Source organism: Bubalus kerabau, chromosome 1, assembly GCF_029407905.1.
Source record: "Bubalus kerabau isolate K-KA32 ecotype Philippines breed swamp buffalo chromosome 1, PCC_UOA_SB_1v2, whole genome shotgun sequence".
Lineage (NCBI taxonomy): Eukaryota > Metazoa > Chordata > Mammalia > Artiodactyla > Bovidae > Bubalus > Bubalus kerabau.
This window is the reverse complement of record NC_073624.1, coordinates 194,438,328-194,582,506: the sequence shown is the minus strand read 5'-3', so window position 1 is coordinate 194,582,506 and position 144,179 is coordinate 194,438,328. Positions and strand designations below refer to the sequence as shown.

General features: G+C 37.3%; 1 protein-coding gene across 3 annotated transcripts; it reads left to right on the top strand.

The window, feature by feature from the left end:
* Nucleotides 1-53,562: 53,562 nt before the first annotated feature.
* SLC12A2 (solute carrier family 12 member 2) lies at nucleotides 53,563-142,278 on the top strand. Of its 3 annotated transcripts, XM_055548455.1 has the most exons (27): nucleotides 53,563-54,427; nucleotides 79,720-79,839; nucleotides 81,096-81,171; nucleotides 81,479-81,574; nucleotides 93,517-93,656; nucleotides 95,552-95,662; nucleotides 96,240-96,348; nucleotides 98,980-99,107; nucleotides 99,204-99,288; nucleotides 101,193-101,344; nucleotides 105,511-105,618; nucleotides 106,658-106,781; nucleotides 107,765-107,866; nucleotides 109,194-109,349; nucleotides 110,655-110,754; nucleotides 115,253-115,364; nucleotides 116,877-117,017; nucleotides 125,368-125,474; nucleotides 128,392-128,471; nucleotides 130,710-130,835; nucleotides 133,562-133,609; nucleotides 135,032-135,154; nucleotides 136,634-136,745; nucleotides 137,971-138,057; nucleotides 138,383-138,518; nucleotides 138,826-138,893; nucleotides 141,422-142,278. In XM_055548455.1, the coding sequence occupies exons 1-27, from the start codon at nucleotides 53,702-53,704 to the stop codon at nucleotides 141,555-141,557; spliced, it is 3,609 nt and encodes a 1,202-aa protein (XP_055404430.1). In that variant the 5' UTR covers nucleotides 53,563-53,701; the 3' UTR covers nucleotides 141,558-142,278. The 3 variants fall into 3 exon arrangements, with proteins under 3 accessions (XP_055404430.1, XP_055404446.1, XP_055404437.1); XM_055548471.1 differs by lacking the exon at nucleotides 130,710-130,835; XM_055548462.1 differs by lacking the exon at nucleotides 133,562-133,609.
* The last annotated feature ends 1,901 nt before the right edge of the window (nucleotides 142,279-144,179 follow it).

Here is a 144,179-nt window from a genome sequence, read left to right as displayed (position 1 = left end):
TCCATGGGATTTTCCAGGCAAGAATACTGGAGTGGGTTGCCATTTCCTTCTCCAGAGGATCTTCCCCACCCAGGGATCGAACCTAGGTCTCCCTCATTGTAGACAGACGCTTTACCATCTGAGCCACCAGGGAAGCCCATCAGATCAGTTCAGTTCAGTTCAGTCGCTCAGTCATGTCCGACTCTTTACGACCCCATGAATCACAGCACACCAGGCCTCCCTGTCCATCACCAACTCCCGGAGTTCACTCAGACTCACGTCCTTAGAGTCAGTGATGCCATCCAGCCATCTCATCCTCTGTCATCCCCTTCTCCTCCTGCCCCCAATCCCTCCCAGCATCAGAGTCTTTTCCAATGAGTCAACTCTTCACATGAGGTGGCCAAATTATTGGAGTTTCAGCTTTAGCATCATTCCTTCCAAAGAAATCCCAGGGCTGATCTCCTTCAGAATGGACTGGTTGGGTCTCCTTGCAGTCCAAGGGACTCTCAAGAGTCTTCTCCAACACCACAGTTCAAAAGCATCAATTCTTCGGGGCTCAGCCTTCTTCACAGTCCAACTCTCACATCCATACATGACCACAGGAAAACCCATAGCCTTGACTAGACGGACCTTTGTTGGCAATGTAATGTCTCTGCTTTTGAATATGCTATCTAGGTTGGTCATAACTTTCCTTCCAAGGAGTAAGCGTCTTTTAATTTCATGGCTGCAGTCACCATCTGCAGTGATTTCGGAGCCCAAAAAAATAAAGCCTGACACTGTTTCCACTGTTTCCCCATCTATTTCCCATGAAGTGATGGGACCAGATGCCATGATCTTCATTTTCTGAATGTTGAGCTTTAAGCCAACTTTTTCACTCTCCACTTTCACTTGCATCAAGAGGCTTTTGAGTTCCTCTTCACTTTCTGCCATAAGGGTGGTGTCATCTGCATATCTGAGGTTATTGATATTTCTCCTGGCAATCTTGATTCCAGCTTGTGCTTCTTCCAGCCCAGCGTTTCTCATGATGTACTCTGCATAGAAGTTAAATAAACAGGGTGACAATATACAGCCTTGACGTACTCCTTTTCCTATTTGGAACCAGTCTGTTGTTCCATGTCCAGTTCTAACTGTTGCTTCCTGACCTGCATACAAATTTCTCAAGAGGAAGATCAGGTGGTCTGGTATTCCCATCTCTTGAAGAATTTTCCACAGTTTATTGTGATCCACACAGGCAAAGGCTTTGGCATAGTCAATAAAGCAGAAATAGATGCTTTTCTGGAACTCTCTTGCTTTTTCCATGATCCAGCGGATGTTGGCAATTTGATCTCTGGGTCCTCTGCCTTTTCTAAAACCAGCTTGAACATCAGGAAGTTCACGGTTCACATATTGCTGAAGCCTGGCTTGGAGAATTTTGAGCATTACTTTACTAGTGTGTGAGATGAGTGCAATTGTGCGGTAGTTTGAGCATTCTTTGGCATTGCCTTTCTTTGAGATTGGAATGAAAACTGACCTTTTCCAGTCCTGTGGCCACTACTGAGTTTTCCAAATTTGCTGGCATATTGAGTGCAGCACTTTCACAGCATCATCTTTCAGGATTTGAAATAGCTCAACTGGAATGCCATCACCTCCACAGCTTTGTTTGTAGTGATGCTTTCTAAGGCCTGCTTGACTTCACATTCCAGGATGTCTGGCTCTAGGTGAGTGATCACACCATTGTGATTATCTGGGTCGTGAAGATCTTTTTTGTACAGTTCTTCTGTGTATTCTTGCCATCTCTTCTTAATATCTTCTGCTTCTGTTAGGTCCATACCACTTCTGTCCTTTATCGAGCCCATCTTTGCATGAAATGTTCCCTTGGTATCTCTAATTTTCTTGAAGAGATCTCTAGTCTTTCCCATTCTGTTGTTTTCCTCTATTTCTTTGCATTGATCGCTGAAGAAGGCTTTCTTATCTCTTCTTGCTATTCTTTGGAACTCTGCATTCAGATGTTTATATCTTTCCTTTTCTCCTTTGCTTTTCGCTTCTCTTCTTTTCACAGCTCTTTGTAAGGCCTCCCCAGACAGCCATTTTGCTTTTTTGCATTTCTTTTTCATGGGGATGGTCTTGATCCCTGTCTCCTGTACAATGTCATGAACTTCATTCCATAGTTCATCAGGCACTCTATCTATCAGATCTAGGCCCTTAAATCTATTTCTTACTTCCACTGTATAATCATAAGGGATTTGATTTAGATCATACCTGTATGATCTAGTGGTTTTCCCTACTTTCTTCAATTTAAGTCTGAATTTGGCAATAAGGAGTTCATGATCTGAGCCACAGTCAGCTCCTGGTCTTGTTTTTGCTGACTGTATAGAGCGTCTCCATCTTTGGCTGCAAAGAATATAATCAATCTGATTTCAGTGTTGACCATCTGGTGATGTCCATGTGTAGAGTCTTCTCTTGTGTTGTTGGAAGAGGGTGTTTGTTATGATCAGTGCATTTTCTTGGCAAAACTCTATTAGTCTTTGCCCTGCTTCATTCTGTATTCCAAGGCCAAATTTGCCTGTCACTCCAGGAGTTTCTTGACTTCCTACTTTTGCATTCCAGTCCCCTATAATGAAAAGGACATCTTTTGGGGGTGTTAGTTCTAAAAGGTCTTGTAGGTCTTCATAGAACCGTTCAACTTCAGCTTCTTCAGCATTACTGGTTGGGGCATAGACTTGGATTACTGTGATATTGAATGGTTTGCCTTGGAAATGAACAGAGATCATTCTGTCGTTTTTGAGATTGCATCCAAGTACTGCATTTCAGACTCTTTTGTTGACCATGATGGCTACTCCATTTCTTCTGAGGGATTCCTGCCAGCAGTAGTAGATATAATGCTACTCACCAAATCAACTTTAATCCTCAAACTGAGGTAGGTAGAATTCTGTATCCTCATCCTGGTTGCAATTAACTTCCTTCATGCTTTGATATGATTCCATTATTCTCTTTACTTATCCTGAGATACTGTGAAAGTGAAAGTGAAGTCGCTCAATCGTCTCCGACTTTTGTAACCCCATGGCCTGTAGCCCACCAGGCTCCTCCCTCCATGGGATTCTCCAGGCAAGAATACTGGAGTGGGTTGCCATTTCCTTCTCCAGGGGATCTTCCCAACCCAGGGATTGAACCCAGGTCTCCCGCATTGCGGGCAGATGCTTTAACCTCTGAGCCAAACCTTTCTAAATGTTTATTCCAGATTGGATCTTGCATGCCTTTCATACTTTGTTCTGGCTGTAAAGGTAACCTATAGTCTTTTTAACGATACAACTGGCTTTGCAGAGGATCCCGCCCACAGTGTCCTTATAACATTTAACAGAGATATCTTACCAAGGAACAGGTGGTGAAGAAGAAGGTCTGAAATAGATGACCAACAGGCACAAGAAAAGATGTTCAACATTGCTAATTATTAGAGAAATGCAAGTCAAAACTATAATAATGTATTACTTCACACTGGTCAGAATGGCCAGCATCAAAAGTTTACAAATTAAAAATGCTGGAGAGGGTGTAGAGAAAAGGGAACCCTCCTACACTGTTGGTAGGAATGTAAATTGGTATAGCCACTATGGAAATCAATATGGAGTTTCCTTAAAAAACTAAAAATAGAGTTACCATATGATCCAGCAATGCTATTCCTGGGCATATATCCAGAAAAAATGAAAATTCTAATTCAAAAAGGTACATGCACCAGAATGTTCATAGCAGTACAATTTACAATAGCCAAGACATGGAAGCAACCTAAGTGTCCATTGAAAGATGAGTGAATGAAGAAGATGGGTATATATCTATATCTACAATGGAATATTACTCAGCAGAGCTATAAGAATGTGGTCCTAAAGGAGAACTAGCTTTATTCAAAGACGCTGGAAAATTCATGACAGAAAATCTAGGGTAATGCTATGCCCACTTGTAGGAACTATGTGGTAAAGATGAAGACGTGCAGAGTTAGAGATCGAGAGACTTAGAATGAGCCTCAAGTTTACTAAGGAAGATGTGAGGAACATTAGGGTTGATGGCAAAGGTAAAGTGAAGCAAGAAATTTGATCCCAGAGCTCCAGCAACCTCGGAGAGAGAACCCCGAGGCAAAAAGTCCCAATTCAACTAACATTCTGTAAAATCCAAGGATTTAAGCAACCAGTCAGCTACTCCTTCAAGTGATGTCTAAAACACAGTTTTCGTTATTACTTGAGATTTTTGATGTTTCAGATATCACTTGAAATGAACCTTGTCTGTTGCCTGTAAAATTCCTCAGTTAAATTGGAGTAAACCCACTTAGCAATAGAATGAACATTTAGCACATTAATCCCAAATAATGAATTGGCTAAAGAATTTGGTGGCAAGTTATTAAATAATTTGCATTCACTAGCAGAACACAGCAGCACTGTGGCTAAAATCTATCTGACTCAAAATAGAGGCATTTACTAACAAAGATAATGTAATTTAAAAGCAAGACTAGGAATTAGCAGGTTAACACTACATCTTTTCAACATTTTAAATTCTCTTCTTTAAGGATGGATTCAATATCATTTTTAAGAAAAGCCCTCAAAATTGACTTCTCTTTGGCTTCCTCGCAAAGAACCAATGAGTAACTCTTGACAATGTTTCTAACTCTGAATGAATGTTATGCACAAAATATGGCATTTACCAATGGAAAGTATATACTTTTCAGGTACATCTGAGAATTATATAAACAGAAAAAAGCTAGTCAGTGTTGGTTCAGAAGGCATGCTTTTGAGTAATGTTTTGTCTACACTTTTGGCTTTTCTGCTTACCTAACTTTCTTTTCTTGTCTTCATTTCTCAACATCATCAAGATTTTTAGTCTATCCTAGAGTATTCATCATTGCCCAACTTATCATTTCAAGCTAAGCATGACTCAGAACACCCTTGATTTTTAACATTCCACCACCTTTGGTTACCAAAAGGTTACCATTTTTCGATGTCCTTATCAGTCAGCTAACATCAGGAAACTGATTCTACATTTTGATAATTTTCTCAGAAAAGAGAAGACAGCTGTTAGACAATCAATCTAAAACACTTCTATTTTGAATATAAACCAGGTGCGTCTTAAATTTCAGTTCTTTCTTTCCTTATCTGTATTCACTCAGTGGCTGATGACAGTGCTTTAGCTTCCAAATTATTTGGCGTTTTCTCCACAGCATTGTCAAGTCAATATAAATCAGCTGAGAATTTTTAAAAGTGGCAATGAAATGCTGAGGTAAACTCAGTGAATTATAAGCTTTCTCAGGCATAATTCTTATTTAGATTTGCTTTCAGACAACTGCTCTTATTTGAAGGTCAAGGAGGAACTGACACTTCCCTTCAGGTGAAATCTGTGCTAATTTCAAACCGCAGGTGTTAACTACATTCATTATACAACATAAACAAACATTGACACCTTCCAAAGACAAAGAATGAATACTCTGTGGCTAAAACCAACCAAGAGAGACTGCACTGATCCCATGAGCCCCAGGGATTATGCATTCCCTTGAGATGTGTCTGAGCCTGGTCCACAGATGCTGGAGGAAAAGTCAAAGTGAGCAGCACCAGTGATCGATAGTATGGAGGCAGAGTAGGTGGTTGAGGAGGGAAGGGGGAAGAAGAGATTTAATAGTGGGAACAAGAGGAGTGGATACTGAGAATGTAACTCAATAGGTTCAGGATGAGAACACTTGGGACTATAGGAATGGCTAATCTACAAACTTTGAGTTATAATGACATCTGGCTCATCCTTGGAATGGTTTTATTTCTGTAGTTTCTGATAATCTGAATAAAGATTCCTATAATTCCAAATTTCTTCTTCAAAATTTTAAGCATCAGTCAATTCAGAAAATATACGTTTAGAGCTTAAAGAAAGAAAATTTAAAAATTTGATTTTAGTAATAAATTTGCAGACTCATTATGTAATTTACTCCAAGTATAACTTGTAATTGGAGGTTGTATATTTAAATTCTCATGAAGTATAAAATAATTTTAAATGACCCACTCATTTCAGAGAGAAAACATGGATAGTATTTCTTAAAACAGCAATAAAGATCTACTTTAAATTCCTACTAAAACTGCCCACAAGTTCAATTATTGCTAAGGTTTATAGTTTTTAAAGCAAGAGCCAGGAAAGTTTACATAAGTTGTGTATACCAAGTAAATGAGTATTTTTAAACATTTGTTCAAATTATGACTTTAGCATATTATAATTTTATATTATAATTATAGCATATTATAATTCAGAGAAAAAACTTAGGGATATTTTAGTCTAATTCCTTTTAGGGTAGAGGTGAAGTAATGATGCCCACAAACACCCTGGGTACTCAAGTTCACACTTGGTGCTTCAAGATCCAAGGCAAAAAGTGAATCTAGTTCTTCTAATACCTAGTCTATCTTCCTTTCCCTTGTATCACACTTTACCAGAAGAAATAATTTTAAAAAATAAATAAATGTCATAATGCTAAGGTATTGGGAAAAGTGCTCCATTGATCATGTTATGTTTCACCTTGGTCAAAGTTCAAGATTATAGTCTGCTTATATGCAGACCATCATCAAAGTTAGAAGACAGGAAAGAGGAAGCATATACTGGTATGGTTACCATATCTTGGCAATGTATTTGTAAAACAGAGGAAAACTGTAGATTTAACTCCCCATAAATCAACTGTATTTAAAGAAATATGGCTATTCTGAGAGACTTTTTCAAGCAACAACAGAAAAATTAGGATCAGATTTGCTGTTATTGTAAGAGAAGTAGCATAAATTCATCATTTTTTTTTTTTTTTAGGTTAAAAAGATGACCAACAGCCAAGAATTTGCATCAGCATAAGGAAGCACAGATTTTCTCACATTTGTTTCTTTACTCACATCCCAGAGAATGAAGAATTTGTCTAGGCGTATTTGTCCCCCGGGGTGTATATGACAGCTAATACAGTGATATTTGCCCTGTGGCTTTCAGACTTGACTGAAATGACTGGTAGAATAAGTGTGTGTTATGGTTGACAGCCTTCTAAATTTGATAAAGAAAACTATAATTATAGCCAATCTTACTTGCTCTAAACAAAATAACAGTACGTAATGAGAACATCTTTGTCCTATTCATGACCTGTAAAATGGCTTAGAAATGATAGTGTAACTGGATGCTTTGATAATTAAATATATATTTACCTGACTACCTAAGATATCCACGACAAAAACAAAAATGTAAGCTAGTAGGTTTTTGTTTGTTTTAGTTTCTCTAAAATTATTCACATCTGTAGTCAAATATAGTTTTTTCACATGATGCCTACTAGACAGAGAAAAAGAATAAAAGATACTATACTTTTTTCTGTAAAGGGCTTCTATAACTTTATTTAGATGAAGTAGAACTTCCTTGGTGGTCCAGTGGTTAAGAATTCATGCTGCCATTACAGAGGTCACAGATTCAATCCCTGGTAGGGGAACTAAGATTCCCACATGCCACATTATGTGGCAAAAGAAAAAAAAGCAAATGCAATATTTAGGGGAACCATATAAGTCTATAGCAGAAAGAGACTAGAAAACAAAATAAAACTGTTTATCCTATTTCAAATATGAACAGAATTAAGATCTTTTACTTGGATTTTTTTTTCACTCTTTAAGTTCTTCCTTAAAATTTTTTATAGTGTAAATCTCTCTTTCTATGACTTGAGCCCAATTTTCATTTTCCACCTTCAACAGAGGTAGAACTATTTGTGAGGACTATAATACTTGATAATCTCCACTAGAAAGGTAATTACCAGCACAAACAAATGTTTTGTACTGTCAAGGATGGCTTATAAAGACATTGTTTCTATTGCAGTTGTATGCTGGTGAAGGCTCCAGACTGTTCTTCTGATTACAGACGGACGCATAGCTCCTTCTTAGGGACTTCCCATGTGGCGCTAGTGGTAAAGAACCTGCCTGTCAATGCAGGGGATATGAGCCATGGGTTTGAGCCCTGGGTCAGGAAGATCCCCTGGGGGAGGGCAACCCACTCTAGTATTCTTGCTTGAAGAATTCCATGAACAGAAGAGCCTGGCAGGCTGCAATCCATAGGGTCGCACAGAGTTGGACACAACTGAAGTGACTTAGCACAAGGTAATTTTATACCTAATGACAAAGAACTGTCTTAACTGTCACCTCCCACTATCTTTTTATCCAATGAGCGCAAGTGGTGGTGGGATATGGGTAATAGTGGTCTATTCCTCGCTCACACGAAAGTCCATTAGTAGTCACACATAACGGCCTCTTAGGTCTTGTTGTTCGGAACTAGATTCCATGGCCATATCCAGCTGCAAAGGGAGGGTAAGAAATGCAGCCTTGATTTGGGGCAGTCATGTGCCCTAATGGCACATAACCAGAGGCTTTATTAATAGGGAATAAATGAAAAATGGACTTAGGAGAATAACAAATAGTCTCTTTCACACTCCACACCACACATTTTAACTTTGAGTTGTACCTAGTTTCTGTCATAGGAATTTCTTTAATATCAATTGGACTTTCAACCAAACTAACATTATTCATAGTTTTCAAACTCTTCAAATGTAATTCTGCAGAACAAATTAAAATTAGAATCAAGGACAATAGAGAAGAAAAAAAAAATCTCTAAACATCATGTTACCTAGAATTTACAATGACATATGCTAATGTATATTTTAGGAGTGAAGAAAATACTTACTTAGTTTTCACTCTAAAGAAATTTCATATAAATCGATTTATTTTATTTAGTAAGAGCTCAGCTCTGATCTTGTGTCTTGCTGCAATTTCTCAAAATAATTTGAAGTGTTACTTTAAAGGGACAGGACTCAGTCATAAAATTTAGCTTTGGGAATTCTAAAACACAGCCAGGTCATTGTCATGCCAGAACACTTCAAGGTGCTTCACAAAAGATGTACAATTACTTACAAACTGTAATGCAATCTGTGGTCTCAAGATAAGGGTTGAAAACAGAAGGAAACAAGTGAGTCATTACAACTATTAGCTTCTATTTTTGATAAGATTATAAAAGAGTTGGTTGCTTTCAGTCTTAGCTGCTTCCTATGTGAATATGCACGAAGAATGTAGGTGTGGTAAATAAAACAGAAGCTATTTTCATACATTTTCATAACATCTTACACATACTTTTTAACTGAGTTCATTGCTTGCAATCTAATCTTCAAAAAATTATGTTACACTAAAAATTAAAAGAAAAATAAAGAAATAAAAATTAAAAGAGAAAAATAGCTCTTCCTATTTTTATTGAAATAAGGTTTGGATTTGATGTCTCCTAAATTCCTATATACTTGCGCTCTACATAGTATGATTTATATTATCTATATTAAATCTTTCAATATTTAAATGTTTTTCTTTTCCTTTTTGCCTGGGCTATTAGATAGATGAGCACTAACACTTCTAGATTTCTGGGCTCTATGTATGTATTGAGGGAAAATTAGATGAAGATTACTTTTTTTCTTCAAAACTACTACTTGCTTTTCTGACTTACTATAGCCTCAATCAGAGTCATTGGTGCCCATCCTTCTGATGGGTTCGGAGTTTCATCACTGACATTTTGACCTTTGATTCTGTTAAGTCAAAGAGTTTTGACTTAACTCTCTGTGTCTTTGATAAGCAAACACAAAAACCAGAAAGACAGCCTTGAAAAGATGACTGATCATCAGAATGGTAAACACAAATCTGGAATTTCCAGTGAGGATGCCCTGTGATGAATATAAGTTAATTTCAAACGAGGCATCTCTAACAGCACCTAACAAATGTACCTGACACAGAGGGTTAATAGCAATTGCTATACTGCTGAATTTTTATCCTCAATGTTCAATACTTTTTCTTTAGTAGTAATAACAGTGTCAATAGCTAGCATTTATTAAGCATTTACTAGTGTGGACACTGTTGTAAGTACAGTATACATTCTCTAATTAAGTTCTTATCATAATTTATAAGGCAGGAACATTTTCTTTCCAGTATAACTTTTAAGATAAGTGGATCACAAGGAGGTTAAGAATTATCACACAGCCAGGATATGGCAGATGGGAAATATCTACCCAGGCAATCTTACTCTAGAACCTATGCTCTTGATCTCCAAACAAACCTGTCTACTTGTCTTCCTCCTTTGTTTATGACATAAGTCATACCTGCAAAAAGATATTTCTCTTAAAAATAAAACTGAAGACGTATTTGGACCATTTATGTTTTGTGGCTCATTTAAATAAAATTTAGGTTGCTGCTTTCTTATATGATAACTACTATCTGCTATCCTTCCATCCATATGGCTATAGTGGAAGCACCAACTGACTCTGTCTTCTAAACTAAAATTTACTGAACAGTGAGTGAAACCTGACTCAAGATGAGCCACCGTGATCTTTTCCAGGATGTATAGTGTTGATTGAGGTTCCAGTTTTAGCCTGGTTATCTTCTTGAATAGTGAACACAAAACAAGGAAGGTGGTAACAACAGTCATCTACCATATGGACCAGGTAAGAGAAAAAACTGATATGGGAATGAAAAATAAAGTAAACCTTCACAGAAAAGCAGAGATGATTTCCTGGGGTTACTATAGTGGGTTGATTGCAAAACCAACTCCAATTCTTACCTCTCCTTCCTGTACGCCACTCCCTTCCCAGTATGACTTTACAGCTCTTCCCATCAAAAGGCAGAGCCTACTATCTCATCTCTTGAATCTGGGCTGGCCTTGTGACTTGGAGAAAGTAACAGAGTGCTAGTTTCAAGCCTAGATTACCAGAAGCCTTTCATGTTTACACTTTTTCTCTTTGATCCATCCACTCCCTGAGAACATGCTTGGCTAGCTTGCTGGAAGGATAAGGAGCACAGCCATGGTATCCCATCCAAGGTCATTCTACGAGGCCAGTCCCTATGGGATGCATGAACTGACCAAACAGACATGAAGAAACCCAGCTGGGATCATGCAAGCCCAGCCTAAATGAAGAGAACAACCCAACCAACCCACAGACTTCATGAAAAATAAGAAATGATTATTAGAAACCACTAAGTCTTTGCTTGCTGTGGAACATTAGCTGACTGATAGTTACCTACAATGCTTCCATCCATGGTTTTGAAGGCATAGACACATCACAGCACTAAGATTCCATGGCTCACATTTACAATAAATTTTCCAATTAATCTTTTTTCCTCAGTGGAGCTCCTGTCATTTACAACCCAGGGAATTTTAACTAACTGGGGTTCGATAGGATCTGAGACTAGCAGGGACAGCATCTCACTCTTGCCCAGAGTCCCACCAGAGGTAGCCATATCATGCAATAGGGTGGCTCAAGGATACTCGGTAGGGGTAAGACGGGGCTTCTCAAGAAAATAAAACCCAAGTTAGCTATTCCAGTTAGAGGAAATTTAATCCAATTGGTTATAAAAGTAATAAAAGGGAGAAAATAGGGAAGGAGGGAGCTGGAGGATGACGAGCAAGAAGGGTGGTACCCAAAGACTAGCAACTGCCAGCACTCCTGGGTTGGGGCTCAAAGCCTGTACCTGTCGCCATGCTGATAGAGACTCTGTTGCAGTCCGCTCTGGATCTGCTGCTGACGTGCCACCCCAACCAGGAATGGAAATTTGGCAACACTGTCACTGCATTAATTGCCATCATCGCTGCCTGAGACTCTGTCAGAAACTGGAAATCACAAAATGATTTCCTTTTCCTCACTTCCTGAATCCCAGTATCCTGTCAGTGCCTCCCAATGGCAACCCTGGTCAGAAGCCTACTGGCAAGGGACCCTGGGAAGTGTAACCTGCAGACTTTCAGCTCTCTAGAATATTAAATGAGCAAAGAATAGCAGCAGGAACAGAGCTGATAGCAGACAAGTGACCGGTATAGGAGAGACTGTCATAGGAGAGGTGGCAATACATTTTGAGAGAACTATCTCAGAGGGTTGCTAAAGGATCCTTGTGGTCAAACTAGGTTAAAAGAAGCTGAGGTGCCTCTTATTCTAGACCTTGTGGAATTGGACAATAAACATGATCAAGTGCTTGGTGTCAAAGACCAAGGGTTTACCACTAGATGTATGGACTGCATAGTGTCCATGGGACTCAGGCAGAATCCTCTAGAAGGGGAAAGGAAATCTAAAAAAAAGAAAAATTGACATTGAATTTTCCCCTCAACATAGTAAAAGAGAAATCAAAAAGATTAAATTTATTTGGAGAAAGAAAAAAGTGACATTTCTTATAACCAGAGCATTCAAGTGTCCTACATGCTCTAGAATGGTCGAGTTCCAGGAGATGTGAGCACTCCATATAACACAGGATGGATAGGAAACCAGGGGATTGAATGATATGCTCTAGGATCACAGAGTTGTTCACTGACTCCTGAACTAGTCTTTCTATTGGACCAAGCTGCCATTGGGCCAATAACGAATGCTGCCACCACGATTGCTTAACAGTGTGCTCAAAACAGATACACCATGAGCTCCACTGTGAATTCTTCAATGTATTTGTGGCCAGGTTTCTACTTTTGTTTTGTTGGTGGTGATATTGGCAGTATTTTTTCTAAATTATGTAACCAATATGCTAATATATTCTCATCGCAACAATTTAAAAGTATGCATATGATATGCTCAAAGCATGAAAATAACCCCACCACTGCCACCCACACACATACACCCACCCTCCTCAGAGGAACTGTCATAGGAGCTGAGATTGCTGATCAAGGAACAAGAACCTTGAACTCATGCCTTTATGAAATCTGGCCAACTGAAACCTGGGTGGAGATGAAAACCTTATAAAACTATCAATGAGGTGAGCTGGGTTTTATCACCTGTTTGTTTTACAGTACTGAATCTACTTTTAGGGCAGATTGTTTCTTTGATCTTATAATCCTAAATAGGCCATTTAGCTATGTAAGTGTTAAACTGATCCCACATCAGCATAGAAGGTGTTTGAGATGGTGAGCCCCTCAAGCTTGAATGTTTTGGTCCATAGAGGTTCACACAGGAGGCTGCCTACACAGGAAAGCTAAGTGTTAGCTTACATGCTTACAGTGCTAAGGGTATGACAGGTATTACTCTGTTTGAGAGAACTGTTTTGTTTTATATATTTGGCTTGAGATCTCATTGTCCTAAAAATGTCACTTGTTCTTACAGATGAGGATAATTGTTTGCAGTCTTGCTGACAGGAGCTTTGGAGCTGAGCTCTGAGAAGCTGAAGGGGCTGTTTCCTCTAGAGTCATGGTGCATGTCGGTGCTACTTTGAGGTCCATGAGACAGTTGGCAGCCTTCTAAGCACTGTGAGATGGAAGGTTCCTTCACAGAGGCAAGGGTACCATTAGCAATGGTGATGGTGAGGCTCCTTCAGGGCCATTATAGTCAGTGGACATGGACTCAGGGGAGCCAGAGCAGGGCAGGAAAACAGTGGTGGGTTCCTCCTGGAGATCAGAGCAGGCCAAGTGCGCAACTACTAGAAATAATCAGAGTATTAGATATTAATTCAAGCCTAGATTGTTAAAGCTGGCAGTTAAAATTCACATAAATATATGTGCCCTAAAATTTGTTGTTTTGAAAGAATATACAGCAAAGCAGCACAGGCTATCTCTGGATAATAGCATTAAGGGTGTTTACAAATTCTTTTTGTAAAAAAAAAAAAATTCTTTTTGTACTTTTGCTTTTGAGTATTTTCTCTTTTTTTCAGTAATGTACATGTACAAGTTGTAAATTTTTTTAATAATTATTATTAATTATTAATTTAATAAATTTAATATAATATAATTTAATAATAATTTAATATAAATTAATTTAATAAAAATTATTCCAGAGGAGGGAAACAAAAGATGATATGCTACATTTCAGTTCAGATCAACACCTACATTGTCTTGTGCTTATGTGACAGTTTTTGAAGAGCATGTGAAAACTTGTCTTACTTTTTGAAATATCATTAGTTAGGACATAATTTCCATTCATTAAGATCAGGTTATCTGGAGCAGCAGCATTTGGGTGTGTGCTGATAATCTGGTAAGCATAGTCTTTTATAGTCACTTGGGACTTGGTTTGTTTGCCTGTTCTTCGGCTGAAATGATAGAGCTGTGATTGGAGGACTTGTCCTGGTAAACAGGTCTTCAGGCCACTGAGGTCACTTGTTTGGTCCTGTTCGCTGCACAGTTAACACCCCTCCCCATCTCCAGAGTTCTGCAGCACGGTCACAGGAAGGATACATAAGACCTCTGTTCTAACTGTTTGCTCTAGTAGAAGATCATGTGTCCACAGAGTCTTACAGGTGGACCTTCTTGTTTAAGTATGTAGATGGTAGCCAAATATCTTAGACTGCCCAGTTTTAGATACTGTCAAGCCATTTGTTCTCAAAAATATAAGTATGTAGATGGTGGCCAAATATCTTAGACTGCCCAATTTTAGATATTGTCAAGCCACTTGTTCTAAAAAGTATGGTTTAGAAGTAGGGGACTTTGGGGGATTCCTTGGTGGTCCAGTGGTTAGGACTCTGAGCTCCCACTGCCCCAGGCTTGGGTTCAATCCCTGGTGTGGGAACTACAATCTTGCAAGCTGCTCTGCCAAAAAAAAAAAAGGAGAGGACTTTATGTTTTAATTGAGTGAATTGGATGATATGTGAAATATATCTCAATAAACTGTTTTAAAAGAGGAAGCAAGAACATAGGGTGACAGAATAATAATAAAAAAAACTCCAGTGCTCTGACTTCAATAATTATTTGTTGAATTAATAGTCTAATAAATAGCTATTAGAATAATAGCCTAAATAGAGACATTTAATCAACCTGTTTTTTAAAATAAGTATAATATGCTTAATTTAGAATTTATATCATTGGTAAAAATGTAAGAAACCAAAGCTCTAAGCTTTAGGACTATTTGAAGAAAGTCTCCATGTACAAACCATAAAATTACAACTGACCAATTTATTTGTACCACTACTGTGAGTACCAAGAAAAAAACAGAGGGGAATCAGATCTAGAAATGTAAATATAAGTCAATTTATGAGGGCAGTTTTAAAGATCTGAGAATGGTGTATGTGACAGGCAGCCTACAAGATGATCCTCAGTGATCCCCACTTCCTGGTACTCATATAATTCCACCCCTCCCTTATATTACATTAGAATTGTTTCTTATGACCAATAGCATATGGCAGAAGTAATGGTTTGTCATTTCCAAGGCTAAGTCACAAAAGACAGTGTAGCTTCTACGTCCCCCTCTCTACCAACGCTCTTGCTCTCAGGTAATTTGCTTTGAGAACATCAACTGCTGTGTCATGAGCATCCCTTACAGAGAGGACCTTGTAGCGAGGCCTCCTGCTAATGGCCACATGAGTGAGCTTAGAAGCAGATCCCCCTGTTAAGCCAAGCCTTCAGAAGACTGCAGCCTCTGCTGACAGCGCAAGTGCAGCTTCACAAGGGACCCTGAGCCAGAACCACCCAGCTAAGCTCCCCCTAGATTCCTGACTGTCAGGAACTGTATGGGATAATAAGCGCTTGCTGTTTTCAGCCACTAAACTTTGGGAGTAATTTCTTACTCAGCCATAGATAAAGTAGAGACTAAAACAACTGACAAAATGTAGAGATCCAAGACATATATATTATTATAGGCCTTTCTAGAAAACATACAACTGGTAAAATTCTGTTTGCCCAGGGCCTTCTATCCTATCATTTCCTTCTTCCCCAAAAGATTTCAATGTGCTCAACTGGAAGATTTCACTCTCCCGTGGAAACATGTTTTCTGATTGTATAATCAAAGTCCATAGAAAATTTACATTTACTTTAAGTTGGTCATGGTTTTTCTCTTCAAATTTTAATGTTCTATTCTTAAATACTAGATGTACTTTTCTTATAATATCCACAAAATTCATTATGTAAGAAGCATGATTTAACATTCAGACCTAAAAGAGTTGACAAATTTTAAGAATGTTTTTCCATTGTAGAATTTTTTGATCTTTTTTTTAAAAAATCGAAGTATAGTTGATTTATAATGTTGTGTTAGTCTCAGGTGGACAGCAAAGTGATCCAGTTATCCATATACTACTGAATATACATGTGTGTGCAGGTTATTAGAAGATACTGAATATAGTTCCCTATACTATGCAGTAGATCCATGTTGTTTATCTATTTTATATATAGCAGCATGTATCTGTTAATCCCAAACTAGAATTTTCTTATTCTTATTACGATTTTGACAGTAGGTAATTTTGCATTTGAGTCAAACTAGAATGTAGAGGACGCTATCCCTTTTGTAGATGTTTAGCTGAAAAGCATGTGGAGGTGTTGCTGTCCAGCGTCAGATTAAATGAGCTGAGACTTAGAGAAAGATATTCTTATTAAAGAAAGAAAAAGAGAATTTACTTTCTTCTCCTGGTCTAACAATGCCACTTTATTACCATGAATATCTCCAAATAAAAAAGTGAGTATGATGAGTGGTGAGAATGTGATGGTAATATAGATTGTCTCCCCAGCCCCACTTTTCCTCCCCACCATTTATATGGCTGTTCGGTGACTCCTGGCAACTATGTTCAACAAAATACATCCTTTGACCCAAGCTGATAGTACTGAGGTGAACATCTGCTTATCCTTGAAATCTGGAATGGTGAATAAGGTGGGGAGAATGAGAAAGGGATGGGATTGATTTAGTTTTTTTGAGAATGGCTGAATCTGTGACATATAACCTCGCTGCTGTCTGTGTCGTGTTTTTATCCATGTAGCATGAAGCAGAGGAAGACTGCTAGCTGAGACGGAGGTAATGAATCTGAAATACAGAGACAAGTATACATAGGAGCCCAGAGAACGTTCCCAGCTCTGTTTCCTTGTGCCTAGCTCCTCAAGATACCCCTGATGTTTTTCTAATACATTTCTCTTTTTTGTTCAAATGAGGTGGGTTTCCATTACTTGAAAATAAGAGGTCTAATATGGAAATATTGTAGTGATATATTCTAAGGATTAATTAAGGAAATCAGGAAAGATTTAACCTCACAGCTGTTTATCACAGCATTGAAAACATTAAATATTTAACAGAAACAGATTAGTACCTCTTGATGAAAGTGAAAGAGGAGAGTGAAAAAGTTGGCTTAAAGCTCAAAATTCAGAAAACTAAGATCATGGCATCTGGTCCCATCACTTCATGGGAAATAGATGGGGAAACAGTGGAAACAGTGTCAGACTTTCTTTTGGGGGGCTCCAAAATCACTGCAGATGATGATTGCAGCCATGAAATTAAAAGATGCTTACTCCTTGGAAGGAAAGTTATGACCAACCTAGATAGCATATTGAAAAGCAGAGATATTATTTTGCCAACAAAGGTCTGTCTAGTCAAGGCTGTGGTTTTTCCAGTGGTCATGTATGGATGTGAGAGTTGGACTGTGAAGAAAGCTGAGTGCTGAAGAATTGATGCTTTTGAACTGTGGTGTTGGAGAAGACTCTTGGAGAGTCCCTTGGACTGCAAGGAGATCCAACCAGTCCATTCTAAAGGAGATCATTCCTGGGTGTTCATTGGAAGGACTGATGCTAAAGCTTAAACTCCAGTACTTTGGCCACCTCATGCAAAGAGTTGACTCACTGGAAAAGACTCTGATGCTGGGAGGGATTGGGGGCTGGAGGAAAAGGGGACGCCAGAGGATGAGATGGCTGGATGGCATCACTGACTCGATGGACGTGAGTTTGAGTGAACTCCGGGAGTTGGTGATGGACAGGGAGGTCTGGTGTGCTGTGATTCATGGGGTCGCAAAGAGTCGGACACGACTGAGCGACTGAACTGAACAGAATGTACCCAATATATATAAATCATATTTTAGGGTAATATTAGGATAAAATTATGTGTTTATGATACATGCTAATGAAAAATGTAAGTTTGAGGGGGTTATGTCCGAATTAGTCACATTTTTTTAAGTATTCATATATAGGCATACAAGAAATTATGGCATTGTATAAACTGTCAGTAGTGGTTCTCTATGGTAGAATTGCAAAATTTTTATCTCCCCTCCTTTTTAAAAATCTCATTATTGGTAAGGAACTTGCATTTCTTGTGCATTAAGAACAAACAAAATTTTATACCAAAAGAAGAATTAAAATAATATGTGGGAAGTTTGTCAGTCCACAAGTAAAACTAAAAGCTATAAAAGTTTAAAAAGAGTGAGAGCTCAGGAATAGGTTAATATCAGAAATGAGAGAACACTATGATCATGAGAATGTGAAACAAGAGAAAAAAAAAAAAAACCTCCTCCAAGTACATTACAGCTTGATTGCCATAATTATAGTGTAAAGATAAGCAAGAGGTTTATAACAACTAGTTGGATAAGCAATATGTGGTTTGTAAGGCTCAGTCATTCTCTGCGGGCAACTAGCCACTGTCTCTAATCTCACTCATACAGTAATAACTTAATTCAGAGTATAAATCCAACAGATAATAAACATACCCTACAGGGATGAAGTATGCAAAAATCTAAGCATACAGTGATAAACTGTCATTTATATTTAAAGCAGATAGTAGAAAAGGACCAAAAAGAAAAAATTCAGTGGAAAAGGAGAAAATGATCAGATTGCATATTAAAAATATTTTTGCAGAAACAGATTAAACTAAACCATGATTTATTCAAATACAAAACATCACAATCAAACTCTCTCTAAATACCTGCATGGCATCTCACCCTTTCTAACCTGTTTTATACCAAAGAACTTCAATCACAAGACGTGGTTGGCAGTATTTCAGAAATGCTATTCAACAGTACAAAATCCTTTTTTTGGAAACTAGGATTAGCTTAACACAAATATGGGTATGTAAAAGTAGGCAGTGAGTTATGCAATATTTATTCAAGTGGAATTCTTCCAATATTTTCTGGAAGAGAGGTACTTTTCAATAATGCCATTCTGTAGACCAACATCTTAGAGAAAGTGCTTATGAGTATGCTTCTTTTCCTCAAATGAGTGTTTCTTAAGACTGAAAAGGCACAAAAGTGTGAGAGCAAGATAAATCTCAGATTTTAATATAATTAGTGACTAATTTCAACAAAGTTTATATAGAAATAAAATAAGCTCAGATTTTGTATAAGTTCTCTCTACTACCTTTTATCCATTTATTAAATTCTGAAAAAAATTTACTTGGATCTGCAAGATTCTAATATCGCTCCTTCAGTTTACCCATAGCAAGCTTGCTGCATATCAGGAATGAACTATCTCTACCTATATTGTCTGTGCAGTAAGCCATGTCCATCACTGTCTCCCTCTCTTAACTGTATGTTACCTATTTTCTTCTTGAGCATCTTCAGTCTGGTCCCTGATCTGATGGTAGAATTGAACTCCATGTTCTCTCCCATCATTTATAACCCTAAACATTGATTTTCCTATGTTTCTATTTTTCGTTAGTTTTTTCTTTTTCCTCTTGACCCCTGAAATCGGATCATTATCTGAAATTCAGTCTATAGCCATTGGTCATCTCTCCAGTCTTTTCTTAGAGCATTCTTTCACTCTCAATAGGAAATGGCAATCCACTCCAGTGCTATTGCCTGGAAAATCCCATGGACAGAGGAGCTTGGTAGGCTACAGTCCATGGGGTCGCAAAGAGTTGGATACGACTGAGCGACTTCATTTTCACTCTCAAGATTTCAGTTCCTCAATTTTAGTCCCTGCTGCTAGCTGGGTGTTACTATTATGTTATGGCCTCGTCTAGCATAGAACCCATCATCTTGCTGTCTAAGCTGACTATTCTCATTCTTCATTATTTCATTACCGAGATCTAACAGTTCTTTCACAGAGTCTCTGAAATCCATCTCTCCATTTCACTTTGCGGTTACCTTTCTTAGGCTGTGGCCTTATGACATTGGTTTCTCCCTACTTGGTATCTCTCAGAAGAAGAGCTAAGATAGGCTTGCATATTGGTAGCTTACGTGGGCAGTGATACCAAGAAGCATGATTTAGAGGCTGACGGAGTGGGACAGTAAAGGAGGGAAGGCCGGTCCAAAGATTCCTTACTGAATTGGCCACCACTCTGGATAACTGATGTCAGGTCTCACCAAGATCTTCTAATGAGCCTTATGAAATGCATCTCTGAAAATCCACCTGGGAGATGAAAGGAGGAAATATTTACTTATAAGATCCTGTCCCCCATTGATTAAAGCTGGCTTTACTGGCGATGCCTCCTCTGCACTTCCTGATTGCACATGCATGAGACCGCACTTCTACTGGCCTTTGAGAAGCTCTGGGCAGGAAGCAATAAATAAATGTTTTTAGCTTACATGAGTTTTGTCCAGTTGCACCTATAAGACGTGGCACAAAGGGGACTGAGTGGCTTATAAAAGACGTATGATGTATCTTATCATTTAATTTGCTGTGTGTGTCTCTTGTCTCTTCAACAGAACTCTGTCTCAATGGCATATATCCATTTACCAACAACTACTACCACTCCATCCAGGCTTTAGCCCCAGTATTGATGCCAAAGCACTTTCACACACACATAACACTGTTTTTAAAGTTAGTATTTTGGATTGTTTTTTTTAACAATGTTACTATGTTCCTATTATCTGGTTTTCTTAAGATCATTGCACATTTAGGTAGGAAGTCTGGCTAGTTTAGCAACATAGCCACTGGCTAAAGAAGGCTATCTAAAGCTGAAACACTGGACTCATTAACCCTCCCAGTCCAGCCAACTAACCTAGTAATTTAAGGTTAGTTTTTGTAACATCTTATTTTTACATTCTACAGCTTAGAGAGAGATTTTTTGCATGCTCTAATCTAGTCCATCAAGATGAGTTGGAAGACTTCAGCAGTGGTGTATAAGACCAAGTTATAATGATCTCGAACTATGCCTATTCCTACACATCAATAGTGTTGATTCATAAAATGTTCCAGTGAGAAAACAAATTCACCTTCTTTATCCTCTGAGTATAATATAACATCCACAGCATTTATCAATGTCTTTAGTTACTTGGTTTTCAAATGTTGAAGATAAAAGTTAGCAGAATACCTCTCCTAGAGGAAGTCTGGGGAGTTCTTTGGACCTGAAATAAAATCCTTAACGTTTTTAAGGGAGAAAAGTTCAAGAATTTGAAAAAAGCATACATTCACTTAACAATATTCATTGAGCACGCTATTGTAAAAAAGCACTACAGCATTCCCCCGCTTATCCACCACTTTGCTTCTCACAGTTCCAGTTACCTGCAGGCAACCATTGCCTGAAAATAATAAATGGTAAATTCCAGAAATAAATAATGTATACATTTTAAATAATGTGCCATTCAAAGCGGCATGATGAAATCTCAAGCTATCCTTCTTCACTGCATCTGGGATGTGGATCATCCCTTTGTGTAGCACATCCCACTCTAAGTGTAGTCACTTAGAGACTTTCTGGGTAGCAGTCTCACAGGGTTTGTGTTCTAGTAACTCTCATGTTGGACTTCCCTGGTGGCTCAGACGGTTAAGTGTCTGTCTACAATGTGGGAGACCCGGGTTCAATCCCTGGGTCAGGAAGTTCCCTGGAGAAGGAAATGGCAATCCACTCCAGTACTATTGCCTGGAAAATCCCATGAACAGAGGAGCCTGGTAGGCTACAGTCCATGGGGTCGCAAAGAGTCGGACATGACTGAACGATCTTCACCCTTCACCCTAACTCTCATTTTACTTAATGATGGTCCCCAAAGAGCAAGACAATGCTGACAATTCAGATATTCTCTCACTTTGCCTAATTTATAAATTAAAGTTTATCACATGTATGTATGTATAGAAAAGTAGCCTGGTATCTTCCACAGGGGGTCTTGGAACATATTGGCCATGCCTCCCATGGATAAGGGGGAATATTATATAACATCATATTCATCACTTCAAAAACTAGTGTTTACGGCTCTACTTATAAAAAATTACATATACTCTCTGCAAAATAAACAAACAAAAAACACAGAAACAGTACAGTACCTATAATCATACCACTCAAATATAAAACTGCTAACCTGTTACAGATATCTCTAGTGCTTCCGTGTTAGAGTCCTGTTTAAAATGCTCTCATGGGAACAAAGTGAAGGTTAAAAAAATGCAAATGCAGGAATCTCTGTTTGAGTAGACTCCATGTTTTCCAGTCACCAGGATTATGTCCTACTCTCCATGGTATCTACCCCAAGGGCTGACACATACTATCACTAATAAAATTGTTCAGGGGCAGTTCCTGAGTCTCATTAAAAACTAAACCAAAACAAAACATATTAATAAGCTCATTTCCCCAGAGTGTCTGCTGTTAAGTGAGACATTTAGAAGGCTGAGTCACATTAACACCTTCTGATCATAAAGGGATATTCAGGAACTTTAAACAGAGTTTCTCTATATTCACCAAAAGATGGTAAGTTTTGGATTTTAATTAGGAATGGAATTTGGTGGCACAGGCAAGAAAAATCTACACTTAGCTAGTTGTTGAAAATCGGAAGAGTAGTATCTATTGAAGAACATGTGGGGATGGTGTCATTGTCTCAACACTCCTTCATATCACCTCAACAGGAGGAATAAGACAAAGATTGATTTATCATATCAGGGACTCATTTTCACATAGGATAAAAGGTGAATATACTGGTAAAATTATCATTTTAATATTTATGCAAGAAGATTGAAAACAAAGCCTATTATTTTCCTTTTGTTTGGGAATTACATAGTACTTGACTTCAGAAAAATTTGCTTTCCAGCAGTTATTCGTAGGCTGGATATGAACAATTAGTCTTTTTTTATATGGAATATTTTCTCTTCTACTCTAGTATTAAAAGGAAGATTCTGATACATCTATGGAGAAAAGAAATCCTCTTTGTACCCTCAGGAGAGAAAATAAGTATTTCCAGTCTCTTCCAAAAGGTGGAGATGAGGGACTTGCCTGGTGGTCCAGCGATTGAGAATCTGCCTTGCAGTGCAGGGGGTGCAGGTTTGACCCCTGATTGGGGAACTAAGATCCCACAGGCTGCAGAGCAACTAAGCCTGTGCCACAACTACTGAGCCTGAGTGCTGTAACGAGGGATCCCTCATGACTTAACAAAGATCCTGTGTGCTGAGGCTAAGACCAGACACAGCCAAATAAATACATAAGTATTTAAAAAATACATATTTTTTAGATAAGTATTTTTTTTTTAAAGTGACGATGAGTCCCGTGTTTGTAAAACCAAATTCTTTTTGACCTTAAGGAAATGAAACTAGCTTCTTTTCTGATAATAGTTTTTCTATACTTTTGCTGAGGTTATTGATATTAGTTTTACTATGCAGTCAAGATTTTGTATGAAAGGATAGAGGATATCCTTTGAGTCGAGACTTCAAAAAAAAAAAAAATAGGTCTGACACAGGAGGCCAGGAGGGGATGGATAATGGTACCATTAGAATTAGTTCTGTGTGACTACCTGATGCTTCTGATAACAGAATTCAACCTTGGTCCTACGTCCCTGGCACTGGTTTGTTTAGCTGAGATTCTGCCTTGGTCCTGGTTCTCATTCTGCTCCAATACCCCCAAGAGAAATAAGAATCGTGTCCAGCCTGTGCCAGGCTCCTTTACTGAGGTTTGGTATCACTTCTTCCCGTAAAAATGGCAGGTCAAAAGGGAAGCCCATTATTTAGGGACAAACCATGCAGATGGTATTTCTGGTTTGTCTCCCAAGGTCAGCTGGCTGCTTTACCTAGAATCCATGTTGAACAGTTTTTACATCAAATCCTCTGTACCAAGATGGTGGATCATCAGTCACTGAGAAGTAAGGCCTCTTCCTAACTTCTCTGCCTTCTGAATAATCTGTTTTATCCCAGTCCCAAGAGGGCCAAATTGTTCAGTTAACAGGACAGGTTTTCAGACTACCCATTGGTTAGCTGGAGAAAATAATATGATATGGGATGAATGGTCAATAGCATAATATAAGAAACTAAGAGTAATCAATATTTTAAGATCCCATCAAGATGGAAAATTATATGCAAAATAGCTTCAATCACTAATTAGTAGTCGTTTTCAATTAGAGTAGTAGTTTTCAACACTTCTGTTTTAAGTTGACTTTTTCAAAATATCTTAAAATTAGGGAGTTAGAGTTACCAAGTTATTTGAATTGTATTGTAAATCACTGGGGAAAATTCAGTCTAATTCATGTAAAACTCCTCAATTATCTTGGTAATTTAGAAAAATTAGTGCTTCCTATCCTGATTGACCCAAATAAGTATGGTTATTGACCTGAACTATTGTCTTTTTATTGTAAGTAACATTCTGGTTTGGATTGGCAATTTTTTAAGTGACATTTTAAGGCTTACCCTCTTTATTAGGAGAAAGAAAACTTAAGAAAGAGAACTTTTTAAATCCCTTGCTTTGTAACAGTTGCTAATAAATTAAAAAAAAAAATTCCACAACCACAAAGACTGAGTCTAAAGTTGAATTTATTCTGACATTTCATAAACAAAATTCTAATTTTCTAGTATGAAAAGATCTAATCAAATGCAAACATAGTTGATTTTAAAAGAAGTTAATGATTTATTTAAGTGAAAAGGCTGAACGTATTTGTTTATAATGAAATTTCCCAGCACTGCCAAATTAGCTTTTTACTTATGAATTTTGTCAGGCTGTTTAGTCAACTAAATGGATGTAGGGCTTTCCAGGTAGCACTAGTGGTAAAGAACCTGCCCGCCAATGCAGGAAATATAGGAAACACAGGTTTGATCCCTGGGTCGGGAAGATGCCCTAGAGGAGGAAATGGCAAGGCAATCCAGTCTTCTTGCCTGGAGAATCCCACAGACAGAGGAGCCTGGCAGGTTCAGTTCACAGGGTGCAAAGAGTCAAGCACGACTGGGTGACTGAGCACACACGCATAGACTCACTGAGGGGCTCTTAACTCTAGAATTCACTCCCCCTGGTGGTCCAACAAATTGTAAACTTACTAGCCTTTAGGGAATGGCATTAAATACTTTCTCCTTGACAACCACGAACACAAAACTAAATAATACTTTCATGTCAAATGACTAACTATAGTTAATTTAAATGCATTTACATAAATAAGAGACAATATTTATTTTTAGAAACTAGTAAATAATTCTAATTAATATACTTATGAAGTGAAATGAAGTGAAATTTTCTTACTTGTGTCCGACTCTTTGCGATCCCATAGACTATACGTCCATGGAATTCTCCAGGCCAGAATACTGGAGTGGGTAGCCTATTCCTTCTCCAGAGGATCTTCCCAACCCAGGGATCAAACCCAGGTCTCCTACATTGCAGGCAGATTCTTTACCAGCTAAGCCACAAGGGAATTGTGTATATTCACAAGGGAATTGCGAGCCACAAGGGAATTGTGGTATACTTATACCAACTGTTTAATATAATGATAAATAAAACTTTTATTGACAAATAAAATAGCAATTATCAATTTATAAGTAAGTTAATAAGCCTGTTTATACTCTATTGCATTTGTATAGAGAACACCTAACATATTTCTATCGTCATAATGCTTTCCCAAGCAAAGTGAACCAAATATTTATTTGGTGAATTTAGGTAGCAGAAGAGAATATTTGCAATTTATATGTTTCAAGCCAATTTGAGGAGAAATTACATACCTCCTTCAAGCAATACAACCTAATATCCAAATCTTCTAACCTATCCTAAACTTAACGAGAATCTTTGTTCCAGAGACCTTGTGTGAAACTTCATAACATTATCAAATGGCAAAGAGATGATTCTATACTATGCATTCTAAGATGCATTTTTCCAACTAACACATGGGGTGCTATAAATGCTAAGCATTTATAAACAATCGATGACATGAGAAGATTACAAAAACAAAGATAACATTTTTCTGTTTCTCCTCTGAGGACCAAAAAGCCAAATGAAATGAGAAAGATACAGGTCAAAAACAAAACCCTCAAAAAACTCCACCTTGAGTGACATCCCAGAACATCCATGGGAAACCAGGTAGAAGGTAGGAAAGATAGGGACAGATTTTAGCAGATGTTTTTGAGTTATCCAATTATTTAGAACAATTGCAATTAATTCCAAGGCAAGTTTAACACTCAAGAAGAAATTGATTTGGAAAAGGTAGGTTGCAAGTTTAATCGAATACGAGCACAAATGAATGAATCCGTAACTAAACATCTATATAAGAAATGCTTATCCAGGAAGTAAGCAAACTATCTGAGACCTATTCAATGGTTCTGTCTTCCCATAATTTCACATCTGCTGCTGTCGTCAAGACAGAAAGACTAATTTTCAAATGTCAATAATAACAGCAAATATTTTTGGAGTGCTGTGCAAAGAGCTTCAGCAGATTAACCTCAGTTATTCTCACAGCAACCTATTGAGACCTATTCAGACCCATGGAGTTGGTAAGACGATAATTTTAAACTCAAGACATTTGAGATTTAACAGATACAGAAAGAAGCCTGTTCAGAGCTTCTCTTATTGAAATAAAGGCAGAAGTTTCTGGAAGAGAGGTAGCCATAAATCCCCTGTCCATGGGGAGCTTTACTGCCCAGAAAAAAAGATGGAGAAGACCACCTGCACCCACATCAGCAAACTTTATCACAAATTTCCTTACTTTCCATTTGTCCCCCTAAAAGCCCATTTGTTCCCATAAAGCCTCTTCTTCCCCTCCCCATCCTTATTAATTGTTGGGGAAATCTCGTTTTTCCTTATGCTCCCATGTACATAGCTGATTAAAAGCTGTCTTTTCCCTTAGTAATCTGACTTTTGTCACTCTAATTCACATGTCCCCAATTATCAAACCCAGGAGGGTAGAGGAAACATTTTCCTCTGACAAATCCTGCAATGTAAGTAATTTCATCTTCATCGTAGACATCAGAAAACTTAAGGCTCAGGGAAATTAGGAAACTTGTTGAAGTTCACTGAACTAAAGGAATCAAGATTTCAAATACAAGATTATTGCTTCAGAGAACATATGCTAGTTATCATTTCATTTAATTATTCATATTGGGTCCAAAGGCTCTACCAGCCTAAACAGTCAAAACTTAAAAACAATTCTTCCAAGACCCTACCATTGATGTCTTAATTCTGAATGTTTCAGTATTTACCAGGAGGGACATTATTTGGATGACTGCATATGTACTCAAACTGTGTGGTAAAAACAAAGTACATAAAGCAATTATCTTAATTTTACTTCCTTCACAAGTTTCTAAAATTGGTATGCTTAATTCACAGGAAGAAATTCCTTACATACAATTGGAAAACTGACTCAAGGTGAAAAAATCTAGCAAGATCAAGACTCCATTGGTCATACGTTACAAGGAGGGAGTTGAACGGACAATACACAGGACCTAGAGCAGTCAGAGACCAATGTCTGTGAGGCCCTAGACATGCCCCAACTTTGCAAAAATGAGGAATCTGCCCCAGGGTAGCCATTACTAACAGCCACAAAGAAAGGCAGCTAGCCTGATCACAGAGGATAAACAGTGGCTCAGAGAATGAAGATTAAAGGAGGATGTCCTGGGGATGTCCCAGGGTTAGGAAGATCCCCTGGAAAAGGAAATGGCAAGCCACTCCAGTATATTCTTGCCTGGAAAAACCCACAGAGAGAGAAACCTGGCAGGCTATAGTCCACAGAGTTGCAAATACTTAGTGACTAAACAATAACAAACCTGGGGATGGGAATCAAAAGGAAGTAGGAAGCCCTGCATCATACAGCAAATTCCCCTTATCTATTTATTTTACATATGGTAATGTATATGTTTCAATGCTATTATCTCAGAGGTGCAAAGGCAGAAAGAAAGTTCCTGCGATGGACACAGATAAGCAAGTAGCCTGCAAAACACTGAAGCAGGTAGCACCACAGAGCTATGTTACAACAAGCCAGAATAAATATTACTACCTTCCTCCAGTGAAAACAATTGGGATGAACATGGATAGAGTTCCAGGATATTTTTAAGAAAAAAAAAATCAAGTAACAAAACACTATGTACAATATGACACAGTTTCTGTTTTTAAAAATCCATAAAGCATCCAAAGAAGACATATAGATGGCCAATAGGCACATGAAAAGATGCTCAACAACACTAGTTAGTAGAGAAATGCAAATCAAAACTGCAACTGTACCACCTTGCTGTTGCTGCTGCTGCTGCTGCTGCTAAGTCGCCTCAGTTGTGTCCGACTCTGTGCGCTCCCATAGACAGCAGCCCACCAGGCTCCCCTGTCCCTGGGATTCTCCAGGCAAGAACACTGGAGTGGGTTGCCATTTCCTCCTCCAATGCATGAAAGTGAAAAGTGAAAGTGAAGTCGCTCAGTCGTGTCCGACTCTTAGTGACCCCATGGACTGCAGCCCACCAGGCTCCTCCGCCCACGGGATTTTCCAGGCAAGAGTACTGGAGTGGGGTGCCATTGCCTTCTCTGGTACCACCTTACACCAGTCAAAATGTCTTAAAATAGCAAATGTTAAAGATGTGGAGAAAAGGGAACCCTCCTACACTGTTGGTTGGAATGTAAGTTGGTACAGCCACTATGGAAAACAGTATGGGGTTCCTCAGAAAACTAAAAATAGAATTACCATATGATCCAGCAATCCCACTCCTGGGCATGTATCCAGACAAAACTTTAACTTGAAAAGATACATGCATTCCTATTTTCACAGCAGTGCTATTCACAATAGCCAAAACATGGCAAACTAAAAGCCCATCAACAGATGAATGGATAAAGAAAATGTGGCACATATATACAATGGAATATTATTCAGCCATGAAAAGAACAAAATAATGCATTTTCGGCAACATGGATGCAGTTAGAGATTATCATACTAAGTAAAGTAAGTCAGAAAGAGAAATACAAATGCCATTTGACATCACTTACATGTGGAATCTAAAATATGGCACAAATGAACCTGTCTACAAAACGCACTCACAGACATAGAGATCAGACTTGTGGTTGCCAAGGGGGCTGGGAGGAAAGGGAGGGATGGACTGACAGTTTGGGGTTGGTAGATGCAAACTATTACATTTAGAATGGATAAACAACAAGGTCCTACTCTTTAACACAGAGAGCTGTATCCAATCTCCTGGGATAAACCATAATGGAAAGGAATATAAAAAAGAATATATATATATATATATATACACACACACACACATGTAAATATGTGTGTGTGGGTGTGTGTATAACTGAGTCACTTTGCTGTATGACAGAGATTGACACAACATTGTAAATGAACCATAGTTCAATTTTAAAAATCTATAAAGTGGTATATATTTCCCAAGGATACATATGAATATCCATCTGTAAAGGCATAATAAAAAGACTGGAAAACTACTGTGGAAGTAAACAAATGAGAGTAATCTTACTAAGGATATTTATACAGGGCTTGCTATATTGAGGGAGTCAGGCACCATCACTAATGTTTGGCAGAGGCTGAAAGACAGGCAGGGGAGTGGTAAAAAGAAGTGCTATAGTGGGAAACAGGAAGGCTTTGGGTATTCTGTGATTGGAAATTGTTGGCATGGAAAGCTAGAGACTGGCTAGCTAGAAGCAGGGGTATCTTAAGTGATTGGTTTAGGGAGCATGTTTTACTCTCTCTGGTTGGTCCTGAGTTGGAAACTGGCAGTCATTGACCAAACTTGCTGAGCTTGTGGTTTGACTTACCAGCCTGGGTGCTAGAGAGTGTGTGTCAGTGTTCTGTTGATATACATGGTCTGGCTCTTGTTCATTCATATATTCAGTCCCTCATTATGCACTACACTGGTATTTCCAGTGACCATTAGCAAGGTGGGAAAGGGTATAGTTATCAAAGACTAAACTCCTTATCTGTAATTTTTACTTTTTTATTTAAAAAATTACTTATTTTTATCTGTATAATTTTTTTAAATCCTGAAGCAAAATGGAAGAAGGACATAGTTGTCATTTCTAATGTTTACAACAGCATCGAAGGATTGATGCTTTTGAACTGTGGTGTTGGAGAAGACTCTTGAGAGTCCCTTGGTCGGCAAGGAGATCAAACAGTCCATCCTAAAGGAAATCAGTCCTGAATATTCATTGGAAGGACTAGATTAAACTTTCTATCTAAAATGTTATGGGTTTTGCTCAACTGATTTACCTTACTAGCTGAATTGATAAATTCGAAAGTTGTTTGGTATCCCTCTAAAGCTGCAGAGATCATCCTATAGAAGTGAGAAGATGTATACTTTGTGACAGAGGATTTTATAGCAAATCTTAAGGAAAAAATAAATGCACTTCCTAAAGTTGTTGCTTTATAAACTTTGTATACCTCAATCGCCAGGTAAAAAAATATATAACAAAAGCATACATAGATCCTTTTAGTAAAAATTGTCAGGAAAAGGAGGAAATGCAACTTGGTTCACATGAAGATAATATGTTCTATAGATTTCTACTGCAGAAAAGGTCTCATAAAATATGTAAAAAAATTTGGGAGTATTCCACGTTTTGAATAGTGCTGAAGCTGAAGCTCCAATACTTTGGCCACCTGATACAAAGAACTGACTTATTGGAAAAGACTGATGCTGGGAAAGATTGAGGGCAAGAGGAGGAAGGGGCAATAGAGGATGAGATGGTTGGATGGCATCACCAACTCAGTGGACATGAGTCTGAGCAAACTCCAGGAGACAGTAAAGGACAGAGAATCCTGGCGTGATGCCATCCACAGGGTCACAAAGAGTCGGAGACCACTGAGACTGAACAACAACAGGGCGAGATGGAGCCTATTGTTACTGTACTACTGAGAATACTAAGGCACTAGGAAGTTAACTTGCCCAAGATCATACAGTTGATAAATAGCAGAATTTAATTCCACATATATCTGATCCTAAAAGCTACTTTCCAATATGCCATGCTGCTGCTTATGATTATGAAAGTATAGTTATTCTATCATTAAAAGAGAGGATGATTATTTATACCAGCTAGAAAGGGTAAGCGTAAGACATGTTGGATTAACACAATATTAGCATCTATGAGTATATTAGACTCTGTCTACCAATATGATATTAGAACTCAGAAATTATTGCTATTCTTTTTAAATTGAATTTATAAGCCTATCATATAACAGTCCTGAATGAATTAATACAAGTCTGATCCTTTGTATTTCCAGAAAGGTAGCTTTGGCTTTTGAACGAGATAGCATCGAACCAGATGGGATAGTATGGAACCTTTTATATCTTCAGAGAATTCCATTCAGAGCAAAACTTATCACCTCTATTGCTGATAAAATGGCATGAGCCAATTCCTCCTCTAGGAGATGCTAATGATTCCACTTCCTGTAGGTGTAAAGCAGAATGTGAACCAGTTGACTGCTTTTCAGTGCTAATGTAGCTAACCTAACCTCATCAAGTGGATTTAGAGCTTATACTTATAAATGTCTAATATTTACCTCTGGCTAAAGGAGTGCCAAAGGCTTCTTCGGTGGTTCAGCAGGTAAAGAATCTGCATGCAGTGCCGGAGACAAAGGAGATGCAGGTTCATTCCCTGGGTCGGGAAGATCCCCTGGAGGAGGAAACAGCAGCATGCTCCAGTGTTCTTGCCTGCAACTGGGCACACAAGGAGTGGGAACTAAACGGAAATCTTCTTTTTCTTTAAATCTTATTGGGATCACAGGTTATGATGACCTATGAGTTTTTAAAGTAATTTTTATATCAAGTAACTATAGTACTCACAGGAGACTACAGATGTGTAAGTACTTTTGCTATTTTTCTGCCTTGAATGTTACCTCAATGATTTACACAATAATCTAGTAATTTTACACTGAAAAGCACATTACAATCATCTGAAGAGCTTAAAAAACAACATCACTGCCTCGCTCCTCTCCATCACCACCTCTTACCCAAGAAATTCTGATTGAATTGGTAGCCTGGCTGGCTAAAGTCCTTGGGATCGCAAAGAGTTGGACATGACTGAGCAACCAACACTTCACTTCAGAGTATCTGCATAGCTATTTTTAAAAAACTCAACAAGCAATTCTAACCTTCAGCATGAATTGAAAAGCACTACTGTAGACTGTGAAAATTAATAAATAGAAACATAATTAAAATAGTCAGGAGGCCAGAAGAGGGAGCTCTCATGCCCTAGGAAGCCAGCAGAGACCAACTCTTCCTGCCTGGCAGGAGCCCAGCCAATGAGAGACTGTCACAACTCAGCCATTAAAAAATCACTATACTTTCAACTCTCAGTTCCTCCAGTAGACCCTTTGTTCACAATAACCCTTCCAACTTTCTTTCTCCGCTTAGAAGAATTCCCCTCTCCTTGTACTTGTGGACTTACTAAAGCATACCAAGGTCATAGACCTCAAATTGAAATTCTTTTGTTGATCCCAAATAAAGCCCTTCTTGCTGGAGAAGTAACTGGCAGTTTGTTTTAGGTCAGTAAGACCAAGACAGTTGTGATGCAAAAGATTTCATGATGCAGTTGTTCAGTGTGTTTGTCAGCATCCATCCCTTTGGGGAATGATAGTCTCCTCTGATATGAGGTCCTAGCAAGTTTGACTTTACCCCTATCCACCCACAGCAGTCCTAGTGATCTGCATACAACCCAGTTCAAAGTGATCCAGACCATGGCGGAGACCTCCATAAAAAGTTAATGTCAGTAGGTGGGAAACGTCAAAATTGGAAAGGGAGTATATGTCAAGGCTGTATATTGCCACCCTGCTTCATTCAGTTCAGTTCAGTCACTCAGTTATGTCTTACTCTTTGCAACCCCATGGACTGCAGCATGCCAGGCCTCCCTGTCCATCACCAACTCCTGGAGTTTACTCAAACTCATGTCCATTGAGTTGGTGATGCCATGCAACCACCTCATCCTCTGTCATCCCTTTCTCTTCCTGCCTTCAATCTTTCCCAGCATCAGGGTCTTTTCCAATGAGTCAGTTCGTCTCATCAGGTGGCCAAAGTTTCGGAGCTTCAACTTCAGCATCAGTCCTTCCAATGAATATTTAGGATTGATTTCCTTTAGTATTGACTAGTTTGATATCCTTGCAGTCCAAGGGACTCTCAAGAGTTTTCTCCAGCACCACAGTTCAAAAGCATCAATTCTTCAGCACTCAGCTTTCTTTATGGTCTAACTCTCACATCCATACATGACTACTGGAAAAACTATAGCTTTGACTAGACAGACCTTTGTTGGCAAAGTAATGTCTCTGCTTTTTCATATGCTGTCTAGGTTTCTCATAGCTTTTCTCTCAAGGAGCAAACATCTTTTAATTTCATAGTTGCAGTCACCATCTGCAGTGATTTTGGAGACCAAGAAAATAAAGTCTCTCACCATTTCCATTGTTTCTCCATCTATCTACCAGGATGTGATGGGACCAGATGCCACAATCTTAGCTTTTTGAATGTTGAGTTCTAAGCCAGCTTTTTCACTCTCCTCTTTCACTTTCATTAAGAGGCTCTTTAGTTCCTCTTCACTTTCTGCCATAAAAGTGATGTCACCTGCATATCTGAGGTTATTGATATTTCTCCCAGCAATCTTGATTCCAGCTTGTGCTTCATCCAGCCTGGCATTTTGTATGATGTACTATGCATATAAGTTAGTTAAACAAGGTGACAATATACAGCCTTGACATATTCCTTTCCCAATCTGGAAGAAGTCTGTTGTTCCATGTCGAGTTCTAACTGTTGCTTCCTGACCTGCATGCAGATTTCTCAGGAGGCAGGTCAGGTGGTCTGGTATTCCCATCTCTTGAAGAATTTTCCACAGTTTGTTGTTATCCATACAGTCAAAAGCTTTGGCATAGTCAATAAAGCAGAAGTAGATTTTTTTTCTGGAATTCTCTTGCTTTTTCTATGATCCAACAGATGTTGGCAATTTGATCTCTGGTTCCTCTGCCTTTTCTAAGTCACACTGCTTACTTAACTACTATGCAGATTACATCGTGCAAAATGCTGGGCTAGATGAATAACAAGCTGGAATCAAGCTTGTAAAGAGAAATATCAACAACCTCAGATATGCAGATGACACCACTCAAATGGCAGAAAGTGAAGAACTAAAGTGCCTCTTGATGAAGGCGAAAGAGGAGAGTAAAAAAGCTGACTTAAATGGCAGAAAGTGAAGAAGCAGCAAAGAGCATCTTGATGAAAATGAAAGAGAAGTGAAAAACCTGCCTTAAAACTCAACATTCAAAAAACTAAGATTATGGCTTCCAATCCCATCAATTCATGGAAAATGGATGGGGGAAAATGGAAACAATGGCAGATTTTATTTTCTTGGGCTCTAAAATCACTGCAGAGGGTGACTGCAGTCATGAAATTAAAACATTTGCTCCTTGGAAGAAAAGCTATGACAAACTGGACATAGTATTAAAAAGCAGAGACATCACTTTGCTTACAAAGATCCATATAGTCAAAGCTATGGTTTTTCCTGTAGTCATGTACAGATGTGAGAGGTGAACCACAGAAAAGGCTGAGCACTGAAGAGTTGATGCTTTTGAACTATGGTGCTGGAGAAGACTCTTGAGAGTCCTTGGACTGCAAGGAAATCAAACCAGTCAATCCTAAAGGAAATCAACCCTGAAACTGAAGCTCCAATACTTTGGCCACCTGATTCGAAGAGCCAGCTGATTGGAAAAGACCCTGATGCTGGGAAAGATCAATGGCAGGAAGAGTAAGGGGTGACAGAGGAGAAGATGGATGGTTTGATGCCATTACCAACTCAATGAACATGAGTTTGAGCAAACTCTCTGGGAGACAGTGAAGAACAGGGAAGCCTGGTGTTCTGCAGTCCATGGGGTCTCAGAGTCAAACTCAGCCTAGAGACTGAACAACAAAAACAAGGGAAAGGTGTTTTTCCTCTACTCACCTTAGGTGTAATGGCTGGAGTTTAACTGACAAAAGAGAGATTAACAAGAGAAAAACAAACAGAAGTGAACACATGCATTGCACATACTTCCAGGAGAGTTCAGTGATGAAAAAATGACCTCAGAGGGGTGTTTAAAAGTGGGGCTTATATATCTCCTTAATAGAAGAAAAAAAATTTTTTTGTAGAGAAATGACAGGACAAAGGAAAGGGTTTTCAGCTTCTAAAGGGAGCAAACTGTTGAAAGGTAAGTATTAATGTTAGGAGGAAACTAATGCTGCCAAGCAGGGCCCTGTGGGACTCCTGGGTGCAGCAGCCTTTTTGTCCCCCATTTCTAAACCTCCATGACCCTCTCTCAGTTCCAAATGGCAGTACAGTTGCTAATCAAAGGAGGAACAGCAACAAAACCAAAAGACTAAAGAACCAGAGAGGCTCATCAAAATGAGGAAACTGGACCACCTAAGACCCTGCACACACCCTAATATTGTCAGCAACACCACCCTTACGAAACTTTGCAGAGAGTCTTACTGCCATACTCCTGTCTGTTATAACCTTTCTCTACTCACCAGGGACGGGGGCAGAGTTCTTGAGGCCCTAGCCTACTGTGTTTCCCCTTTGACTGGCAAAGTAATAAGGCCACTCTTTCCTTCTCCTCCGTAATGGTCTCCATATTTCTGTTCAACACTGGTGCAGAGAGAACGAAGATTTGGGCAACACTAATGGAAGATACGGGCCAGTTGGTAAGGAATGTTATGTAGGTTCCTCTGGTGCCATCCCAAGGCTGATTGGAGTCTAGAGTTATGTCCCATGTCCAAAGACTAAGAATTGTTCTGCCCTTTGTGGTATAGACCAGGAGCCATGTGTCTGTTTTTTCTCAATTGCCTTCAGCTCAAAATAATCCACATGCCAGAGTGGCATATTTTAGGGTGGTACACTCTGAACCCTTTCAGAAATCCTCTTCTGTGACTATAGCCGTAAGGACAACATCAGGAATGACTCATACCATCTTTATTACTGCATGGAAGTAATCATTCACTAATAGAAGAGAAGTGACGCTAACATACAAAGAGAAAAAAATAGAGAGGTGGAGAAAGCACTTTGATTTTCTTTTAGTAAATATTTACTTATTATGCTGTTGGCTGGTTGTGAAAATGAGCAAGGACCCCAAGGTCCTTGCTTCCCATGTCCTCCATCTGCCTTTTGTCTGTGGACAAACTTTAACCAATGAGTAAGTTTAATCAGAGAAGTGAGAAAATGAAGAGACAGAGGGAAACAGTTCAGGAGGATTCAATTATAATAGTTTAGTTATTAAGCATGGGCTTCCCGGGTAGCTCAGCTAAAGAACCATCCTACAATGCAGGAGTTTCTGGTTCCATTCCTGAGTTGAGAAGTTCCCCTGGAAAAAGGGATAGGCCACTCACTCCAGTATTTTGGGGTTTCCCTGGTGGCTCAGATGGTAAAGAATATGCCTGCAATGCAGGAGACCTCGGTTCGATCCCTAGATTGGAAAGATCCCCTGGAGGAGGGCATGGCAACTCACTCCAGTATTCTTGCCTGGAGAATCTCCATGGACAGAGGAGCCTGGCCAGGTACAGTCCACGGGGTCACAAAGAGTTGGACACAACTGAGCAACTAAGCATAGCACAGCACAGTCATTAAGCATAGTTAATGATCTTTAGTTCCTTCTCAAGAGCTACAAATATTCTGAGCCATATCCTGTGAGCTGTTTTGTGGATACTAAAACCCTCACCAAGTGGAAGATATTAACTACATGATGACCAGACTAGCCATGATATTAGCTGCCACAATTCCAGGAACTGGCCTCAAGGACATGGGAAAAAACTGACTTTGGAACTAAAGATTAATTGTACTTAAAACAATCAACATGACAGGGGTCAGACCACTGATGACTAATTTTAAGATGAGTGTCAGGAACTTCCCTGGTGGTCCAGTAAAGATTCCACACTCCTAATGCAGAGGGCATGGGTTGGATCCCTGGTCGGGGAACTAAAATCCAATATACAGCATGGCATAGCCAAAAGAAAAGATGACCATCAGGGTTGACCATGCTGTTTCTGCAATAGACCCCTCCCTCTGTCTATAAAAGCTCTTGCCTGCTGCTTGCCAGTGGTGAGGAGTCCGCCTTTGGACAGGAGTCTACCCTCCCTGCAAGTTGCTGGATTCCAAAATAAAGAAAACTTTCCTTTCCACCAACCTTGCCTCTTTATTGCCTTTTGAAAAGCAAGCAGCCAGACTCCACTTCTGATTCAGGGGTAGGTGACTGATAATAAGCCCCTGGATGCATCATTAGAGTTTATATTAGATGTTCTATAGAATTAGCTGAAGCTATTTCATGCCAGTTTGAGTTGACAGTCTATTGCTTGAAACCAAAACTGCTCCCCCAAATATAATATGCAGTTAACATTTTTGCAACATCAGAACCATTTTTTGAAGTCATGGAATAGATGACTCCCCTCTCCTGACTTCCAATCATGGTTTTAAAGTCTTTTTGTGTGTGAAATAGAACAGCCTTATTGCTGACTGTAGAAAGTTTTAGTGCTCTGGATAGAAGATCCAATCAGTCATAATAACATTCCCTTGAGCCAAAGCCTAATCCAGAGCTAATCTAATCCTAATCTAACTCTCTTCAAATCCATAAAGGCTGAAAAAGGTGAGCAAGCTGCTGCAGAAAAAAAGTTTGAAGCTAGCAGAGGTTGGTTCACGGGATTGAAACTTAGAAGCTGTCTCCATAACATCAAAGTGCGAGGTGAAGCAACAACTGCAAGTGTATTAACAGAAGCTGCAGTAAGTTAACCAGAAGGTCTAGCTAAGATAACTACCCTTGGCTACACTACACAACAGATTTTCATTGCCGAAGATGCCATCTAGGACTCTTATAGCTAGAGAGGGGAAGTCAATACCTGACTTCAAAGTTTCAAAGGATAGGCTGACTGCTGTCAGGGGCTAATACACTTGTGACCTAAGTGGAAGCCAGGGCTCCTTGACCATCCTGAAAACCCTAGGGCCTTTAAGAATAGGAAAATATTTGTAATACATAATAGACAAAAAAGGTAATTTCTTTAACATAATTAGTTTTACAAATCACTAATGACATCAAGCATGATCATATGGGGACTGCCTAGACACAAAAGCCTTTCCTTGTTCCACTTTTTCTCATTTGTAGGAAAAAAGATCTGAACTGACTATGGCTCAGATCATGAATTCCTTACTGCAAAATTCAGACTTAAAGAAAGTAGAGAAAACCACTAGGCTGTTCAGATATGACCTAAATCAAATCCCTTATGATTATACATTGAAAGTTACAAATAGATTCAAGGGATTAGATCTGATAGAGAGATTTATAACATTGTCTAGGAGGTGGTGAGCAAAACCACCCCCAAGAAAAATGCACAAAGGCAAAATGGTTGTCTGAGGAGGCCTTACAATAGCTGAGGAGAGAAGTGAAGTGAAAGGCAAAGGAGAAAAAGAAAGACATACTCATCTGAAAGCAAAGTTCCAAAGAATAGCAAGGAGAGGCTACAAAGCCTTCCTAAGGGAACAATAACAAAGAAATAGAAGAAAACAATAAAATGAGAAGGACTAGAGATCTCTTCAAGAAAATTAGAGATACCAAGGGAACATTTACTACAAAGATGGGCTCTATAAAGGACAGAAATGGTATGGACCTAAGAAGCAGAAGATACTAAGAAGAGGTGGCAAGAATACAGAGAAGAACTATACAGAAAAGATTTTGATGACCCAGATAACCACCTAGAGCCAGACATCCTGGAATGCGAAGTCAAGTGGGTCTTAGGAAGCATCACTATGAACAAACCTAGTGGAGGTGATGGAATTCCAGCTGAGTTACTTCAAATTCTAAGATGATGCTGTGAAAGTGCTGTACTCAATATCCCAGCAAATTTGGAAAACTCAGCAGTGGCCACAGGACTGGAAAAGGTCAGTTTTCATTCCAATCCCAAAGAAAGGCAATGCCAAAGAATGCTCAAACTACCACACAATTGCACTCATTTCACATGCTAGCAAGGTCATGCTCAAAATCCTTCAAGCTAGGTTTCAATGGAAGCTTCAGTGGCAGCTGCGCTGTGCTGGAGCTGCCGTGAGGAGATACCCCACATCCAAGGTCAAAGGAGAAGCCCCAGCAAGATGATAGGAGGGGCAAATTCACGTTTAGAATCAGACTCCATTCCCACCAGAGATGCTCAGAGGGCTCAAACAAACCTTGTGCACACCAGGACCCAGAGACCCCACAGAGACTGAGACAGAACTGCGTTTGAGTGTCTCCTGTGGAGGTACGGGTCAGCAGTGGACCGCCAGCGGGCCAGGGGCTCTGGGTGCAGCAGACTTGAGTATGGCATAAGCCCTTTTTGAGGAGGTCGCCATTAACCCCACCACAGACCTGCCAGAACTTACACAGGACTGGGAAATAGACTCTTGGAGGGCACAAACAGAGCCTTGTGTGCACCAGGACCCAGGAGAAAGGCGCAGTGACCCCACAAGAGACTGACTCAGACTTGCCTGGGAGTGTCCAGGAGTCTCCAGTGGAGGTGTGGGTGGCCCACGGCAGGGCTGGGAGCACTGAATATAGCAGTACATGCATGGGACCTTTTGAAGGAGGTAGCCATTATCTTCATTACCTCCACCATAGTTTGGCCCCAAGCAAATAACAGGGAGGGAACACAGCTCCACCCATTGACAGAAAATTGGATTAAAGATTTTCTGAGCATCAGAACAAGACCCAGTTTCCCCCTCAGTCAGTCTCTCCCACCAGGAAGCTTCCATAAGCCTCTTATCCTTCTCCATCAGAGGGCAGACAGACTGAAAACCACAATCACAGAAAACTAATCAAACTTATCACATGGACCACAGGCTTGTCTGACTCAATGAAACTACGAGCCATGCCGTGTAGGGTCACCCAAGACAGACGGGTCATGGTGGAGAGTTCTGACAAAATGTGATCCATTGAAGAAGGGAATGGCAAACCACTTCAGTATTCTTGCCTTGAGAACCCTATGAACTGCATGAAAAGGCAAAAAGATATGGCACTGAAAGATGAACACCCCAGGTTTGTAGGTGCCCAATATGCTACTGGAGATCAGTGGAGAAATAACTCCAGAAAGGATGAAGAGATGGAGCCAAAGCAAAAACAACACCCAGTTGTGAATGTGACTAGTGATAGAAGCAAGGTCCAATGCTGTAAAGAGCAATATTGCATAGGAACCTGGAATGTTAGGTCCACGAATCAAGGCAAATTGGAAGTGGTCAAACAGGAGATGGCAAGAGTGAACGTCGACATTTTAGGAATCAGTGAACTAAAATGGACTGGAATGGGTGAATTTAACTCAGATGACCATTATATCTACTACTCTGGGCAAGAATCCATTAGAAGAAATGGAGTAGCCATAATAGTCAGCAAAATAGTCTAAAATCCAGTACTTGGACGCAATCTCAAAAACGACAGAATGATCTCTGTTCATTTCCAAGGCAAACCATTCAATATCATGGTGATCCAAGTCTATGCCCCAACCAGTAACACTGAAGAAGCTAAAGTTGAACAGTTCTATGAAGCTTCTTCACAGAAGAAGGTTCTATGACCTTCTGGAACTAACACCCTAAAAAGATGTCCTTTTCGTTATAGGGGACTGGAATGCAAAAGTAGGAAGTCAAGAAACACCTGGAGTAACAGGCAAATTTGGCCCTGGAGTACAGAATGAAGCAGGGCAAAGGCTAATCAAGTTTTGCCAAGAGAATGCACTGATCATAGCTCATCTCACACACTAGTAAAGTAATGCTCAAAATTCTCCAAGCCAGGCTTCAACAGTACATGACCCATGAACTTCTAGATGTTCAAGCTGGATTTAGAAAAGGTAGAAGGAAATGGCAACCCACTCCAGTATTCTTGCCTGGAGAATCCCAGGGATGGAGGATCCTGGTGGGCTGCTGTCTATGGGGTCGCACAGAGTCAGACACGACTGAAGTGACTTAGCAGCAACAGAGGAACCAGAGATCAATTGCCAACATCCATTGGATCATCGAAAAAATGAGAGAGTTCCAGAAAAACATCTACTTCTGCTTTACTGACTATGCCAAAGCCTTTGTGTGGATCACAACAAAGTGTGGCAAATTCCTCAAGAGATGGGAATACCAGACCACCTGACCTGCCTCCTGAGAAATCTGTATGCAGGTCAAGAAGCAACCGTTAGAACTCTGCATGGAACAACAGATTGGTTCCAAATCAGGAAAGGAGTACTTAATAATCCTTTCTCTACTCCAAATGACAACGTTTCTATTTTTTGGCCTCACAGGGTATTGGGCACAGGAACTTGTGCTCAGCAATACTAAGAGAAAAAAAAAAAAATGCAGCTATCTAATACAAAAACAGGCAAAGGATATTAACAGGCAGTTGAAAGAAAAACAAATAGAATCATGTGCTTAACTTCACTCATAATTAAGTAAATGCACACCAAAACAAATTATGCTTTCAAAGACCAGAAAAGCAAGCATAAATTATTCTGCTAATGCACAAGGCTGGGAAATAACAGGTGATGGACATGTAAATTGATACAACTTTTGGAAGGCAATTTTGCAACATCTATCAGAATTTATAATGCTTGTACACTGTGAAGTGTAAGTCTACAGCTAGGATTTCATCCAGTGAGCAAACTCTCAAAGATTACAAGGCATATGTTCCCATATGTTTACTGATCCATCACTGGTAATAACAAAAACCTGGGGACTTCCCTGGTGGTCCAGAGGTTAACACTCTGCGTTCAGCTCAGGGGACTCCAGTTCAATCACTGGTCAGGGAACTAAGGTTCCTCATGCCACACCGCATGGCCAAAAGGAAAAAAAAAACCCTGCACATGACCTAAATACCCATCAATTAGTCTGCCTGGTTAAACAAATTATTATATACCCAATCAGTTCAACATTATTTAGTACTGCAAATTAAGAATTATATAATACATGCTGTTAAAAGAATGGAATCATGCATGCTATTAAATAAAGTGAACAAAAACAAAGAATACCATATGCATTATCCTCTGTATGTATAAGAGGAAATATATTCAAACATTTTCCCAGGAAGCATACAAAAGAAACTGTTAATTAGGCAGTCAGTTTGGCAGAACTTTAGGGAGAGGAATTGGTAGAGACTTTTTCATTTTATGACTTTTGCTTAATTTAAACTTTTATTTTACCATGCATATGAACCTATATCATATACTTATGCTATAGTATATAGTATATTTGATATTTATTTATACATTATATTATACATTACATGAATTTATCATTGATAAATTATATATTTTGTATAGTAATACTAGATAATTTATAATATAATAAATATTTTATATAACATATTATCCATATTGAGATACCTTTCAAAATCATGGCTGAGAAAGGATGGGTTCTAGATGGTATTTTAAAATTTATTTTATAGTAAAATACAATACCATAATCAGCTTGTTTTCGTTGAGCAAAGATTTGAAGATTTGGTAAAGAATCTTAAAAATAATACCATTCTTTGTACAAGCACTTGGGAAACACTTTGCCATGTATCATTTGTCACCATCTATTGGAGATGAAGGACACACCCTTTGAATGAGCAATAGTCTCCTAAATACAGACTCTACAGAAATATATACACATATTCACCAAAACACATGGACTAAGATGTTCACTAGAAAAATGTTCCCAATAGCAAAAACAGAAACTGACCTAGAAACCACCAAAATAGTCATTACCAGTGGAATGGCTACATCAGTTGTGATACAGTCACTTAAGGCAAAGCTATAATGCTGTGAAAATAAATGCACCACAACCCATCAGCATGGATCAACTGTACAAACAAAGGATGAAAGGGAGCGAGATACAAAAGAAACACGTAGTATGAGTCCATTTATACTATGCTTAGGGTGTATACACAGATAGGAAAACCAAGGCATGACTATCACAAACTATCTGGGAGTGGGACAAAAGGGTTGTAAGCTGGAAGGGGCACACTTGGGGGCTTCTGGAGACCTGACAGTGTTATGTGACCTAGACTGTGATTTGTACAGATATTTGCTTTGTATCTATGTTGCTGCTACTGCTAAGTCACTTCAGTCGTGTCTGACTCTGTGCGACCCCATTGACGGCAGCCCACGAGGCACCCCCGTCCTGGGATTCTCCAGGCAAGAACACTGGAGTGGGCTGCCATTTCCTTCTCCAATGCATGAAAGTGAAAAGTGAAAGTGAAGTTGCTCAGTCGTGTCCGTCTTCGCGACCCCATGGACTGCCGCCTACCAGGCTCCTCCATCCATGGGATTTTCCAGGCAAGAGTACTGGAGTGGGGTGCCATTGCCCTCTCCGATATCTATGTTACATGTCATAATAAAAACTACAAAAATTAAACAAAGCACCTGGTACCATTCTGCGTCTAAATCACAGTTTACACAAACCAATATTCTATCTATGATACCAAAGGGTATTTTATGCTAGTTTCCAAGGAGTCATTTTTTGGGCTTGCAGGATGAAGTCTAAGATTTGGGCATTTATAACTCCAGAATAAAGTACAGAGAAACAGGATATCAAACTGTGTCCAAACCATCATAGTAAAAATCAGCCCCAGTACCGAGTATATTTAAAATAGATGAGAAGATGGAACTTCAGACTATTCTTCATTGTTAGATCTTTAATAGTTATTCCTATCTATACAGACCATTACTTTTCAAGAATATAGTATTTCTTGAAGAATTTACTATACAAATGTCAAGTCCTCTTAAATAATACTATTAATATATTCTTCCTATTGTCATTGTTCATATCTACCTACCCTGCAAAAAAGGAATCTGACAGCTGAACAAAAGAAGTATATGAGGCATGTCAAGAGGCTTAAAGTCATCTAACTAAAAGAAAATCTCTTTTCTACTTAAGCTCCACATCCAAACACCTGTTGGTGGTGATGGGTGATGGTGAAGTAAGAGGAAGATAAGCTTTGAATTGCTATGCTACACACACACACACATACACATACACACACACACACACACAGAGTCTCACATACACCACCATTTTGTATGGGGAACCCCCCACAAAATGTTAGTGGTGTATTTCATTTTCACTTAATATTTGTTGGTACATTTTTTAGTTCCATGTTCAACATAATTACTATTCTAATGGGATGTTTTACAAGCCTACAAAATGCAGATTTCTACCCACTGGCAGGACTCATCATCACAGGGAGTTCCAGCTCCATGGGTTTTTAGCTGACCACATCGATTGCCCAGTAAATGGTGACATTTTCTAACCTGCTGTACAGAGGCAAGTGTCTAAATTTTGGCCAATAAGATGCAAGCATATGAGTATGTGTGTGTTAGTGTGTGTGTGTGTGTGTGTGTGTAAGGAAGTTGCTTGTTTTCCACTCTCTTGTTCCCTCTTTACACTGAATAGAAAAAAGCAAGAGAACAAGTAACTGTCTTTGACCCAGAGATGACAGTTCCTGATAAGAATGGCAAACTACCTGATCATCTTGAGACACATTTCTGGAGTGTTGTCTGAGTAAAAGCTAAATGTTTATCCTATTTCTGCACTGTAATTTGAGGATACTGTTAAAGTAGATTTTAAATATAAAAGCCAAAATAAATTATTTGTGGTGGTGCAGGGTAAAGCATTTGCCTACAGTGTAGGAGACAAAGGTTCAATCCCTGGGTTGGGAAGATCCCCTGGAGAAGGGCATGGCAACCCACTCCCATATTCTTGCTGCGAGAATTCCATGGACAGAGGAGCCTGGTGGGCTACAGTCCATGGTGTTGCGAGAGTCGGACACAACTGAGCCTGCACAGACTAAATGAATATGAGTTTCACTTTAGACACACCTGGCAATGCTAACTGGTAAGAACAAAAAATAGGCAGTATAAATTAAACCACGGCCTTATATCAAACAAAAGTAAATGTGATAAGGAGAGCAAACATAAAACTTTAACCTGAAACATATATACATATTAATTTTATGTACATGGTCTGGTAATGGCAAGTTTCTCTCTAAGCATTATAAAAAAGGTAAAAATCACAGAGGAAAAAATTGAGATACTTCACTCCAGCTGATTTTAAAAATAATTGCACGTCAACACTAGGTTGAACAAAACTGCAATGCCACTGATAAACTGAAGAGAACCAATTTAGTTTAAGGAATGTGTCTGTGATATTTTAAAACGCCTAAAATCGGTAAGTAAAAGACATTGGGAAAATGGCAAGGAACGTTGTATTAATACTGATTCTTGTTTGCAAGCCATGGGAACCAACACTGGTTAACTTAAAAGAGTTAATTACTGGGAAGACATAGGAAAGCTGAAAGGAAAGAGAACTGGATGCAGAAAGGACAAGAGAAGTAGTTCCAGAGGAACTACAATACAGTCTTCTCTGAGGGACATCACTGGAATAAAAGGACAGCTCCCTGGAGATATTTTGAGGTGGAAGATGATGGTTTCCTGGTGACTGCTTTCAGGAGATAACACCTGAAAGGAAATGAGGTGAGACTGGGCAGAGGGAGAAGCCAACTCAAGCTGCGGATGCAGCTGGAGCCTCAGCCAACTCCACAGGGTGCTCCGGAAAGTAGCCCCAAGTAGAGGCAAGGGCCTTTGTTTGGTGCTTTTCTCCAGTCCAGCCTTGGGCTGTCCACAGATCAGGCACTTGTCTATAGTTAAGGAGGCAGTGAAGTATGAGCAGCTAATAGACACAGCAGCGGACTTATTTTCTGACTTTGCACCACACCACACAAAATTCAAAACTCTTAGAAAAAACTGACAGGCACACTTGGTCATGTGCTCAGAGTTTGACTGGAGTGGTCCAGGTCCTCTAATATTCTGTCCTTCTAAAACTGCACAGAGAGGCCATACACCCCCCACCAAAAAAAAAAAAAAAAAAAAACCATTTGTATGCTCTTACCAAAACAAGGCAGAGTGGAAGCCAGACTCCCAGGATACAGCCACTGTGTATTATAGGTATCAATGGGCAATTCAGGAATAATGATATGTAAATCACTGGTAGGTTCTAAAAGTTCACTCTCACTAGCAACTGATGATCTGAAAATTAAGCCTTGCAAATGAGAGTGACAGGGCTTTCCAGGTGGCTTTATTGGTAAAGAACCTGCCCGCCAATGCAGAAGACATGAGAAATGCAGGTTCGATTCCTGGCTTGGGAAGATCCACTGGAGGAGGGCATGGCAACCTACTCCAGTATTCTTGCCTGGAGAATTCCACGGACAGAGGAGCCTGGCAGGCTACAGTCTATGGGGTCACAGAGTTGGACACAACTGAAGCAACTTAGCACAATGAGAGTGACAAAGATTAAGAAGGATCTTTCTCAGAATTTCCAAGGGTGGTGGGAGACAGACAGTTAAATACAATGCTGCTGCTGCTAAGTCGCTTCAGTCGTGTCCGACTCTGTGCGACCCCATAGACGGCAGCCCACCAGGCTCCCCTGTCCCTGGGATTCTCCAAGCAAGAACACTGGAGTGGGTTGCCATTTCCTTCTCCAATGCATGAAAGTGAAAAGTGCAAGTCGTGTTCGACTCCTAGCGACCCCGTGGACTGCAGCCTACCACGGTCCTCCACCCATGGGATTTTCCAGGCAAGAGTACTGGAGTGGGTTGCCATTGCCTTCTCCGCAAATACAATGCTAACAGAAGAATAAAACTGTATAACCTTCCTGAAAATCAATTTTGCAATGTATGCCAAAAGTTTTAAAAATACACCTATTCTGCAGTTGCACTTCTAGGAATTTAGCCTAAGGAAATAGCCAATTATAAAAAAAGTTAAATGCACAAAAAGATATTTAATGCAGCATTGTTTGCTATATTTATAAAGGAAGGAAGTAAACTAAACATTTACAAGAGGTTATAGAGTCAGTAAATTACGGAAAATCCAAATGATGTAATATGATGATGCCATTAGGAATCAATTGGTTGCGAGATAATTATATACACAGAGAGATGGTCATGTTACTGTAAGTTTTAAAAATTACAAAACAAAATACATAGTAAATCTTCTTGTAATATCAAAAACCAAAAGGTAAATGCTATTTTAGTGTGATGGCATTACATGTACTATTTCCCAAATCTGTAACAGAAAAAGACAGCTTACCTGTCACTCAAAAATTATTTAAAAGCCTCTTAAAATCAAAACAAAAGCAAAATTTAAAAACTGAAGTAGGACACATCTTCCAAAAAAGATACAATTGAAAAGTTCAGCCTTGGAACCATTTTTTAAATTTCAATAAAACATTATATGTTTCAAATATTTAATGTTTATATATATTAGGACTTACCATGTATCAGGCACTGTCCTAAAAACCTTCTAGATAGTCATTCACATAATCCTCATAACTCTATGCGTTAGGTACCATTATTACCCATATTTTACAGATGAAGAAACTGAGGCACAGACATCCTACTAGCTACAGGACTAGTAACTAGTGAAGATGAGACTCAAATCCAGGTAGTCTGGCTATGGAGACCATTATTGTAATCACTTGTCTATTTTGTAAAAGTATTTATTTGAGAAATATTAATATTTGATAACAATCTTGTACTCTTTTGCAAATGTTCACTGCCTGCAGAATTCGAGGTAAATCACTGCAGACAAACAGCTTTTCAACAGAAAATCTGAGTGAAGGTGATATCCTTGACTAGTCTTATGACAAACACATGTGTAGGTGGACGTAAGGAAGGAGAAAAGACAGATTATGTTTATTTTAAATGTATTTATCAGGAATTTACTGTTTGGATAAGAAAAAACAAAAAATTTCAATTCAATAAAATCTTGGGCTCCCTTTTTGAAAGATATAATTTACAAATACTAATTTAAATGTTACTGAGATAAAAAGCACAGTCAGATTTTGATTGATGCTTAATTCTATCACTGCCTTTAAAATCTTAATACATATTTGGACTTCCCTGGTGGTCCAGTGGATTAGGAATCTGCATGCCAGTGCAGGGGAAACAGGTTAGGTCCCTGCTTTGAGAAGGCAGCACATGCCTTGAGGCAATTAAGCTCGTGTGCCATAACTACTGATACACATCCTGCAGCTACTGAAGCCCACGTGTCCAGAGCCAGTGCTCCGCAGCAAGACAGGCCACTGAAACCAGAGGCCAGTCACCACAACGAAGAGAAGTCGCCTCTCACAGCAACTAGAGAAAGCCCGCACACAGCAATGAAAACACAGCACAGCCAAAAATAAACACAATTTTAAAAAAATTCTATATTTTTTAAAAAGAATATGATTGGACTTATATAAGAAAAGAAAATTGTAACACAGCATACACAAGCTTCTCTAGGAAGTCTTTCCCCATAATAATCACTTTATTTCTCAAGAAAAATACCATTGACCTAATCTGTATGTTGATTGCTAGCTAGTAAAAAAGGGAAATCATAACCAGGCAAAATGTGAACACAGCTAACTAAAACTCACTGTAAAAAAAAAAAAAGATAAAAGATAAATAAAACGGTGACTTTAAAAGCTCTACATGGATTTATACCTTATATCTTCTGTCGCTGTAAGATATGAAGAGTTGTAGGTCTAACATAATTTTTATCTCCTTCCAGGACATTTTAGCAGTTGTGAAATAAGAGGCTTGGAACAACATCCTAAGTCCCTTCTAGTCCTAAAATTCTAAGTACATTCAATATATAGTTCTAAAGATGTTTATACATACCTTGGCCGGACTGACTTCCTGGTGAAAGGGGAAGATGAGCAAAATGCCTGAGTTACTCCTCCATCATGGCCCTTACAACAAGTCTGTTCTCAAAGTTAGTCTCTAAATTGACAACCAGTATATCTGACAAACGTTTGTGAACAGCAAAGTACAGAAGACCTCTCCCGACAATGTCTCTACGTGTTTCACATGCATACTTTGATTCTATCTCCCGGAGCCCTTGCTCCCTCTCTCATTACCCCCTCATCATGTTGGTTAACACGTCACTAAATTCAATGTATATTCACCTTTAACCGTTCTCCACCTCGTGGCCCATTTAACACAGCTGATCCTACTTTGAAAATCTGGTTTTCTTCTCATGTCTTAGGCCACTTCTCGTTTAAGTTAGTCATCAAATGTTGGAATCACACAAGTCTGGGCCTTGGGCCTTCTTTTAAACTCTATATCTATGCTGTTTTATATGGAAGGCACTAGGCCATGGGACTATTTAATAAACTAAAGTTAATAAAACAAAAAATTCAATTCTTTAGTTGCTCTAGGCATTTCAAGGGCTCAAAAACCACAAGTGGCTCATTGTATTGGGCAACACTGAAATAGAATATTTCCGACATTCTATTACACAGTGTTGCTATATACCTCTCCCTGAGTGACTGTCTTTATGCCCACATTGTCAGTTATTATCATCTATTTGCAGAAAACTCTTCACATTTATACTCTTGTAAAAACTTTTTTGAGCAAAAGACCAGTGTGGCCAAACACTTCCTTAATTTTCCACTTGGATATCTCAAAGCCCAAAATGCCCCAGACCAGATTTCTCAAGTTCATCTCCAAACCTAGCTTTAGAATGTTCTTCCTAATGTCACTGCCATCTAATTCCAGGTGAAATAGTTTGAAAACTCAAGCTACCCTCTATTTTTCCTCATTCCTTCAATCCATTTCCAAGTCCTCTGCATTATTTCTTAAGTACCATATTTCTCAAAAATTTCCCCTTCCTCGTTTTTCTGCAACCCCCATAATCCATACTCCTATAGCTTGACTAGTTGAGAAATTTCCCTGAATTTAAATCTTGACTGAGAGACCTCAGGCAAATTTCTTAGACTCCTCCTTAACCAAGTTCTTCATCTGTAAAAATAGGGATAATACTATGATATTCTTCATAGTGTTGTTTTAAGGATTGAATAAGATTATAAGTGTAGAGCTTAGCATAGTGTATAGGACATAAATTCTCTAAATATTAGCTACTATAATTACTATCATCTCGTGCCTAGATTACTGAAATTGTATCCTGTCTTTCCATACTTACTCTTACTCCTCTCGAATCTTCTGCCTGCAATGTAACTAGAGACTTTTAGTGAATATAAACCTGATCATTTGCCCCCTCAGTCTCCCTGGAAACCCAGTTTATAGGTTTTATAGGTCTTTTGGAATAGACCTCTTTTATCACACTTGTTCCTCAATCCCTGTGCTTTAACCAAAGTCGTCATATTCTTTCCAAGAAGGCTTTTGCTCATGATATTTCCGTTTTCTGAAACCCCCATGACAGTTACAATTTTATTCTAATTATCCTTCAGACCTCACTGAACAGTCACTCCTACCTAAATTTGGTCCCTCTCTTTTGCATTCTCATTATACCATATTCCTCTCTGTCCCAAAACTTCTCGGTTTGCAATCACGTTTATATGAGTGGCTACTATTTATTATTACTATACATTTCTTTGTTTCCTTCAACAGACATGTTATATTGAACTTCTGATATTCCTCCAACTCAAGTCTGCTACATTCACCATCTTCCTCATCTCAGAAAATTGCAACACCATTTTTCTAGTTGCTCAGGCCAAAAGTCTTGAACTCTCTTCAATATTCCATATCCATCAGCATATTCTATTGCCTCCACACAGTCTGACCACTTTCCTCACATTTCCACTGCTCCACACAGTGGCCAAAACCCACAATATAACTTTCTGGATTGTAGCAATATCTCCTAACATTTGCCTACTGCTCAGTCACTCTGTCGTGTCCAACTCTGCGACCCCTATGGACTGTAACCCACCAGGCTCCTCTGTCCATGGGATTCTCCAAGCAAGAATATTGGAGTGGGTTGCCATTTCCTCCTCCAGGGGATCTTCCTGACCCAGGGATCAAACTCAACTCTCTTACATCTCCTGCATTGGCAGGTGGGTTTTTTAACGACTAGTGCCACCCACATGTGACCATATTGAAGATACTGCGTTAAGGAGGTGATTAATGTTAAAATGCGTCATAAGGGTGGAGCTCTGATCAGATAGAAATGGTGCCCTATAGAAAAAGCAACACCAGAGTTCTCTTTCTCTTCCTATGTCTTCACTGAAGACATGGTGAAAAGGCAGCCCAAACTAACATACCATTCCACTCAAAGTAAAAGTCAAAGAGGTGCTATACAATTTGGTCTTCACCCCAATCCCTAAATTCTGATTTAAATCTCCTTTGATTCTCCTTAACCCTTAAACAGCTTCAGCCACATCCACCTACATGCAATTCCATCAACATTTTGGGCATGTTCTCACCTTCCGACCTTTGCTTCTCCTCTGCCTGGAACACTCTTCTCAAATGTTTGCATCATTCATTTCCACAAATGTCACCTTCTCACCGGGGCCATCCTATGAAAAATTTGGTACCTCCATCTTACACATATATCCTACCCCCTACTTCAGTTCAGCTCACTCGCTCAGACTCTTTGCGACCCCTGTGGACTGCAGCACGCCAGGCTTTCCTGTCCAACACCGACTCCCAGAGCTTGCTCAAACTCACATCCATTGAGTCAATGATGCCATCCAACCATTTCATCCTCTGTGGGTGGTCCCCTTCTCCTCCTGCCTTCAATCTTTCCCAGCATCAGGGTCTTTTCCAGTGGGTCAGTTCTTCACATCAGGTGGCCAAAGTATTGGAGTTTCAGCTTCAGCATCATAGTAGTATCATAGTAAGCACATAGTAGGTGCTTACTATTTGCTTAAATCAATGAATGCTGAATTCCCATAGCCACCAAATTAGCTCTGTAGCTAAAAGATACCACAAACACCGGCTACTAAGGCAGCAATCCTGTCGTAGAAACTGTACTGCCGCTTGATTGCTCTGGCCTCTTCTAGTTTTCTGGGCTTCCCTTGTGGCTCAGCTGGTAAAGAATCTGCCTGCAATGTGGGAGACCTGGGTTCGATCCCTGGTTTGTGAAGATCCCCTGGAGAAGGGAAAGGCTACCCACTTCAGTATTCTGGCCTGGAGAATCCCATGGACTGTACAGTCCATGGGGTCGCAAAGAGTTGGACACAACTGAGGGATTTTCAGCTTCACTTTCACATAGGTTGACACTAGTGGTGAAGAACCTGCCTGCCAATCCAAGACATGAGGCACGGGTTCGAGCCCTGGGTCAGGAAGATCCCCTGGAGAAGGACATGGCAATCCACTCCAGTATTCTTGCCTGGAGAATCCCATGGACAGAAGAGCCTGATGTGTTATAGTCCACAGAGTTACAAAGAGTTGGACCTGCAGTTTTCTGCCAATATAACTAAAGCTCACGATGGACTTAAATTGTGGCTACATGATCCAAGAGTGGTTCCTTCCTCTCTTCCATCTTTACAATAAAGATAATAAACTAAGATGAAAAGTGAACGTCAAATAAAATCATGGATCGGGCAATTTTTTGAAAATTGCCTGGTTGCAGCCTTCTTCATAGTATTTCCAAACAGTTCCACAAACTCTGCCTCTCTGATCATGCTTCCAGGATTCAGCAAAGGATGGTTTTCATCTCTATAAAATTTTAAATGACATAAACAACAATATAAAAAGACACACGAGGGAAGAAGTCATTCATGGTTATCTGTTTTTATGTAGGGCTGTGGGTAGAATTTATGTTAAAAATGGATTCTCTCTACTGCTAAGAAAGTTACAAAGTTCCCCTGCTTTTGACAGAAGTAAAAATAGGCCTGGACAGGAGAGAGGTACCTTACTATTTTACTTGAAATAGGATTCTTCATAACCTAAACCACGTGGAAACTTAGTGCTCCACTGTTAGTTTTTGCTCTCAGTATATTCATTAAAGAAAAAAAAAACTTCAAGTTAAAAATCGTCTTGAAACAATAAGTTATCACAACTAGGCTCCGTTCTCGTCTTCAAACATCACAGCTTTTAAAAAATGAAGGTGTCACTGTAAGAGTGAACACACCCTCTGCATCACTACAGGAATTAGTAACAGATTATGCAAATTAACGCTGCCTGGGGGTAAACGCCTCAAAGACCGTACAGAGGAAATCCTTCCTCTCCATAGGCTCAGGCCTGGAGTGAGTGAGGGGAGTAGCGGCGAGCCAGATCTCCGCACAGGCCTCGCCCGGGGCACATATTGCCTAAAACTCAGGAAGCACCTGCGGGATGGACGAAAAAACCGGCCGCATCACCCGCAGGCGCGCTGGGCAGTCATCGGCTCCAGCATCGCCTCGGGTACCAAGCGCCGCAGGGAAATCAGCCCAGTAGCCCTGCAGCATCTCGCGAGATCTCGCCTTCGGCGCCCCGTACTGCGAGCTCAGAACTTAAAAAAAAAAAAAAAAAAAAAAGGCGAGCGGGCGACAGCCCCCGGAGCCGCCGCCGTGGTGGCAGCTGGCGCCTGAGCAGCAGCGATCGGCGTGCGCCGAGGCAGGGCCCGCGCGCCCCTTCTCCAGGCGGCTCGGGCTGGGCGCCGTCCGCAGCTGGTCCGCCGTGACCTGGGTGCCGGCCCACTGACGCGCGGCCCCAGGGGCGGGGAGAAAGGGAGGAGGCCGGGGGCCAGCTCCTCTCCACCGCAGAGTGGGGCGGGGGAAGGAGGTGGAGGGGTGGGAGGAGGGCGACGGAAGAGGAGGTAGCCGCGCAGAGATCTTCCCGGCGACGACGGCGGGCGGCCGCTCCCCGATCGCGCTGCTCGTGCTGCTGGGGGCCCGGCTCGGACTGGCCGGACGCGATTCCTGCGTGGAGCCGCGCAGAAGCCGGGACCCGCCGGGAACCGAGGGAGCCTCCGCCGCGCGCCGCTGCCGGTCCGCGGGTGGGCGGGCTGAGGGGCGGAGGAGCCGGGGGCCCCGCCTCCCGCGTGCTGCAGCCGGAGCCGCCACCGCCGCTGCCCCGCCGAGGCTTTAAACAGCGGGGCCCGCCCCGCGCCCGCCACACTCGCGCGCAGACTCGGCCGCCGGAGGCATTCGTGCCGGCTCGGGCTAGCGGCGGCGAGCGCGCGGCTGGGAGTGCGACTCCCCCACCTGGCGTTGCGGCCGCTACCGCCGCCGGCCGGGGGCGCGGAGGGCGTGCAGCCCGCGAAGTCCGCCAGGTTCTCCGGGTCCGCCGGGGGTCGGGCGGCGATGGAACCGGGGCCCACGGCGCCCTCCTCCGGCGCCCCGAGGCTGGCCGGGGTTGGGGAGACGCCTCCAGCCGCCCCGCTGGCCGGGATAGACCTGCCCGGCACAGCCGTGCCCTCAGTGCCGGAGGATGCTGCGGCTGTGAGCCGTGGCGGCGGTGGGGTCCGCGGGGAGGGCGCCGCGGCGGCTGGCGACGGGCTGGGCAGACCCCTGGGGCCCACCCCGAGTCAGAGCCGCTTCCAGGTGGATCTGGTTTCCGAGAATGCCGGGCGGGCGGCGGCGGCGGCGGCTAGCGCTGGAGCGGGAGGCAAGGAGACCCCGGCGGATGCGAAAGCCAGCGTCGAAGGCGGGCAGGCTAAGGCCAGCGAGGAAGCCAAGGGCCGCTTCCGCGTGAACTTCGTGGACCCGGCTGCCTCTTCGTCGGCGGACGAGAGCGTGTCGGATGCGGCAGGGATCGGAGGCGACGGGCCCAACGTGAGCTTCCAGAACGGCGGGGACACGGTGCTGAGCGAGGGGAGCAGCCTGCACTCGGGCGGCGGCGGCGGCGGCAGTGGGCACCACCAGCACTACTACTATGACACCCACACCAACACCTACTACCTGCGCACCTTCGGCCACAACACTATGGACGCCGTGCCCAGGATCGACCACTATCGGCACACGGCAGCGCAGCTAGGCGAGAAGCTGCTCCGGCCCAGCCTGGCGGAGCTACACGATGAGTTGGAAAAGGTGAGCTCTCCTGGCCCTCTCCCTGCAGCCCTCCCCTCCTCCCCAGCCTCTGGTTCGCGCTGACCGCGGGACACAGCCGCCGGCTCTCCACGGGTAAGGCGGCGGGAATGGACATGCAGGACTCGCTGGCATCTCTGGATTCAGCTGTCAAGGGTGGAATTGCATAGGAATGTAACTTAATATCTTGAAAGTTTGCAACGGGTTAGGCTAGTTACGTGATACAGGAGAGGCTGCTTTTAACAATCTTCCCCATCCAGTTGTATATCTAGTTATGCTTTTTTTTTTTTCCTTACCCACGCTTAACAATTACCATCCCTCTGAATGACAGTTGTGCTTTTAGGTCCGGACAAGGGAATGTGAGGGAGGTTTAGTTGAGGACATTTCTCAGGAGAGAGTGGAGAGAACCTGCCATCCGTGTCTTTTTTTAAAGGTTATATTGTATGGCTTCTGTATACCCATTAGGGCTCCCAAGAGTGGGAACGTTAGTGTTAGAAGGGAAAGCCTTAGCAGCGTGTGTTTGTGGTCTATGAATTATTAAAGCTCTGTTCCTGCAATCTTGAATGTGCAAAGATCATAGAAATCTTAAATCTTGGGACAAGCTGTTCTTGATAATAGCATAAATCCACCTTTTATAATGTAAACCTTTTGGAAGAGGGGTCACATCAAAAGGGGGGTGGAGTGGGCAGAGTCTAAAAGAGGGAGAGGGAGAGAAAAACAGGAGACTTGTGGAGGATGTCTATCTAGAAAAGACCTTTTGGGGTCTTGCGTAAGTAGTTATACTTCGTGAACAGAAAGCCATCCCTATAAAACTATTGATTTTTGTAGTTCTGTTTTTTATGACCGCATAAGACTTTTTATTTCTTCAGGGTACAAAATCGTTCTTTTGAGATAAACTGATGCTTTTGAGATTTGATTAATAATTAACTTTTTTTAATAACTTGGATTACTTGAAGTCTGCCTTTACAAGTGTACAATGACTACATTGATGGAATTTGTGAATGCTGAGTTAGTAGTACCATGTAGATTGATGTGATCATAGTGTCGAAAAGTTGAAATAGAAATACATAAAGTATGTAATTTCTTTTGGATATGATTATTTGATGTCATACAGTTATTTTATACACACCTGTCCCAGTGTTTGAAAATGTGACATATTCATTGAGATAATTACTGAGGTCCCAACCCTTATAGTGTATCGATTGTTTAAAAGCCTGGCATCATTTAACTTTGGGTAATACTATTCCTTTCCTTCCGTTATGGTATTTTGTCATTTCAGAAGAAAACATTTTTTAAAAAACATTTTATTCGTATTTCTGTTGTTTCTCTTAAATCTATTCTTTTTTTCAAAATTCCTTATATAGTCCTTATAAAATAGATTATGTAGCTGGTTTATGTAGCTGGTAATTCCCCTTTTGTTAGAGCATTTTTATTATTGAAAATACTATATAGATATTTTCAGATTTATTTCATCAAAGCCCTTAGTTGAGTAGTAAAACAGTCTATATTTATGCATAAGTCTTAAAGGCTTTTTTTATTGAAGGATATTATTATATACCTTGATCTTGTATGCTTCCTGGGAAAGTGTTTGTTATTTTAAATTAAATTCTCTAAATAGCAAATCACTTCTAGTTCTCCCAAAATTTCAGGGTTTTGTTTGGTGTTTCTGGTCGGCTTACAATGTATGAGCAAGAACACCTGCGTTGTTTAGAGGTGCAGTAGTTAAAGAAGTCACCTAGGCTATCAACCTCAGCTTCCTCATCTTTCAGAGTTATTTCGCAGATTAGAGGAAAAAATGTACACAAAGGCCCTTGTTCAGTACCAGCAAAATAATGGCCAGTATGGTATATAGTCTTATATTGGCCCTTCATAAAGTAAATAGTTAGGAACTTCCTTGGTGGTCCAGTGATTAGGACTCTGGACTTCCAATGCAGGGGGCAGGACTTCAATCCCTGGTCAGGGACCTAAGATCTCGTATGTTGTGTGCTGCAGCCAAAAAAAATAAATAAATAAATTGAAAGTACATAGTTAAGCTTTAGGACTTCACTTTTAAGATTCTTTTAATCTCTACAATTTTCAATGAATTGTAGTAACTAAGATGTTACCTTCAGAGTTTCATTTGTGCAGCATGTGGTGTAATAAGTTCTTTGTAGTTTTTTACCTTTTACTATTCAGGTCCTTTATGGGCAGTGAAAAGGTTTATTAGGTTAAGTACAGAACCTCATCTTGAAGATAATTTTGTTTAGAAATTAGCAAACAGATTAAAGAGACGTGTCGTGTTAAGGAGTACCAATCTGGCCATAGATAAACCGCTATTGAAGGAGGGCAGGGTGAGGCTGATAGTACAGGTTGGCAAGATTCCCAAATGTTGTTCATCACTTTTTAGATTGACTTTTACTCATTAAAATCTTTTCTACTGCTTGTAGCCTTAGATGAAATCATAGTGCTCAGAATTCTATAGCATTTAATCCTAGCTCTTGATTGACTGTCATGGAGTCTAGTCAGGTCACTGAGTTCTTCATTATCTACCATGGATCTAAGTCTGTGCTGGGAACTATGGAAGAATAAAAAAAGTAAAAGAAAAGCACTCCAGGAACTTGTTGGTGGAAAGGACTACACTGTCTTCTGATACTTGAGTTCCTTTCTTTGCCTAGCACTGTGACTTTTTAAGCATTTTGCCTAAAAATCCAGCTGAAGAGGAATAGTTAAATAATCAAGGTGCATCTTGCTGTATTACACAGCCATTCCAGGGCCAGGACTCATGAGTCCCCCATTTACCAGATATTTATTAGGGAGAAGAGTTTCTGAGGTGTAGGTCACGTGACTGTGGCACTAGGGAACGATGCAGTGATTAGCAAAATAGATACTGACTAAATGGCACCCCACTCCGGTACTCTTGCCTGGAACATCCCAAGGACGGAGGAGCCCAGTAGGCTATATAGTCCATGGGGTTGCAAAGAGTCGGACACGACTGAACAACTTCACTTCACTTCACTTCTGTCATACTCTAGTAGGCATACATTAATCAAACAAATAATGTAATTAAATCCAACCCCCTTTGGTGCTGTGAAAGAGGAGTATAGAATGTTGATGAAGATATAATTTTAGTTAGGTTTGGGGAGGCCTTTTTCACAAAGTGTGACACTGAAGCTGAAACTTAAAGGCTAAGCTGATGATAGAGCAGAACAACGTGCTGGGTCAAAGGAACAAAATCTGTGAAGATAGTGAGAGTGGTGTGTTCAAAGAACTATAAGGAGGCCAATATAAGATTTATTTATAAAGGTAGTGAAAAGTGATTGATTTTGTGCGACACAGAAGCAGCTTTTGCTGTGGTCTCATTATACATGATAAGGGTTGGGGGCAGAATGAGTGGGATGTACGTGGATTGGATATGGGCATGAAAGAGAAGCTGACTCCTAGATTTTGGGCCTGAGCAGCTGAGTACGTGGTACGTTGCTTAAGATGGAAAAGACTGGAGAAGAAACATTGATTTGGGGAGGAAAGAGAGAATGCTTTTTGAGTAGCTTGTAAGACATCTTAGTCTAAGAGTCATTTTGAAGGAGAAGGAGCAGAATACATATGTATATGAAATACATGTGTGTATGTGTATATACGTATGTATGTGTATATGTATTGATGGTCTAAAGTCATGCGTGAAGTTACTTGGGAAAGTGGGTAGATAAGAGAACGAAACATGGTCTGGGCTTCAACTTGGGGAATGCCTAGAGGTCTACTGGAGAATGTGGAGACACTGGCAAAGGAAATAAAGAAGGAGCTCTTAGGCTGGTGAGAAATAGCCAGGAGGGCAGTGTCAGGGAAGCTGAGAGAAAATAATTTTAAAGAGGACAGAAAGTCTTCAAAGCTGATGCCAGTAATTGACTTTTTTTTTTAAAAGAATAAAACTGACGTAGTGATTTCTGCCCCTACAAAAAGCAATTAAAAAGCAGATGATAAATAAATAAGTATTTGATAGACAGTTTCAACGTGTATGATAGAAAATATCAGATGTGGAAAAATGTCTCATGTTTCACTAAGCATGTTGGTTTTTTCATTTAATTCCTAAGAAATAAGTCTTAGACACATTTTACTTATGATAAAATGGGCTCATAGAACCTGAAGAAATTCCTTAATACCACTGTCATAGAAAGTGGTACAGATGAAATTCACACCCAGGTTTTTTTGTTTTTTTTTTTTACTGTTGCCAGGACATAGCTCCTCTTTCTTATTGTTTCTTCGTCCTCTGTATTCCCTGGGCCTGCTCTGAGATGGCAGGGATGTTGAGGGGGACATGTTGGGGATTGCCAACATCACTCTTCTATCTTGCCCTGAGAGTGGAATGGTTACATAACTGAAAGAAGAGAGAAGGAATTATTGACTAACGTGATTGTCTCTTTCACTAGGACTTGAGCTGGTATCTCATTCATCTCTGGACAGAGAATAGGTAGTTAATAAAGATTTGTTTGTTGAGTGTATCAGAGTGATCAGTTCCTCCCACTTAACAAGGACTTTAAACAAGTGTAGCTACTGCTCTAAGTGGGTTGTGTTGTCTTGGACAAGAAATTCCACACACTGCTAATCATATCAGTACAGAGCTTGAGTTTTGGAAGATCACCCAGGAAGAAGAATGGGTCAAATCCCTGGGGATAGGGAGTAGAGTAGGTCCAGGTTGAGTAGAGGTGGGACTTTGATCAGAAATATTTGTGTGTGGCACAAACTTGGACTGTTTCACGATTTTGCCGGGGGCCCCACCCTCTAAGGGCTTCCCTTGTGGCTCAGCTGGTAAAGAATCCGCCTGCAGTGTGGGAGACCGGGGTTAGATCCCTGGGTTGGGAAGATCCCCTGAAGAAGGAAAAGGCTACCCACTCCAGTATTCTGGCCTAGAGAATTCAACTGAGCGACTCTTCAGTTCAGTTCAGTTCAGTCGCTCAGTCGTGTCCGACTCTTTGCAACCCCATGAATTGCAGCACGCCAGGCCTCCCTGTCCATCACCAACTCCCAGAGTTTACCCAAACTCATGTCCATCAAGTCGGTGATGCCATCCAGCCATCTCATCCTCTGTTGTCCCCTTCTCCTGCCCCCAATCCCTCCCAGCATCAGGGTCTTTTCCAATGAGTCAACTCTTCGCATAAGGTGGCCAAAGTATTGGAGTTTCAGCTTCTGCATCAATCATTTCAATGAACACCCAGGGCTGATCTCCTTTAGCATGGACTTTTACCACCCTCTAAACCAGAGCCATCAGAGCTGAAGTCTGGTTTGCCCATAAGACTACATATTCTCCAAGTATACACCAACTGACTACCTGGAAAGAAGGAAAGATAAATTTGAGGTTTAAAATGTGGCAAAAAATCTGTGTACTGCTTTTGTAGTCAGTGTCTTCATGTGTTTGTGTTCACACTTACATTCCCAATCTTGTTAGACCAGAGTTTAAAGGACCAAAAGATAGTTTCTTGGTTCTTAGGTATTGAGTGTGTTCAGTTTCACTAATTTTTTTTATTACATGTTTCATATGTGTTTGTAAAGTCTGTGATACTAATCAGATTGGCTCCATGCTGAAGTGAAATGAATATGAATTTTTTAGTTATTCAAAAAGTCTTGATTGAGCACCAGTAATAGCCCTGTTCTGAGTGCTGAGGATACAGCAGCGAGCACAAAAGAATTGTAGAGCTTTTATCTCAGTGGTAGGAGAAGTAAGCCAGTAAGTCTGATATAACTGCTGTGAAGAAAATGAAAGGTAGGTAGATGCTAATGGCTGGGGTGGTGCTGTTTTAGGCGAGTTAGAGAAGCCCGCTCTGACTCAAGCAGTCACTGCTGCTGCTGCTAAGTCGCTTCAGTCGTGTCCGACTCTGTGCGACGCTATAGACGGCAGCCCACCAGGCTCCCCCGTCCCTGGGATTCTCCAGGGACACTGGAGTGGGTTGCCATTTCCTTCTCCAATGCATGAAAGTGAAAAGTGAAAGTAAAGTCGTTCAGTCGTGTCCGACTCTTAGTGACCCCATGGACTGCAGCCTACCAGGCTCCTCTGTCCATGGGATTTTCCAGGCAAGAGTACTGGAGTGGGTTGCCATTGCCTTCTCCACGAGCAGTCACTAGACAGGAGCTAAAGATCAGCCCCTACAAATACCTTGGGAGAAGAATCAGCAGAGGACTGCAAACACCAGGACCTTGAGATAGGAGTGTGCCTGGGGTGTGCTTGACGTGACTGAGAAACAAGGGGACCAACAAGACTGGGGTGACTAGTAGGAGTGTGATAGGGGAGACTGGAACAGTAGTGAAGAGCAACAGTGTGAAACCTGGTAGATCATGATGAAGACTTAGGATTTTACCCTGAGTGATGTAGGGAGTCATGGGAAGCTCTGAGCGCAGACTTGACATGATCTGACTTACAGTTGTAAAACATCACTCTCATTGCTGTGTGGGGAGTATCCCATCAGCACTTAGAGTGGAAGCTGGGAAAGCAGTTAGCGGTGTTTTAGTTATGATGATGATGACTATTATGAAGGTGATAGTGTTTGATATGATGACAGGTGTTTACATGCTGATTACATTTAAAAGGTGAAATTCTTGAGATTAGCAACTGTTTGAGTGAGGAGTTTTCCCTTGTTGAGAATAGAATCAATGTTTATGAAGAGGTGAGAGACTGGGAGGAGCAAGTTTGGTAAGTGGACTCAAGAGTTGGGTTTCATCCTACAGGTTAATTCTATAATGGGGCAAACAGTTATAAAATTGCAGCTACTCGTTTGTGAAGTAATAGAACCTAAGAAAATGGGTTTTAATTTCTAGCATAAAAATGTGTTTTTATGAGAACTGGTAGTTTTTCAAAGAGGATATGGGAGTGGGGAACTAGTGAGTTGACTCCACAAAGTGAAGGAGTGAGGATGGACGAGCAAATCTACTTAACTTCCGAAGTTAAAAACATATCAATGGTTTCCCATTAAATAGTAAATTTATCATCTGCCATTGGCTTTATTATTCTTCCATCTTTCACTAGAACCTGTAATAGTGCTTTCCTAAAGCTATTAAGAAAGATCCGTATAGTCAAAGCTATGGTTTTTCCAGTAGACATGTATGGATGTGAGAGTTGGACCATAAAGAAGGGTGAACCCAAAGAATTGATTCTTTTTGACCCTTGGTGTTGGAGAAGGCTCTTGAGAGTCCCTTGAACTGCAAGGAGATCAAACCAGTCAATCCTAAAGGAAATCAGTCTTGAATATTCATTGGAAGGACTGATGCTGAAGCTCCAGTACTTTGGCCACCTGATGCAAAGAGCTGACTCATTAGAAAAGACGCTGATGCTGGGAAAGATTGAAGGCAGGAGGAGAAGGGGACGACCGACAGAGGATGAAATGGTTGGATGGCATCACTGACTCAATGGACCTGAGTTTGAGCAAGCTTCAGGAGATGGTGAAGGACAGTGAAGCCTGGGGTACTGCTGTCCATGGGGTGGCAAAGAGTCAGACACAACTGAGCGACTGAACAACAACAACAAAGCTATTATGGTAAAGAACCTGCCTGCCAGGGCAGGAGACATGAGACATGGGTTCGATCCCTGGGTCAGGGAGATCCTCTGGAGAAGGGCATGGACAGAGGAAATGACAAAATCCCATGGACAGAGGAGCCTGGTGGGCTATAGTCCATACTATAGTACAGAGTCAGACATGATTGAAGCAACTTAGCACAAAGCTGTTACGAAAAACTTAAAGCCCACAGAGAGCTTGGGGACTTCTGATGAGAAGAAGAGGGAAGTCTGAAAAGCAAACATCGCTGGTGTAATCTCATCTCTGTACAAGCTGGTTGTGGCTGGTGTAGTCATAGTACCCTTGGACTCAGAAATTTCTCTGTCTGAAATTTTCGCTATGCAGTTCCTGAACACTGACAAACTAGGTATTTATCTAGAGTAAGCATACTAGAAACCTCTGGGTGGTTCTTTGTTGGGTCGGTGTGAATTGGTTCCTTCAGTGACATAGTTTCTAACAGTTTAGTGTGTGAGTCATTTTGGAGCTGTATTGCAGGTAGGTGGCTTGGAAGACAGGCTTGACTATGCTCCATTAGAGCAAGACTTAAAGGAACTATGAGGATCCTGGCCATCTGCTGTACCGTGACTTTTACCCCATCATTTCACCTAAATAGTTCTTGGAACACAGGTATACCTGTGGCTGATTCATTTCGATATTTGGCAAAACTAATACAATATTGTAAAGTTTAAAAATAAAATTAAAAAAAAAAAAGTCACCGGTGACCTCCTTCATCCTTATCATTAATTCCAGCAAACCCTTTTTCTCAGTAATATTCAGCCTTCCAGCAGCATTTGATATTCTTTTGAAGTCTTCTTGACACTTCCTTGGGTTCTATAACAGCACTCTCTTAATTTTCCTTCTCCCTCTCCGGCTTTTTCAACCCAGAGTTTTCTGCAGTCTCCTTTGTCTCTAAACTGGCCATCCTCTAGGCTTGCCTCTGGCTTTCTTTCTTCGTTTGTCATCTTCTCTCTGTATATCACCTTTCAGTATCACCTGAAGGCTAATTACTTCCCGGATTTTGTCTCTTACTGATTAATATGCGCTTTCTGAGTCCTGGGCATCCAGTGCCTGCTAGACATTTTTGCTTCATGTCTAAAGACACCCCACACTCACAAACTTATTTCTCCCCCTCTGTCTCCCAAAACAAAACCACCCAGGCCCTCTTCCAATGTGTCCTGTGTTTCTGAATGGTACTACCATTCATCACATTGCGCAAGTGAGAAGACTGAGTCATCCCTGACACTTTCCCTTCTCTCTCTGTATATCCAGGTCATCACCAAGTTCTTTGCATCATCTCTATTTTCTAAATATGATTTTCATCCTCGCTGCTGCCGTCCTAGACAACTGCAGCATGTCCCTCTCCAGCAAGCTTTTATAGTTTCCTCTTATTCACTGTGCCGTATCATTACTGTGCCCAGACTGTTCCTTTTAAAACAAAATTGACCATGTTATTCCTTGGCTTAAAACTAGCCCTGCATTGTCTAGCTCTGGGCTACATCCTCTTAAATGTTTCTGTTCTTAACAGCACAGTATTTTCTTTGGCCATTGGGCCTTTGTAGTATGTAATACGATCCAGGAAATCTTCCTCCTTTCTCCCCCACGCCACACTGATAAAACTTTGCAGTCTTAAAGTTTCACTTCAGTCCTTATTTCCTGGGAGAGGAAGCCTTTAACCTCCAGTCTAGGACAAATCTCTTTTCTCTTGGAGCACTTACTTCAATTAGAGGGAGTGTGTGTGTAAGATGGTTATTGGAGTCAACTTGAGTTGACTTCAAGCTCCATGAGAAGCAGACTATGTCTGTGGCTGTTTATCATTATGTCCCCACTGCATAGCAGATCTCAGTCAATACATGTTGAATAATAGAACTGTTTTATTTATAAATTAATGTTGCAGAAGAATCTTAAACTTTTATGTTCCTTATATTGTCATGTAGAATTTCTAAAGGACATTTGACAGCCATGTGGCCCCAGTTGGCACATGAAAGAGCTAAGTGACCTACCTGTCCAAAATCATAAGACCCATAACTGGCAGAGACAAGGCTGGAACTTGCAACAACCATTTTAACCCCCCGTTAATTCCAGTGTCCCACAGTTTAATCCTATACAAGTTCTTGCTGTTTGGTGGATTGTTTCTTTTTAAAATACCCATGGCAGTTGTTTTTTAGTTCATTGAAAATAAAGTAGAAAAGGTTTGGACTCCTCAGTTTCACAGTGTGGATAGATCTTTTCCTGACAGAAAATTCTTTTCAAAAAATTCTAAGAAAGTTTCTTATAAAAGGACTCAGTAAGTTTTTGTTTTTGTTTTTCTTCCCCATTTCTTCTGCCTTTCTTATCTGTATCTCCCAAAAGTGGGATGTAATTTTTATGATCTGGGCTTTCACGTTTCAATACTATAACCACTAGTCACATATGGCTGTTAAACTGAGTTTAAACTAAAGTTAAAAATACATTTACTTGAGCCATATTTTGAGTGCTCGGTACCCACATGTTGGCTGGTGGCTACCATACTGGACAGTGAAGATATAGAGCGTTTCCCTCATCACAGAGAACCTATTAGCCTGTGCTTCCGTTTAAATAGTCACCACTAGTTTAAAATTGTTAAAACAGTCACTTTTCCCCCCTAATTTTGCATGAGATCCTTCCTTAAATAAAGTTGTCTAAACATATCAGGCCCTCAATGAAGTATTTGTTGAGTCAGTGGACTTTATCTCTTTCCTCATCTTTAATATTGGAAAGTCTGTGAAGAATCTGTTAATATTGTATAAAGTGTTACATTTCCAAAGCACTCTTAACTCACATGTCTGCATTTGGTCTTCCAGTCTGTCTTTGGAGGAGGTGGGTTTTCAGAAGGTCTTGGAGTAGCAGTTATATTTTGCAAGGTTGTGGTTTTCCTAAGCACTTAACTAACACTTGGTGAGGCTGCATCTCTTTGAAACTAGCTTTCCGTCTTCCTTTCCTTTTGTTTGGACCAATGATTCCCAAATTTTAAAAGACTTACCTGGAAAAAAAGTACTCCTCCCTCCCAAAGAATATGTCTTAGACAGATTTTGGTTATCATTATGACAGAAGTACATTGTTGTGGGGTTTTTTTTTTCTTTATTGATATGCTGAGTGTCAATTTTGAAACATCCTAATATAGGAATCTAACTATCAAAGGTCTGGATTTAACTCTTAGGTATATTGTTGTTTTTCAGTTGCTTAGTTGTGTCCTTCTCTTTGCGACCCCATAGATTGCAGCACTCCAGGCTTCCCTGTCCTTCCCATCTCCTGGAACTTACTCAAAGTCATGTGCATTGAGTTGGTGATGCCATCCAACCATTTCATCCTCTGTTGCCCCTTTTCCTCCTACCCTCAATCTTTTCTAGCATCAGGGTCTTTCCAGTGAGTCAGCCCTTCGCATCAGGTGGCCAAAGTACTGGAGCTTCAGCATCAGTCCTGCAATGAATATTCAGGATTGATTTCCTTTAGGATTGACTGGTTTGATATCCTTGCTGTCCAAGGGACTCTCAAGAATCTTTTCCAGCACCACAGTTCAAAAGCATCAGTTCATCAGTGCTCAGCCTTCTTTATGGTCCCAACTACTGGAAAAACTGTAGCTTTGACTGTACGGACCTTTGTAGGCAAAGTGATGTCTCTGCTTTTTAATACGCTATCTAGGTTTGTCATGGCTTTTCTTCCAAGGAGCAAGCATCTTTTAATTCCATGGCTGCAGTCACCATCTGCAGTGACTTTGGAGTCCAAGGAAGTAAAGCTTGTCACTGTTTCCATTTTTACCCCCATCTGTTTGCCATGAAATGATGGGACCGGATGCCATGATCTTAGTTTTTTGAATGTTGAGTTTTAAGCCAGCTTTTTCACTCTCCCCTTTCACCTTCATCAAGATGCTCTTTAGTTCCTCTTCTCTTTCTGTCATCTGATCCTGTTTTCAATTTCTCCTAGTTTTTTTTTTTTCCATACGTAGTTAGTTGACTGTCAATCAGGGGTTTAAATCTTGCCCTTTCCACTTAATACTTGGATGATCTTTAGAAAGAGTACTTGCCACCCCAGGTCCTCAATTTTCTTCTGTAGAAAATGGGAAAGACGTTAATTCATAGTGAGAAATAGCATATATTCATGTAAGAAATATGTGAACTACTAAGCGCATCAGTTCAGTTCAGTTCAGTCGCTCAGTTGTGTCCGACTCTTTGCGACACCATGAATCGCAGCACGCCAGGCCTCCCTGTCCATCACCAATACTGTGTCCCAAATGAAGTTTTTGTTATCACGTGTTTCTCCATATTTATTGCTTTTCTAATACTACATATTTAGGATGCCACTAAGTCGCATGTTTATATCCTTGACAACTTCTGGTTCTTCTTATTTTAAAAATAAAACAATTTGAAATGTAAATGATACAGTTATATCTTCCAGTATCACTTAATAAGTTTTCTGGTACCTTGAATTAAAATGTTCTTTTAAGCTATAGTTTGTTGACATTAGCAGGTTGTATGGAATTTGAAATGATATATAAATTAAAGTATTCTTAATGCATTTTGTTGTAACTCAGTCTTGAACAAGATGGGCTAGGTAGAGGACTGAATTCTTTGACTGTAATCAGCAGTTCTGACTTGGTTCATTGTAAAGTCACATGGTCACAGCATCCACTTTTATCTGTGGCACTTGAGTTTTGAGCTCTGCATTAATGCCGCTGGATATTAATAGACCATTGTTAGCCAGAGCAGATTGGATTCCTATAAAACAATACTTTGTTTTGAGAGCATAGTCTGTATGGGGGGCATTACACTGAATACACCAATCACCGACAGCACGGATAGGAAATGCTGGTAGCTTTGGGATGATATAATTGGCTAGGGCTTGATGAAAAAACGGTTAGAATAAGCCCAGCCACTCTGACATCTATATTTGCATATGTATGCATTCATTTGTAGATACTGATTTGGCTTTGCTTCATGATATTAATTTTAACACTTTAGCTTATTTTAGTATTAAGTAGATGCTATTGAAGTATATGAGAAATTTTTATCTAAAGTATCTTTATGAATGCCTTAGTTCAAAAGTTTGTTTTTACAATTTAAATAGCATTCTTTTTGTGAATTTTAACTTTCTTGAAGTATAATTTTTTTTAATCAATAATAAGCTGCTTTTAAAGAAAGTAGTGAAGTCTCTTACACTAACCGTACCCTGAAATGAAGATTTCCCAGTCCTCTTTCTGTCATTAACAATGATTTAATTTGCCTTAATAAAGCTGGGCCCAGAAATTTTGTTTCAGTTCTCTTATTGTGCAGTGTAATATTAACCCTTGCTATCCCTGCTCTAAAGTGCTTATCAGTTGCCACTAAAGCAAACAACACAGGGAGGAAGCGCTCATTTATTAAAGACATTTTAAACACCAGAGATAGTACACAGCATTTCTAGTAGAGGGATCACTTCAGAGCCAGGTTCTTCACGCTGAATCCTGTTGACGTGCTGATGGTAGAGGGTATAATCCTTCAGCACAATTCAGCATGGAGATGCCATATTTGTACATATAGGTCATGTTTTTGTTTATTCTTCCAAAGGTAATCTTAAACTGTCAATATTATAAGAAGCAATGTAGTGGAGTCTAGATTAATAATGTTTTGCAGTATTTAATTTTATGTATTTGTTCAACATCTAGTTATTTGAACTCACCCATGGGCAGTTGCAATAATACAGCACTTGTTTGTTGTCCATAATAATAGCCAAAATTCATCAACCACTTACTTTTAATGTCAGACAGTGTACCAAGTAATTAATACATTTTCTTTTTTAACCTTTTAAAGGTCTTTTTAAAATTGTGAAATATAGCAAAGAAAAAACACAAAGCCTGTGTGTAATTTAATCAAAGAACAGACCATTGCTAGCGCCCCAGAAACCCTCTGTGTACCCCTCTCTAATCTTCCTGTGCCAAAAGTAACCACTGTCCTAACTTAATGGTGATTATTTCTTTGGGTCTGGGTCTTGGTCTTTTTTTTTTTTTTTTAATGTCTTTGGTCACCTTTATGTATTCCTGAAGACCATTAGTCTAGCTTTGCCTGCTTTAAAACTCTACATGGAATCCTATGGTTCTTTTTTATCTGTCATCTTTTGCTCTCTGTGTGTATTTATGATTCATTCATTTGTATTCCTGATTATCCTCCATTATATGAAATGCTACTGTTCTGTAGTTGTGGATGTTTGAGATTGTTTCTGGTCCTTGGCACTTGTTACAGTGCTGACATGAACATTTTAATATGTGTCCTGCTTCATTTAAGTGTTGTTTATCTATAGGGATATTTCTAGGAGTAGATTTGCTGGATGAAAAGGTGTGCATTTTTTTCAGCTTACAAAGATAATGCCCAAACTGTTTTTCCAAAGTTGTGTGCCACTTTATATTCCCACTAGCAGTATGGGAGAAGTTTTTTGTGTTCTGTACAGTCATGTTTTCTCACTTTATCTTCTTAAACATTGTGGGATCGGTAATACAATCTCCATTTTACACATGTGGAAACTGAGAGCCAGAGGTGTTAACTTACCGGAGTTTCACATAGCTAGTGAATAGCAGAGCTGGGTTTTGAACCTGGATCTGACTCAGGACATAAAATTTTACTTGTTACTATTTCAGGACATTATTTGGAAAACAGGGATTGCTCATAAAGGCCCATAGAGGCTCAATATTCATTCTCTGTGTCTTTGATTAAAAATGTCAGGAAAGGCCATTTTAATTTATTTTGAAGGAGTAGAGGTAGATGCTTAGATAACAAGAGCTGAATAAATCAATTACCGAGTGTGATATATGTTATGAAGACAATAAAAGGGGCACCGCTGAGAAGAAACTATATGTTAGGTGATCTGGGAAGGAGGCTACATTTGAGCGAAGACCTAAAGGTTGAGAAGGAGCCAGCCATTTTCAAAGTGTGTTAAAAACAGAGGGAATAGCAAGCAAAAAATTCCCCAGGAGGAAATACTTTAAAACCAACATTTCAGCAACAAAGCAGTGTTATATTAAATTAAATATTTTAGTTAGAAGTCTTTCAGTAATTTCCTAACTTTAAAGGATAGGATTTTGAGGATATACAAAAAACTTAAAGAAAAATTATTAGGAATAGTAAAGTCTATAATTGTAAAAATACAGAAACTTTACTTCTATTTTTTTAATAAATTTATTTATTTTAATTGGAGGCTAATTACTTTAAAATATTGTATTGGTTTTGCCATACATGAACATGAATACGCCATGGGTGTACACGTGTTCCCCATCCTGAACCCCCCTCCCACCTCCCTCCCCAGAAACTTTACTTCTAAAACAGACTAATATTTACTTTTTATTCAATTATGTCAAATCTTGCTATGTGTGGACACAAACCACTAATGATAAACTTCAAGAATTCTGTGTGGGTAATTTTATTTTTCAAGCCTTCCAGAAAGGGCATGGATGTGTAGGTGGATTCCCAGGGGTCAAGAGGTTACAATGATAAATCATATATGGGAGGAAAGAACCTAGAATGCCCTTAGTTCAGTTCAGTCGCTCAGTCATGTCTGATTCTTTGCGACCCCATGGACTTCAGCACACCAGGCTTCCCTGTCCATCACCAACTCCCCGGGCCTACTCAAACTCATGTCCATCATGTCGGTGATGCCATCCAACCATCTCATCCTCTGTCGTCCCCTTCTCCTCCCGGCTTCAGTCTTTCCCAGCATCAGGGTCTTTACCAGTGAGTCAGTTCTTCGCATCTTGTGGCCAAATAATTGGAGTTTCAGCTTTAGCATCAGTCCTTCCAGTGAATATTCAGGACTGATTTCCTCTGGGACTGACAGGTTGGATCTCCTTGCAGTCCAAGGGACTCTCAAGAGTCTTCTCCAACACCACGGTTCAAAAGCATCAGTTCTTTGGCACTCAGCTTTCTTTATAGTCCAACTCTCACATCCATACATGAGTACTGGAAAAACCATAGCTTTGACTAGAGGGACCTTTGTTGGTAAAGTAATGTCTCTGCTTTTTAATATGTTGTCTAGGTTGGTCATAACTTTTCTTCCAAGGAGTAAGCGTCTTTCAATTTCATAGCTGCAGTCACCATCTGCAGTGATTTTGGAGCCCCCAAAAATGAAGTCTGTCACTGTTTCCATTGCTTCCCCATCTATTTGCCATGAAGTGATGGGACCAGATGCCATAATCTTAGTTTTCTAAATGTTGAGTTTTAAGCCAACTTTTTCACTCTCCTCTTTCACATTCATAAAGAGGCTCTTCAGTTCTTCTTTGCTTTCTGCCATGAGGGTGGTGTCATCTGCGTATCTGAAGTTATTGATATTTCTCCTGGCAATCTCGATTCCAGTTTGTGCTTCATCCAGCCTGGCATTTTGCATGATGAACTCTGCATAGAAGTTAAATAAGCAGGGTGACAGTATACGGCCTTGACGAACTCCTTTCCCGATTTGGAACCAGTGTGTTGTTCCATGTCAAGTTCTAACTGTTGCTTCCTGACCTGCATGCAGATTTCTCAGGAGGCACGTCAGGTGATCTGGTATTCCCATCTCTTGAAGAATTTTTCACAGTTTGTTGTGATCCACACAGTCAAAGGTTTTGGCATAGTCAATAAAGCAAAAGTAGATGTTTTCCTGGAACTCGCTTGCTTTTTCGGTGATCCAGTGGATGTTGGCAGTTTGATCTCTGGTTCCTCTGCCTTTTCTAAATAGCATTTAAAAAAATATTTTGTAATTTTATTTATTTATTTTTGGCTGCTTTGGGTCTTTATTGCTGTGTGCAGGGTTTTCTGTAGTTGCGGTGAGTGGGGCTACTCTCTGTACTAGTAGTGCTCGAGCTACTCACTGCAGTGGCTTCTGTAGTTGTGGAGAACGGGCTCTAGGGTAAGTGGGCTTCAGTAGTTGTGGCTCCCAAGCTCTAGAGCACAGGCTTAACAGTTGTGGTGCACAGGCTTAGCTGTTCCGAGGCAAGTAGGATCTTCCTGGATCAGGGGTTGAACCCATGTCTTCTGCATTGGCGGGTGGATTCTTTACCACTGAGCCTCCAGGGAAGCCCTGACCTAGAGCATTTGATCAAAAGAGATTGCTAACTTGAGCAGCTAACATGGTTTGTAATTGGAAAAAGAATATCCTAGGTAACATAGAAACCAAATGATTGATTGGTCTGTCTTAACTACCCTACCACCACAGCATCCAGAAAAGCTTCCAAAGTTAAATAACTAATGTAACTGTCTTGGACAATTTCATATTTAAACATTTTACATGCCTTTCAGGTGGGTTCTGTCTGTACACTAGCAATTCTTTCTCATAGGTGGTCTCATGCAGCTGTCTGTAGCAGTCTCATCTACACTGTAGACCCTGGGGGAATTTCTGCAAAGCGCAAAGAGATTTTTAAAAAATCCCTTCCGCTGTCATGGCGTGCAGAACTACTTCTGTCATTTTTTATGAGGATTATAACAGAGACCCTTAGCTTCTCTAGATTGGGAAGCAGAGGAAGGAAGGATGAAGCAAGGTAAGAGTGAAAATAGCTGAGGAATTGGGAAGTATAAGCAGGACAGTTTCTTAAGTTGGGCAATTTGTCTATTGTCCTCCTACCCAAAATAGACAGCTTAAAATAATTCACTTTGGCTCACTCACTGTAATATGTGGAATTCTCCCATTTAGAAGATTCTCTGCATTGCCACATTAACAGCTGCATGGCTTGGGTAAGTTAACCTATCAAAAGACTGTTTCCACCTTTGTTAGGTGGAGATTATATCTATTTCTCAGAGATGTTCCAGTTCAGGGAAAGAGGATGTGTACACATTTAGGGAAGTGTCTGGCACACAGTAGGCTTTCAGTAAATGCTGGCTGTTATGAAAGGAAGCCAGACAGATAATAGGAGTCCAAATATACAAAACCAAATTATTGCCTAACCTACAAATCAATTCATATCTAGAGTCAAACTCTTTAAAAGTCATGGGGGGAAAAAATCATCCTTTTCTCTGTGATATTTTCCATGTGTGTATGTAGTTATAGGAAATAATAAGAGAATTGCTCAAAAACAGATGAAAATACAGTGTATTTAACAACTCAGGCAGACTGTTGCACTGTTAAATAGGCTTTTCCTACTTGTTTTTCATTTAGTACAAATATTAATTTGGAAGAATTTGAAACTTCTGGAATGGATTAATGTTTCAGTTCTACTTATATGTGATCACCCTTCATGCTGGACTTCTGAGCTTTTTGGTGGTTGTAGTTAACAGAAATTTTTAGCATTGTTTGCCACAACCACTGGAGAAGGCAATGGCACCCCACTCCAGTACTCTTGCCTGGTAAATCCCAGGGATGGAGGAGCCTGGTAGGCTGCAGTCCATGGGGTCGCTAAGAGTTGGACACGACTGAGCGACTTCACTTTCACTTTTCACTTTCATGCACTGGAGAAGGAAATGGCAATCCACTCCAGTGTTCTTGCCTGGAGAATTCCAGGGACAGGGGAGCCTGGTGGGCTGCCGTCTATGGAGTCGCACAGAGTCGGACACGACTGAAACGACTTAGCAGCAGCAGCAGCCACAGCCACATCAATGAATAGATAACTTGATAACCTGAATAAGAACAAGCATTTTTGTATATTTAAAAATTTCTCTGTTCTTTGGTAGAGAGCAGCTACCACCCTATGCATAGCATCTTCTAAATAGTGTTAGTCGCTCAGTTGTGTCTGACTCTTTGTGACGGCCATGGACTGTGGCCCGCCAGGCTTCTCTGTCCATGGAATTCTCCAGATAAGAATACTGGAGTGGGTTACCATTTCCTTCTTCAGTCTTCTAAATAAGTAGTTGTTAAATGCATTTGAACTTTTATAGCTTTTTATCTGCCCCCAACATTGTATTCCTGTTCATGTTTTTTTTTTCCCCCTGTGGCTTAAGATGATTTGGTAAGGTTGATTTACTGTCTAAAAAGTCACATCAGTTGTGTTTAGAATCCAAATGTTACTTCATAGTTCAAAATGCTGTAATGCAGTATAGTTCCCTAGTCTTTATTTGGCAGGGTAAATGATTCATTAGCCTATATTTTGTGGCAGCCAGAAAGCAATTAGCCAGTACATATAATTTTGTCATGTTGAAAAACTAAAGCTATCTAATATTATTTCCTATTTTTCTTCTTTTTGCAATTTTCATCTTCAATAATTTTAACTTTGTGTTTCTATGTAAAAGAATACTCTATCTTATACAACCCTCACATTAACTCTGTAAGTTGGTGTATTCGTTTAATAACTACTTTCTAGTTGTTGAGGTAACACTAATAGAAAATTCTTTTCCTCTAAATAAGTGGACCTTTACACAGAAAGGTAAATGCATGCACTGAAGCGTGCATTCAGTTCAGTTCAGTCTCTCAGTCGTGTCTGACTCTTTGTGACCCCATAAACCGCAGCACGCCAGGCCTCCCTGTCCATCACCAGCTCCCAGAGTCCACCCAAACCCATGTCCATTGAGTTGGTGATGCCATCCAACCATCTTGTCCTCTGTCGTCCCTTTGCATTCATGAGACCATAAAGCATGATTGAGGTTTAATGCCACATATATATCAGAGATACAGTGTGGGGACAGAAGGAGAAGGATCCCTAGTTGTAAGAGGAGTTAAGGAATGCTCACTGGCATGCGCTTTGGTCCTCCACGTAACATGGTGGGTTTGAGCTTCCCAGTAGGTGCCATGACAGCAGCATTGTGTGGGCGCTGAGACGTGCAGCCCCAGGGAAACTGCTGCCTTTACTCTGATGGAGTTAACTGAGTGTGTAATCTTGTCCTTGTTGAGAAGTGGCCAGGCATTGAAAAGCCAGGCCACCTAGGAATAAGTTTTCTGCTAATCCTTTTGAAATGTATTAACTGTGAGTCACACTCTCACATTTCTCACATGGCACTCAGAGTTAAATTGCTGGACTACAGTCAAGTCATATCAGCTGACTTGATAGTCAAGCTCTAAGAAGGCCCAATTGCTATATGTGGCTGTAACACATTGATCTTTATTTATAGTTTTGAGACTCCAAGGAGATGGTACATGTAGGCAGGGATTATTATCCCATTTTACAGATTAGGAAACAAACTTTGATAAAGAGGCTGTGACTTGAAAAGAAGCACCCAACCGTTTCTTTGACTGCTTGAGACTTATTGGTATAGCAGAAAATGCCCTGGGTAAAAGATAGAAAACCTACCTTTCATTTTTAGTCTCTACTATAAAAATATGAATTCTAGGAGGGCTGAAAAGTCCCTAGCATGGTTCTTAATAAAATCAATTAGTAAATATTTGTTTAATGAATGAATGGAAGGATGTGGGTGTAGTTTAAGTCCAGAAACTGCTTTTTGCAACTGTAGAATCTTCAAATAAAAGAATATCAGGAGTTATTTTAAGGGATTGGAACATTTCCCTCTTCAAAGGGTGTCCATATTTCAGCAGCCTTAAGTCTGTCTGGAAACAATATTTTAGTAGCCATAGATCTCAAGAGAGAGTTCAGCAGCCTTAAGTCTGTCTGGAAACTATTTTAGTAGCCATAGATCTCAAGAGAGAGTTTGATACAGCTTTGCTCAGTTCTTTAAAACATCAGTAAAGGAATAAAAACCTGAACATTTTCCCCTCCTCCCAAATTTAAAAAAAAGTGTGTAGCTTACTGTCTTTTGCCTACTATGATCTAAAATTGCTGAGCTGAGATACTTTTTACCAAGCCTTTACCAGTTTAATTGTAAAAACAGAATGAATTTGTATAAAAATGAATAGATAGGGAATAGGCTTTGCCCAAATGTGTTATTAGTATTTTTTAACTGTATTCAGAAGTTATACTGTCTAGACAGTCTTGATTTTCCTTTACACAATAATAAGCCCCTTTATTTAACTTGGGAGAAAGCATGTGATCATAAATCATTCTGATCCCTGCACGATCATCTTTCGTGGGTATTCACATCCTTGTCTAGTGATATCACAAACACCATCTATACTACTTTGTACACTTGAGATGAAAATTTTGTGGACTTAAATAACTGGCATGTCCAAAGAAAGAGAACAACTGTGACATTTTAATGTAATAATATACTTAAAGCATCTGTCAATGCAAAGTGCATTGTCGTGCCCATGGTGAGGATGTATACAGATTACTGCACTCTAGGTTACAGAGCCAGTGAGACGTTTTTAACTGTAATTAAAAAATCCTTGGAGAAGTATTTTTTCCTAAAGCTTTGTTTTTGTCCATTATTGTAAAAAGAAATCTGGCTTCATCCTAGGTTGTCCCTAAAATACTCAGGAAAATTCTTATGTTAGGGAAGGAACAACAGGTCAATTTGGCAAGAAATTTTTTTTTTTTACTGAGGAATCATCATTAAACCAACCCCTCGTATTGAAGTAGTATTTTCTCTTAGGTCACACAGAATATGAACTATGACTTGTGATATGCAAAAGATAATTTAAACAAGTGAATTAAAAGACAAGTTAACTTTTGGATATTAGAAACTGAAAAACTGTAAATTCTTAAAGACATGCATTACAGAATAAATCTAAATTAATTTATATTATAAACAATGTTAATTATTAAGAACTTACTGTCTTTCTGATCAAATACCTTTTTTGATATTTAAGTGTTCACTGAAACCTTTAAGAATTAAAAACTAATCCAAAACAGAGAAACTACTTCCCTCTCCTTTTCATTTAGAAAAAAGTTATTGTTTGTGATACATTGACAGTTTCTTTTTTTCTTATATGGTAAGAGCTAGAGTAGTAAACTTTCCACTTTCATGCATTGGAGAAGGAAATGGCAACCCACTCCAGTATTCTTGCCTGGAGAATCCCAGGGATGGGGGAGCCTGATGGGCTGCCGTCTATGGGGTCGCACAGAGTTGGACACGACTGAAGTGACTTAGCAGCAGCAGCAGCAGGGTAGTAAACATAATGAACTGTTCAAGTGACAGCATCAGTGTTTACATAGCGGGCTGAAATTCAGAGGGGAGATCTGATCTGGAAATATATGGGAGCCATCACTTATTACTCGTCCATATAGATGGTGGTTAAAGCTACAGGTCTGGTGAGATGACCATAGGGAAGAAATAGGGTGAAAAAAAAAGATGGGTCTAAGACCAAGTGTTGAACTGACTCCTGCCATTTAAATGCTGGGGGAAAGAGGCTGAGAGAGTATGGTATTTCAAAAAATGTTTGAAGAAAGAGGGGTTTGTCAACAGTATCATGAGCTACTTCAAAAGACCTTTGAGAGAGAGACTAAAAAATGTACATTAGACATTATATTTGGCAGCAGAGAAGACTTTGAATGTCTTGAAACATTTCAGTGTTATAGCATGGTGAAGCCAGATCAGTGAGCATTGATAAATAGACTGTATAGTATTTCAGCAAGTTTGGCTGGGCATTTGGAGGTGGGATGTGCAGTGTATAGCAAAAAGATAACCATGATTAGAGGAGAAAGAATGATCAAGTTGAGGTAGAAATTTGAATATACAAGGGAGAGTATCCATAGTGTAAAAATTCTACTTTTATCTACTCCCTGCAAAGAAATGATGACCATGGAAATCAGTTCCTTTTCATTCTTATATTTTTTGTAGTCTCAGAAAAATGGTCAATTACTCAGGTTTTCTCTCCCGAAGTTTCTCTTTTCATTTTTTTCCCATACCTTCTCCCACTAGCTCTTTATCCCTGGCCCGTCTCCTAAGTTCCAGTCATGAATTTTTTAATAGCCTGATAGAACTCTTTGTTTCATGGCTCCTCAAATTCAGTATGTCCAATTGAATTAATCATTTTCTTTTCAGACTGACATAATTGATCAATATCTCTCTCTGTTCCATTGAGAAATCCTTCCAGTCACTGAGGGCCTACCTCTCTGGGTCTTCCATTGTTTCCCTTGCCTTTTCCTCTCTTCCCCACCCCGTTCTTGCTCCCAGTCTCAATCCCTGCTTTGTAGGTTCAGGTTCACAGTGCTACACTTTGAAAGATTATTTCCCCAAATATATTTGAATTAATTTGGTCCATCTCATTCAATATGGTATTATCCAAAAAATCATTTCTTTTTGACATTGTATTCATTATATGAAAAACAGTAAAAAAAAAAAAATTGTCTAAAAATGGTAGATAAAAGATTTTATTTATGTACCTTCTGTCAGTATAATATATAGTTCATAATTGTACATGTGAAATTCTTCTGGTAATAAGATTTGTATATAATAGTGTGTGTGTGTGTGTAGATAAAATGCCATACTCAACAGTTTCCATATTTCTCTGAAACTAATGTATTAATAGAAATAAAATGTGTATTCTACGTTGGTTTCCTATTATTTTGGAAATTAATATAATTATAAACCCAATTTCATTAACTTAAATTTATTGATTTAAATATAAATGACATAACTGATTTTAACTTTTGAGTTGTATTTTAAAGATTAATAACAGTTTAAAATGGAGCTATTGTAACATGATAAGGAAGTTAAAAGTTTATTTGGACTCATCTTTGTTTTAAAATACATTATTCATGCAGAAAAACCTTATTTTGTGTTTTAAATATAGTTCATAGTATAGTGGAAAGTAGTATAATTATTGCTAGATCTTCAACTTTGAGGTGGAATTCTAATAAACACCCACAGCAAAAATTTTGAGATGCCATCTTGCTTCTGAATTACTAAAGACACCCACATTAGTACTTAGCCTTAGAGAAAGTAGCCTGTTAGGTACACACATCTTTAGTTTTCTTTTAATAGAAATGGGAATAGAAAGTCTCTCTTTATTATTATAGGTATTGAATTTTCTTGTAATACTTGTAGGTTATATAATAATTTAAACTGTTATTTTATAACTATGCTATGCTATGCTAAGTCACTTCAGTCGTGTCCGACTCTCTGTGACCCCATAGACAGTAGCCCACCAGGCTCCCCTGTCCCTGGGATTCTCCAGGCGAGAACACTGGAGTGGGTTGTGATTTCCTTCTCCAATGCATGAAAGTGAAAAGTGAAAGTGAAGTCGCTCAGTCATGTTTGACTCTTAGCAACCCCATGGACTGCAGCCTACCAGGCTCCTCCGTCCATAGGATTTTCCAGGCAAGAGTACTGGAGTGGGGTGCCATTGCCTTCTCTGTATTTTATAACTGAAGAGCATTAAGTATCCTAGAGTGAAATCTAAGGAACTTCTGGCTATTTTAAAGGTAATTGAGTTAAAAGGCAGACATTTTTGTTCTTGTTTTATTTGGATAATGGAACAGTTGAGTCATCAGTTCTCTTTTGGGGGCAAGGCTTGGGGAACTCATCAGTGATGTCCTACTGTCTAGAACATAAACGGCAGTGGAGGTAAAGCCAAAGTAGGGTGCTGAGCTACCAGGCCCCTGATTACATTTTTCCTGTTTGTACATGTTTCTAACATGTTTAGCTGTTACTGGTTTATGTCAAATTCTACGTGAGAAAGAGGGCTAAAAATAGGCAGATACATTGACTGAAATGAGGAGTAACAGTCTGCAGTCTGATAGAGAAGAAGAGGTGAGAAAGATGAAAAGATGTAGTCATTGCAACAAGTACTTCATGGTCTAGCAATTCTATATGTATACCCAGGATAAATAAAAAACACATGTAGCTCGGTAGTTAAGAATCTGCCTGCCAATGTAAGAGACTCAGGTTCAATCCCTGGGTTGGGAAGATCCCCTGGAGAAGGAAATGGCAACCCACTCCAGTATCTTTGCCTGGGAAATCCCATGCACAGAGAAGCCTGGCAGGCTGTAGTCCATGGGGTCGCAAAAGAGTTGGACAGAACTTAGCGACTAAACAACAGCAGGTCTTGGTTGACAGCACTTTGAAAAACCATCAGCAACAATGCATTTGAATCTACTTGGCTAGCAGAAGTCAAAGAAAAAAAGGAAGTTTGTATTATTACATACATTTCACTCTGTTGTAACACAAAACTTGCTTCAGCTCATTTTTGTGAGAAAAATTATATTCAGAATTCAGTAGAGTGTGTAACCACTGAAAATGATTCTTTAAAAGGAACTATGGACAGGGAAAGAGAATGTAAAGAACAGAAACTAAGAATTAGAGAATCAGACGTGAAACATAAAAGCCTTAGAGGGAAACACTTGTAAAAATGCACTGTGTCAACCAGTTCATGTCTGAATCTGAGAAAAGTTAGGCAAGAGTGAAGAGCACTGAATGAAGTACTGAGTAAAGACAGCAGTTAGGAGTGAACCTTGGGGTCAACAGAGTCCCACTATCAGCAACTGTACAGAGAAAACTGTTCATTGGTTCCAAAGAGGAGTTTGACAGTGTTAACACTGAAACGTCAGATATGGGTTGGATGCATCCAGGCAATATGAAGTTGTGGCTAGAGAGACAAGGTCTGAATTGACCCACCTGGCTAGCCTATACTTAGCAAATAGTATTCTTTGTGTTCTCTAGATACCACCAAAATGTAATTAAAATTTGAAATTATTAAAATGGATTTGATGTCACAATAAGATTTACAGATTTAAAACTCAATGATTAAAGTTTTCTTCCACTTTATTGATTTACATTTTTGATCCCTGGATTGGGAAGATTCCCCTGGAGAAGGGAAAGGCTACCCACTCCAGTATTTTGGCCTGGAGAATTCATGGACTGTATGTATAGTCCATGGGGTCGCAAAGAGTCGGACACAACTGAGTGACTTTCACTTTCAGGTAAAATATTTAGAAACTCTTAGTTCTTGGAATTCTGTACTGTGCCCTCCTTAAACATGGTTTAGTGTGTTTAGTGATGATTGTTTTATCAAGTGGTTTTAAATGTTAAATAATTCTTAAGCATAATTCACATTTCCTCTTATGACCAGGAACCTTTTGAGGATGGCTTTGCAAATGGAGAAGAAAGCACGCCAACCAGAGAGGCTGTGGTCACATACACTGCGGAAAGTAAAGGAGTCGTGAAGTTTGGCTGGATTAAGGGTGTACTAGTATGTACCTATAGACTTAATTTTAGAGCCACATATTTCTGTTTATTAGAAAGTCTTCCTAGTATTATCATTAATTCTCAAATAATGTTTCTCTTCCTAAAACCATTTTATCTGGTTTTTAAGGAGAACCAAATTAATAGCTTATACCTCCTTTTCTTCTGGGTATTAAATTGGGTAAAGGAAATACACTTATTCATTTAATTGAATTATACTTGGTTACCTCTGAATTATATTTTATAACCTCTTATGAATCTCACATATTGTCACTTCTCAGAAATTAAGTATGAAGCTGTTCCATTGATGGGAGCAGCAGGATCAAGGAAGCCGAGCAGGCAGCATAGCTGAAATGTGCCTGCTTCCTTTCCTGCTACCAGATTGTCTTTTGAAGAGAAATGTGTAGAAGTTAAGCAGCAGAATATAGGAGAAATATTTATGTTGAGATCACATCAGTAGACAGGTTTAGGTAACTAAGGTTCAGATTTACTTTTTTTCCCCCCTGTGTTTGAATAGGCTCTAAGGATCTAACTAGAGTAGACAGTCTGATAGACACTTTGAAAGTGCTAAATTAGAGTTGTATTGACATTTAGGGGAGTAGAGGGAAAGTTCCAGTTGTAGTCATAGTTTTATTGTCTAATTGGTAGAATGCATTTTATGCTCTGGGTTGTATTGTTTGCCTAGGTCTTAGATTTTAGCATTTCAGAAGACTATATACTATGTATGAACATAATAAATAAAAGTAAAAATAAGTTGGGGATACTGTCTTACGAAGAGTTTTGGTTTCTGAAACGTGTGAATAGTTAGCATTTGAGTTGACATATATTACAAAATATTTAAGGCTACTTAGAAATTATGAAATGAGGATGTTATTAAGGAGTAAGTTAAAAATTAAACTTACTTGGATTGAAAAGGCGGAACATACACCGCTCTTCTTTAGGGCTGAAGTCTTAAAATATTCCTTGTATCTTTCTTGTTCATTTGCTTCTGCTGCTTCAGATAATTTGTGTGTGTGTGTGTGTGTGTGTGTAAAATATATACACACTCATATATTACATCATACTTATACTTTAGTTAGCTCACATTGAAGCTCTCACTAAAGCTCTTTTTAAAAATATCTGTTAAAGAAAATCTTCGGATAAGAGATTTGAGATGACTTCCTGTAGTTTTGAAGTATGTTATCCAGCTATTGGCTAGTTGAGCATTTACTGTGTATTGTATTTAATTACTTTTCATCTGTGACTTGGCTCTTCCTCTTCTAGGTACGTTGTATGTTAAACATTTGGGGAGTGATGCTCTTTATTAGATTGTCATGGATTGTGGGTCAAGCTGGAATAGGTGAGTGAAATTACATACTGTTGATTCATTTGAGAATGAGTAGGGGAAGTCACTGAGTTCGTAAAATTCAATAAAGTTCATAAAATTCAATCAGTTGGAATCATTCTAAGCTACATTCTCCTTTGTGTCAGACAGTTGTCTTAATGTCCCTTTTTCTAATTCTGGATTTGATCTAAAATGGGTTAAAAGTAAGATAATTTGTAAGTTATAATGTTAATTCAGTGTACTTAGACTCGTCAGTTCTAGAAGTGGCAGATTTAAATGAGACTGAAAGTATTCTCAAGTTCTCTTTTCTTTTTCCCTGAAGGCCTGTCAGTCCTTGTAATAGCAATGGCCACTGTCGTGACAACTATCACAGGATTGTCGACGTCAGCAATAGCTACTAATGGGTTTGTACGAGGAGGTAAATTCAGTCTTGTCACATCATCATCATTGGATTACTGACACTTAAATAAACAGATTTAAAAATATTTCTATTTTTTACCTTACAAACAACATTTTGGGTTCTATATAGGCAAGAAAATTGCTGTTGAGCACTTCTGAAGTAGACTTTGAATATAAAATTTTAAATTGATCCATACACAAACATGTATGCTTCAAATTGTTCAGGTGTTCAGGTGTCTGATAGCAAGAATGGAGCTTCTAACTGGGTTTCTTCTGCACCGAGGCAGCCTCTGTTACCCCCTCCCAGGATTTCGCCCTTGGATTAGTGTTGTGCAGCCTGCATTTGGTCAGGGTTATACAGGTGTCACCTCGTTCCTCCCCACTGAAGGGAATACACGCAGAGTTATTTCCTCATGGTCTTAACAGCTTGTGTAAGTTAAACCTGAATCCATACCCTCAGCTCCAGCTCACTTCTGAGGGTACCCTGAGGCCTGTTGTATTGGAGCCCACAAGATCTGCCTTGTAAGGTTTTACTCTTGCCAGGAAGAATACCCAAGACAGCAGGAGAATGGTTTTGGGACCCTTGAGAACAAGAAGAAAAGAAATCCATTTTCCAAAGCAGAACTCATCATTCAGCTGGAAGGGAAGATGCTGAGAGAAAGAAGAGAAGATGTGTACCAGCTCCTATAAATTCATCATAGCAGATCAACTGAGGAGGGCATCTGCCTGTTCCATCTGCCTCAACTATTTTGCAGATCTGTATTTAACGTTACATGCATACAACCTCTGCTTTATCTGTATTAGTACTTGGAGAAAGAACCAGATCCAACTTTTCATTTTTCCCCAGTCTCTTCATATATCTTACGTACCAGAGGATTCAGATCACTGTGGCCCTAGCGGAAGCTGGTAGCTCATATCAGTACAGTTATGACTGTGTGTTGGCTGTTTTATGTGTACATGAAGTTGGGGTCTAAGATGTGGGTATGCCCGAGAGTTAATCAGGCAATGCTGAGAGGTTCTTGGTTGCTTGTGATTAGGTGCACCATGCTTCATTTCATTCTGCTACTATTAGGGAATGGAAGTAGGAGGAGAAATGGATGCAGTATTAGTTATTTGAGAGGATCAGCAAATCGTCGTCGACTTTCTCCTTGTCTTCAGCCCTTCAAATCTAGGTTGTGAGCCTCGAGGGGATTGGGGCATGGACCCACTGTCAGCACGAACCCCAGACTGTTCTCTCTGTGAGTTCAAACTTCTGCAAAGTATAGATTCTCCTGCATTGTGACTAAAAAACCACTTCATGCAGCACTACCAGTAGTTTTCATATATTTTGACAAATACTTCAGAGACTTGTATCTAATCTTCTGTCCTGGGACATGGACAAAGTATGAGAATGTGGAATGCATGAAGCTGTGTCCCAAAAAAGTACCATGTTGCAGTTTTGTCTGACTTCCCTCAAAATGATAAGTCAGTTTACAGAGTAAACTAAAACTATAGGGAAAAACACACACACACACACATATATAAATACATATATATATAAACATAATATATATATATATAAAACATATATATATGGAATTATATAATTTGAAATTCTTATGTTACCACTTATTCTTAAATGACAAAGTAAATAAGTTTGCTGAGATAATGAAACCTATAGGAAAAGAGAAGCCATTAATTTAAAGAAATGACCAAATACTTTAAAGCTTTACTAGAAGGCATTCATTTTTCATTTAGATCAGTCAATGATGTTAGAAACCTAGCTGATCTTTTATTGAATATAAGTGAGCTGCATTATCTGCAGTTAAAGTTCCTGTAGATTCTTGCAATGAGTGTAAACTCCTGTCTCTATATATGCTTCATAGACTTTGAGATCCCTAACATAATTTATTTTGGTTTCTTGGTAAAACAGTATTACCACATGGGAAAAAGTAGATATAGGTATAAAACTGGTGAGATTACATTTTATTCTGTATTCATGATTGTAAATTAAAAATACCAGTATAAGTCATACAGTTTATCCCAAAAGAAGGTATTTCTTAGCTCTCACCACAAAAATCACCTGTCACAGATAGTCAGCCCAGTACCAGTGAGCACCCCTAGTGCCCACATTGTGTATTTTCATTCCAAGGAACCAGGGGACCTTGGAAAAATTACTTATTCCATATCCGGGTAGGAAATGTACTAGACAAGTCTAGACATCTTTTCTCATTCTTTTTTTTTTTTTTTAATTTTATTTTATTTTTAAACTTTACATAATTGTATTAGTTTTGCCAAATATCAAAATCTTATCTCATCAGTAAGTAAAGAAGATAACAAAGGCTATTGTTTCATGTTAAAAGGACTGAGGAGTCAACTTGAAAAAGCTAATACTTTGGATAGTTTGAACAGGAGTACTACTAATTATAACAGATTTAAATGAAAGCATAATATAAGATAAAATCCCTAGCTTCACAGACATCACACAAACATACAAAATCTCATTTTTACCTTTGTAGAATTCTAGAGAACTAATTTATTTTGAAAATTGATAAAGAATCTAGTGTGAATCAGGTTTTCTGAATGAAAATTTCCTTACCTCAACTCAGTATAAGAAAGAAATGAATAAGAGATTTATCCTTTAGGTAATTACTCTACAAAATAAGTGAAGAAGAAAAAGAAATTGGAGTATCCCAATTCTGTAAACGCTTTACTTAATAAGAGCACCTGTGGAGTACTGAATGTGATGTGCCTATAGCTCCAGGAAGCATAGAATAGGCAGGGAAAAGAGGACTTACAAATGAGACTATAGGATGACAGCAGCAAATGCCAGACTGGGAATCTCTCTGGAACAAGGAATCCTTGTTCAATAAAATTTTGCAGGGAGCAAAAAGATAGAGAGGGGGTTATGGTTTAAAACAAACTTTCAGACTTGGTTCATGTATAGATGGAGTTATCTTTCAGTATTGTGGGACCATTGGTGCCTACACTGAATGCCCTCTATCCCAGTCACTGAGGACTTAATTTTGACTTCTTCCTTGAAAGGGCTGCATAATGGGAGATCAGGGGAGCTGGAACTATCTAGAAGGTCAGGGTGCAAAGAGTTAGGTAGAGATGCAATGGGAATAGCAATATCTGCATTGGATGCCCTCTAGCCCAATCACTGAGGATTGAAAGTTGACTATTAAGGGAATTAACAAGAAAATATTTTACTCAAAATATTGCTGATTGAGGTTGCTCTGTTTAATAATTTCATTTTCAAGAGCCCTCTTTTAAACTTGAGCATGTAGTAATTAATATAAACTACTTTGAGGTAGTGTTTGACAGTTTAATTTGTTTTATCTTGGTTCTTAACTGAATTATAATATGTATTTTTCTATATTAATACTGAATAATATTTTATTCTCATTTTATAAGGTGTGTGCTTCCAACTCCATGGAAGTGTGTGAAATGTGTTTTGTTCTTTATGCCATAGGAGAGATTTAATGTTACTAAGTAAGATCATGGCATCTAGTCCCATCACTTTATGGCAAATAGACAGGGCAACAGTGGAAACAGTGTCAGACTTGATTTTTTGGGGGCTCCAAAATCACTGCAGATGGTGACTGCAGCCATGAAATTAAAAGATGCTTACTCCTTGGAAGGAAAGTTATGACCAACCTAGACAGCATATTGAAAAGCAGAGACATTACTTTGTTAGCAAAGGTCCGTCTAGTCAAGGCTATGGTTTTTCCAGTGGTCATGTGTGGATGTGAGAGTTGGACGTGAAGAAAGCTGAGAGTGCCGAAGAATTGATGCTTTTGAACTGTGGTGTTGGAGAAGACTCTTGAGAGTCCCTTGGACTGCAAGGAGATCCAACCAGTCCATTCTGAAGGAGATCAGCCCTGGGATTTCTTTGGAAGGAATGATGCTGAAGCTGAAACTCCAGTACTTTGGCCACCTCATGCAAAGAGTTGACTCATTGGAAAAGACTCTGATGCTGGGAGGGATTGGGGGCAGGAGGAGAAGGGGACGGCAGAGGTTGAGATGGCTGGATGGCATCACTGACTCGATGGATGGGAGACTGAGTGAACTCCGGGAGTTGGTGATGGACAGGGAGGCCTGGCGCTCTGCAGTTCACAGGGTCGCAAAGAGTCGGACACAACTGAGTGACTGAACTGAACTGAAGTAGCCTTTACATTGACTTTAACAGTACCTTTTAGAGATTTAAACAGGTAGAATCTAGAGAAGTGTAGTTTTTAAAAAAATAGAAATTAACTGTCAACTTGTAAAGAAATGTGCTGTTCTGTACTTAGTCGCTCAGTCGTGTTCAACTCTTTGTGACCCCATGGACTGCAGATAGCCAGCCTCCTCTTGTCCATGGGAATTCTCCAGGCAAGAATACTGGAGTGAGTTGCCATGCCCTCCACCAGGGGATCTTCTCAACCCAGGGATCGAACCCAGGTCTCCTGCATTGCAGGCAGATTCTTTACCGAGTGAGCCACCAGGGAAGCCCAAGGATACTGGAGTGGGTAGCCTATCCCTTCTCTAGGGGATCGTCTCGATCCAGGAATTGAACTGGGGTCTCCTGCATTGCAGGTGGATTCTTTACCAGCTGAGCTACCGGGGAAGCCCTGTAAAGAAGTATAATGGTGTCCGATTATGAAGTCTAGGATAAAAATAATACGGAAACATTCAGGGGAAGAAAAAGAGTTAAAACTTAGAAAATGCAAGGTTTTTAGTTTCAGTCTTGATTGGATTATAGTAATAATGGGAGGAGGGTACTATTTGAAGCTATTAGTGGGAAGTTAGAGAACCATCTCCTCAGTCCTCTATTTCCACGGAGTAGAACTAGTACCGCCAGCTAGCTGATGGAGTCCCCTCTTTCCTTCTCCTCTGGCATACTCCCTGCCCTAGCCATATACACGTGCAGTCCAGAACTCTTTCCCATCCTGCAAATCCTGCTAGTGTTCTTGAAAGCTCCTGTTTTACAGAATTTACAGGTTCTGCAACTCAGATGGTGCTGGCCAGCTTCTACTGTCACTCATATCTGCGTTTCCTAGATTTCACAGGCCAGAGTTTCTTCTGTCCACAGACAATCAATCTCTGAATATCAACTCATTATGAAATAGAGGACAGCCACAGGCAGCCTTTTATAATATGGAGATGTGAATTCTGGATTTTGATTTATAGTGTACTATATGAACTGAGCAATAGAATGGAATAGTTCTTCAACCACTGTATGGTTTGGAGCATTGAAAACAGAGGTCAGTACACTTTCAAATAAAAGCCCAGACTACATCAAATATCTGGGAGGTAGTTCTGAGAATCTAAAATCAGTAGAAACCTACCTTTGTGACTAAGATCAAATTTTTATATTCCTTGTATTTCAGTTCATCAACAGATAATTGTTGAGTATGGGTTTTAGATTTTTAACTATGAACAGGCTCACATTATGTGAGACAGAGATGATGTTTCTCCCCGCTGCTGTCCCTCCCCTCCACCCCCGCTTAGATAGCCACTTGTCTAGCACCATTTGTCAGCAAACTATCTACTCCATACTGAATTAGTTTTGGTGCTGTTGTTGAAAACCGAATTTTCTGTGTATTGTCTTTATTGTATCCTGTTCCATTGATTCGTTTATTCTTATACCAGTTATTCCAAGACTACCCTGTTTTGATTGCTTAGCTTTATAAGTTCTAAGTCTTAAAACTTTGTTCTTTTTCAAAATTGTTTTGACTCTTCTAGGTTCTTTGTATTGCCATATAAAATTTTTGAATTGGCAGTATCAATTTCTCTGAAGACAGAAAACCTTGCTGGGACTTTGAGATTTCACTCTTAAAATTTTTGCGGAGGAAGAATGATCATGTTAACAATATTGAATCTTCCAGTCTCTAAACATGGTGTATCTTTCTATTTTTTTAGATCTTTGTTTCTGTCAGCAGTGTTGTATATTTTTCAGTATAGAGATGTTGCATGTTTTGTTCAGTTTATCCCTCAGTCATGTTTTTCATCTGGTAAATGGTAATTGTAAATTTCATTTTCCAAATTTTTTAATGACTGTATGTAGAAACGCAGTAGACTTATGTGTCTTGGTTCTGTGACTTTGCTAAACATAAAGTCGTCATCTGTGAACAGACATGGTTTATACTCTTTCTTTTCAATCTTTAGTGTTTTCTTCTCTCCCTCTCTTTTTCCCTCTCCTTCTATTTTGTCAGTCTGTTGAAATAGATAGGACCTTCAGTACCATGGTGAAGAAGCAGTGAGGATAAACATCCTTGTGGTGTTGCCAGTTTTAGGGGGACTGAGTTGAATATATCACTATTAAGATGTTAACTGTGGAGTTCTAGAAGATGTAATTTGTCAGATTGAGACAGTTCTATTTCTAGATTGCTGGTAGTATTTATCATGAGTGAATGTTGGATTTTGTTACAATTTTTCTACATCTGTTGAAATGGTTATGTGGTTTTTTTCTCTTATTCTGTTATTATCAAAATTATATGGTATTTTGAATCTCAGTAACCTAGCATTCGTGGCATAAACTCCACAAAGATCAAAGATATATTTGGTCAAAAGAATATTATGGTTTCTACTACTTTTTACTTGCTAACATTTTGTTAACGACTTTTGAATCTATGATCATGAGAAATATTTGTCTAAAATTTTCTTTTTTTGTAATAATCTGTGTCAGGTTTTGGTATTAGGATTAAGTTCAACTCATAAGGGGTATTGGCTAGTATTGGTTCTTCCTCAATTTTCTGAAAGAGTTTTTGTAAAATTGATCTTATTTCTTGCTCACTGCTGAAGCTACCTGGGCCTGTGGTTCTGTGTATATGTGTGTGTGTGTGTGTGTGTGTGTGTGTGTGTGTATTACAAATTTAATTTCTTAGGAGTATTTTAATTTACTATTCTTGTCATAGTTCTGACAACTTTTTCAAAGAATTTGTCCATTTTCACCTTAATTGATTTTTCTTTATAGTTTTCTGCAACTGTGGTCTTAACTTTTTTTTTTCCTACATTGGGCTTTCCTTTTTTTCTATTTTCTTAAGGTAGAAGCTTAAATAATTGATTTCATATTATTTATTTACTTTTAATAGAAGTGTCTTTTTTTTTAATATTAGCACTTAAAGCTGTAATTCCTGCTTTAGGTTTATCCCACTAATTTTGATAGGTTCTCTTTTCATTATTGTTCAGTTCAAAATACTTTTTAATTTCCCTTGTGATTTGTTCTTTTACTAGTGGGTTACTTAAAAATATGTTGCATAATTTAAAACATATTCAGGGGAAGTCCATACATTTAATTCAGCACTATTATCAGTAATGCTATGTCATTTCAGTTCTTTGAAATATATAGTGACTTGTGTTATGGCCAGTAATCATATAGCTGTTGATTAACCTAGTCAGAGTTTTGGTTATTGATTTGAAATCTACTGAGAGCTGCAGGAACATGTATCCCCAAATCAATATGTAGTAATAATGGAACCCAGCGTATAGTATTGTATTACTTAGCATCTCTGGTGTCTGCTTCATTGGTGTCTTCTACACTCAGAAGACAGGGCATTTTACGGCCAAATTTTGAGAGTTCATGAGGATATCTTTTCCATATCGACTTTTTGTGTTTGCTTGAACAACAGATTTTTTTTGTAAATAAAATAGTTATTTTTTCTATTGTTGCCTTTTAATTCATCATAATTTTTTTATACTCTTCAGCTTATTCAATGATAATAAAATGTCTTATTTAATTTTACATACTGTACTGAATAAGCACTCAGAGAGACTTGAGTTTAAGCCCATTTCTTCCCTTACTGTATGTGTGACTGTGGTCAAGTTACTTAACCTCTGTAAGCCTGAATTTTCACATATGTAAAATGGGAATGATAATCGTACAGTTGTCCCTTGAATAACACATAGGTTAGAGATGCCGATGACCCCTACACAGTTGAAAATCCTTGTATAACTTTTGAGTTCCCCAAAACTTAACTATAGATTACTGTTGACCAGAAGCCTTGTAGGTAACATAAACCATTTATTAACAGATATTTTGTGTATATGTATTATATACTGTATTCTTACAGTAAAGTAAGCCAGAGAGAATAAAATGTTATTAAGAAAATTCTAGTGAGGAAAAAGTACATTTACAGTACTATACTATACTGATGCCATATGTTTTACATTATCTTTTTACAAGATGAATCATTTGTTAATACGTGCATTAATATTGTCTTATATGATACAAAACACTATTTATGTTACATGTATTACTAACACTAGAGATAAAATGAAAAGATTCACTTTGCTGTACACCTGAAAGTAAGACATCATGCAAATCAACTATATTCCAACAGAAGTTTTTTTAAAATGTGAGAAATTAAACATTTAACAAATGAAAAGATAATGTGAAAAGTGGAATTTATATTTATTTACTGGTATACCAATTCACACATTGAAAACAAAGAGGCAGCAATATGATTGCTTTATTGTAGTCTAGTATAATGATTGTATCATGGTAGCCTAGCCTCTGCACTAAAGAGTGAATCCTTGTACAATTTTTATGGCATACAGTATTATAGTCATATTCATAGTATAGTATTATAAACACTGTTACATTTTTAAAAAACCACTTACTGCGATAATGCGCAGTTTCTCTAATTACCAGAGAGGGAGGGACAGAGCACAGCTTGTTTTGTATGTCAATTCTCTGAGCAGTGAATGTATTAGAAAGAAAATTAACATATTAATTTCATATTAGGTATCATTTACCTTAAACCTATGTGAAGATAGACTAGTGTCCACATACATTTTATGTATTAATGACATACCTAACTTGTTCTTAATTTTTTCTGTATTTCTATGCCATGTGATTCATCTGTGAGTTTTTTCAAATTGTCACAGATCTCCAAAAAAATTTTCAGTGTATTTATTGAAAAAAATCCACATATAAGTGGACCTGCGCATTTCACACCTGTGTTGTTCAAGAGTCAATTATACTCACTAGAATTAGGTAAAATGTGTAATTTTACTTAATTACAAAATAAACATTTTATTTTAAGGTGTGTATCACCCTGTGTTGATTAGTAAAGAGACCAGCCTTTCAGAGCAGTAGATCTTTTACACTATTTTGTTGCTAAGGAAAAAAAGGGAGGGGGAGAAAGTTCTTAAAACGGGTCGCCTCAAGGACACAGGGATAAATGAGGATAGGGCAAGAACCGTTGCTTTTCATCAGGAATTTATAGGAAGATGAGCAGATGCTTTTAAAGTATTCTTCATGTGTAACTTTTTATTTTCATTAAAAAAAAAATATTTTAAAAAGTAATGAAACTAGGTCCTAGGTTTTAAGTTTAGGTATCCCAATTAGTAGAAGATTTTTAAATAGTTCTGAAATGTCAGAATTTGTTACTTATATTCATTATTTCCCTTCCAGTTATCTTTACCAATGTTAAATACATCTGAAGATACACATTTTTTCTTATTAGTAATAGACTTGAAATTTCAGAAAATCAAAACTTTAAACACAAAACAACTGAATTCTGTGCTTTTATAGGTTCTCTTGGTGTATTTCTCCGTCTAAAGAATATTATCAACTATTGAAATACATGAGTGGCTGACTGATTTCAGTTAACCTTTTATTGTGACTTAATTGTCCTATCAATTAAGTCAGGATAAATAATACTTGTCTTAATTCATTATTGATATTGAGATTAAATGACATGTTCATTAACTATAGGCTGTGATAATTATGATATTCTAGGGATTTTCTGTGTGATTAATTATGTGATTTAATATCTTTAACTTTAGCTCTTTGACGTAAAAATTGTCATTATATGTAAGTCCATTAGAATTTTTAGTGTTCAAAAGTATTTGGGGAAATTTTTTTTCATTTTATCTCATTTTAAAAAATGAGACTAATACTAAATGAATCTTCAGAATTTTAAAGAGGATAAAAATTATTAATTGGTAAAGTGAATTACTAAGAAAGTTTTTTTTAATTGGCCTATAGTTATTTTACAGTGTTGTTGTATCTGTGCCTGCTGTACTGTAATGAGGAAGTTTTTGTGGATAGGTTTAAAGTATAGAATATTTTGAGAAACTTGATCAAATTAACCCCAAAACCTATTACAGGTATTTTCAAAATAAAGTTTGCATATTTAGCAATTTATTAAATTGTAGAATCTGTTGTTGCATTTGTCTTCATTATATGGTTTTAAGACTTTCTTAAGGCAGAAAGTGAAGAGAAACTAAAGAGCCTCTTTATTGAAAGTGAGAGAGTGAAAAAGCTGACTTAAACTCAACATTCAGAAAACTAAGATCATGGCATCCGGTCCCATCACTTCATGGCAAATAGATGGGGAAACAATGGAAACAATGACAGACTTTATTTTCTTGGGTTCCAAAATCACTGCAGATGGTGACTGCAGCCATGAAATTAAAAGACGCTTGCTCCTTGGAAGAAAAGCTATGACAAAGCTAGACAGCATATTAAAGAGCAGAGACTTTACTTTGCCAACAAAGGTCCATCTAGTCAAAGCTGTGGTTTTTCCAGTAGTCATGTATGGATGTGAGAGTTGGACCATAAAGAAGGCTAAGCACCAAAGAATTGATGCTTTTGAACTGTGGCATTGGAGAAGACTCTTGAGAGTCCCTTGGAGAGCAAGGAGATCAAACCAGTCAATCCTAAAGGAAGTCGATCTTGAACATTCATTGGAAGGACTATGCTGAAGCTCCAGTACTTTGACCACCTGATGTGAAGAACTGACTCATTAGAAAAGACCCTGATGCTGGGAAAGGTTGAAGGCAGGAGGAGAAGGGGACAACAGAGAATGAGATGGGTGGATGGCCTCACCGACTCAGTGGACATGAGTTTGAGCAAGCTCCGGGAGATGATAAAGGACAGGGAAGCCTGATGTGCTGCAGTCCATGGGGTCGCAAAGAGTCAGACACAACTGAGCGACTGATCAATAAAAATAATAGAATGTTTCATCAGTGTCTAGAAAAATGTACATAACTTAATGTAACTTCAGTACTATCAAAACTAAGTTTTGATTATGACCTAGAAACCAAAAATAAATTAGAAATTTAGGGGAGCTTTTAGAGACTTTAGATAAGTATTACACTGACTCAGAATCAAAATACTGATTTAAGTTAGAAAAATACTTGCTTCATGATGATAGCTTGTTTAATGGCTTTGTCTACTCTGCCATTTAGGCAGGATTTATAATATAAATTAATATAAATATATAATATGAATTATATTAAATGTAATATGAATTTATTAATAAATTAATATAAATTGTTTTATTACAATAAAACTGGGCCTCCCTTGAGGCTCAGCTGGTACACAGTCCACTTGCAATGTGGGAGACCTGGGTTCAATTCCTGGGTTGGGAAGATCCCTTGAAGAAGGGAAAGGCTACCCACTCCAGTATTCTGGCCTGGAGAATCCCATGGACTGTATAGTACATGGGGTAAAGAGTCGGACACAACTGAGTGACTTTCACTCACTCACGTAATAAAACTTCATCTTCAGGATGTCAGTATGTGCTGTTCATTAAATTTCTTGTGATACCTTCATTTTTCTTTAGTATTCACATTCAGCAAATTACCACACTAAGTAACTGAAATCATGTCAATTATCATTTTAAATGTTATTTAAGATTAAAATATTACTTAGAAAATCATTGGGAAATGATGTCTCTGAATATGAGGAGGAGGCTGTTGCCATTTTAATCTAAGCTTTAGAAAAGAAAGTAGGGATTTAAATAGCAGGATGATTTTTATATTTAATGTGAGGAAAATTTTCTGGATGTTCGGAACTGTTATGAATGAAGTGGGTTGTAAAGAATTCTTTCTGGGTGTTTCTTCCTAAAAATATGCTCACCCACTTGCCTGTTACTTTAACTGCTATGTTCACTGGTGGCACGTGTTTGTGAACTCTTGTGTAATTGAAAGGATTCTTTGACATTTAAAATTCTAACATTAGTACTTGTGTTGGTTTCTTTTCTTTAGGAGGAGCGTATTATTTAATATCTAGAAGTCTAGGGCCAGAATTTGGTGGTGCAATTGGCCTGATCTTCGCTTTTGCCAATGCCGTCGCAGTTGCTATGTACGTGGTTGGATTTGCAGAAACTGTGGTGGAGTTGCTTAAGGTAATTCACCTTTTTCCAGTCATTCGTTTCCTGGATCTTTACTGAGGATTTACGTGCCATTCACCATGTAAGATGCCAGGAAAGCAGCAAGGAACATAAAACTCGTCCTTCAGGAAGTTTAATGTGGGAGATAGACCAACAAATGTCAGAAATGGGTAACTGCAGGAGGTCTTGACAAACTAGGAGGATCACTTAATTTACCATCCAGGAGTAGGGTGGCAGAGAAGTGTCAAGACAGCATTTTCAAAGGAAGGGAGTCAAGACATTAGCACCCAGATAGGAGAGGTGAGATATGGTATGAGGGAAATAGGAAAGAAAAGAAAAGAAAGACCTAGAAGGGGTAGAGTATGGTGTGTTATTAAAAAAACAACAACACAAAACCGGAAATATTTCAGTATGGCTGAAGCACAAAGTGGCACGAGGTTTAAGATAAGAGGGAAGAAAGAAAGGATCAAGTCAGGAAGGGTCTTGTTTGCTGTTAAACCTGGATTGTATCTTAACTGGAGTTGAGATCCATGATGATCAGATTAGGTGCCTCAATACATGATTACAGTGTAGAGAATTGTGAGGGGTCACAATTGGACATGGAGACAATTTAAAAGTTTGTAGCTATCCTGGGAGAAGAGATGTTGGTGAATATTAAATCAGTGACGAGTGGAGCTGGAGAGATGTATTTGAGTGGTTTTTAATCAGTTGAGTAAGTAGACTTGATTGATGGGATGTGGGAAATTAGAGAACAAGAAAGGAGGACTGATCTGATCTGATCTGATCTGAATGCCATTTACCATGAGATAGAGAACACAGAACATTTCAGTTTGGGATGTCTGATTTGGTATATGTAAGTCCAGCTGGCCAGGAAGTGGTTGATGATACTGCCCTGGAGTTGAGAAGAGAACTTAGTTGAAAAGAGTAATTAGTATGTGTGTAGTTAAAGCAGTAGATAGGATTCAGTTTTATTAACTGAGAAGAATCTTGAATGACGCCTGTAGTTGTTCATGTTAGGTTGTAGTGTATGGTATATTAGGAAGTGTAACATCTGAAAAGGACTGATACTTGCATTGGCATGGACCTTAGCTGCCTAGGCCAAAGGGACAGAGAAAAGGAAGTAAGCAAACAGTATAATCATTAAGAATTCATAGTCTTTCATTGTTTAATTTAGTATATGTTTTTAATGTCATTATTTTAGCCACAAATAATTTTGTTCTTAGAATGGAACAGTGTGACTTTGGACAGCTGCATGAAAGTGTGTTCATCTCTTTTCCTTATGCAATGGAATAGACTGTTGAAAGCTGAATTCACTAACCACAATGAATACAAAATATATTTCTGCTTTGTAACTTAAAAAAAAATCCTATTAATACTACTTAGTCATATTATTATTATAGGACTTCCCTGTAGCTCAAACGGTAAAGAATCTGCCTGCCATGCAGGAAACCAGGGTTCGATTCCTGGGTTGGGAAGTTCCTCTGGAGAAGGGAATGGCAATCCACTCCAGTATTCTTGCCTGGAGAATTCCATGGACAAAGAAGCCTGGTGGACTACAGTCCGTGGGGTCGCAAAGAGTCGGACATAACTGAGCGACTAACATACATACACATAGTCATGTTATAATTTTTTTTGCTTGTTAGCAATCCATTTTTAAAATTTGAGTCTTTATAAATATAGCAGTATTAATATTGGATCATATTTTTGATGTCTTCAGATGTTTGCGTGACATCTTAATAGTAAACAGTAATTCATTCTTTTTTGCTAGATCTCCCTATTCATTCCTTAAATAGGAATTTATTCAACTTCTATCTGTGAAGAACTGTGGTATCTCTAAAATGTTTCAAAAAGAATGGAAGAATTTAGCTGAAGTAAATAATACTTTTCATTCTATTATTTTCTTTTTGTAGGAACATTCCATACTTATGATAGATGAAATCAATGATATCCGAATTATTGGAGCCATTACAGTGGTGATCCTTTTGGGTATCTCAGTAGCTGGAATGGAGTGGGAGGCAAAAGTAAGTAATGGTATCATTGGGACCTCTGTAAATGTTGAATGTACAAACTTTTAGAGCTTATGTTTTAGGTATGTTCTAAGGTATGGTAATACCTTTAGATTTTGAAGGTTCCTAAGTGGCCATTTTCAAAGACAAATAAGGTCATTTCTATTTGGCAAGGTGGGGAGTACTTGGAAATAATAGTCATTTAAAGAGGTAGTCAAAGAGTATGTAAGAAAAAATGAATTATGGGGTATGTCAGAGGGCGTTACTAAAAGTAATATCAGTACTATAATTTTTTTCTGTATTTTAACATTTGTGGTGTTAGTGCATCTAACACGCACATCTTTAACTCACTTTGGAAATAGTTGGCATGACCCTACTTTTGCTCTCCATTTTCCCCCAGTGTATTGAGTATTCTGAGATTGTTCCTTTAACAAAAATTTATTAAGCGCCTGCTTTGTGCTTAGCACTGTGTGAGGCTCTGGGAAAACAAGACAGAAATCTTTTCCCTTAACGGGAGTTATATTCCAGTGGCACTGAATTGGTGTATCGACACAGTATGTTTGATTTTGATTTTTAACATTTAAAATTTCAGGCTCAGATTGTTCTTTTGGTGATTCTACTACTTGCTATAGCTGATTTCGTCATAGGAACATTTATCCCATTGGAGAGCAAGAAGCCCAAAGGTTTCTTTGGTTATAAGTGTAAGTAAGAAAGAATGTTTTTTTGTTGTTGTTGTTTTTTTAAGGTGCACATTATAGCATTCTAGTGTTAAATAAATTTAGTACATTTTTCATATTGTGTAATGTAATTGAGTTTGGTGTAGTGACTAACACTAATTGACAGTCCAGTTTAGTTTGGTTTCTTTATGTTTATTGTATAATTGGAGTAAAAAAAAATCACTTTTATTTGTATCTTTCATTTTTCATCATTAGCAAAATGAAAGGTGATAAAACATAGAGAAATCAGTGCTACTGAGGAAAAGTGCTTTTGTTCTCATTTGGAGAATTTGTTACTGAAATTGTAGCTTCTGTTCTAATGTTGCTTTTCCATTCTTTCAGTTGTATTTAAACACAATAGTCTAAAAGTACCTGAGACTGTGAAAGCAACTAGAAATAGTTTCTTGATGTAATTCTACAGTTTACATTATTAATTGTGTGAGAATTTTCCAGTTTTCATCTTCCATAACCCTTTTCATTCTGCCTCTTAACTTTCACTACAGGTGTAATTTACGTGTCATTTATTATTTTATAAAGTGTCTTTCTGTATCTCCGCCCCACTCCCTCCACTGAGCTGCCGTTCTGAACCTGTCTCTTCAAGGCAGAATGAAAGCCAGAAAGAAGAGTTGCAATAGCATCAGAGTTGCTTTTCCCTTAGGGTAAAGGGTCCGCTTGTGTTAAATTGACAAAAACTCCTTGTTTTTTTAGTCTCCTGACTCTCAGCAACATTCTGTTTAGCTGTCCCATTCTCCTTTGATGTCAGACACTATTTTCTAGTGAGTTCTTTCCTACCTAATTCTCTGGTCGCTATGTCTTTTACTCCTGTTACCCCTTCTCTTCTTTCTTCCTCTAAATGTCGAGTCGTACAGTGTTGTCCTGGGCCTTCTAACTGTATTCTTTCCTTTGGCAATATCTATTCTCATGGCTCAAAATGCTGTCAAGAGACTGACATGTTTCTATTCCTGGGTCTCTCCTTTAAACTCCAGATATAAGTGTATATTCAACTGCTTATTTGATGTCCCTCCTAACTAACCCTTCTTGGACTTCTCCATCCTGATAACATGAAAGAAATCAGGATCTCAGCGTTCTCTACTTGCTGTCTTTCTAATCCTTCTCTCGTCAGTCCATTATTCTCCTATCACTAGATTGAACCACTACAGTAACCTTCTAATTGGTTCCCTGCATCAGATGCTGATCCTTCAGTCCATTGTCTCTGCAGCATCCACATAAGCATTGATCATAGCATGTCATTTCCATGACTCTCTGCCCACCTTGGCTTTTCACTATATTGAGGACAAAATCTAAACTCTTATAAAATAAAATTTTGCATGATCTCACCCCTGCTGATAATCTTCCATTTCATTTCATCTCCCCCGTACTGTGAGAGCTTTGCCTTCTTTCAGTTCTTCAAAAGAGCTAAACCTTCTTCCTGCTTCAGGGCCTTTCTATATGTTGCTGGTTATTCCTGGTGTACTCTTTCCCTGGAATATCACATGGCTGATTCCTGCTCCGTAAAGTCTCAACTTGTGTTAACTCCTTAGTTGCATCACTTTAGCTTTGTGTAGTAAACACATTGAATTAGATTCTCTCTCTCTGATTATTTGTCCCAACACCCTGTTTCCATTGAGTACTTTTACTGCTGTTTGCAGTGGCCTTTTGTTTTTTTTTTTTTACTTATTTGGTAGCTCCCTATTGATACTATGAGGGCTTCCCTTGTAGCTCAGTTGGTAAAGAATCTACCTGTGATGCAGGAGACTTGGGTTCGATTCCTGGGTGAGGAAGATCCCCTGGAGAAGGAAATGGCAACCCACTCCAGTATTCTTGCTTGGAGAATCCCATGGACAGATTCACGGCAGGCTATGGGGTCACAAGAGTTGGACACAACTTAGTGACTAAACTACAACTACTACTACTATTGATACTTTTAAGTTCCATGAAGGTAGCTTGTTGCTATTGGACTCCCTCAGTACCTTGAGATACCACATGGCTCCAGTATTGGCACGTGGTGTATACTCAGATACGGGATGGATGGATGAATGGATGGATGAATGAGTTTATTGTTTGTTTCAATTTGAGGACCTATTAGAATAGATGGAAATAGTAGAAACTAATTTACGCTTTCATTATTATTGAAATGGAAAGGACCTTCACCTAGTTTGTCTTAGCTAAAAATTATCTAGATGCCTGGTGGATAGCCTCAAAATTCAAACAGTTCACCCCCAGGAAATAGAGAAGACAGTACAGATAAGTTGTATGTAAGGGAAAAAAACGGTTCCAGGTTAGTGTGATGTCCTTTTTGTTCTTCTACCTGCTTTCTTGTTTCTTTGATCTCTTGGCCTGTCTTAAGAATCAAGTTAGAGGTATTTCAAACATAATTAGTAAGGTATACAAAATAATAGTGCATGAACCAGATCAAACCACCATTTTGGCTGTAACTGTTTTCCTCATACAAGAACAGAGGAACACCAATACTTGAATTTGAAAATATTCAAGAATTTACCAGTTCCTGGAACTGAAGAAAAGTCAGGGATCATAGATCACCACTTACTCTTAACTTAAAATTTTATGGCCTAATCTGCTATCCATTAATTGCCAAAAATATTTTATTCTCTATAGCTGAAATATTTAGTGAGAACTTTGGGCCAGATTTTCGAGAAGAAGAGACCTTTTTTTCTGTATTTGCCATCTTTTTTCCTGCTGCAACTGGCATTCTGGCTGGAGCAAATATCTCAGGTGATCTTGCAGTAAGTATTATAAAGTACTTTACTGATTTCATATAAAAATGATACACATATATTTATTTTTAAAGGTAGACTTTAAAAACTATTTTTGTCTTCTAGGATCCTCAGTCAGCCATACCCAAAGGAACACTCTTAGCCATTTTAATCACTACGCTGGTTTACATAGGAATTGCAGTATCTGTAGGTAAGTAACCTTACATTTCTCTATGTGTCTCAGTCATTTAATGATGTATATACTATAAGTATTCATTTTCATGATATTATATTTCTAACTTTTAAATTAAGAACTATTTCAATAAAAAGACATGGAGTTTTGTATTTTACTTCAAAAGTACTTAAGTAAGCTAGTGGTGACTTAATACATGTTGTCTAAGCCACCAAATACTCTATTGTTTCTTGTCTGGGATTTTTATTTAATTATATAGTAAGTTAGAAAGTTATGTAAAGTCTCATCTGCAGATTCTTAAATTTCACTGAGACATATTTACAGAAAATATAATTCATGTGTAGAAGTAAATGAATTTTACTTTCTGATCTTCACAAATTTTAGCATATTTTTGTTTATGATGATTATTTTTTATATTTTTATATAATCTTACTCTATTAAGATTGTTTCAAGGCCATTATGCAGAACCTGACATTTTTTACCATAAAAATTGATTTCAATTAATAGGAGATACTACATTGAATGAAAAGTATTACTAAATTAATGAAAATGACTTTAAGCTATTTTAATACATTGATGGAATCATATTATAGTACTTGAAGAAAGGACTTAAGAGGTCAGTCAGTCTCTAAATCTTTTATGTGTGAGGAAGCCAGTTTTGCTGGCAAAAATAAGATAATGGCACTGCCTTTAAAAATTATTTTCATGACAAAGAGGGTTTTGGTGTTTTTATTTATAAGTAAGTAAGTAAATAATTTTGAAAGACTAATTTAAGATAGGTTCTTTAACTGAAACATTCTAGTCTAGAAAAAAATTTAATAACTACTGATTGCACATATAATTTGCAAACACTGACTATAGTTGCTGTCTTGTCTTGAATTTATTGTACATTCATCAAATTAAATACTTTATCCAGAAATCATATTCCTAAAGTATAAGCACTGTGTTTAATGTCTAAATTCTAAAATTCAGGTTTTACAGTTAAAAATTTTAAGCATACTAGAAGAATAAATCATAGTCTAGTACTAATCAAAAGAATCACAAACTCCAAATTAATTAACTATAGAATATGTATTTTTCATAGTATTTGATTATTCAGTCTGCTGCAAATCTCAGATACTATATGTTTTCTTTTTTTAATTTTTTCATTTATTTTTTATCACAGTAGAGTTGATTTACAATGTCGTGTTAATTCCTACTTTATAGCAAAGTGACTCAGTTATATGTGGATATACATATACATATACATAGTCTTTTCCATTATAGTTCTACTAGGATATTGAATATAGTTCCCTGTGCTATCTAGTAGAGCTTTGTTTTTTATTCATTCTATGTGTAATAGCTTACATCTGCTTACCCCAGAGTCCCAGACTATCCCTCCCCGACTCCTCCCACCTTATATTTTCATATTATCAGGGTGGACTTACTTGATACAAAGGTTTAAATAGAATTATATAATTCATTCATGTTTAAATTACTTTTCCTCACAGAAGATTGATGTTACCTCAAGTCTGATCTTTGGCACATTTTAAATATAAAGTATTTAGAGTATGTGAAACTGTTTCTGCCATTTGGAACTCTTTCAACATAGTGTTTCTGTATTTGCTTTAGGACATTTTAATCAAGTAGTACAGGAAATGATTTTGCTAATATATCATTTTCACAGTGATGATTACAAGATTTTAAGTATATACATATACATACTTTATAAGGTTTCATTTCCCTGACTCAATACTGGGGACCATGATGCTTTCCAGATTCTGTTCCAGGTAAAGCTTCCTTAACTGTAATATACTGTATTCGATTACTATTATAAGCAAACATACCGTCAGTACCATAAATTTCTTTATAGGTGTATATAATTTTGAAATGAAGGTAAATGTTAGCTTGATGATTTGTTCTCATTGTCACTCGTGCTTCAGGTTCGTGTGTTGTTCGGGACGCTACTGGGAACGTTAATGACACCATTGTTACAGAGCTGACAAACTGCACTTCTGCAGCCTGCAAATTAAACTTTGATTTTTCATCTTGTGGAACCAATCCTTGTTCCTATGGCCTAATGAACAACTTCCAGGTGAGCATCAAATTTGTATTATACAAGCGTTCTGTGTTCTTCTAGAGGTCAAACTGCTGTCAATTCTACCATTCAGAGTATAGCAGAAAGTTTTTGCTATTGCTCTATACTCAGTGAAGATGGCATGCAGCTCGTAGTGCACGCTCAGTCGCTCAGGCATGTCCAACTCTACACAACCCCAGGGATTTCAGCCCGCCACACTCGCCTGTCCATGGCATTTTCCAGGCAAGAAATACTTGAGTGGGTTGCCATTTCCTCCTCCAGGACGCCTTCCCCACCCAGGGATTGAACCACTGTCTGCTGCATTGATAGGTGGATTCTTTACTACTGTGCCATCTGGGAAGCCCCATGTAAATAATTGGGCAAACAGAAAAATATAAAAGAATGAAACCTGAGCCTGTTCAGGGGCAAAAGGGCCCCAGAGGGTAACACTTCTATAATAAGGTATAATAAATAGTAATTGTATATAGTATACTGTTTGAGAAAGTAAGAAAGCATCTCACACATAGTCATATGTGCTGGGCCCATTTCTGGCTTCTCTGTTGTGTCCCATTGATCTTTGTGTCTATCCTCCCAACAATGCCATTCTTTCTTGAGTACTGTAATTAGATTGTAAGTCTTAAAATCGGGTAGCTTGATTCCTCCCGCTTTATTCTTTTTTCAAAATTATTTTAGCTATTTTAGTTCTTTTGCTTTTTTAGATACATTTTAGAATAATCTATGTTTATCTACAAAAAAGTCTTGCTGGAATTTTGGTAGGAAATGCATTAAACTTGTACATCAATTTGGGGAGAACTGATAGCTTTACACTGTTCCAGTCCATGAACACATATATTCTGCCCTTTATTTAGATCTTCTTTGACTTCCTTCATCATTATTATGTAGTTTTCAGAATATCAGTCCTGTATATTTTTTGTTAGATTTACACCTAAGTATTTTGTTTTTATTTTTGAGCAACTTAAATCCATACTAACTGAAATGAATTCAGCTTTCTGATTTGAGATTTCTCCCTAATTCCTCTATATATAAATGCCCTTTTAAGTATTGATCAGTATCAGCAGTCTTATTTAATTAAATATGGCTAATATAGTGATGCTGTGTTAAACCACCATTGAACCTCAGAATTAAATTATTAATGCTTAAAAGTTTGTGAACTAGTAAACATATGAACTCTGTAAAGAGTAGTAGTAGTAGTAGTTTAGTTGCTAAGTCATGTCCGACTCTTGTGACCCCATAGACTGTAGCCTGCTAGGCTTCTCTGTCCATGGGATTCTCCAGGCAAGAATACTGGAGTGGGGTAGCCATTTCCTTCTCCAGGGGATCTTGCTGACCCAGGAATCAAACCTGAGTTTCCTGCATTCAGGCAGATTCTTTACCAACTGATCTACAAAGGAAGCCCCGATAAAGATTAGTACTACTGCTCAAGTATTTGCAGACTATCAGTCCTGCTTTTTATTTATTCTATGTTTGTAAAATTTATGAGTTTTAGATAAGATTTATAAGATGAAAAGGAACTACTAAAATTTGGAGGATATTTTGAGAGTGGCTTGATAATTCTCAGGATGCTAGAAAGAAAAAACTCAAAGGTATAGATAGATTCAGGAGATTAAAACAAGATATTTTGTGGTAAAGTTGTAGAATAGATCTACAAATTCAAAGTGGAAAATAAAAATTCTGCTTCCTCATGTTTTTCTAGTAGTACTTAAACCTAATAAACAGAATAGTTGTGGATTTAATGTATTTCAGAACATTATGTAGAAATGTTATGTAGACATTTTATGTAGAATCTGTGTGGTTTACATGAAAATTTTTAATGGCATTATGTATATTTTCTTTTGTATAGTTTCAAACAATGGGCTGCACTTTCAGTGGTTAAAAATATTGAATCAATTATGTAATGATGTTTGTTTTTTTCTAGTCACAAGACTAGGCAAAATCGTAGAATGAAAGAAAGTATTCATGTCCAGCTAATTATTCAGGCCAATTCTGACATTGATATTGTGTATGAAAGACACAAATGTTGATCTCTGCCCAGTGACTGAAAACGCCAATCAGATTTCTGTGTTGTTGCCTTAAACTACAAAAGTAGTCTTTATTAAGTCTAAGTATGGAAAGTATGGACTTAATCAAAGTATAGGAGTTTGGTATATGTAAATCTGCTTTTCTAATTTAAGTAAATTTTTTAAAAGTACTTTGTGAAGTGATAAGAGAATGGAAAGAAAATTCTGTCAAATTATTAATTGCTTGTCACTTGGAGAATGAAAAATGGTGAATAGAACATTACTGAGGAGCATATAATGGAGACTCCATCATGAAATCTATACAAAGGCACACTATATAATGCTATTTTGCATATAATCGATAAATATATGTACATATAATTGGGTCACCTTATCTTAAATGTTCAATTTTATTTAGTTTTATGTTTCTTATTATATTTCTATATTTTAATGTCCTCAGAAACCTTTGACTCACCATTGTTTAATAAACAAAGTGTGATGATCATTCACTACTAGTAACATTTATAATGGGTAGATCAAATTAACAGTACCTAAATCCATTAAACAGTTCTTGCAAATCGACTTTATATTTTGACAGATTTTAAAGGCACACAAGGAACAGTGCTTATGAAAACCTACCCTACCTACTTCTCTTCATTTGTATTTATTAGTTGTTTTTCTTTATAGGCATAGTATTTTTCTCAAACCAGTGAGAATAAATTATAGACGTCACAACATGACAGGCAGATTGAAGTATTTAGAACATTCTTTACAAGTATGGTTGAATTATCCCACCCAAGTAATCCCAGTGTTGATGAAATACTGTTGTCTAAATATAGATTCCACATTCATAGTTCCTCACTTGTTCCAGTAATGCCCCAGATCGTTTTTTCCTGATCCAGGATTCAGTCTATTGTAACACGTGGTCTTTAGTTGTGTTATTTTAAAATGCTTTAACCTAGAGGAGTTCACCGCTTGCTTGTTTTTAACCTTTCAAGATGCTGACATTTTGAAAGGTTCAGGCAAATTACTTGGCATTATGCTCCTCAGTTTGGGGTTTATTTTATTGCCTTCTCATCATCTAAGTTAGTGATCTATTTTTTTAAGTTTAACTTCCTTATAGGGAAATATTTGAACATGTTCAAAGAGAGAAAAAGCAATCTAATGTACCTGACATACCCATTTTCTAGCTTCATCAGTTACTAAAGCATGGCTAGTGGTGTTTTGTTTATGACCCCCAATTCACAGATTACTTAGAGGCAATTCCTAGACGTAAATCTTTTTGACTGGATATTTCAACTTTTAGCTTAAAAAAAATAAGGATTCTTTAAAAACAAACAAAAGACGTAACCATGATACCAATCTACTATCTTAACGTCAAAAAAAAAAAAAAGAAACAACCTTCCTGACAGAAGTGTCTCATACCAGTTTGGAGTATTATTGTGCACCTTAGTCTGATTAACTGTCTACATCTACCTACCAGTTGACTAGAAATAGAGGTGAGAGGAACAAATTAAACAAGGCAATGTGTCAGCAAAATCCAGAGATAGGGTTTCTCTAGGAGAAATAACATAAAAATAATAAAATTTAAAGAAAGGATGACTCTATGGATTGAAAAAGACTTAAGACAAAACCACCAAATATAAAGTGTAATCCTTTTGTGGATCCTTATTTGAACGTGGGAATTGTGGATGCGGTTGAGTATTTGATGCTGTTAAAGAATTAAGCAGTTTTTAAGATGTGACAGTGACTGTAGTTACATTTTTTTAAAGTTCTTACCTATTAGAGGTACGCACTGAAACATTTATGCATGAAATAACATCTGGAACATTTATGTGTGAAATGATTTATAATAACGCAAAGATTGGCCTGTTGAAACTGATGCCTATTTTATAGTTTGGCATGCTCTTCTCGTTGCCATTGTGTTTGCCTTGGATGTTGTACGAAATAAAAGGTTTTTTTCTGCATTAATTAAGGGATGGTGATACATCATTTTCAGAAGTTTGTAATGCATGTAAGAACCATTATTACTGTGGACTATTGCTTTTGTTATCATATTCTCCCCAGTATTACTATCAGTGTTCTTCATAGGAATAGTAAAGATGTATAGTGTTGTGGATTTTTTTGAATTGTATATGACTTACTTTTCCATTGTCACTTTTTAAGGTAATGAGCATGGTGTCAGGCTTTGCACCATTAATTTCTGCAGGTATCTTCTCAGCCACTCTTTCTTCTGCATTAGCATCTCTTGTGAGTGCACCCAAAATATTTCAGGTGAGTATTTCATATTGCAAATTTTATTATAGAGGTAGGCAAGATAATATATTTCAAATGGGATTTTTAATATTTTTAAATGATTTATTTACTTCTGTCAACCCTGTGTATTTATATGATATATGCCAACACATATATCAAGAGTGGCATATTTAATTTTAGGCACAGGAATGTGGATATGTATATTTATATAAACAGTTATGCATTTATCCACTGACAGGGTATAGTTTTTGAGTTGTCTTTCTGGAAGTGGTAATGAAATTTTGCTTTTTTAACATGTTCTGTTAGCATAAATTTTCATGTCTTACCAAGGATAAAAAGTACCATAAATCAAAAGAAGATACTTTATCTTGTTCCTGTTAGCATAATGCCAAAATAAGTGTTTTATTTTTATGAATATTTGAATGTCTAGTATGTGCCATACATTATGTTAGGTGCTCAGGATATAATAATAAATAAAACATTATCTCCCTTTAGTGAGCATCAAATAAATAAACAACTGATACTGCATAGAAAGTACTTTTTATTACTAAAACAAATGAAGTATTGATTCTGCAGCTTTGTTCTTAATTTCTTGTTATAATTAATACAGTAGAGGTGTAGAATATATCCTAAAACTATTTTCAGTATTGTTTTAAGAAAAGTGATTAAGTTTTATAATTAGGATTTTTATTTGCTTTAAGTCTTAGATTTTGACTTGGTTTTCTTAAAATAGGTCACACATCTATCATACTTCTCAAGCTTCCACACTTCTACATATATGCCTGCTTCTTTGACTCTTTATTCGTGTAAGACTGTCAACCTGGTGTGGGGTAAAATAGATAAACACTACAGTGTATTCTAAATCTCCTGCCTTTCTGATACTGGAAATGTTTAACTCTTCTTTACAATTTGTTGATAAAGCAGTATGAGAGGAAAAAAAAGAGGACCAAGAATTAGAAACTTGGGTTCGTTTCCTGATTAACCTGTTGTAACTGTAAGCAGATCTGTATGTCTTATTTTGATGTATTCCATTTTAATGTTTACATTTCTTTATTAGGCTCTATGTAAGGACAACATCTACCCAGCTTTCCAGATGTTTGCTAAAGGTTATGGGAAAAATAATGAACCTCTTCGTGGCTACATCTTAACATTCTTAATTGCACTTGGATTCATCTTAATTGGTTAGTCTATACATGTGTGCTGATGTAGATTTTGGTGCATTTATAGTATTAACTGTCAACATTGAGTCATTAAATCATAAAATGTTACTTTGCCTGCTATACTAAGTTTCTTTTTGATCAAAGGAAAAGAGTTTAGAAAATACTGCAGATAATAGCATTCATTAAATATTTGCTCAAACTCATACCCTCACTAACTCCCTATTAGGCTAAAGGGAGCTCCTAGGTTCTTACCCTAAAACAAGTATGATAGTAGCATAGGGTAAAGGATGACGGTGTCTTCCATGAAGGTAGAACCTCTGCTGATCTTTTTGGTTCCTTTGCTTCTGATTGGGTCTTAAAGAATGTTTGGACTTTTGATTATACCATGGAAACTAACTTTCTCATCTGATACTTAAAAATGTATCTGGTATAGCTACTTTTTGAGAACAGGTTGGTGATATTTAATAAAGTTTCCTATGATCCACCAGTTCTTAGAGCTTTGTACCCTGCAGAAACTTGCATATATAAGAATATTTTTAGTGTCATTAATTATAATAGTGAAAAATGGAAAAACCTGAGTGAAGCAGCAGAATAATATTCAGCAGTAAAAATGTGAATAAACTTGGTTTTCATATGTTAATATGGATGAATCTCAAAAATAATGAATGTAAAAAAATCAAATTACTGAATGATAATATTGTATGATGTAATTTATGTAACTTTTGAAACATCCAGAACAGTGCTCCATAATCCTTGTGAACCATATATGTATGTAGGAAAACAGTATAACGTCACTGGAAAGAATATTTCAGTTTTGAGAGAGAGAGTCATAAAGGAGGTTTCTACTGTGTACATAGGATATGATTTAAAGTATATGAAGTATGTATAGCAGAGTTCACTAAATCTGGGTTATGGATTTAGGAGTATTATGTATTATCTAAAGGTTTGAAATGATTCATAGTTTTGAAAAGTTAAATGTCTAATATGTCGTATTTCTTTTGCAGCTGAATTGAATGTTATTGCTCCAATTATCTCTAACTTCTTCCTTGCATCATATGCACTGATCAATTTTTCAGTATTTCATGCATCACTTGCAAAATCTCCAGGTGATTTTACATTTTATTTAAAAGTTTCATAAATGTGGCAATGTTTGATTTTAGAGAAAATAAAACTTCAATACATTTCAAAAGATGGCATGTGTGGAATTAGTTCACTAATGCTTCATTCTGCCTTTATAGTTGAGTCAAATTGAGTCTTCAGAGATCTGCTGTCATGCAGTTTATTGGTAAACAATGTCTGTTTCTTGCTTCAAATAATTTAAAATAGCATTAATCTCAAATTCTGGCTAACTGTGAAAGAATTATTTTGTTTTTTTCTGTATTTATCAGTTCTAAGAACATTGTTATGATATAGTACCCTATCCAGGAATATTTTTAACACAATGAGTTCTGTGGAATTCTAATATAAGGGGTCTTTATCAACTGAAAAATTACTCCATATACAGTTTTTATGGGTATTTTGTTATAAACCATGACAACAGTTGGGCATCAGAGAAGGAAATGAAGTAACAAAAACACTATTGCTTCTATGGGCCTAGAAGTTTCTCAGAACAAGAAAGATAAATATGGGAACTTAGGACACAAACATCTTAGCTTCAGTTTTTAAGAATATAAAGTTTAGAGATGGATGTGGGTGTAGCTCTAAAAGGGCAACACAAGGGATTCTTGTGTTGAATTTTTCTTTATCTTGACTATTTTAATACCAAAATTTTAGCTGTGATACTTTGGTATCTTTTGCAAGATGTTATCACTGGGAGAAATTAGGTAAAGCACCCCCAGAATCTCTATATTATTTCTTAAAATTTTGTGTGACTCTGCAGTTATCTCAAAATTAAAAGCTTAATTTTTAAAAAAGAATATAAATTTTATTGAGATGAAATACTTCCCCAAATGATGATAAGTTTTTCTAGCAAGTAGGTGAGGTTTTTTAACAGTTCCAAAGAACAATTTATTTGAATTGTTTTCTATATTCATTAACATATGGATGTGTCTTATGCTCAAAACCAGAAAATAAAATCTCACTATTAAGGACACAATTTGAAACCTAATTTTTTCATCTTCTCTTATTTTTAGCATTCACTGAGTTTAGGTTGATTTGTATTTTTTTAGTAAGGACTTTTTGAATAGGGAACTAGTAAGATACGATAATGTTGATATAAATAGATGTGCCCACTTCATGGCTCTCAAGAATCATGACATTATGATCAGTAATGGTCTATGACTTTACTGTTTAATTAGCTTTACAGTTCACATTTAAAGACTTCTCCGTGTAGCAGCCACAGAGAAATTTATTTTGTGCATGCATATGTACCACTGTCTAAAGCAGATGAGGTAGCTGAGTGACTTATTTATCTATATTATTTGTTTCTGTTAGGGTGGCGTCCTGCATTCAAATACTACAATATGTGGATATCACTTCTTGGAGCAATTCTCTGTTGCATAGTGATGTTTGTCATTAACTGGTGGGCTGCATTGCTAACATATGTGATAGTTCTTGGACTTTACATTTATGTTACCTACAAAAAACCAGGTTAGTAGTCTTCTCTCTTAATATTTAGTATTTCAAGCTAAAAAATGTTTAGATGTTCTTTGTACCTTTTCATATCTAAACATCCATCTTTTGTATTTTGGAAAGGCCTTTTGCATAAAACCTAAAATGCTTTATTTCTAAATATATGTAGTTTTAGTGAAAAAGTTACTGTAAGGCTTTTTATTCTGTGGAATTTCATTCTTACCCATGAGTTAAATTTAATTAATCCTATTTGTAGAAAAATAACAAATTCATGTAATAAACATTCTGTTTCACTCAATATGTTTTAAAATTAATCTTTGAAAGGATTTTATTATAGTACAGAAGTTTCTATTAGCCTGATAAGCATTATATGTATTACCTAATGTGGTTTAGTACCTACTATAATTTGTACTACAGAATCACAAAATATTAGAACACATAGTATCTTCCCACTAGCTTACTGTATAGCAAGGAAAATTAGACCGATATACTTAACTGGGAATAAAGAGGGAAATAGTTAAAGATTATCTAGAATGTGTAGCATTGATAACTGCTGCGTCTATCTCCACATAAGCAGATGCTGGGATAGGTTAGGATTAGTCCAGTTATTTAGTGTGATAACATGTAACAAGAAAATCTATTGAAAAAACTTGAAAAGTTGTGGCCCAATAGAGTAGATTAGAAAGAGACGACAAAGTAGTTGCAGTGTAGTTATTTTACACAGTGAAGAAACATTTTGTAATCCAAGTATGAGAGAATGAGGTTTTGGATTAGAACAGTGGCTTTAGAAATGAAATGGACAAAGAAGATATTGTTTTAAATATCTTAGAAACAATTATTTCTCTAATATGCCTGTTAAGTCTCTAAAGTAACAAATGTCTAAAATCATCATTTGTGTTTAGACTGTTTATTCAATAAGAAGTAAAATTTGCCTTGATGTTCAAATAACTTAAACGATGAAGTACTATAAATAGTACTTTATAACAATCATAGATCTGCCTTTTTCCTTTTTGACCTTTGGCTGTATAAGCAATAATTTTTAAATGTTTTTTTTTCTTTGTTTGCAAGACTCATTTTGAGTTGAATGCACAGCATGTCTGCAGCCCTTTCATCTCAGTCTTTTCCAAGTTGTACACTTTCTTTAAATGTTAATAATAGCTCAGATTAGCATTGCCTTGATTTCATACTGTAGATGTAAACTATTGAAATTCCTGATGAGTACAACAGTTTATTTTAGCAGCTGACTTTTTAAATGTGCAAGCATTGGTTATTGATGATTTGTGATCACCAGTATTATGGTGCATGAACACTGTCCTCTTACAGATGTGAACTGGGGATCCTCCACACAAGCTCTGACCTACCTGAATGCACTGCAGCATTCGATTCGTCTTTCTGGAGTGGAAGACCACGTGAAAAACTTCAGGTAAGTGATCAGGTAACACAGAAACATTTTGTCTTAGATGGCAATCAGGACTTCATTTATTGTTTAGTAATATTTTCACTTCGTGATATTTCATGAAAAATTATCTAAAAGCATAGAATATTGTTTCTTGTTTGGTTTGATTTGAGCAGTTTATTCAAAAACAAGGTTGAGGCTTCTTGTTCTCAAAAATTTACAAAGAGAAAAATTATCATCTACCTTATAAAAATGTTACAGAAGTTCTGGAGGTTTCTCTTTGAAGGCTTTTAGATAGGTATCGTTAAAGTAAACTTTCTTCCCCCCTCTGTGGCCATTCAAGTTTATAACTATTAAGGATGAAATTCATAAAAATACTTGTTTTATAATTTTACTCAGGCGGTAAATATTTTCATGTTAGTGGCTTTGTTCTCACTGTGGAACTGGCGATCAGTTTTTGTGATAAAGAATCAATGTCAGAGTAAAGAACATTTCTTACTATTTCCTTCCTTTTTATTTTATCTTAAAATAGTTTATCAGTCATCAATTTAAACGCTATTCCTTAATTTAACGTTTCTAATAGTCGATGAGATTCAGTTATTAAAGCACTGTTGGGAATCAAAAGTATTAATTTATTTATATAGATTCTTAGAAATTATAGATTATTGTTTAGTGTAGCTAAAAGTAGGCTTGTCATTTTTTTAAAAATAGACCATTAGACAGTCATTCTCATACTGTTCATGTAAGCCTGGCACTGAACAGGCAACTCTTCAGTCATGAGTAATTGCTTCTCATTGGCTTCTAAACAGTAATCACAGGAATAAATTCCTGTTTTCAGTAAAACAAAAGACAGAATCTTTTTAAAAGAAAATTTCAAGATGGATAAGTGCTCTACCAAATTTCTCTCAAGAAGAAACACCTTTGTATTAATATATTCTTTTTGTCACTCTTTGAATATCCTCCCTACCCCCCTGCACCAACCACCACTACCACCAATTTGTTTTGTCAAATGAAAGATTCCCATAGACCACAGATCTTCAGTTTTGGAGTAGAAAGAAATAGGGAAAAGAAGTGAGAGCCCTGGGAGGAAAACTTTAATTTCAGCACATTTTTAATGTTTTAATAGTTAATGCAAAGTATGGCAGAAAATAGAAATCCTTGCTTTGTGCAAAAAGCTGTGTCGCGGAACTGAGAGTATGATCAAGAATCAGAATTAACTTGCCGTCAATAAAAAACTGTTCTTTGGCTTATTAATAGAAATGGGAATTTTTTAAAACCTTTAAAAACTTAAAAAAAAAAAGCTTACTCTAACAAGTGTTTTAAAATTCTTATCAGAATTATACATGAACATATTTAAAAGAGGAAAAGCTTACATTTGTTGTGAAAATTAGTAGTTGTCCTACTTCTCAAATCCCTATTTCTTTTATGCCACTGGCAACCAATTTCAACTCTTAGCTGAATTGTGTAGTATTTACTTAATAGTCCCCAAAGGCATGTTTGTCTTATTGTATTGTTTGATTTTAAATTTTAGGCATTCTCTCCTGATTTCTTTCATCCATGCATGCCCATTACACACACACACACACCCTTCTCTTTACCCTATCCTCCCAGTATATTTTTATGTCATTATTTTGATTAGGTTAGACTTGATGTTTATATTTTTATGACTTTTAAAGCATAATTCAGAGCTTAGCCTTGTAAATTATGATTGCTTTCTTTTCCTGTACAGGTTTTATGTTTTCTATGTAGCCAATAAATTGTTTTTCCTATTTCAGTTTCTATTTATCTCTATCTCAGCCTTCACCAAATTTGCCAAAAGATTTTGTTTCCTTCACTTTATAGTTTCTGTTTCCTTGGAGTGTCTTTCTCATCATTTCCTGCCTCTTTAATTTGGGTTCACAGATTTAGCCTTGTCTGAAATGTCTGTGATCTGGGGCTAGGGAAGTTCTGCATGAGGGGTGGGGCTCTCAGTCAAGCCCTTAATGGAGATTAATGTGACCATGATAGTTCTTTGAGGTTTGTCATCTTAAAAGTTTTCTTTTTTAATTTGATTAGATTTTTCAGAAAATCTTTTAATCTTTGCTTACTGATAAAGTTCTGGCTGCCACAGTTCTGAGAGCTAAGTAAGAAGGCAGCTTGGAGATTTCAGTTTCCACCATATAGCAAATGTTCTCCTAACTCCCTGCTTAAAGTAGCTGCTTATGTCCTCAGCTATTGCTCCCAGACCACAGGCCTCTCTAGCAAATAAGCTCTAGCCTAATAGGGTTGGAGAAAGGCAAGGACAGTTGCCCATCATAGTGATGGAAATGACTTGGGTTCATCTAGATGCTTCTTATGCAAACTTTAACTTAGTTCTCCTTATTTTTGTTTTTTTAACACATTGCCCCTGCCACTTCCAGAGGCATCTACTGCCTGTCAGTCCTAGGCATTTTGATGATTCTTAGGTGTAAAATCCGGAGAAGACGATGGCACCCCACTCCAGTACTCTTGCCTGGAAAATCCCAGGGGCGGAGGAGCCTGGTAGGCTGCAGTCCATGGGGTTGCTAAGAGTCGGACACGACTGAGCGACTTCACTTTCACTTTTCACTTTCATGCATTGGAGAAGGAAATGGCAACCCACTCCAGTGTTCTTGCCTGGAGAATCCCAGAGACGGGGGAGCCTGGTGGGCTGCCATCTATGGGGTCGCACAGAGTCGGACACGACTGAAGCGACTTAGCAGTAGTAGCAGCAGGTGTAAAATCAGGTGGCTTCAGTGTTCTCTTAATGCTCATTTATAATTTAGCCTTTTCCTGATTTGTCAAATCCTTTATTGTTCTTGCATCTGCTTTCTGGCTTTCAAAATTTCAGTGCAATTGTGTCCTATCCTCTTCTCTATATTTTGGTGCCTTAAAAAAAATCCTATCATACTATGGAGATTTTAAAAGAGGGAGTAAAGATGAAGGCAGATATTCACACTCTCGTTACTAGAAGACATCCCTAATATATTTTGTTCTATACCTTTTTTTGGTATACTATTATACCCAAGTTATACCTTTGTGGTATGTTTACTAACATGTTTACTATTTAGTAAAGATGGGGACTACAGGTTCATTTCCCACAGTACTAGGTTATATTAGTAATAGGTTAAACTACCATAACAAAAAGCTGAAAAAACAAAGTGGCTAAACAAGATAGATATCAGCGTTCTGTGATAGTCCAAAGGTAGATGGACAGTTTATGGCTGCTACATAGATTGGCTGCACTTGGTCACTCAAGTCCCCCATTTCTTCCTTTTACCTCATCAGCCTGCCATTCCCTAGGATATGTTTTTATGTCCATGTGGCCAAAGACATCCCCAACTCCACAGTCTAGATTAAAGAAAAGGTAAAGAAAGTATGGAGGGTGACCCAGGTTCCTTTTAAAGGGTAGGATGAGGAATTAGGAACATCATATGGGCTGGAAATCAGTCTTAGGGCCACTTTGAGGAAGGCTAAGAAAGGCAGTGTTTAGCTGGGGAGCCATGTAACCTGCTAACACTCAGATGGAGAGACGGGACTACTAGCAGTCTCTGGGCTGCTAAAGATGACTTCATGTTTGGTTGCCTCAAATCTATTCCTCCAGACAGAACTGGATTTTCAGATGGCTTGCTAAAATTCTGAGTCAGTTTGTAGTCTTTATTCAGCTTTTCCTGCTTATTTTATGAGTACAGTTAGGAGCTACTAATTTAGTAGGTAAGTCAGAATTCTCATCCTGTTTGCTTTTTGTTAAAGTTTAACTATACACATTGTTGTTTTAATGAGTTTTTGTGAATCTGTTTGAATTTATGAAATGGATATGTGAATATTTTTTCCTCAAACAATATTGACTTTTATTTCTAGTCAGTGAAAATCAAGAGTTAAAAATACATGAAAAATCATGTGAGTGTCTTATTTTTTGAAAGGCAGTTGAATTAATTTTGGCTTTCATTTTAATGAATTAGAATTAAAACTTTTAGTTCAAATAGAAACCTTTTCTTCACCATAGGTGATTTTACTCATAGAGCAACATTCACTAAAATTAAGCTAGATTAGGGAAGACTGATATTACTAAGCAGAAATGAGTATGATTTGATCAGGCTAAGAAGGAAAGGGACCTGTTCTTTACATGAAGACATGGCCATGTTCTCATGAAGTTTTGTGAACTCTGTTGAAAGAATTGTAATGTTTATTACTTTTAGAAGATGAAAAGTTGTTACATGTTTTTAATTGGTTATGGTCATTTCTTTCTGTAGTATCTCCCAGAATCTTGATGTATATTACCTATTAATTTAGGATATTTGTTATGATGTTTGCTCAAAGAAGATTTTGTTTCTGCATTTCTCATGTACCAAGGAACCCTGGTTATGTCATCTTCTATGAGAATTGTGTAGCCTGTGTCTTGAGGACAGTTGTGTAAAGGAGAGTCTAGTGTAACAATGTAATGTTAGAGAAGCAACTTGAAATCATGTCCATGTTATCAAAACCTTAAATTTCTCTAATTACATTTCTCCTTTTAATCTTAAATTAGGCCTCAGTGTCTTGTTATGACAGGTGCGCCAAACTCACGCCCAGCTTTACTTCATCTTGTTCACGATTTCACAAAAAATGTTGGCTTGATGATCTGTGGTCATGTGCATATGGTAAGTCCTAGTTTTGTCTTCCATATTAAAACATTTTACACTCTGTGTATATCATTTGTAATTTGTGAATCTTTCTAGATTTGAAATAATTTGAGTAGCTTTTAGGAAGCAATATTGCTTTAGCTAAGAAAAATAGCCTACTAAGGAGCTAAAAAAAACTAAGGAAGCTGAATGGAATTCGGTATGTGTTTTTTTCTTACTGATAAATCTAATAAAGTCCTGAGAACGCCAGGAACATTTACTTGTCAGATATGGTACTGATAAATATTTAGTATCTGGTATGTAAAGAGTAGGGTGAAAGCTGAATTCTTGCCCATTCATTTTAGTTTTATTCATGAGTAAGGAAATTACTAAAAATAGGGGTAAATGTTCATCTAAAAGTAGTTTTATTTTTGGCCTCTTGGCTAAAATCACTAGATGATGGATCTTTTCTGCATAAGAAATTGGAGTGTTTATTTACCAGATTAACTTACCTCCCAGGCTCTATTGCTTATTTTATTTTGGTGCTAGAAATGCATGTTATATGCCCTATGTCCCAGCTGCTGCTAGAGTTAATCTTCTACTTGTAGAGTAGTAAAATGTGTGTGTAGGGTGGTGGAAGAACACACTGAGACACTGACTCCACTTGGGACCTGCAGAGTTTCAGTTTGTCTCCAAGTAGATCAGTTCAGGTTGGAGTCTTGAGCATAAGAAATTGCACAGAGGCAATTTTTCTACTAATAATGGTAAGTTGTACCATTCCTTGTCTTGTTTAGTTGCTAAGTCATGTCTGACTCTATACGACCCCGTGGACTGTAGCCCACCAGGCTCCTCTGTCCATGGGATTTTCTAGGCAAAAATAGTGGAGTGGGTTGCCAGTTCCTTCTCCAGTTCCTTATTCATGTATAATTAAGGTGAACTTTTAATCTTATTTTTAGTTTTTTTTTTCTTAATACACTTTAGGTAAAACATATAATATATTTTATGTGTTGCTTACAAGGATCAAAATAGAATTGCAAGTTGAAAAAACTCATTTCCTTTCATATGTTATGTCATTGTTCAACAGAAGGACAAAGGAAAAAATGAATTTATATAGCTAACTTTGACTTTTAATGATATTTCTAGGTTTCTGAGAATTAATAACTCAGACATTTGAGACAAATGAAAAACAAGATGGGAAACTTTCCATAGAAAAACAGAAGGCTCTTATTTTTCTCTGTGTAAAATCGTCTCCATTTTCAGTAATTTATAATTTCTCTCATTTACTACTACCAATACTTATTTATTTTTCAAAGTCTGTTTCCTTTTCTCTTCTTTCTGTGCCTCTGTTCCATCAACACTGTCTTTTCATAGTCTTTATTGGATATAATTCACCAATTTGAGAGTAAAATGCTAGCATTATATTGTACTTCCCTTCTCCCCCCACTGCTATGTTCAGATGCCTTGTTTAAGCCAAGATAACTGGAAGCTTTTTTATGAAAATGGAATAGATTACCTTTCAGTTAAAGACTTATTAATGTTTTTACCTTAAAGGGCCCTCGAAGACAAGCTATGAAAGAGATGTCCATTGATCAAGCCAAATATCAGCGGTGGCTTATTAAAAACAAAATGAAGGCTTTTTATGCTCCAGTACATGCAGATGATTTGAGAGAGGGTGCACAATATTTGATGCAGGTAAATTTCTTACCTCTTTTAAATGATAACATTTTAATTCTGTGTAAGTGTTCAAAATGTTTTTTATTCCAGGTTTCATTATTCACATTAATAAAAATTGCAAACTTTCAACATATGTTTATTACTGTATACCACTACAGTTTGTGTAATTTGGGAGTTAAAAGGACTATAGAAATACTGTGCTGTTAGCTGACAGCAAAGAACCTCTTTGTGAATTATCTTAGCCTATTTCTGTCCTTTTCCTAAGGTATTTCCCATTCACTCCCAGCTGCGAGTCACTGGGTTTTATGGAGAGAGTGTTAAGTAATGGCAGTCCTTATTTAATTTTTTAAGAAATTTTAATTCCTTATTTTTTTTCTATTATTGTACTAGTTCTAAACTTAGACTTATCGTGGGTTTTGTGTTTGGCATAGTAACCAGAATATGGGATTTGGAATCAATCCTAGGTTTAAATGCTAGCTAGCATTGCTACTAGCTTTGCTTCCTTATTATAGATTTTGGACCAAACAAAAAAATTATTTAACTTCTCTGAAACTCAGTTTCCTCAACTCTTATGGTTGTAGGAAGACAGTGTTGGCCAACTTATTTTTACAGGAACCTCTTTCTTCAAAAGAAAACTTCAAGCAAAAGCCCCTTGTTTTGCTTTGCTTTGTTTGAACTGCTTTGTAGAGTGGGAGATTGAGAGTACTGTCACTGGCCTTTTTCTATTTTGTGTCTTTTAAAACTTGACAATCATATGGTTAAGAATACCCTAGGCAGTCCTCTGGAATAATAAGAGGTGGAAGTAGGATTGCTTTGACAGACATAAAGCCTTATCATAAAACTATAGTGATTAAGAAATCGTGGTGTTGAAGTAGGGACAGACATTTCAACTGAGTAGAAACTGAGTCTTTGATATAGGAAATTAAATGCATGACAGAGGTGACATTGAAAGGATGAACTGGGAAGACTGATTATGTGAAAAAAATAACAGGTCTTTTTAAAGATGAACAAAAAATATTTCCAGGTTGAGTTGAAAGATCTACACAAGAACAGAAAAATTTTTAAGCTTTTAAAAGAAAACAGAAAATAAATTTTTGATCTTGGACTAGGGAAGAAGTTTTTAAATGAGACACAAAAAGTTGAACTGTGAAGAAGAAACCAATTTTTTTTTAGTTAACATATAAAACTGCTTGTTAAAGAAAGCATGAAAATGAAGCCACAGACCTAAAGGAGAAAACATGTTATCAGCAAAAGAATATGGTCCACAATATATAAAGAAATACTATAAATCAATAAGAGATTTTTTTTTTAAAGGAGTAAAAGACATGAAAAGAAGAGGAAACCTAAATGACAGAAGTTAAAACTAAAACCATAGTACAGTCTGTAGCGCCTTTTCTAGTGGCGGTAGATTTGAAACGCTTTAACGGACCAGACCCTGGGAAGAGGAAACTGGACTGGTGCAAAGAATTTAAGAAGGCCTGCACAAATTATTTAGAAGATAAAAGATAATCAGGAGCAAAATGATTGGATTAGTTTGTCCTTGATTTTTCCCTATTTAAAGTGTGTTCACCTGAAACTGTATTTTACTCAGAGATCGAAGTATTAACACCATGGGAATAAAGGTTCAGCATCCTAGATGTTTCTTTGACATAGCCACTAATAATCAACCTGCTGGAAGAGTTGTCTTTGAATTATTTTCTGGTATGTTGCCCCAAAACATGCAAGAACTTTCTTTGTCTTTGTACAGGTGAAAAGGGGACTGGGAAATCAACTCAGAAGCCATTATATTATAAAAGTTGTCTCTTTCACTGAGTTGTCAAAGATTTTATGGTTCAAGGTGGTGACTTCAGTGAAGGAAGGAAATGGACAAGGAGGGGGTATCCATTTAAGGAGCCTTTTTTGAAGATGAGTGTTTTGCTGTTAGACACAATAAAGAATTTCCCTTCAGAAAAAGAATTTGTATCCACGGGAAGGATACAAATGTCTCACAGTTCTTCATAACAACAAAATAAACTCCTCATTTAGATGGGTCTCATGTTGTTTTTAGGCAATTGATGGATGGTCAAAAAGTTGTGAGAGAGATAGAAAACCAGAGAACAGATGCAGCTAGCAAACTGTTTGCTGAAATGCAGATACATAGTTGTGGGAAGCTAGTTCCCAACTCTAAAGAAAACAGAAGGACTTCTAAAGAAATCTGACTGTCTGGGCCTATCTGTATGTGGTCTTGCTCAGTTCAGTTCAGTTGCTCAGTCGTGTCCAACTCTTTGCGACCCCATGGACTGCAGCACACCAGGCCTCCCTGTCCATCACCATCTCCCAGAGTTTACTCAAACTCATGTACATTGAGTTGGTGATGCCATCCAACCATCTCATCCTCTGTAATCACCTTCTCCTCCCACCTTCAATCTTTTCCCACCATCAGGGTCTTTTCAAATGAGTCAGTTCTTCTCCTCAGGTGGCCAAAGTATTGGAGTTTCAGCTTCAGCATCAGTCCTTCCAGTGAATATCCAGGACTGATGTCCTTTAGGATGGACTGGTTGGATCTCCTTGCAGTCCAAAGGACTCTCAAGAATCTTCTCCAACACCACAGTTCAAAAGCATCAATTCTTCTGTGTTCAGCTTTCTTCATAGTCCAACTATCACATCCATACATGACCACTGGAAAAACCATAGCCTTGACTAGACAGACCTTTGTTGGCAAAGTAATGTCTCTGCTTTTTAATATGCTGTTTAGGTTGGTCATAACTTTTCTTCCAAGGAGTAAGCGTCTTTTAATTTCATGGCTGCAGTCACCATCTGCAGTGATTTTGGAGCCCCAAAAGATTAAGTCTGACACTGTTTCCACTGTTTCCCCATCTATTTCCCATGAAGTGATGGGACCAGATGCCATGATCTTCGTTTTCTGAATGTTGAGCTTTAAGCCAACTTTTTCACTCTCCTCTTTCATTTTCATCAATAGGCTTTTTAGTTACTCTTCACTTTCTGCCATAAGGGTGGTGTCATCTGCATATCTGAGGTTATTGATATTTCTCCTGGCAAGCTTGATTCCAGCTTGTGCTTCTTCCAGCCCAGCGTTTCTCATGATGTACTCTGCATATAAGTTAAATAAGCAGGGTGACAATATACTGCCTTGACGTACTCCTTTTCCTATTTGGAACCAGTCTGTTGTTCCATGTCCAGTTCTAACTGTTGCTTCCTGACCTGCATATAGGTTTCTCAAGAGGCAGGTCAGGTGGTCTGGAATTCCCATCTCTTTCAGAATTTTCCACAGTTTATTGTGATTCACACAGTCAAAGGCTTTGGCATAGTCAATAAAGCAAAAATAGATGTTTTTCTGGAACTTTCTTACTTTTTCCATGAAAAGAAATGCAAAAAAGCAAAATGGCTGTCTGGGGACGCCTTATAAATAACTGTGAAAAGAAGAGAAGCGAAAAGCAAAGGAGAAAAGGAAAGATATAAGCATCTGAATGCAGAGTTCCAAAGAATAGCAAGAAGAGATAAGAAAGCCCTCCTCAGCGATCAGTGCAAAGAAATAGAGGAAAACAACAGAATGGGAAAGACTAGAGATCTCTTCAAGAAAATTAGATACCAAGGGAACATTTCATGCAAAGATGGGCTCGATAAAGGACAAAAATGGTATGGACCTAACAGAAGCAGAAGATATTAAGAAGAGGTGGCAAGAATACACAGAATAACCGTACAAAAAAGATCTTCACGACCAAGATAATCACAATGGTATGATCACTCACCTAGAGCCAGACGTCCTGGAATGTGAAGTCAAGTGGGCCTTAGAAAGCATCACTACAAACAAAGCTAGTGGAGGTGATGGAATTCCAGTTGAGCTATTCCAAATCCTGAAAGATGATGCTGTGAAAGTGCTGCACTCAATATGCCAGCAAATTTGGAAAACTCAGCAGTGGCCACAGGACTGGAAAAGGTCAGTTTTCATTCCGATTCCAAAGAAAGGCAATGCCAAAGAATGCTCAAACTACTGCACAATTGCACTGATCTCACACACTAGTAAAGTAATGCTCAAAATTCTCCAAGCCAGGCTTCAGCAATACGTGAACCATGAACTTCCAGATGTTCAAGCTAGTTTTAGAAAAGGCAGAGGACCCAGCGATCAAATTGCCAACATCCGCTGGATCATTTTAAGAGATAGTCTTGCCAATAGCTTGCTTATGGAGCCCTTTGGCAGTAAGACATTAACACTGCTAACTTCTTTATTTCCCACCCCCCCCCCACTTTTTTTTTAAAGGCAGGAGCCACTTGATTGTGAACTGAATTTTAAACAGTCATTTTAAATTAGTAGAAAATTCTTGTTTTTACTGAAAATTCATATTACATCATGATGATCCTTAAACCACATGGATCTCATCCAGTCTTAGTGTAGCTATAATTACCTTTTTTCCTGGGCAAAACTAGCCTAGAATTATCCTATAATCTATACTGAGTGTTTCTGAAACCTTTTCTCTTCTTCATCAGCTACATTTTGAGGTAAGAAGCAATTTTTAAAAAAATTTTCTAAAATAAGGTCAAAATCACTTAATATTGCCAATAAGAATATTTAAAACTAAATTATACCCATGTCCTGTAGCTCCTTTCCATATATATAAAATGCCATAATATTAAATTAATTAAATAATAATTTAAAACCATCACTATTAACTAAACCTTTTAAAAACAAACCATCCAAAACATGAAGCCAAAACTATAATTTTTATCAGTGATTCTTAAAGTAATACAAATCTCACGATAGTATTTAACTGGATAACCATGATATTTGGAAATGTTTTCACTTAATAGCCAAAGACATACTATTGAAGAAACAGCTGTTCTTTCTGCCACACTAAAAACAGTTACCAAAAAATAAATAAACAAATAAAAAGTTACAATGATACAAAGAAAATTATTATAAAAAACTAAATGCATTTCTTGTCAGCAAATTCTGGTGGAAGATATGCAAAAAACATTGCTAACAATTCAAAGAAATGACAGAGGGAAAATGTCTTGATTGAAACTCAAGATATTTGTAATAATCTTCAGATGATTGCACTTTGCTAAATCAGTTTCAATTATGGAAGTTCACAAAGAACTTATTTTCTCTGAGCCAAACGAAATATGTTCTAGAGAAGACATATTTTCACTAATGGTATTTCTTTAAAATACTGGATATTTTATAGAAACATAAAATATTACTCCTAACTAAATAGCTACTTTGATTATAATTTACAAAGGATTTAGGATGACTGATGTGAAATTTCTTTACCCAGTCATTCAAGAGAAAGTTATTACGATAATGAAGTTGTAAGCAGAAGTGCACAGAATACCTCAGGATGTTTAATGTTATACAAATAAAACCTTTTAATTATAATAAGATTGTGCAAAAGTTTGTGATGAGAAAAGGAATAACTCTGACAGTATTTTGTATTATGAAGAAGTTACCAGTCGTCTTGTAGCTTAGTTCTTTAAAAAAAAAAATATATGTAAAACTTGAAGATATTTCTTGGTTTTTGCTTACCAGAAAAGGGAAACAAAATTATGCTCTGTAGTTAGTAGCCACCTTGCTACCTAACACTTAGTTTTAAAAAACAAAAATAGGTATTTTTTATCTGTTTCCTAAAGGTAAATGGTTGTTTATAATTCTGAGTTTAAAAAAATCTTTTTTGAAATTTGTGCATGAATAGAACATTTTGGAAATGACTGTGAACTTGACATGGGTAGGCTTATTGCTTTTGTTCCCAAGTTATCCAGTCTTTAGGACAGTGGCACATGGTCAGCTCTTGAAAAGTACTTGAATTAATCTTGAACCAAAAATGATTTAGGTATATCATGTATAAAAACTTAAGTGCGACCTCAGAGCACATAAAAACTTAATTCAAAATGGATCTAAGATCCACAGATAAGGGTAAAACCATAAAGCTCTCGGAAGAAAACATAGAGGTAAATCTTCATGATCTTGAATTTGACAACATATTCTTAGATATGGCACCAAAGGCACAAGCAGCAAAACCAAAGAGTAGACAAGTTTGACCTCATCACAGCTAAAAACTTTTGTACATCCTAGAGGTAAATCTTCATGATCTTGAATTTGACAACATATTCTTAGATATGGCACCAAAGGCACAAGCAGCAAAACCAAAGAGTAGACAAGTTTGACCTCATCACAGCTAAAAACTTTTGTACATCCAAGGACATTATCAAGAAAGTAGAAAGACAACCTACAGGATGGAAGAAAACCTTTTCACATTATATATGTGATAGTCCTAATATCCAAAATGTATATGAAATTCCAAAGAAACAAAAAGACAACTCTATTTAAAAAGGGGCAAAGTACTTGAATAAACATTTCTCCAAAGAAGATATAAAGATAACTAATGAGCACATTAAAAAATGCTCAGTATCATTAGTCATTCAGTTCAGTTCAGTCACTTAGTTGTGTCCAACTCTTTGTGACCCCATGGACTGCAGCACACCAGGGCTCCCTGTCCATCACCAACTCCTAGAGTTTACCTAAACTCATGTTCATTGAGTTGGTGATGCCATCTGACCATCTCATCCTCTGTAATCACCTTCTCCTCCCACCTTCAATCTTTCCCAGCATCAGGATCTTTTCAAATCAGTCAGTTCTTCGCATCAGGTAGCCAAAATATTGAAGTTTCAGCTTCAACATCAGTCCTTCCAATGAACACTCAGGACTGATCTCCTTTAGGATGGACTGGTTGGATCTCCTTGCAGTCCAAGGGACTCTCAAGAGTCTTCTCCAACACCACAGTTCAAAAGCATCAATTTTTCAGCACTCAGTTTTCTTTATAGTCCAACTCTCACATCCATACATGACTACTGGAAAAACTACAACCTTGACTAGACAGAGCTTTGTTGGCAAAGTAATGTCTCTGCTTTTTAATATGCTGTCTAGGTTGGTCATAACTTTTCTTCCAAGGAGTAAGCGTCTTTTAATTTCATGGCTGCAGTCACCATCCGCAGTGATTTTGGAGCCCAGGAAAATAAAGTCTGCCACTGTTTCCATTGTTTCCCTATGTATTTGCCATGAAGTGATGGACTGGATGCCATGATCTTAGTTTTCTGAATGTTGAGCTTTAAGCCAACTTTTTCACTCTCCTCTTTCACTTTCATCAAGAGGCTCTTTAGTTCTTCTTCACTTGGGCAATGCAAAATCAAAGCTATAGTGTGAGATACCATTTTATACTACTAGCTTATATGTAATTAGGTAAACAAACAAAAAATAACAAGTGTTGCTGAGGATGTAGAGAAACTGGAGCATTTGCATTGCTGGTGAGAGTGTGAAATTATACAGCTGCTGTGGGAAACAGTTTGGTGGTTACTCAAAAGTTTAAACAAGGAATTACTGTATATCCAACAATTTATTACTCCTAGTCATATACCCAAAGAAATTAAAAGCCAGGAGTCAAAGAGATGTTTTTAGGCCAGTGTTTGTTTCAGCATTACAGTAGCCAAAAGGTAGAAACAACCTAATTATGTATCAACAGATGAATGGATAAACAAAATACTGTAAATACATAGAATGGAATATTATTCAGCCATAAAAAGGAGAGTAGTTCTAATAGATGCTGTAACGTGGATGAACCTAGAAGACAGTATGCTAAATGAAATAAGCCAGGGCCTGGAGGGAGGAAAGAATTAGTGTTTAGAGAATTTCTGTTTAGGGTGATGGTAAAGTGTTTTGGAAATAGATAGCAGGGTTGGTTGTACAACACTGTGAATGTGATTAATGCCATTGAATTGTGCATTTTAAAATGGCTAAAATGGCAAACTATTTTATCTTTTATGTGTACTCAGCCTTGAGAATAGGATTTTCAATGTGTTTTAAAAATATTATAAAAGAAATTAATTGGATTTGGGGGCATATTTGTTAAGCACATCGAATTGCAACTCTGCATAAAGTTGCGAGAACAGTTGATGGAATTCTAAACTGTAGCCAGCAATGCATGTTTTCAGTTTGGACTTCTGATCAGGTTTTAATGGCTGTTATCAAAATACATATAATTGAGAGTATCACTGTATTGTTATGATTTTTATGAAGGGTTAAGTATATTCCATCATCTTTCTCTTACTAAAATAAAAAAATTTGATGTCATGAAAGTACAAAAATTTAGAACTTTTCATCTGTTTAATTTTATCTTCTATTTTTATATGTTTAACCATAAGTAATATGATTTATATAGTATATGTAATTTATTATAAGTATGCACGTATTGCTCAAGAATTTTTACTGATAAGAGTACACAATTTTGAAATGTTTGGAGTCTGTCCATTAGGATCTTGTCATTTAAAATCCATTTTGTGAATAGCATATCCTTAAAGTTGTATTTTTTCTGTGTTTTAGGCTGCTGGTCTTGGGCGTATGAAACCAAATACACTTGTCCTTGGATTTAAGAAAGACTGGTTGCAAGCAGATATGAGGGATGTAGATATGTATATAAACTTATTTCAGTAAGTATCCTTTTAATTCAGTAATTTAGTTTATTGAGAAAGTACTGATTTTGAAAGCTTGCACTGGTTTTTGAAGTCTGTTCTTACATAGTCTTTTCTAGTAAAAGGATAAGAATGAAAATAATCACTTGGAAATTATTTCCATTTCCTTTTTAAAATGCACTTAATATGTTTGCTTTTCCGCACCTTTGAGTTTACTGTTCACTTTTCTGTGGTATTGTCAATGAAGTTTATAAGATAGCTTAGTTTTGATTTATATCAATTTACAGGTTGTCTAATGAGTTCTTATCCTTTTGTTACTTTGTCTTTCTGATATTACTATATCCATGTTGTTATTAATTTTTGCATATGTATCTGTTTACTATATTACAAATATGTTTTGGAACTGAATTTTTTTATAAAAAATAAAATTTCTTTTTATTTTGTCAGATTTTGTTTTTAAGTTTGAAAAGTACTTTCTTTTTCTATAATAGTATTCCTGGTATTTATTTAGCAAATCTCTTTGTCTCATCCACATGAACATAGGATTCCCTCTCCCTACATCATAGTTGATTGAAGAGTAGCTTCTTCTTGTCATAGCTGCTGATGAAATAGAACAGTTCACTCTTTATAATTTCTTAATAAAAATTTTCATTTTAAAGCAAAATTTATATCTAGCAAAATAACTCTTAAGACCAGATTCACATCCTATTTCTCTGTGAATTTTTGTCTGTTTATCCTTAACTAACTGGAGCTGCTTCCCTTCCTAGAGCTCCTATTGTGTCTATTGATAGAACCATATAATTATTTGCCTGTGTCACATATAATATTTTTGTTTTTGTAGCTGCCTTGAAACATTTTTGTGGAAGTACTCAGATTTTATACTTTATTTTTATAAATCTCCTTGTATTGATTAGTAAAACATGCCATAGATAAGATTTCCCAAGGAATTGTTAAGTGGTTTTAGTAAAATTCAAGCTCTGCTGGTTTGTCAGAGGTTGTGACTGCTCTTTGGGCTTGTTACTTGTTTATAAACAGCATTTCATTCTCCCTTTCTTATTCTGTGGTCTGTACTTTGTATACATGGGGATTAGGGAAAGAAGGACAGTATGAAAGAAAGAATCCATCATGTGGGCCTTGAACCAGGGAGTATGCTTTTTTCCTTTGCAGATGTAAGAGCAGTGAGATGGAATAGTTATCCTAGAAGACATAAAAAGGGACATTTTTGCAAATAATCATTCATTTTTTGCTGTGTCTGTAATAATGGGAGCACTGAAAGAAGGGAGTCTTATCTGACACTGATCTTGCAGGAACTGAAGTGAATGTTTGCTCTGAAAGTCCGGTATTATGTGTCAGGCAGCAGTTTAAAAATAGTCAAATATTGCTCTCTTGTTTCTTAAACTATAAGAGTTGGTGGCTGTTTGAAAGCAGTGATACTGCTTACTCTTTTATCTTGTGACACTTATGTTTTGGCTGTGATTTGAAATACCTGGAACAGTTGAGGTATACTTTATTTACTATGTATGTATTAACAGTATTGAGGGTCTGAAACTGCAAATCAATTTCTATAGCTTAAAGAAATTATATAGATGATAGGAATTTCTATATGTTATAGCAAAAACATTTAGCTTAGAGCTATATTCCCTGAATTTTCTTAAAGGAAATTGATTTTGGTTCAGTTACTTTATTAACTATTTAAAAAAATACTTGTAGTTTTTTCTTTTCTAATAATTAATTAGACTTCTGACAGTAGAGCTGAGAATGCCTATTCATTTTTTGTCCAGTGAATCTCTTTTGACCATGTTTAAAATTCAACCAAGGAGAAATGAGGTTGAAATTGTCTCCCTGTGATTTAAAACAACAATGACAAGAGACCTTTTACAATGACATATTTATCAATAGGAGCAAAAGTTTGATCATTTTACTAGTTTTCTTTTTGTTATGTCTAGCTATAGGTTACCATATCATTTTTATATGCATATTATAAACATTGATTACTTGTGTAATTAAAGATAATAACTAGAGAAAAGCCTGCTGCCATTGGGCTTCCCTCATAGTTCAGTTGGTAAATCGACCCCGGTTTGATTCCTGGGTTGGGAAGATGACCTGGAGAATGGATAGGATACCCACTCCAGTATTCTGGCCTGGAGAATTCCATGGACTGTATAGTCCATGGGGTCGCAAAGAGTCGGACACGACTGAGTGACTTTCACTTTCACTCCAGGGAACAATAAGTTTTTTCAGTGCCTTTAACAGCGTAGGTCTACATGATTTCTGATGTTAACAAAGTTTTCAGAATTTAAGTCTGGTTTTAGAGTTGTCTTTGAGGTTTTAATGTATTTTACCTATATAGAAGATGCTCCTGTTTTTATTTTTAAAATAATTAAAAGGGCATCTCAATACATGTCTGCAAATGCATATATAATCTTAGGACCACTTTTTAAACCAGTTTTGTAAAATTACTTGAAAAATACCCTTCTCCTTTCATAAGTGATAAGGGATCCCTTCATACTATACAACCTGGTCTCATTCTCAGAACCTGTCTTCTTGGCCTTCACATATTTCTCTTGGCTTTAAATGTATAAGCCTAAATTATATATGATGGGATTACTGAAAGTTTTGTTTTTTCCTGTAATTTTAGTTTGTTTCTGATAGATAAAACTATAGTTACTGCTTTAAACCACTACTGTAGGTAAAATGTCAATACTATAAAGAACTATACTTAAGTAGATTTTAGAGGTATTACAGAAAAAGGGGATGGGAAATGGTATAGGTTTTGAAAGTAACATATGATATCACCATAATTTTCAAAGCATATTTGAAAAAATCAGATATTTAAACCTGAAAGTAATTTTAGAGATTGTCAACTATTGCCTTTATAGAGAAGGAGACTGAAATTTTTGTGATTTAAAAAATTGCTGTTTTTTTCATGTTACAGTGATGCTTTTGATATACAATATGGAGTAGTAGTTATCCGCCTACAAGAAGGTCTGGATATATCTCATCTTCAAGGACAAGGTAAATCTTGTTTGAGATAAGATATATGTATATCTTAATATATTCTTAAGTATATCTTAAGAATAGTAATTACTTTGTTAGAAAAATGTCCTTCAATACTTTTAATATTTACCATCTAATCTGTGTCACATACTTGTTGTATGTCATTTAAAGATCTGTTTGGCACCACCAGAGTTTGTATTTTCTGTTTGTACCAATCTGGATAAAAGCTACTAATTACTAATATAATACAATTCAAATTGTAAGTTTAAGAGAAACAAGTGTTAGCTATGATTGTACTTTGGCCAGATTTATAAAAATACATGACAAATAAAATAATCAGAGGAAAACATTTTAGACATTTTCATGTTTATGAAAAGTGTACTTTGTACATAGAGGCATATTATTAATTAAAGATTCTTTCTTCAGAGAAGACCCTATAAATATTTTTTAAATTTTATCATTTTGAAATAATTATAGATTCACAAAAATGTGTGTACCCTTCATCCACTTTCCCCTAATGGTAACATCTTCTATTCCATTTTATCTTCAGTTCAACATCAAAACCAGGATATTGACATTGGGACAATTTGCATACCTTACTCAGATTTCACCACTTTTATATACACGCGTGTGCACACAAGCACATGTGTAGTTCTGGTTTCACTTGTCACATTTGTTTCATGTAAGATACAGAGCTGTTCCATCACCACAAAGATCTCTCTTGTACAACTGTTTCATACCTTCTATCATATTCTTTCCCTAGTCTTTAACCCCTGACACCCTAATCTCCTCTCAAGCTGTATAATTTTTCAAGAATTAAAATTTTTTTTCCTTAAACTTAAAACCTGTTAAAGTATACTTAGCATTTTTACCAACTTTATAAAAACTATGGAAAATTCCATACCCTCTAATGCTTTCCTGGGTAGTTTAAAAAATACTATAAGCTTAAGAAAATTTGCATACCTAATATTTACCCTTATCAATTAATTAACAAGGTCATCAAAATTAGCTAAGCCTAAATAGCTGAGAGCCACGTAATGAACTTATGTCATCTGTTTATGTATTTAAACTGTTTTAATCCTCCCATTCCCCCCACCATTTTAAGGGTATTGTGCAGTTCTGAAAGGAATGCTTTGAGGTCTTTATCCATGTAACACAAAAGTATGGCCTGCTGAAAATGCATTTTCTTACTCTGGAGTAGGCCTTGCAAAATACTATTTTCATTCTCTCTTGCTCTCACAGTAATTTTGGTTTAGGATACCTGTTAACTCTGCATAATTATTACTAGTGTTCCCTTTCACTCTCAAAAATATCAGTTTGGCTAATAAATTATATATTCAAGTGTTAATCATTATGAAGATTGTTTTGAAACTCTTGTTATTCATCATTAAGATCTGGAAACAGGAATTTGCTTTAGCACATGGCTTAAGAGCACAAGCTGTGGAGTCAGATATGCTTTAATAATTTCCAGTCTTTTCTCTTAGTAGTTTTGTAGCCAGGCCAAATTTGCTGCCTTCTGAGCCTCAGTTTTCTCATCTTTATTCAGAGGATTATTGTGAACATTTAATAGGGGATACTGACTGACACCGTCTTAGCACAGTGCTGGCACCTAGGCTTATATACTTCCTATTTTTATTTCTCCTAATGCATGCATCTCAGTGATGAGGACTATGGATAGAGCATCAATTTCATATCATGTTTCTCTTTATGATAAATACTTTTATCGTGGAAGCTAAATGTTTGCTAACCCCTTCCTACAAAGCAGAAAATGAAGAATGTACTTTAAAAATAAAGAGATAACACGTTTACCATGAGCTAAGGAAAAAACTCTATCCCTTAGTTTTAGTTCTACAGTCATGGGTATAATTTTTCACTGTTGTCTATCATCTTATATGTATATCAACATTTGTCACATTCTACATTTTTTTACATGTGTAAATGACTTTGAAATTAGAGTTGATTCACATTTTATACATCATTCTTTTGTCTACCATATTATGTTCTGTAAAACTCACTCATTACTGATTTCTCTCTCATCACCTAATTAAAATGTCTGACAGTTGTGGACAAATATAATTTAGTTGAATGGTCATTTCAAAATGGATTATCACATTCCTTTATATAAGAAATAGTTTATTATGAACTATTATCTCATAATAAACTGTGCTTAAAATTGTCATTAAATTGATGTTACACCATGATGCCCTCTTTGATTGAGAGATTTAGAAAACATTTTGAATACTTTTATGTCTACAGAAGAATTACTGTCATCACAAGAGAAATCTCCTGGTGTAAAGGATGTGGTACTAAGTGTGGAATATAGTAAAAAATCAGATTTAGATACTTCTAAACCATCCAGTGAGAAATCCATTACACATAAAGGTAATTTTTATTAAACAAATTTTATTAATGGTTATAGAAGAAATGGTTTTTATTATATGGCATGCCTCACAAAGTAACTAGTTTTCAAATATGTACTCTTCATTTCTACTTGCTCAGGTGAAAGTTATGCCTTTCAAAAATGGCTCCAAATAATTAATTATTTTTAAGGTATTGAATAGCTCATAGAATAGAAACCATGCTAGTTAATTAAATACTAATATGCTCTTGTATGTTTTTGTTTATACTTAATTTTAATTTGAAGCATAGGTTAAAGCTGAGTTTGCAAAGAAACTTGGTAGTTTTGGAGTAATGTGTATATAGCATATGATAACACTGAAAGGAATGAGGCTTATAAGATTAGTTTATCTGATTTTTTTGGTTAATCAAGATATTTTAATACCAGAGGTTTTGTTTATGTACTGAAATACCCTGAATATTTATATATCTACCGTACCTAGTATTGTTCAGGTAGAACAGTGTAATACAAAATCAGTTTAATCTCCTCCCAAGAAACGAGCTCTTTATGTTTAGCTGCTGAACTCTTTGAGTCATAACTATAGACATAAATACCCCTGGTGGCTAAGTCAGGGTTTAAGCCACCAAAAAACCTTCCAAGTCTCCTGAGACTTCAGGATAATTTCATCCATAAATCTCTGTCATGTCTATGAGAAGGAAAAAAGAATGACTTCCAAATCTTACTCTCCCACCCTCACTCTCCTACCTCTGTTCAGTCTAGTATCTCCATCTGTCCTACTCCCAGCTGACATGCAACAAGAAAAATCTGCACTGTAAATCATCAAACCATATCATACTTTTGATTCCTATAAAATAATTACCATTCTTTTTCTGAAATTGATTACCATGGAAATTTGATAACCTAACTCTGAACTCTCTTCTAGATCATTTAGAAGCATTAATGCTGCTTTTTCTTTCCTCCTTATTTGTTTGCTTAGAGTAGTGATAGTTGAAAGTTCAGTTGTGACCCCATTTTCCGTATCAGTTCTATCAGTTCTTTGCTGGCTTTTTTTTTTTTTTTTTTTTCCTATTTCACCTCAAAATTCTATAAACTGATTCTGCTAACTCTTAAACGTTCCTGCATTTATTTTTAGTTTATGGTATACATTCTTTCATTTTATCTTACTTTTTTTGTTGTTGTTTCCCTTTTCTCTTGCCTCAAAACAGATCTTTTCTTTATGGGAATATGTTAGGAATTAATAGGTAAAGCTATGACAGGAGAAGTAATATTTATCAGTCATCTGCTGTTCCTCTCACACTGTAGTAGACGTTATCCTTACATGAGCTTATTAATGTTTGTCACAATCTTATGAAGTCATTATTTTTAAAGAATAGGGGACTAGGTCAGTACATTTCTGCTCATCTTTTTCTTTTAAAAATGTAAATGCCTTTAAAATTAGTTTAAATCACTTTTAAGTGTATTTTCTTCACATTTCTGAGCTCTTTGAAATGAAAACAGAATGTCCATAGTTATGTCTTTTATTACTGTTAAAGATAGATAATATCAAACATCTGCTTTATAAGAACATTTATTTAATACTATAAAATTAGATTTAATAATGGAAATGTTTCTTATTCCATAACATGCATAAAAATTAGCATTCAAAAATAGCATACATTTTATTTTGTTAGCTTTATATTTAGCTATTTTCAGAATTACATGGAAAATGTAGAAAAGTTTATATAAAAAGCCTGCAGAATTATAAATGTTCTGTTACTGTTTTTATATTTCGTATGTCTATCTTATTGAGGCCTGCAGTATGCAGAGGGACAAAAAGAGTACCCTTTGAATACATGTTTTATGATAGGCACTGAGCTCAGTGCATTAATGCTTGCAACATAAAAACCTTAAGAGGTAGGTATGGTTCAAACTTTTAACAAATGAGGAAAGTGAGGCCTTAAGTAATTAGCTCAAGATCACACCACTAGGAAAAGGTTTAGAGGTACTCTTGAAATGCTGGGAGTCTGACTCAAGAGCCCGTCACTGTAGTGTACTCTTTCCTGTCCAAGTTGGGAGTTTTATGTGCCTTAAACAAATAGTATAGCTTATTTTAAGAAAAAAAATTTAAGTTAAGAGAAATATTAATTCTGGGAAATATTTATAGATATATAAATATAAATGGACTGGTATATGCTGCATATATGCATATACTCACACACACATACACATATATATATATGTATATACAAATTTATGTATTTGAAAAATCACTCCTGTATAACCTGGCGTTTTATATAAACCATAAGACTCTTGTCTTTGATCAAATGCCTTAATATTTCAAGTGGTAATTAATTTTTACAAAAACCCAGTATCTGTGCTTCTAAAATTACTTGGCAGCCATTTGCAAATGATACAGTGGCATGTTTGACTGCAACATCAATTTTTTGATATCATGTTTCTACTCTGTAAGCCATAGCAACTGATTTCAAGTTTGCCAGTTTAAAAGTTTAAAAAAATTCTAGTTTTTGCCAGTTTTACAGGAAATAAAGTTTAGGGGCGGGTGTTACTCAGTAGCCCTGTTGGAGGAATCTAACATGTTTGCTTTTTCAATCCTGAACACTCAGTCTAGAAAATATCTTCAGTCTTAATTATTTTTCACACTGTTTCTTCATACTATGTTTGCTTATAAATGTGTTCTAGTTACATTTTCATTATTTTATTAATAAAAAGGCAATTAACTTCTATTTTGTGTTTCTTAAACATAATCTAGATGAGGAAGAGGATGGCAAGACTCCAACTCAACCACTGTTGAAAAAAGGCAGGCATTTTTCATCATTTTATTTTAATCTCTTTTCTCATACTGTTAATTCTTTAACTCCAATTTTATTATTTTCTTTCTTTACCTTGGTTTTTATTTTCATGGTGAGGTGATGTTACAGTTATTTATTAAATGCAGATTAGAAAAATAATGACTGGTCCAAATAAAGCATTAAATCATCCCAGGAAAAGGTGATATATCAAAAACAAATTCTTTTAAATCATAGTAGCATTTCAGGAATATTCAAATCCTGAAAGTCAGTATTTTAATTTTATAATTTAAACTGCATGGTTTAGATGATAAGTAGAGACACTGAAATAGGTTTATTTACAGTGTCACTTGCATTCTTTACCATCAGTTGTACCCAGCCAAGTCCTTAATTTTGATACTAATATATTTCTCATTTCAAAAATTACAATATTTCTCACAGTCCTGCTGCGTTTGGGAGATACAGTCATGTCAACGTACATGAATTTTATGAGAAGGAGATAGAGGTGAGAGTTATGGAGCAGTGTGGTTTGGTAGCCATATTATTTCATCATGCAAAGTCATTCGTCATGTTTGCATACATCATGGCAGCATGAAACGTGAATGATAAGACATTCTTCAGAAGTGATCAGATTTCTTTCTGTGGATTTATGCTTTTAAAATTTGGTATAGGGATTTCATTATAGTCATTTGCTTGCTCACAGTCAGTGCTGATTTTTTTCCTCCTTTTTAATTCTTAGCGATGTAAATGAGAATTCCCATGACAAATTGTTCTTTAGACCTGCAGCAAATGGGTGCTCTTCCTGGGAGTTCCCACATTCTTTTTGTGGTTCACAGAAAGATTTGGTGCTTATATGGCTTTAGAATTGGGCCTCACGTATTGAGGGGACAGAGTTAGGTAAAGATGAGGGAGTTTTCCCTTCTTCAGTGAAAGAGTGAGAGGTTTTACTGTGATAACTGCATGATTGTATTGATATGTCTCCCACTTCCTTCTGTCTTTTATATTACAGATAAAAACATTTATTTTAAATATTTTTGAACTTTAAATTATTGAGAAACCAAATTACAAAAGAAATATCTTTATGGAACAGGCATAAACTTACTTTGCCCAGTCAGCCTAAAACAGCTTTTCAAAAGTCAAAATCTAGCAGTTATAATTTTATTTACTGGTTTTTGTGATTCTCTTTCATTCAGAATGCTTCAAAATATTAGAAATTAGGCAAGGTAGTTTGGATGAGTATAGATAAATGTATCTATAACCATTTAAAAGTATGTTCAGATTACAAGCAATTGTGTTGTGAAGAATGCCATGTATATAATTGTCTTACATTATAAACATCTGAATATACAAAAGTTAGGGAACTATAGGAATTTAGCAAGCTATAATTTAAGATTTACCTCTCTTATATCTTATTTTTCTGCTTAATCCTTCAGAATCCAAAGGCCCTGCTGTGCCTTTAAACGTAGCTGACCAAAAGCTTCTTGAAGCTAGTACACAATTTCAGAAAAAACAGGGAAAGAATACTATTGACGTCTGGTGGCTTTTTGATGATGGAGGTAAGGTTGCTAACCTATTTTTTTTTAACAAGTTTAAATTTTTTGAAGTTGTGGGGGTGGTATTAGGAAATAGCATGTACTCTTTACTCACTGACCCATTCCCATTAGGCCAACATTCCCCAAAGCATTAGGATAAGTTCCAGAATCAGGCATCACACTTAGTTGTCATCTCTCGTCAGTATCCTTTGGTTTGAAAGTTGCTCAGCCCTTCCTTGAGCTTCATGACTTTAAAATTTTTTAAAAAAACATTAGACCATTTTGTAGAATGTCACTTGATTTGAGGTGCTGTTTAATGATTCATAATAATTAGTTTCAAGTTATGTATTTTGGGTAGAAATATCACAAGAGTGATGCTATGCCTTCTGTCTGCATCTCATCAGGTGGCTCTTGATGTTGATTTGTCTCATCACTGGTGAAAGTAGCTTTGACCTTTGAGTAAGGTGGCTTTCACTATGTTTATATACTGAAAAGCTATTATTGCCACCTTTTATAATTACAGGTATTTGGGGCATGGGCAATTTCTTTGAGACCATGTAAATATTCTGTTGTTGCTGTGATTTTTGCCACCATCTTGAGCATACATTGATATTTCCACCTGAATTTATTTTTGCTGTTATTGTTATGGTGTATATGTGGTTTCCAAATGATGATTTTTCCAATCCCATCATTTCTTCCTTATTTATTAGTTTTATCTGGTGTTTAACTGTAAAGAAGAGCTTTCTCTTCACTTCTATTTGTATGGACTTAACAGTCTCCAATTATATTCAATGGGTTAGCATTTTTCATTTTTATAATTCATTTTGATGTCCCAGATTTGACCAGCTGTTTAGGCTGACTTCTGTGTCCATTTGTCATGTCCCGATCATTCTTTATTTTATGATAAAATATGATGTTCCAGGCTCAATTTTGTACTTTACCTGCACCAGCACTTGAATGACCCTTTATCCAAAGAGCCTTGATTCCTTTCAGTGAAGAACGGTATTTAGAAACATCGGTCAGAGCATTAGATACGCCCGTTTCTACTAGGGTGTCACTGCTCCCATGCCCTCTCAGTGGACAGATGTAGGAAACACACACAGCACTTATTTGTATGTACATGTGTAGATTGAAACCACTTCCATTGCCAACACTGCAGGGTTTGCTCCAGCTTCTCCCTTTTCATGTTTTGAAACATGACTCCCATTAGCTTCAGTGAACATTCTTTTTCTCAGTCCTGATATAACAAATCTCCCTACCCTGCAAGGTCAGTACCTCATTTTTTGCCTTCATGACATGGGCCTTGTCTTCACTGGACCTCCCTCCTTATTCAGGTCTGCCAAGTGGATTTTTGACTGAATCATTACAGGCAGGACAGAAAGAAAATGTTTGTTATATATTGAGGTGTGGTAAAGAAGTTTTTAGCAGTTAACTTGGATTAAAAGTTTTTAATTGAGAAATCAATGTTAAATATAAATGATCTGTTATATTTTTATGACTTAGGTTTGACTTTATTGATACCTTATCTTCTGACTACCAAGAAAAAGTGGAAAGATTGTAAGATCAGAGTATTCATTGGTGGAAAAATAAATAGAATAGACCATGACCGAAGAGCGTAAGTCTGTTTTAAACTGATGAGCTTTTATCTAATAGTATTTCATTATCTCAATATTGGTTTGGTAGGGTAACAATTAGACAGTACAGAAAATGTCAGTAATGTTTCTCTGTTCTGTAGTGAAGCTGAAGAGTCTAAAATAAAACTTCATTCTCTTTAATTTAGTCTTAATGTTCAAGTTTAGTCTTAATGTTCAAGATTCTTGGTTTTACTCACATGTAATATTTTTAATCTGTTGACATTTTAGAACATCTTTAAATACTTGTAGCATAGAAGCATTAATCAGCCTTTTATGAAAAAAAATTAGCAGGGTAAGAAGTGCACAAAAGTTATATGTCCATATATGTATTATACTTTTCAGACTTCTAGACAACAGAAATGCATGATGGCCTTGTCCATTCTCTCATTTCTGTCTGTCCTGTCACACAATTCTAGTTCTGGTTTCAGTGCTTCTCTAAGTACCCTTTGTCTCATTTCTGACTATTTCATAATATATTGTACATATGCTCCTAATTTCATGTTTGGAAAGAAAAGCTTTGATCATGTGATGCCTCTGCCCCAAGGAATTTTAACTTCTTCTCTGTTACATACCATAGAAAGCCTGTGTGACAATCAGGGCCCTTTATAGTCTGTCTTGTTTCCTTTCTGTCTTTATCTCCTGTTTGCCCAAATATGCCTTATACTTCAGTTCACATTTCTGCACCCACCCTAAACATACATATGATTTCAGACTTTTACTTCTTTGCCTGCTCTCATCTCTCTACTACAAATAGTTCTTCACTAGCCTCCCTTCTGTGTTAAAATAACTCCATTCTTTAAAACCTAGTACTTATTGACACCTTCCTCATAAACGTTCCCTGTTTCTATTTGTTACAAATATCTGTTTACCAGTTTTTATTGAAATTCATGTACTTACTAATACAAATTAACTAAAATTTAAAAACTAGGTGCCATTCAAATTTAATTATTGTCTTCCTCTGTCCATTGGATGCTAAGGAAAAATTCAGAGAATGTAAGAGAATACAATGCAAGTTTCTAGATAATTTAGACGTCTACTTTGTGAATGAGTAGTATAAATTAACTGGATGGATTTTGCTCAGAACCTGACATACTTTTCCTGTAAATCATTATTTCCTATAAATCATATGGAGTCAGCCCTAAATAGAATAAAAATATTTCTATATACAGCCTTCATGTATATCAGTGCTGTTCACTTTTGTTCTAGGATGGCTACTTTGCTTAGCAAGTTCCGGATAGACTTCTCTGATATCATGGTCTTAGGAGATATTAATACTAAACCAAAGAAAGAAAAGTAAGTTATTAGATAAATTATTTTGTATAAATTTCTTATTCTTTTATGGATGACCTGCTCAGACACTGTAATAGATCATTTAACTTAATTACCTGGGGGTTTTGCCTGCTTTTAGTTACATGTGAAGTCAACTTTTTCTTAAGCTAGCAGATAACTGACTGACATTGCAGATATTGAAGTAAGTCCAAAGGGCCCTTTATAGTCTGTCTTGTTTCCTTTCTGTCTTTATCTCCTGTTCCCCCAAATATGCCTTATACTTCAGTTTACATTTCTGCACCCATCCCAAACATACATATTAACTGTATGTATTCTTTTTTTTTTTAAGTATTGTAGCTTTTGATGAAATGATTGAGCCATACAGACTTCATGAAGATGATAAAGAACAAGATATTGCAGATAAAATGAAAGAAGATGAACCATGGCGAATAACAGATAATGAGCTTGAACTTTATAAGACCAAGGTATTTTTTCTCTCCTGCTTCCTTTTCATTAATCTTCCTTGTGGTTTTTTTTAGAAAATACTTAAGAAATAAACATCAAGAACTACAGTTGGTTATGAAAAGAACTAGTTGTGTAAACTAAATCTACTTTTAAGTTGTACTTATATTTGGATAGTGCAAAGCACTGATTTTTTTTTTTTTAAGTTTGGGAACAGATATTTTTATTATACCAAAATTGATTTTGGTTTCTTTTTATCTATAGTTTTATGTACCAGGGAAAATTTCAGTTTTCGAAAGGACTAAGAATGACTGTTATGTTTCATTTCAGACATACCGGCAGATCAGGTTAAATGAATTATTAAAGGAACATTCAAACACAGCTAATATCATTGTCATGTAAGTAATACCTATACTAAGATTTCTTGGCTATTCATTTTATGATAATTCAATTAGGATTCATTTCTTCTACCCAAAATATATCTATAACCATAATAACTTAGTGGTTATGAGAGAAAAACAAACTTTTTAAATACATTATGCTTGAAGCATATGAAGAAATCATTTAAGATAGGAAAGATAAACAAAAATATTTACCTTAAGCTTGTATAAATCTAAATAATTCCTTATCATCGTAGCATATTCTGGGATTTTTTTCCTTTATGCTTTTTCCCACTTTTAAAAAATTCCTTAGCTTTGGAAATACCACAGCATAACCATCAACATTTGTCGGGTAATGGGGCTGCAAGTTGAAATTTGGTTCCTAGACAGATTCTTCATAGAAATAATTCCATCAAGTTAGGCTGAGGATTAAATTTAAAACATGGTTCATATCTGAATTCCCACTCCCAAGTTCCCACATACAAAATGTCATATAGACACAATGTCTTTGCATTGAATATAGATACTTGTGCTCACTCTGGCTTTTCTTTCACTAAATCAGGTTGCCTAGATCTTTCTTGAACCCAGATTTTCTAAGTCCTGGAGCCTGGTCCTTATATAGGTAAAAAAGGCTCAGATCTCTGGAAACATGTCAAATTATGAAACTAAGTAATACCAAAAGATTGCTATTTTGACTAACAACCAGGAAATTTGACTACACCAGGAAATTTCCAATTTTGCTGATGGTATCTGTAATGGAAGTCACTAAAACATAGAAATCTAGAGAAAAACACTCTATGGAGCAACTGGACATACGTCCACTACCTACAAATGAAAATGAAAGCTCAGAGATAGGTACAAGAAATAGAACATTAATATGTAGAATTAATTATATTTGAATATCATTCATCCGTATGTATTTACCACTATCAAAATTCAGATAGAAATATCCCTTTCTCCTAAAACAATTATAAGGAGAGATTTGAGGTTTAATTTTAGATACTAACTCATCAGTGGCCACAGGACTGGAAAAGGTCAGTTTTCATTCCAATCCCAAAGGCATTGCCAAAGAATGTTCAAACTACCACACAATTGCACTCATTTCACATGCTAGCAAAGTAATGCTCAAAATTCTCCAAGCTAGGCCTCAATAGTATGTGAACCAAGAACTTCCAGGTGTTCAAGCTGGGTTTAGAAAAGGCAGAGGAACCAGAGATCAAATTGCCAACATCCACTGGATCATAAAAAAAGCAAGAAAATTCCAGAGAAACATCTGCTTCATGGACTATGCTCAAGCATTTGACTGTGTGTATCACAACAAACTGTGGAAAATTCTTGAAGAGATGGGAATACCAGACCACCTTACCTATCTTCTGAGAAACCTGTATGCAGGTTGAGTATCAACAGTTAGAACCAGACATGGAACAACAGACTGGTTCCAAATTGGGAAAGGAGAGCATCAAGGCTGTATATTGTTACCTTGCTTTTTTAACTTATATGCAGAGTACATCATGCGAAATGCCAGGCTGGATGAAGCACAAGCTGGAATCAAGATTGCCAGGAGAAATATCAATAACCTCAGATATGCAGATGACACCACCCTTATGGCAGAAAGTGAAGAGGAACTAAGAGCCTCTTGAGGAAAGTGAAAGAGGAGAGTGAAAAAGTTGGCTTAAAGCTCAACATTCAGAAAACTAAGATCATGACATCCAGTCCCATCACTTCATGACAAATAGATGGGGAAACAATGGTAACCGTGACAGATTTAATTTTCTTGGGCTCCAAAACCACTGCAGATGGTGACTGCAGTCATGAAATTAAAATACACTTGTTCTTTGGAAGAAAAGCTATGACTAACCTACACAGCATATTAAAAAGCAGAGACATTACTTTGCCGACAAAGGTCTGTACAGTCAAAGCTATGGTTTTTCCAGTGTCATGTGTGGATGTGAGAGTTGGACCATAAAGAAGGCTGAGTACTGAAGAATTGATGCTTTTGAACTGTGGTGCTGGAGAAGACTCTTGAGAGTCCTTTGGACTGCAAGGAGATCAAATCAGTCCATCCTAAAGGAAATCAATCTGGAATATTCATTGGAAGGCCTGATGGTGAAGCTGAAACTGCAGTACTTTGGCCACCTGATGCAAAGAACTGACTCATTAGAAAAGACCCTGGTACTGGGAAAGATTGAAGGCAGGAGGAGAAGGGGATGACAGAGGATGAGACGGTTGGATGGCATCCCTGACTCAATGGATACAAGTTTGAGCAAGCTCTGGGAGTTGGTGAAGGACAAGGAAGCAGTATATGGGGTCACAAAGTGTCAGACACGACTGAGCGACTGAAACAAAAATTTGCTATTCTTAAGATATTTTGTAAGAAATACTTTGTTCAAACTTGAAAAAAAATAGGAATATATGGTATAGTAGTTGTTACAGCATATACTGTAATTATAGTAATTTTTAGTTACTATTACTGTGACTTATAGTTTTTATTATTTTATTCTTAGCGTAAATACATTGTTTAATTTCCTGTTTTTTTTTGAAACCAGGAGTCTCCCAGTTGCACGAAAAGGTGCTGTGTCTAGTGCTCTCTACATGGCATGGTTAGAAGCTCTATCCAAGGACCTGCCACCAATTCTTCTAGTCCGTGGGAATCATCAGAGTGTCCTTACCTTCTATTCTTAAGTGTTTTATCTGCACAGTGGACAGCCCTCCAGACGGTACTTCAGTGCCTAGTGAAGTAACTATCACTGAAATCTTCAACATCACAATGGTGAACTGTGACTTTTTTTCACTATTTCATTAATTTGAAAGCACACAGGGAAGTTGCTCCATTGATATATGTATGGAGACTTCAGTTTTAGTCAATTCCGTATTTCAGTCTTAGTGAATGATGATTCCTTGTTGGACTGAAGCTTGTGAGAGTAAAGTTTTTCCTTTGCTACTTGAATAGCAATAAAAGTGTGTTATTTTTTGATTGATGAAAGGAGTACAAAAAGCCTTTAGCCTTGAGGTGCCTTCTGAAATTAACCAAATTTCATCCATATATCCTCTTTTATAAATTTGTAGAATGTCAAACTTTGCCTTCAGCTGTTTTTATTTCTAATCTTTCCCACCTTAAAATGGACACCGCTTTTCTTTTTCCATTGACCAATTAGTGTTGAGTACTGTATGTTTTCTATTACTTTTGTAAATGTGTTTTTTAGGCGAGAATTAGGGCTAGTTAATGAAAAGGCAAGGGAAAAAATATGAGAACCGAAAAGTGACCCCAAGGCTAGGTTTGCATTAGGATGTATAAATGTAGATCTAGGGAGAAAAAAGCCCAATAAACCTTTTTTTTAAAACCTCTAATTGGCTGTTATTTATATCTTTTTTGATTATTATTATTTGAATCCTTAGGGGAGGTTGAAGATTTATCCAGTACTTCTATATACCATCCTGAAAAATCACATATTGTCATTCTTTAAAGGAAATCTTTAAGATCATTTATATTTATTAGAAGAAAGATCTGTCCTAATTTAGAATTTTCCTCAAATCTGAGGGACTTTTACAAAATGCTAAAAGATTTTCCTGGTTAAAATTAGACAAAGCATTGTCATTTAATAGAATATTTCAATAAATATATGGAATATCACTATATCATCCTTTTTATAAATCATTAAAATATTTAATGTTTCATCAAATGGTTAAATGGACCACTGGTTTCTTAGTGAAATGTTTTTAGGCTTAATTCATTCAACTGTCAAGTACATAGTCTTAATTAATATACTCAGGTTTGAACAGATTATTCTGGACATTTAAATTTAATCCATTCTTAATACTTTAAAACTTTTGTGTTAAGAAAAACTGCCAGTTTGTGCTTTTGAAAAGTCTGTTTTGACATCATAGTCTACTAGTACAATTTGGACAGTGCGTATGTACTGTTACTAAAAGCTTTATATGCAATTATTAATGTGAAGTTTTTTGTTTTTATTCAAGGAAGGATTTCCTAGAAACATTTCAAGGGATTGTATGTCTACATATCTGTATGTGTGTGTGTATATATGTATATGCATACACATATGCATATGTGTATTTATAATGACACAATGGTTGTTTGCATTTTAAAGTGTTAAGATTTATCATATTAAATTTTTTGTTTATGAGTTCACAGATTGAAAGACAGGTTTCATGGAGAACAAATGTGATCACTGGAAGGGCATGTATCTTCACACAGTTATCATTCGATTAGGAAATGGAGAATGTTTCATCTAAAGTACTCTTCAGTGTGTTCACTGGTATAAGTTTCACTGGTGAAGAATTTATGTAGGTGTTCATGAATCTCAAAAAAAATCTATAAAATTACTACTGTTGTTCAGTAGTGCAATATCTTTGCTGCATGAGTATGAACTAAGTTAATATCATAACAGAGATCTGATAGTAATTTTAAATTCAGAATGTTAAGAGAATGAGGTAATTGTTTTCCTAAAAACTTTTTCCTATGTTATAACTCACACCATTGTACCATTTTTTGGAGGTTTTGTAGTGTTTAAGAAGAAAGACAGTAAAAATGTCATATTCAGTAAACAATATCATGTCTCAACTTTTTAAATGGTTAATAGGGCATAACTGAGTGCTGCTATGTTGAAATGTGCACAGGTACACTTACTTTTTCTTTTTTTAAGTTTTTCCCATTCAGGAAAACCTCATTGTGATCTGTACTGCAGGAACCAAATGTCATGCATCATACATATGTGTATAAAGTACATAAAATATATCTAAATATACATAATGGGGGAGGGTAATATTGTCTGTGAAATAATGTAAGAAACTTTTCACTTAAAAAGAAATGCATTACTTTTACTTAACACTAGATACCAGGTCAAATTTTTCAAGGTTGTTTTTGTGCTCTGATAAATTTCAACAATTAATTCTTAGAAATGTTAGCTAGTGTTGAAGCTATTCTACTCTATTTTATTTATGCTGAATTTGATTGTTTTAATGCCAAAAATTTTAAGTTCTAATCATTGCTGATAACTTGGAAATAAACAGTTATGCAATGGCATATGACCGTTCATTATTTCTCTAGGTAAAAATTCAGTGGGTTTAAAGAATGGTGGTGTTAAGCTGATTATTAACAGTTAATTAAATCACATATTTATTTGTCACATTATTTCATTTGTATTTTAGGTTTCCTTTTACATTCTTTTTTTATGCTTTCTGACATTACATATTTTTAAAGACTATGGAAAAATAATTTAAAGATTTGAGCTCTGGTGAATGTTTACTAAGTTTGAAAATGTAATATTTTGATAATACTGTACTATA

What these genes read in the sequence shown, in the direction of transcription:
- SLC12A2 (XM_055548455.1), top strand. Translation starts at nt 53,702, where the DNA reads ATGGAACCGGGGCCCACGGCGCCCTCCTCCGGCGCCCCGAGGCTGGCC. An exon ending in ACTTGGATTCATCTTAATTG is followed by an intron (nt 106,782 to 107,764) that starts GTTAGTCTATAC and finishes TTTCTTTTGCAG; the next exon opens with CTGAATTGAATGTTATTGCT. An exon ending in TGTTACCTACAAAAAACCAG is followed by an intron (nt 109,350 to 110,654) that starts GTTAGTAGTCTT and finishes GTCCTCTTACAG; the next exon opens with ATGTGAACTGGGGATCCTCC.